Source organism: Nothobranchius furzeri, chromosome 3, assembly GCF_043380555.1.
Source record: "Nothobranchius furzeri strain GRZ-AD chromosome 3, NfurGRZ-RIMD1, whole genome shotgun sequence".
Taxonomy (NCBI): Eukaryota; Metazoa; Chordata; class Actinopteri; order Cyprinodontiformes; family Nothobranchiidae; genus Nothobranchius; species Nothobranchius furzeri.
In genome coordinates this window covers 78,512,952-78,616,047 of record NC_091743.1, presented here as the reverse complement: position 1 = coordinate 78,616,047, position 103,096 = coordinate 78,512,952, and the positions used below count along the sequence as shown (strand labels likewise).

Sequence of the window (103,096 nt, the reverse complement as noted above, 5' to 3'; positions counted from 1 at the left end):
AAAGGAGTCAACACTTGGAAAGTTTCCTTCCGTACTAAAACATGCAGAACACAGAACATTAAACAGATACTGAACCGTTTTTTAGTGTTTTTTGTTGTCTTTAAACTACACAGAACACAACAGAACCAATCGCACCAGGCTGCACATATTGCTTTAAACCACCATATTCTGTATATATGTCATGCATGCCACATAGATGATATCATGTTTTTACAAAAATACCACCAAGGGTTATTACTGCTAGAATTAATTACAGGAACAAAACCCTTTCAGTCTTTTTGCAATAAAGTAGTACTGAGAACCATCTTTAGTCTTTATCTTTATATCTGATACACGTACCAAACATAAGAGTTCCACCTGCTGTGATACTCCACTTAATTAGAACCGATGAGAAGGTTCTCCACAGAATTTTCAGTTTGCAAACAGGAAGTAGTGCTCTGTAGAGGAAGTGATGCAGTCTGGATGAGCTGTCCTGATGGAAACGGTGGGACCAAAAGGAAACCAGTCCAAACAACCCCAGAGTAGGGGGGTGGTCATGTGACAAAAACAAGGGACTTTGGCAGAACATTCTTAAAGCTACACTGGGTGATGATTGGCTGATTCCCCTTACATCGCTCACTTACAGGATGGGATTTACAGCGTCAGAGTGCAGGTGCACTACTGGGTCCCATGGCAGAAACAGGAAGTGATGTCCTGCAGCTGTGCTCTACTTTAGGCCCCACCCACCCCTACTGATGGGTGGGGCTTAAGCAGGACACAACTGTGGCCCATGGCAACTGTGACGGCTGCAGCTGGAAACCGAACACGCATCAATTCACTCATTCATGGATATGAAACAGTTGGGAAGGGTTTGAGCCACACACTAGGTTAAAGGACAACAGCTGACAGGAAGTAAACAAGTCACTGCAGGTTTCTGAGCCCTAACATCAGGTGACAACATGGAGCTGTAAAAAGTCCACAGTAGGTTCCTCTCAAGCACTTCAGCCCATACATTTACTCACATCTCCAAAATATTAAAAAGTACTTAATATAAAAATACAGAAGTCGTAAAAAATGAGCAAAACATTGAATTTTATATGAAAACCATGCAAGTAAGATTCCCCATGGCGTTTTAATAGTTAGTGTAAAAATGGAATGAGACAGGAAGTGGCTGGATGAAGGCGAACCACCAACGACTCGCGCTTCATGTAAACATGGCAGAGGTTCGGCAGTGACCACCGGAGCTTCTTCTGGCTTTTGGTCATGTTTGGAGTAAAGGGCTGGGGGGTGGGCCCACTAACAATGGCAGAAAACAACATCCTATAAAATATGGCTCTGAACAGGTATGGCAGTAGCAGCACATCACCTCAGCGAGGGTTAGGGTTACACTGAACGGCTGGTGGCTGTTGTCGTAAGAGGCTAAACGCCGCCGCCTCCAGATGCTGAGTGATTCCTTCTTTCATCTACAGACAGGGCAGAGAAGGAAGGGGCGGGGCCAGAAGCGGCGGCAGGACACAGTGGAATTAACTCTACAGGCTGACTGGTGACATCATCAGTCTCCCATAAACCTCAGTGTGGCTTCAACACCAACGCATGTCAAACACAGCCGAATGGACAGGCGTCATCACCATGACAACCCCCCTGCTCACTGCCGCTGCGTGATGTCACTGACAGCTGATCCTGGATCTGATAGACAGAACAAAGACTAGTCCAGGTTCTGTTCCCAGCTCCAACACTACTTCCTACACAGAGAACCAATAGGACCACATTGATGCTCTTTTGAGGTCCAACTTCCTCGTTCAGGGTTTTCCATCTCATCTAGAAAACAGGAAGTTGTGTCATGGTTACACAAGCTAGGACACCTGCAGGTGGGACAGGGGGCGACATGGACAGCTGTATTAGTGTCCAGGTGGACCGTCCATGGGGCTGTGGACAGACTTGGCGGTGAAGAAAAAGGAACCAGAACCCTGACGAGATGAAATGAAATGCCGCTGTATTTGGTTATCTGGGAAGTAAACATTCTGTGTTCCACGTCTGTCGTGGAGACGAAACAAAAACCAAACAGGAAGAACTTTCTGTGAACTTTGACCCAATGGAACATTCATATGGTACATGAGAGCTGCTTCTGTCCTAGTCCACCTGGAGGAGACACACCCTTCTCTCTCTCTCTCTGGATGTTTGACTGACCGCCGTGATCTTCAGCTGCATCAGACCGAGAACAGGAGGACCCCGACACAGAGCAGAGGACGCACCTCCTCAGGTCTGGAGATGTTGGAACATAAAGCTTTTAATAGCTTCTCACAAGGATCATCAACAAAGTAAAGATGGTCAGGAAAACACTTCTGACTCCACCCTGGAACTGATTGGATGTGATGCTGATGGGACAAAAACACAAGCAGAAGACTAAACTCGGCATGAAAAGACAACATGGAGGCGAAGGATTCCCTCCTCACACACAGTTCAGATGGTTGATTTGCTGCTGTCGGAGGAGGTGGTGTGAGGTTGTCCTCCTGCAGGCCCAGATGAGGATTCAGGGAGGGGGTCGAGCTCCTCGGTGGCGTAAGAGTGAGCCTCCTCCTCTGACTGTGGCAGGAACTCAGGATGGGCCATGAAGGAATGGATGGACTGTGGGCTCTCCAGCTCAAACAGGGGACTACGGAACGCGTTCACCACCTTAATCTGGAACAGACATGGGAGAGGTCAGCAGGTCCACCACACACGCCTTAGTGATGTCACCCAGGCAGCTGATGCACCACACACACACACAACACGAGAGACTTGTGGAGCACAACTCAGCATAAAGTGATGGATGATGCAGGTAAAGGGGGCGGAGCCTCCCAGGAACCACTCAGAACCAGAGACAGATTTATAGATTTGTCCTCAATGTCACATAAGAGTAAATCTGCTTGGTTTCAGGGACGGACGGGGGACTAGTTGGGGTCTTGTGAGCAGCAAGTCTCACCAGGGTCGATATAGGAGTAACAACACTCAGAACATGCAGGAGAAGCAGCAGAGATGAAGATGGATGAGAAGCTCTAGGAGGTTCAGGATGTCTGCATGTCATCTTCAAACTAGTTCCAGGACTAAAAATAAACAGCAAGTTTCACTGACATGAAGATTTGGTACTACCGTATTTTCCGGACTATAAATTGCACTTTTTTTCATAGTCTGGCCGGTCCTGCGACTTTTACTCTGGAGAGACTTATATACCAAATTATGTAGGCTATACCGCGCTGCTGCGGGCCGGCTCCGACCCAGGAATGAGCTCCCCTGTCCTGCTGGGAGGGTTTCAAACACCACCATCCTCTGCTGGAGACTGTGATGTGCTGCTGCGCCTGCGTTGTTTATTCTGTTATTGTTACCGGTACTTGTCTTGCAATGTGAAATGCTTGGTCTCAGATTTTGTAAGAAAAATAAAATTTTCCCCCAAAATGCGACTTATATATGTTTTTTCTTCTTCATTATACATTTTATGGCTGGTGCCACTTATACTCCGGAGCGACTTATACTCTGGAAAATACGGTAGTTCTTCTGGGGCTCGGTTTCACACTTACACCTTTCAATCACCTTAAGACACTAGAGTCTAACTGAAGTATTTGGATCTGAGCACGGGTTACGGGTCAGAACATGCAGACATCTGAGCTTTGCTAGGTTTCATGCAGTCCAAACAACAGAACCCAACACAGCCTGGTGAAGCTCTTCGTTAGCAAGCCTCCAGGCACAAACTCACTGCCTGCAGTAGAGGAAGAAGCAGCAGCAGTGGGTGGAGCCCCAGCTGAGTTGGTGACAGAGGAGGAGGAGCTAAGCCCTACGTGGGTGGGGCTAGAAAGAGTTTTGACAGCAGTGGCGTCATTGTGTTGGCTGACGACGGACGGCTGGCGGCGCAGGGCACCAGGCACTGCTGCCTGGCCCGTCTGGAAGGTATAGACCACATCCATCTGAAGGAAGGACAGTCATAATGTACTGTTAGACAGAAGAGACAGGGACAGGGACACCAGGAGGACAACGCTTCCAGAGAGGTTATAAAGGCTGTAGGATAATTACCAAGTTAAAGACATGCAGAGGTGTTAAAAGTCCAGGGGCCTCATTTATAAAACGTTGTAGAATGCGTACTAAAACACCATTGAAGGTACTGGCCAGAGGTGCTTTCCTCTGAATGACAAGTGTTAAAAGTATTACAACCTCAACTGAAAACATAAAGATGCTAATGTTGCCACCTTAGTTAGAAATGAATGTAAGGCTGGAATACTTGGCTCAGACTTTTGCTGCAGCTCTAAATACAGATTCAGGTAAAACATCTGTCCTGATGATGCTCCATCTCACTGCAGCCGTTGATAATGAGGACCACAACGTCCTGCTTGATAGGCTCATAACCTGGGTGGGACTTTCAGGCACAGTTGGTTCTGATCTTATCTTTAAGACACGTTGTTTCTATTGGTGATCACAAATCAAAGCCTATCACCATAACATGTGGGGGTCCCCCAAGGCTCAATTCTTGGATCACTGCTTTTCAACCTCTACATGCTCCCCCTGGGCCAAGTCATACACAATAACCACATTACACACAATGATGATAACTGTGTGATATCTTAAACACAAGATATTTCTACTCTTGAGTTCAGAGACGGAGGTGCAGTTGGTGTGTGTTCCTTCATTAATCAAAGCTTGTGTAGAAAATGACAACCAGTTTTCAGAGCCCGCTTTGTGTGTAAGCAGCTTTATAAATGAGCCTCTGAGCTATTAGCAAAAATTAAAACACACACACGCACACACACACACACAAAACCACAAGGAGACAAACAGAGGACGAGCTGGAGAACAGAGAAGAAGAGACATGTTAGATACAACAAGACGACAGACAGAATTTATAAGAATGTTGGCTAGAATGAAGGGATGAAAACAAAGAGTGGAATCCCGATTACAGAATCGGAATGACATCCCAGCGACAGGCGCAGGACGTTGAGGAAGACTGAAAGTTCGAGCATCTCGGTTGGAGCTTGTACCAATTATTCTCCTCTGTGTGCGACTGACAAGGCGTTAGGCAGCGCTACGCCCCATTACACTGACAGAGGACAAGAATAGGAGCACGAAGAGATAATCCTAATTAATTTGCAGCTTTTATTGCCTCCCGCTCCCCGCCCTCCATCCCAGGAGGCCGACAGGGACAGATATTACTGGAATACAATCAAAAGGCTGAAGGACTTCCTCAATCGCCTCTGATGTGTGACGAAGAAGAAGAACTCATTTCTGGATGCTTCATCAGGACACGTTCAATGTTAAGACACCACAGAGTCCAGAGTCCTGTCCTGGAGACACTTCTTCACCTGTGTAGGTCATGTCTTTAAACCAATCAGTGGTTGTCATCCTCATGTCAGTCAGGGCACCAGCTTCAGTCAACCTGTGTGTGTGTGTGTGTGTGTGTGTGTGTGTGTGTGTGACAGAGAGAGAGAGTGTGTGTGTGTGTGAGTGAGAGACAGAGAGAGAGAGAGTGTGTGTGTGTGTGTGTGCGTGACAGAGAGAGTGTGTGTGTGTGTGTGTGTGTGTGCGTGACAGAGAGAGAGAGTGTGTGTGTGTGAGTGTGTGACAGAGACGAGAGAGTGAGTGAGTGAGTGAGTGTGTGAGTGAGAGACGAGTGAGTGAGTGAGTGTGTGAGTGAGTGAGAGACGAGTGAGTGAGTGTGTGAGTGAGTGAGTGAGTGAGTGAGTGAGTGAGTGAGTGTGAGTGAGTGAGTGTGTGAGTGAGAGACGAGTGAGTGAGTGAGTGTGTGAGTGAGTGAGTGTGTGAGTGAGAGACGAGTGAGTGAGTGAGTGAGTGTGTGAGTGAGTGAGTGAGTGAGTGTGTGAGTGAGAGTGTGTGTGTGTGTGTGAGTGAGTGAGTGAGTGAGTGAGTGAGTGAGTGAGTGTGTGAGTGAGTGAGAGTGAGTGAGTGAGTGAGTGAGTGAGTGAGTGAGTGAGTGAGAGTGTGTGTGTGTGTGTGTGTGTGTGTGTGTGTGTGTGTGTGTGTGTGTGTGTGTGTGTGTGTGTGTGTGTGTGTGTGTGTGTGTTTGGGTTCCTCTGGGGAACAGGGTGTGCTGCAGACAAGACAAGGCTCCAGGACTGAAGGACCTTCCTGCTCACCCGACCAGGTTTAGTTTGGGTGTTTTTGTTGATCTGACCTGTGGACCTAAGTTCAGGTAGATGAACCACCGGTTCTGCTGGTGGGTGTTTTTGTCTCTAATCTGTCAGCAGAGCCGGTAACAGCTGATCTAACCTGGAATCAGGCTCATGGAAGTTCAAACAATAATTAACCAACAAGGAAAATTTAAACATACAGAAACTTCATCAGCAAATCACGTTTCTTCCCTGTGAAGCAGTTACCATAGCAACTGTTTTCTCCATATTTCAGAGCAAGCGGAGTCATTAGGAGCTGTGTTGGGTTGGGACGTACCTGAGTTTGGATGCGGTTTAGACCTCTGAACCAGAGGATCTGGCCTCTTCGCAGCTCCATCTCAGCGTGGTCGATCTCATCCGTGCCTTCCGTCAGATCCTCCTCGTGAATCTCCTCACTGGTGATCCCGTGTCCAGCCTCCTTCAAGAATTTTAGGTGGCGAGTTGGGATACTAGTGACCAGCTGAAGTTCGGAGAAAACACCAAAGGGTTCATCAGTTTCCTGTTTGGGTTTTAAAGCTGCTATAATTATCCTGACACCAGACTAGAACCGTCAGAAGACATCTGGCTTTCAGTGTGTCCCAGTGTGACATCCCACCTGAGTGGATAGGTGACACTGGTTTGTTTGAGCTGACCGAACCTTTTGTTTCATTGAACTATCGGTCAGGATCCAGAACATCAGGATGGGTTTGGTCGGTTTCTCAAGTTTTACACTGATTGTTTCATTGAGGTGGTGAAATATAGGTGTAATTAAATTATGAATAATTAGACTTAATTGATGGGTAGCATGAATGTCAGAGCTAACGTTACCAGCTATCTCTGGGGATGGGCTCAGCCTCAGGTTAGTAAATGCTCATTTCGTCTCTGGCCGTTTCTCAATATGCATACTTGTCCAAACTCACGTCCTTGTGAAACGTCCTCATTGACGGCCCAAGTACTGTTCCAATCCTAAGTATGCATCACAGCAAGTTCGCTCAACGTTCCCGGATGTGTTCTTGCTCTGTCCATTGTATCGAGGATGCATCAATGCATTAAACTCCGAATGTCAGAGGAGAAAGCTAATAACTGCAATGTTTTATATTAGAAATGTAAATATAACAATATAAAGTTGTCTGTTGTAAATAATCATGTGTAAACTGTACATTTTGCTGTGTGCGTTTGGGTTTTACTCTTCACGATCCTTCAAAATGCTAATTAGCTAACCCACTATCAAAATAAACGCACCGTAGCTCTGTTCTGATGAAAAATAAACGTATTTTGTTCATTAAAGAGTGGGAAATGCTAGTATTTTAATAGTTTTGATCAAAAGTGGACCAAATATGATATAAAGCAAAGCAATTGCCCGGCAGGACAACAGAGGGCGTAGTGCTGTTCTGTGGTATCCTGTCATGTTGGTAAGATAGTGTGTTTATATTGTGTTTTTTGTGTATATAAGATACTTTTTAACACGGACATATTTGTCTCTCATTCCCTTCCACCTCTTCATGTGCTCCCCACCTCTAAACCCACGTTTCCTGTCATTTCCGTCCACAAATAAAACGCTTGCTGCACATCTTTTCACTTCTCCAGTCAAGGGGGAATTAAACGTTCATATTTGTAGAGTTTTTTCGCGAGGTATTCTTCAAGCTTCTCTGTGTCTGCTGCTTGTTATCCTCGGCTCTCTTTATGTTTTTGAGGGCGCAATGGCGGCGCTGTAAACAACAGCGGCGTCCTGACCAATCACAAGCTTGCGTTATCCGTCTCGACTGACGGATGTTTAGAAAAGAGAGCTCGACTCCGTCCGTCCTTGCGGAGCTCTCCGGCAGGCAAGCAAGGACGTTGCGTGTCTCTGCACTGACGCAGACGGAGAAGCATACAATCTGAAACCACGTTCTTTATCTGCTGATATACCGTCCTCTGGATGTACTAATCTTTTTCTGACTGTAATGTATGGTTTTGTTGGTGTGTTGCCATCATGTTTTTCATTGTTATTTTTTCTGTTTTGCCTTTGATATATGGCAGGGTTATTACTGGTTTTTGTTCTGGTCTTTCTGCTTTTCTTGTTGGTTCTTTTTCTTTTCTACTGTGGTTTGTAGTTTTCCTTTTCTTACTGCCCATGTTGGGTATCCGCAGGTTTTTAATGTGCTTTGTATGTCTCTGTCTTCCAGTTTGTTATCTTGTTCTTCTGTTATTATTTGCTCTGTGGTATAATATTCGGATAACTGACATTTTATGTATGGTGGGATGTTCTGATGTCCATAAAACACATTGGTCCGTGTGTTGGTTTCCTGCATGTGTTTACTTTTAGGGTTCTGTCTGTCTGCCTGGTTATTTTCATGTCCATGAACGTTATGCTGTTATCTTTTTCTTCATATGTAAACTTTATGTTGTTGGTGACGTTGATGCTGTTCAGGTGTTTTGTGAGTGTCTCGGTTTGTCCTTTGGGAATGATTTCTAATATGTCATCCACGTAGCGATTTCATTGTTTTATTTTGCAGTCTGGGAAGGTAATGGCCATGTTTCTGTTCCAGATCTTCCATGAAGAACTCCCAAAGGGTAGCTGATGGTGGGTTTCCCATGGCGAAGCATTCTAGTTGTTTGTATATTGTTCTGTTGTAAGTGAAGAGGAGTTAGCCATCAGTTGTATCAATCGTGCTATGTGGTCTGCTGTGAGGTTTGTCCTTTTATGTTGTGTCTTGTCTGATCTTGTCTGGGTTGGTGTTTTTGGGATCAGGGATGTAACATGTGAGATGAATGTGCCGTTGTCTTCTATTGTCACCTTTTTCAGTTCTTGTGCTAGTTCTGTGTTTTTACAGTGTTGATCTGTGTTGCCTAATAATGGGCTGATGATTCTGCTTATCTAAAAGTATTTATATATAAAAGATGGATAAAAGAAGCAAGAGATAAGGAAGCGTGCGCACAGGACTATGAAATGAGATGATGGAACATACACATTGGATGATGCATGGGACTGTGTTATCAGCAAGGAAGTGACGCTGTCTATACCAGATCTGCTCGGGGTCCTGCACCTGCTGATGACGTCACATTACGGCAAATCCACTCGGCTTTCACACACAAGTTTTGGAAAGACATCAGCAGTTTTGTTAATAAATCCTTGTTTGTTACCATCTTAATGTTTTCTTTATAATTGTAATTGGGGTCCCCCAAGATTAAATTTTTTGACCACTGCTCTTCATTCTCTACATGCTCCCCCTGGGTCAGGTCATAAACAATAACAATATTGCCTATCATAGTTATGCAGATGACACTCATATCTACCTAGCTCTATCACCCAGTGACTGTGGTCCTCTAGACTCACTCTGTCAGTTTTTGGAGCAAGTCAATGACTGGATGCAGTCAAACGTACACAGATGGAACCAGCTTCCTCATGACCTCAGATGTGACCCGACTATAGTAACTTTTAAATAAGAATTGAAAACCTTCATGTTTTCATCAGCCTTTGAAAGAATGTTTTTATGCTACACCTTCTGTACTGTATTTGCTCACCCTTTAACTTTATTTCATTTTAATTTTTAAATACAAATTTCTGTCATGTTGATTTTAATATTCTTACTCATGGAAAGCACACTGAATTGCCTCTGCGTATGAAATGTGCTGTATGAATAAACCTGCCTTACTTGATTTAGCTAGTTGAATGGGGAAAAATGTTGTGGGTTTAACATAACACTGCTTGGTCAAACTGGGTTTAAATATGTCATGTTGGTAGGGCTTTGTACCAAGACTCGTATCGTCTCTGCAGCGGTGACTCCGATCGCTGCAGTCTGAGGCTGTGCTTTCCGCCTGTGGAGCTCTCTGAGGGAGACCACAGAAACAATGCAGCCTGGTGGGTTGATGTGTGCTTCGCAGTAGTCGCTCAACCATGTTTTTTTGTTTGTTTGTTTGTTTTTTTGCTAAAAGCACCCGCAAACCTTAATTAGCTTTGGCTAGCTCAGTTAGCTTGTAGCAGAATGGCAGACTCAGATCCTCAAACATCCGTGCTTAGCTCCTCCCCTTCTCCCATTTTTGTATTTTCCGCGAGTGTTGAGACGTGCGACACGGACAAGATGGCGGTGATTGGAACCGCCCACTAGGCTGCAAGTTGAACAGTCAGAACCGTATAGGTGGCATCAAGGAGGGTTTGTCCATTTTTATTTTACAGTCATTGAACTGAACCCACCGGGAATTTCTGAGTAGGGGTGTGTGTGTGTGTGCCCACGGTGGAACTGAAACAGGAGCTGCCTGCCTCTGCCCGAGTGCTAAGCTTGTTACCACACCAGTGGTCATGATGACAACCCTGTAGGTGCTGCAGTGAGTTTGTTTCAGACCAAACCTCAAATCTCCGCCCCTTTCTCCTCTCCACATGTGGTTTTGGTCTCACCTGTCCCCACAGAAGCTCCCCCACTCCGATGAACACACACCACAGCCACTGGTCCAGGGTCAGAGGGTGGCAGGAGAATGGCTTCCCTCCGAACTGAACGATGATGATCTGTGAAAACAGCCAAGGTTTACTTTTTACACTCACACATGCTGATGCTCCCTGACCCTAGCTGACCCCTAACAGGCCCTTGGTGATCGCAAACTTTGGTCTGATTTCTAGAAACGTTAGTGACAAGCAGATGTTGCCTGCTAGCTAGATGATGAGCTTACCTGCAGCACAAAGGTCCCAAGTACAACACTGCAGAAAATAGGGTTCTTGTAAATGCCCTCAAACACATTTCTTTCTCCGTGAATCTTCCTGGCGTTGATCTCATTGAACAGTTGCATCATAACAAAAACGTTGAAAACGATGGTGTAGTGCTCGGATGGAGGTGAGTGCAGAGGGGCGTTACGGCCGCTGTCGATGTCAAAAATCTTCTCACCTGAGGAACAAAGATGGAGAGAATCCTCAAACAGAAAATGTTGGACCTCTTTTAAACGAGACAACAGACAGTTGTTGTACTCACCCGCAAAGAGGAGCGTGAAGATAATGACAAGCTGGAACACAGCATGGCCCAAGATGTTTTTCATCATCGTCCTGGAGATGAGAGGCTTATTGCGTCCGTATGGTTTCCGTAGCAACAGAGACTCTGTGGGCGGCTCAGTGGCCAGAGCAAGAGACGCCAGTGTGTCCATGATGAGGTTGACCCACAGCATCTGGACGGCCTTCAGAGGAGAATCCTGAAGGAGGAGAACCTCAGTTAAACTTAATTTAGACTTTAAACCACCTAAAAGACACAGGGCTGGAACAAGGTGAGGCAGCTTTGAAAGACCTTTGTTTCAGTAAAACAAAGATGCGTTCAGTTTTAATATACTGAGCATCACCATAAAGAAATATCACATCCATAATCTGCCACTGGCAACACTGGCAAGTCATCTAAAAGAGTTCCCAGGTCTGTGTATGAGCTGTGCATGTGTTTCAGTGTGCCTGGAGCGGTATGGTGTACCTGGGTGATGCAGGCGCCAGTGAACGCCACAATCACAGCCACCACGTTGACAGTCAACTGGAACTGCAAGAACTTGGAGATGCTGTCGTAGACGTTTCTTCCCCACATGACAGCCTTCACGATGCTGGTGAAGTTGTCATCGGTTAGGATGATGTCAGATGCTTCTTTAGCCACATCCGTGCCGGCGATTCCCTGAAACACGATAGAAACGATTCTCAACAGCTGAAGAATAAAAGCCCTTCCACCTTCACGCATTACCATGGAGATGTAATCAGGTTAAAAAGCACCTTTGCATTAACGAGATCCTGCTAAACATCTCTCACCCCGAGTGTGACGTTTTACTAGGGATGTCCCGATACAACTTTTCTCCTTCCGATATGATACCGATGCTTCAGCCTTCAGTATCGACCCATACCGATATCAGCCCAAATCATACATACTTTACCTATTTCACACTGTGGAACGTATGAAAGACCCGAACAAGTGATATTACTCAGAGAACAAGAGCCAGCAAGAACAAGCATGAAAAAATAAATAAATTAATAAAAGACCAATTTTATTAAGCATTGGTTGCATAAACGTAAACCTTAAACATTATATATAACAAATTAATAAAATAATACATAATAGGACTTCTTTGGTACATTCTGTTTGGTTTCTAATCCCATTTTTGGTTCTTTTTTGCAGACGCAAACAAAACTGTCAGCAAGGTAAAGAGAAACCTTTCCTGTGAATTAAAAAAGAACCAAAAATGGAAACATAATAGGACTTTCGGATGACGGCGAAGTAGAGTGGACGTGTGGCTTGGAAGCTCGCTGAAAAACACGCAAATAACTCCGCTTTAAAAATGTTTAAAGAAGAGCTTGCAACTGATATAAGAAATGAACTGATGGAGGAAGATATGGATCGCACCCTCGATAAGATACCAGAGGAAATTAACTCATTCACTGCCAATGACGACTAAAGTAGTCATTTGCATTTTTTTACTGTTTGAGCATCAGAACGAGGCCCCGCGCTGAGAGAACAAACATCTCAGCCCTGAAGCCGATCTTCATCAGCATACGTCACACGTCACATGATCAGGAAGCAGACCATCCATGTATTAGGAGATCGTTTTGGGCCGTTCCTGTAAAAAAAAGTGAGGCGCGAACCGGAAAAGTGTCTGCCGATCACAATTCAACAACGAATTATGAAAGAACGGATAACGCTCGAAACACACGGATTCTTCCTGATGTAAGAGGTGAGTCTCTGCTTTGTTTTGGTTGTTTTGGCATCGACATAATCCTAGCGCGCAACGTTCTGTGACTCTTAAAAAAAACAGTAAAAACGATGAAACGCTGGCAGCGAAGGCCGTTAGCAATCAGGAAACGGCTGGCAGTGAATGAGTTAAAGAGCAAAATGAGAAAATACAGGCTTTGACAGAAAGAACAGAGGAGCTGGAGCTACGGAGTCACGAAGCTAACAAGGCCATTCAAGAGCTACAGGAAGAACGGAGGATTATGTGGGACAAACTGGATGAAATGGAAGCGAGAGCGGGGAGGAATAATCTAAGGCTGTACGTAACAAAGCAAATCACGATCTCAGAAATGGACAAAGGTGTTGGACAACCGGCGACAAAAAGAATTTGAAATAGATGAAGATCTCGAAATACAGAGAGCACACGGAGCTCTGGCACCGAATCTGAACGAAGGTCAGACACCCAGATCAATCATCATAAACAATACAAGACAAAAGAAATGATACTGAAGAAGGAAAAGGTGAAGCTCAGTGAAGACGAAATATATTTCTACCATGACTAAACAGCAAAAACACTACAACAAAGGAAAGTCTACATGTTAATAAAGAAGAAGCTCAAATGAATGAAAATCCAATCCCAGACACCTCTCGATACACGCACTGGGAAAGTGGAACGAAAACCTACAGCAGTGCACGGGAAGCAGTGATGGACATGACGAAGCGCAGTGAGGTGGACGGCTTCCTGTCGGAGGAGACAGAACCCCGGCCAACAGAAGGATTGAGACCTGTCAGACCAGCGGAGTCGGGTGACAGACCGCGGGACATGGGAAGACGAGTCAGGAATATCGGCTTATAGGAACCCAGGGGTGAAAAGGAGGTCTGACCTCATGTGCCTCTCTGCCTGTGAGTAACCAGACTAGTTCTCCGTGTAGACAGGACGAGTCTGGCAGGCCCAGCTATGAGAGGACAGCCAGATTGATTGAAGTGAATCCCTGGTGTCTAATTCAATATTAGAAGTGGACAACGCTTCATATCTGCTTCTACTGAAACAGATGTGTGAAGCACCAGAGAACTGAGGAACAAAGAAACAGATAAGGAGCAGTTACCATGGCAAAGCCAACATCAGCTTTCTTGAGGGCGGGGCCATCGTTAGTACCATCTCCCGTCACTGCCACCACCTGTCGGGTTTCTCCCACCGTGCTGTCGATGATGCCTGGATCACAGAGACAAACACAGGCTCAATGAGTTTCAGTTAGGAGTCGATTGTCTTCGTGCTGGTCATGATTACACATAACTCAGAAGGAGGGGGAAGAGGAGGAGCTGAACACACTGAACAACAGGAAACATCCTCAGAATGCGCTCACCTTTAACCAGTGTGTGCTTGTCTGTCGGTGATGAGCGGGCCAGAACACGCAGATTGGGCCAAACCTTGTCCAGACGTTCTTGTTCCACCTAAACATCAGAGGAAATCTGAAACTGACTCATCTCTGTGTGGAAAAGTTTCAGAAACATTCCAAACTACAAGCTCAGAAGCCCAGGAACTGATAATCTGCTCCTGGCCAACAGCTTAAGGTTGGTTTATGCTTGACGCATTCACTTTCCGCGCGGTGATGCGGCTCACGGATGGAACGCGCTTCACAACTCGCAGTGTTTATGGTTCATGCGGCTTGTCTCTGTGGTGAGCCAATATTCTCCCAAACTGTAGGGGGCAGCATGGAGCTCTACAGCATGCATCCAACACTACACCATAGTAGAAGTAAAAATTACTGTTGTTTACAACATGGCATTCCAGCATTTTTAACAGCGTCCTCGTCTTTTCCGACAGTGCGAGCTATTTCCCTCCAAGAATTATTAACAACATGTTGATCACGGTGATCTCTGAGAGCTGAATCATACAAATGTCTGTATTTACGAACCTCTGCCATACTAGTTCTTGCCGGTCCGCCATGTTTTTCCACGTCCGACCGTCCGCGTGGTTAGAAAATTTCCTAGGTGCGCGGTGCAGAAAGTTTGGGCCGTGCGGAGGCGCGTGGTTGTTACATAAATGTGTGAGGGAAAGGGGTTGGGGGGATGAAAGAAGAAGAAGAAGAAAAAAAGGAAACAAGTCTATGTATTCATTCGTGTATATATGTATGAATAGAGGTCTATAACTTTATGCTTCTCTCTGTGTAACTCGTTTTCTCTTTCTTTTTAATTCATGGGTTGAGATTGTGTGGGCCAACCAGTCCAGGAACTATATTGTTCCAATTTTCTTCTAAGAATCATGATTGTTTCATTTGTATTAATGTTATTTTAGTTAAAAGGGGCAGATAACATAAGTTTTTCTTCTTTCTGTCCCCTTTTTCATTTTGGCTTGTAGCAATTTTTTTCTGTATTTTTATTTTAATGTCAATAAATGAAAAATTAAATATCGAAAAATTGATGCAATTTTGCCGCGCGGAGCCGTGCGAACCTCGCGGACGCATCAAGCATAAACCAACGAGCCACCAGGAAGGTCTCACCTGTCCCGGACCCAACAATAGACAATGGTTACCTACCCCCCACTCCAGAGCTATCACCATCACTGTGGAATTTACCTTCAGTACCCTCCTCCTCATACCCCACCCACCCAGGAGGTCTTCATCATATCACATCTCCACCACAACAAGCAGGAAGGACACCAGACTCTAAATGCACGAAAAGCCCCGGACCTTGATGGCGTGTCTCCTGCCACTCTAACACACCATGCTGAAGAGCTGGCCCCAGTGTTTATGGGCATTTTCAACTCCTCACCCGCCTGCTTCAGGACCTCCACCATAGTCCCTGTCCCCAAGAAGCCAAGGATCAGTGGACTCGATTACTTCAGACCTGTGTCTCTGACATCTGTGGTCATGAAGTCACCTGGTTCTCCCCCACCTGTAGACCCTCACAGCCCCCCTCCCGGACCCCCTACTGTTTGCCTACAGAGCCAACAGGTCTGTAGATGATGCCATCAACATGGCTCTACACTTCATCCTGCAGCATCTGGACTCCCTGGGTACCAAGACCAGGATCCTGTTGGTGGACTCCAGCTCTACCTTCAACACAAACTGTCCCAGATGAACACGCCTGACCCATCTGCAGGTGGATTGCTGACTTCCTGACAGATAGGAAGCAGCAGGTCAGGGCTGGGGAAGAATGTCTCGGACCTGCAGGCCATCAGCACCAGTTCTCCTCAGGGCTGTGTCCTCTCCCCTCTGATCTTCTCCCTGTACACCAACAGCTGCACCTCCAACCACAAGTCTGTGTATGTGAATCTGTGTGGGAGGGGTGGGAAACCGACTGCTGTCTGGTTGTTTTTAATTTTGTGAAGCGCTTTGAGCTGCATTTGCATGAAAAGCGCTTCATAAATAAATTTTGATTGATTTTGAAGTCTGTCAAGCTTATGAAGTTTGCAGACGACACCACTGTCATCAGACTCATCTCTGACGGGGATGAGTCTGCTTACAGAAGGAGGTGGAACGTCTGGTGTCCTGATGCAGCCACAACAACCTGGTGCTAAACACCCAGAAGACAGCGGAGGTTGTTGTGGGCTTTAGGAAGCACACAGCCCCCCCCCCATAACCCTGTCTGACACCCCCATCACGACAGTGGACTCGTGTTACTTCCTGGGTACCACCATAACCCAGGACCGCCAGTGGGAGCCCACCATCACCTCCATCATAAAAAGGCCCAGCAGAGGATGAACTTCCTGATGCAGCTGAAGAAATTCAACCTATCAGCACAGTCGATGAGGCAGTTCTACGCTGCAGTCATCGAGTCATCCTCACCTCTTTCATCACCGTGTGGTATGCTGGAGCTGCCATCAGGGACAAGAGGCTGCAGCGTGTTGTACGCTCTGCTGAGAAGGTCACTGGCTGCAGACTCCCCTCCACACAGGATCTGTACACCTCCAGCACACTGAGGCATGCAGTCAGGATCACAGCTGACCCGTCTCTTTTTGACTCGCTGGAGGCTCAGATCCATTCGGATCAGAACCGCTCACCACAAGAACAGTTTCTTTCCCTTTGCAGTCGGACTCATGAACGACTCCAGTCGCCTGGTCGCAGTCACATGACCCTGTGTTGTATTTGTACCTGAACTAATCCACTCTGACCAGAACCTAAAGAAGATGTTTCTCTAAGTTTCGACACTTTATATTGTTATTTTATCCTGATTATATTCTTACTTCCTGTATTTGCTTATCTCTTACTTTTACCTTCCTTTCTTGCACCAAGTACCGCAACAATTTCCTAATGTGATTCTCACTCAGCTCAGTGGCCTAGTGGTAGAGTGTCTGCCCTGAGACTGGGAGATCAGGGTTCAATTCCTGGTCGGGTCATACCAAACACTTTAAAAACAATGCCTGCTTGACACTCAGCATTAAGGGGTTGGATTGGGGGGTTAAACCACCAAATGGTTCCCGAGCGTGGCCACTCCCCCAGGGGATGGGTCAAATAAGGAGAACAACACACACATCAGTGTGTGTGACAACTGATGGGACTTTTAACTTTGATATAGCAATAAAACCTTCTGATTCTGGAGCACAGTGTCAAACACACACATCTCATGGGTTGTCCTTCCACTTCATTAAACACCACATGGCGATAAGCAGCAAGCCCAGATAAGATTACTGCATTGATGGGGACCATAAATGATGACTAAACATCAGATCAGGCTCGTCTCACCTCTCCCTTTTCATTTCTGATTAGACGGTTGAACTCTTTGCCCTCCAGACACAGGCTTTCCTTCCCCGGCTGCAATATGCCACACTTGGCAGCGATGGCGCGGGCCGTGTTGATGTTATCTCCAGTAACCATCCGGACAGTGATTCCTGCACACTGACATTTAGTGATAGCCTCGGGTACCTGAGAGGTGGGAGAACAGAGTTGTTGTACAGGTTTAGCTTAAGGCTGGGACTATACACCATGACATACTGTGCTTACAAGAAACATTTTTGCCAAGCAGAACTTAAGACTGTCTAAACTCCATCAACGACAATTTTCTTGGGGCTGGAGAGTCAACTACTGACTTCAGTTTGGGAATTAAAAGAGGAAGGATACCAGGAGGCGTGGCTACACTGTGGAAAAAGAGTCTGGACTCATTGATAAATGTTGTTACTCGGTGTGGACTGGTGTATTGCAGTTAAAATGAAACAGAATGGCAAAGATTTTATCATTTTAAATGTGAATGCTCCATATGAATGCATACAGAATATTTAAATAAGCTTTCATTAGTTCCTTTTTACAAAATGAAACATCTGTCTATGTAATTGGTGATTTGAATGCAGATATCTCTGATAAGAACTCTGCTTTTGCCAAGCATCTGATCCATTTTTGTACTGATTTTCATTAAAAAACTATCCAGTAGAGAGCTCCTGCCGGCAGAGAGCTACACATATACAAGTGAAGCCTGGCATACCCCTTCCTGGTTGGACCATTGTATCACTACTGCAGATGCTCATGCTGCTCTGACACACATGAATATCTTATACAATATGTCCAGTATGGATCATATCCCTGTTGAAATCCTCATTAGATTTGATTATATAACTCAATGGTTCCCAACCTTTTTCCCAAGGGACCCCATTTTTTACCAGTAAAATTTTTGATGACCCCCTCCCATTCTCTCTTCCAGTACAAACAGTATTAAGAAATGATAAAATTGTTCAAGCACATTTTAATATGCTTTGATTTAATAGATAACAGTAATAGTAGGCTCCAGTACAGAACAAAGTCATTAACAAAACCAAACAGAGCATAATGTGCTTGACAGTTTGTATTACTTTTCTGAACACATTGTTTCTTGTAAACACTGATAAATCAATCATTCCTTTCAATAAACGTTTGACACATAAAAAATACACCGAGCAAAATGTACTTAAATGTGTATATTACTGTTTATACTAGATTATTTACTGTAAAGGCTGAGATTAATCGACCAGTCCTATCTTTAATGAACTTTTGACACTTGAAAATAAAACAGTGAGCTGAGCAAAATGTTCTTAAGTGTTACTTTTTCTCTACTAATTATTTCCTGTCTTAATATCAGTAAACTTTTCACTCATGAAAAAAATATGAGCAAAATGTAGGCTATAAACAAGTAATAAATGAAGTTTTAACCCCTTAAAGTGGAGAGGTCAAGCTGTTTTAAGAAATTTTATGTATAAATTTATATGCCGTCTTAATGTGTCCAAGAACAGTGTCATCCTAACTCTGAATAATACCAGATATAGTGCTGTACGCTACACCTCTAAACTGTGGAAGCACTGGTATGATTGTCTCTTGTAGGATACCGTTCTTTTAACGAGTTTGTTGATTTCTTTTTGATGTCACCTTTGTATATTTTTCCTGTGTATTCTTTGGACTGTGAGTCTGCAATAAAGGCTACTTACTTATACCTGCTTTTTAACCTTGCTTTGACACAGGCAGGCACGTTGTGTTCACATACTTCTGTAATACTTCACTTCTGTCAGCGTGCCCTAGCTGTAGCTACATTGTAGCTCATCACCTCCAAGGTATGACTGTGTGTGTGTGTGTGCGAGTGTGGATGACCGATGGTGTTGTGGAGCACCTGCTATATCAAATACAGGCCATTAACCTACTGCTGCACTGCACGTAGTACTGGAGGACTCTGCTAGGGGGCACATTACAGAACTCAGACCGGATCTGTAGGGAACAAACATGCCATCAATAGAAGAGATTAGCAGCTGGTTCCTTTTGAGATCCCAACAGAATAAATGACAGCAGCGGTATCGCAGATGGTAGGCAAGACCTCTAAAGCAGAGATGGGGTGACAATGGCATTTTGTCAACTCTGCCTACTGGTTACTCATAATTAGAGATTCAGAACGCATTGCGTTATTTTTTTTTCATAATTAAAGTTTTTATTATTTTCAGAACTTTTATAACGTACAACATACAAAAACAAAAGAAAACACACAGGCTTGTGCACCCCCCACCCCCTTTTCCTTTCCAGGGTAGGTACCAAGGTATCTTTATACAATATTTTAACCCAATTTATAAATTGTGACCCAAATCCAAAATTTGATAAAGCAGAAAAAAGAAAACCCCATTCAACTTTATCAAACGCCTTCTCTGCATCTAAGGAGAAGGCAGCTACAGGTTCATCTTTGGACTGATTCAACCACATTAAATGCAGCAGCTTCCCGACATCATCCACTGAAGAACGGTTTCTCATAAATCTCGTCTGGTTCAGGTGTATGATATTAGGAAGGACTTGTTGTAAGCACAAGGCTAACACCTTAGTAAGTATCTAACAATCTGAGTTCAACAAACTAATTGGCCTGTAATTTGATGGATCTGTACTATCCCTGTCTTTTTTTGGAATCAAAGAAATCAGTCTTCGTTAAATGTAGGACGGAGTTGGCCTCTTTCTAAAGATTCTTGGAACACTTTTTGCAAAACCGGGGAAAGAATGTCTATATACTCTTTGTAATACTCAGCGGGAATGCCATCATAGCCTGAGGATTTCCCCCTTTTCATTAATGAAATCGCTTTTCTAATTTCTCCTTCTGTTATTGGACCCTCTAACAACTCTGCCTGTTCCTGAAGCAATCTAGGTAGACGGAGTTTAGAGAAAAAAATAATCACACCCTTCCTGGCTCTCAGCATCAGTGACCATGGATGCATTTGATGTTTCAAAATATCGCTTAAATACATTATTTATATCTTTTTCTGAGGTTACCAAAGAATTACCTTGTTAAATAGCAGGAATACTGTTTGAGTAATCCTCCTTTTTAACTTGTCTTGCTAGTACCTTCCCCATTTTTTCACCTCCCTCATAAAATGTAGTTTTTAATCTGAACAAGGAGTATTCTATTTTCTTATTATATATTTCATTTAACTGAATCTTAAGCTCACAGCTATACTAAATAGACAGAATATTTTCTCTCAATTTAATTTCCTTCTCCAATTGTTGAATCTTAAGACCACTATCTTTTTTTTAAGCATATGCTATCAATTTGCCCCGTGCATAAGCCTTAGAGGCTTCCCAAACACTTTGAATATATTCCGTACTACCAATATTTATAAGATCTTCACCCAAACACTCCTTGTACTGACATTAAATAGGATCGTAATTTACGCCTTTTGGTTGGATTTCTACACCCATTAATATTCCAAGATATACATTTTACATATTTTCCTGTCATTTCCAATTGTAAGTCCCAATATGATTTAAACCTGCAACCATGCTAGACAAAATTAACCTTTCCTCCCCTGAAGAAAAGACCCACTGTATGGGTGCACACAGCCAAAAACATAATAAAAAAACATTCCCATGAACAGGGCCTTAACAAAAACCTTATCGGGTCCGTAGGATGCTGCTCTGCTTCTCCCTCCCTAAGATGACAGATGATGAGATCTGCACCCTCCGACAGTCAGACACCAGATGTCTCAGGCTCCTCGAGATTATGTCAGTCGAATTTGGGGTCTCCCCTCCCTGCGCCCTCTTCTCCTGCTCATCCTCGTGGCTGAAAAACTTTTCCGCCGCTTTTGCCAAGCTGAAGCTTACATTTCCCCCCTTCCACTTTACACGTAGTGTTGCCAGGAACACCAGGGTGTATTTGATGTTGCGCTCCTGAAGCCTTCGTTTCACAGCTGTAAAAGCCTTCCTTTTTTCCGGCAGCTCCTTGGTCAAATCGGGAAACACAGACAGCCGACATCCTTCCTAATCAAACCCGCAGTTCGTTTTGACTGTCGTAATTACGTCATCCCTCGCTGACTGCCTCAGGAAGCGTATAAGCACTGGTCTTGGAGCTCGGTTTGGGTCTGGAAGCGGAGCAAAGGCGCAGTGAGCACGCTCAACCTCAACATCATCACGCACCCCCAGGCCCTCAACAAGCATCCTCCGAACACAGTTCAGCAGTGTCCCACCAATACCAACGGTTTCTTTCAGTCCAATAACTCTCACGTTGTTCCCTTACTGTAGTTTGAGGGCCTGGATGCGCTCCCGCATAGCGTCCACCTGTTTGCTTCTCTCCCGGTCATCAGTATGTAGCCGCTCCCAGGTGTCCTCCAAGCAGGAAATGTGGGTCTCGGCCTCCGTGATCTTCTCTTGCATAGCCACCACCTTTGCATTCAGCTCGGTTGTCGTCAGCTTTATTGTAGAAACATCGCTCGCAACACTTTGGAGTGTGCCACTCATCTTGAAAACTTCACTGAATAGCTTCGCCAAGTCGGGCGGGGCAGCTGCCTCGCCCCCTTCCTCCTCATGTTCAGGGCTGCTGCGAGTAGCCACTCGGCTCGAACTTTTAGTCTGCTTCGGTGAAGCCATTACTGGATTATATTCCTTATTTTGCTTCAAATAGGTGACAGCGGGCGGCTCTTACTCAACACGCGAAGGAGAGTGGCAATGAATTGAGGCCTGGACTGTAGAAATAACAATCTAATCAAAAGTCGAAGGGCGGAGGTACTCTAACCAGCTGCCATCTTGTTTGGCGTGCCCACGTGACTCCAAAAAACAATGTGTTGATTTCAGAGGACGCACACAAACCACACTTCACGCAAATGCAGGTTTGGTGAGGCAGCCATGATGAACACATATGCATCATTACAAGCCCTAAGAAACCATAAAAACAGCTACTTTAGGATCAGGTCCTACTGAACTACCCTGGTGAGACTGGACGGCTTTAGTCATCACAAATAGCGTACCTCGGGTCTGACGGGATCCTCAATGCCCACCACAGCAATGCAGGTCAGACCACTCAGGATTTCATTCTCATTGTCCCAGTCTGGCTCTCCAGCTTCAGCGGGAAAGTCCCTGTACGCCACACAGATGGTCCTCAGCCCTTCACACGCCATTGGCTCGATTACCTTACACACCATCTCCTCGCGGTCTTTCGGTTTGAAGATGCGGGGCTGACCATGGGCATCTAAGATATGGGAACATCTAGCAGAGAAATAAGGCACACAAAATTTAAAAGGCATTACGCAACAAGCAGCAGGTCCATCGGACACATGGATAAGGATTTTCTTACTTCCTCAAGATGATCTCTGATGCTCCTTTGCTGTACATCCTAAAGCCTACATCAGGGATCTTTAGCACGGTGCTCATTGACTTGCGAGAGGAGTTAAACGTGTACACCTTGAAGTGTTGTTCCTCAGGGATCTCGTTTCTGATTGAATCATACTCCCTCTTTAGTTCCAGAACAAGACCCAGCAGAGCACACTCTGTCTTGTTACCCACATGACGGGGGAGGCCACCTTCTCTCTCCGGAGCCTGTGGAGACATCAGGATTAATGACCAAGCAGCTCCCTGGCCCATTATTTTACTTTACAACAAAGGTATTTAGTACATATTAGTTCTTTCTTCCAACAATCAATTAACCCTCTCACTGTCCTAATGGGTGTGACCCCGTGAGGAAAGTAAACCACTGAGCAGGGTTGATGGTTTATCCCTTGGGTCCATGTGGCAGGGGTGAGGAGTGAGCACCACCTCACCCCTGCCACATGGACCTCAAGGGATAAACCATCAATCCTGCTCAATGGTCAACTTTCCTTGCGGGGTCACACCCATTAGGACAGTGGGAGGGTTAAAGGGTGGGCCCAAACTTCCAGCCAAAGGCAGTACCTGGATATCAGAGGTGTACGCTGAGTTAATTGAGATGCTGTTAACCAACATGTCCAGAACTCTTGGCTCAATGGCATCCGGCTCAGGGACTTTCTTGAAGTGTGAATCACCAATGAACGCCTGCACCACCGTCATGCGGTTCATGGTGAGTGTACCCGTTTTGTCTGAACAGATGGCTGTGGCGTTGCCCATAGTCTCACACGCATCCAAGTGTCGCACCAAGTTATTGTCCTTCATCATTTTCTAGAACACAAAACAATAATTTGCTTACTGACGCTTAACGGGGACAATAAGACAGCAGTTTTGATTGTCCCATCCTGCATACTTTAACTGAGTAAGCCAGAGAGATGGTAACAGCCAGCGGCAGACCCTCAGGAACTGCTACCACCAGAACCGTCACACCGATGATGAAGAACTTTACTAAATACTGGATGTATATTGGTAAGCACTCAACCAACCAGGGCCGACCCTGGATCCCAAAGGTGTCAATCGCAAAGTAGACGATGAGGATGATGACGGTGAGGGTCGACATGAACAGACCTGGTGGAAACAAAACCACACCCCGCTTAGAACTACAACAGCACAAACCTGACAACATAAAATTGTGATTTTACTGGTTTCATCACTAGAGTCTGACTTAGACATGCAAAAGGAAAGAGGTGTAACGGAACGCTAAAATTGTATTCAGTTCGGTTCATTGTTTTGAAGAGCTCGGGTAGATTAATTTTTGGTAAATTATTATATTTATTTATTAAATATCTGAACCAGGTGTCATCACAGGCTGCTGATCTAGCATGATGTTTAATTATTTCACAGGTTATTTGTGCAGCTATGAGTGTCACGCTCATACGGACAAGTATTGTGTTTGACTGTTGATGCTTCGTGTTTTTATTTCCGCAGTGAGCCTTAAAAACTCACTCACACCGCCCAGAGTTTCTTCTGTAAAACTCGTACCGAACCAAAATGGTTCAACATTCCCCGTGAACCGTTAACCCCTACTAGGTCTCTAGTAGAAATGAAGGTCTTGCAAGCCGTACTCGGGGGTGGGGGGGTGGGGGGGGCAGAATTGCTTGAATCAGCATGGACAAGTCTACTGTCAAAGAGGGTGGCAGCAAAAGGGGGAATTTGGAGTTTTACTTCCTGATATGAGGATATCTCTCCTCTGATTGGCTAAAGGCAACACGACTGACAGTTTCTCTGCAACGTTGATGCTTTACCTCCACAAATAACACAAGCCTAGAGAAGTTCTGCTGTGTGGTGGAGTTGCTAATGCTAACAGTTTGCTTCTTCTAGCTGAGACGTTCTTTGCCGTTTTCTGGATGCCAAACCAAAAACAGCCTTCCCCGTCGTGAGTCAAGATGGAAGAGTCCATGAATAAGTGACAGTGTGACGTAGATCTGTCAGGCTTAACTAATCCTAGAGTTTCACTTTCTATTTTCTATCAGAAGCTAATGCAGGAGATAGGTGTAGGAGAATATTTTCATGTTCAGTCTACATGAAAAACTCAAGAGTGACCCGTTAGAATAAGAAATAATCATTAAAACAGGGGTTTTCAGTGTTCCACACCTTTAGCTTGGGGCAACGGTGGCACAGGAGTTAAGTACTTTACAAAAATAAGCGTTGACAAGCTAGAACTGCATATTTTTCATCGCTATTTGAGGAGAATGAGAATAATCCTACTTTTTTTTTTTCAGTACAGTCGCCAAGTTTACACAGAATCATAGCTCTGAACCATCTATTCCCTTACCCCTCAGCAGCAACGAGTTCATGGGATTTTTCACGAGTAAAATTAATTCTATTAGAAACAAAATCATTAGCGTCCTCCCTAATACGATTTCGTCATCCTCGGTAAGTGAGGCAGCATCAGAGGTAACTGTAGAACCTCATCTGTGTTTGAACCGTTTTGATCCAGTTGAGCTTTCAGAGTTATCAAAAATATTAGCTTGATCCAAACCTTCAACTTACATTTTTGATCCAATCCCAACCAAATTATTTAAAGATGCATTTCCTTTGGTTACTGCCCCCATTCTAGATACAATCAATCTATCCTTAGTAAATGGATATGTACCACAGGATTTTAAGGTTGCTGTAATCAAACCTTTACTTAAGAAGCCTTCTCTGGATCCAGATGACCCAATGAATTATAGACCAATATCTAAGCTTTCAGTTTTATTAAAAGTCCTTGAGAAAATAGTGGCCATCCAACTATGTGCGCATTTAAACACCAATGATCAGTTTGAGGAATTTCAGTCTGGTTTTACAATCACAGCACTGAAACTGCATTAGTGAAAGTTACAAATGATATTCTCATGGCCTCAAATAAGAATCTTGTGTCTGTTCTAGTCTTGTTAGATCTCAGTGCTGCCTTTGACACAGTTGATCACAACGTTCTTTTAGAAAGGCTTGAACATGTTGTAGGGATCAAAGGAACAGTGTCAGGCTGGTTTAAATCCTACCTGTCTGATAGATTTCATTTAGTAAATGTACATGAACAAATCGTCTTCATACTCCAGGGTTACTTGTGGAATACCACAGGGTTCAGTGCTTGGACCAATTTATTTTTCTATATATATGCTCCCAATTAGAGCCCTGCACGGGCCTAAAATCTGAGCCCGTGACCGGCCCGGCCCGAGGGGGTGGAGCCCCAGCCCGACCCGGCCCAAAAAGGTTTTCAGGATTCTCTGGTCCAACCCGAGCCCGACTTTTTTTTAACCAACTAAATGAAAACAAAGTGCGTCAATCCTGACCAATGTGTTAAAAGACGTGCAGGATCCGATCAATTTGTTTTTCCCTCATTTACCATCACGGAGATAACGGCGCAGGCTCTGGTGGTAATCAAGTAAAATTTGATCTCTTTCCAACAATTTTCACAAGAAAACAAAACAGTCAAAAGCAGGGCTGTTCCCGTATTTGACCGTTTATTTTGACGGAGAAAGAATAGAAAGAATTACCCCGACGCACGCAGACGAACAGACATTTTATTCGTTATGCACATTGCAGATGTAGCTAAAAGATTCCCATCTGAACATCTGAGCTGGACACTGCTCAGCGCAGCTCGCTGTCAGCGCATATGTGCACAGCAAGCTGAAGTTGTGGAGACTGGCTTGGAGCGCGTTGCAGAACCAGAGCGCATGCGGGAAGGTTCCTCCCACTGAAGCGAGTGTTTTCCAAACCCTGTCTCTTAGAGAGACTTGTCACTTAGAAAATGTTCCCTGATTATGAAACTTTGGCTGAATAGTGCTTGTTCCTGTCTCCAATGTGGCGACACATCCAGGAGCCGTCTGAGGAGAAGCCCAGAATCTCAGACAGCGCACATGATTACGCACAAGCGTGACCCGTCAACCCGGTCTCACAGTAAGACCGGGTTGGGCCTGTTCAGGTTTACGCAGATAATCTTTACATAGAATTGACTTACAGATATAAAATTAATTCAGTAAAAATAAAGCATTTTATTTAAATATCCATTCATTATTTTACAAGCACAGAGAGCCGCATCAGATGGATGGAAGAGCCGCAGGTTGCCGACCCCGGTATAGCCTATAAAATTACATGTTGAGGATGCTAGGGATGGGTACAGAATTCGGTACATTTTAAGGTACCGACCGAATTCCACAATACCAACCGAGCACAGATTCACTTCATTTGAAACGGTGCCTCGTTTCGGTACCTGTCCTTCATAACGAGAACTTGCCTAGACAGCTGCGCATGCGCAAGAGCGTTATGTCATCGGTCGCTACGAGCGAGTTGTAAACAGAGCAGCATGGGTAGAAATAACGAAAGCTAAAGCTTGGATCCACTTCACTAAATGTGATGGATAACTGCGTGATGATGAAACCAGCGACAACGATCTAAGTGAGACATCCTCATCTTAATCAGCTCCGGTAGGTAAATAAAAAGTTTAAGATAACGTTAGCTTGATTTGTTAGCTTCCGTTTCACTAATGGTGCGTTCGCTTTCTCCTCGGAACTCCGAAATTCCGACTAGAAGAATATGAACGCGCTCTAAAGTTTGGCTTCACTTTACTAAATGCGACGGGTGATTGGGTGAAGATGAAACCAGTGAAAACGATTTAAGTGTGAGGCATCACCGTTTAAATCTGCTCCAGCAGTTAAATAAACTGTTTAAGATAACGTTAGCTTGATATGTTAGCTTCCTATGCCACCATTGTTACCATCTAATGGTGCGTTCGCTTTCTCCTCAGAAATTCTAACTTCCCAGTAGGAAAAATCTATTGAAAAAGGACGGCAAAAGGAATGAAGATACAGTGGGGCAAAAAAGTATTTAGTCAGCCACCGATTGTGCAAGTTCTCCCACTTAAAATGATGACAGAGGTCAGTAATTTTCATCATAGGTACACTTCAACTGTGAGAGACAGAATGTGAAAAAAAATCCATGAATTCACATGGCAGGATTTTTTAAAGAATTTATTTGTAAATCAGGGTGGAAAATAAGTATTTGGTCACTTCAAACAAGGAAAATCTCTGACTCTCACAGACCTGTAACGTCTTCTTTAAGAAGCGTTTCTGTCCTCCACTCGTTACCTGTATTAATGGCACCTGTTTGAACTCATTATCTGTATAAAAGACACCTGTCCACAGCCTCAAACAGTCAGACTCCAAACTCCACTATGGCCAAGACCAAAGAGCTTTCGAAGGACACCAGGAAAAGAATTGTAGACCTGCACCAGACTGGGAAGAGTGAATCTACAATAGGCAAGCAGCTTGGTGTGAAAAAATCAACTGTGGGAGCAATTATCAGAAAATGGAAGACATACAAGACCACTGATGATCTCCCTCGATCTGGGGCTCCACGCAAGATCTCATCCCGTGTGGTCAAAATGATCATGAGAACGGTGAGCTAGAATCCCAGAACCACACGGGGGGACCTGGTGAATGACCTGTAGAGAGCTGGGACCACAGTAACAAAGGTCACCATCAGTAACACACTACAACGGCAGGGAATCAAATCCTGCAGTGCCAGGCGTGTTCCGCTGCTGAAGCCAGTGCATGTCCAGGCCCGTCTGAAGTTTGCCAGAGAGCACATGGATGATACTGCAGAGGATGGGGAGAATGTCATGTGGTCAGATGAAACCAAAGTAGAACTTTTTGGTATAAACTCAACTCGTCGTGTTTGGAGGAAGAAGGATACTGAGTTGCATCCCAAGAACACCATACCTACTGTGAAGCATGGGTGTGGGAACATCATGCTTTGGGGCTGTTTTTCTGCTAAGGGGACAGGACGACTGATCCGTGTTAAGGACAGAATGAATGGGGCCATGTATCGTGAGATTCTGAGCTAAAACCTCCTTCCATCAGTGAGAGCTTTGAAGATGAAATGTGGCTGGGTCTTCCAACACGACAATGATCCCAAACACACTGCCCGGGCAACAAAGGAGTGACTCCGTAAGAAGCATTAGAAAGTCCTGGAGTGGCCTAGCCAGTCTCTAGACCTCAACCCCATAGAAAATCTGTGGAGGGAGTTGAAAGTCCGTGTTGCTCGGCGACAGCCCCAAAACATCACTGCTCTCGAGAAGATCTGCATGGAGGAATGGGCCAAAATACCAGCTACTGTGTGTGCAAACCTGGTAAAGACCTATAGTAATCGTTTGACCTCTGTTATTGCCAACAAAGGTTATGTTACAAAGTATTGAGTTGAATTTTTGTTATTGACCAAATACTTATTTTCCACCCTGATTTACAAATTCTTTAAAAATCCTGCCATGTGAATTCATGGATTTTTTTCACATTCTGTCTCTCACAGGTGAAGTGTACATATGATGAAAATTACTGACCTCTGTCATTATTTTAAGTAGGAGAACTTGCACAATCGGTGGCTGACTAAATACTTTTTTGCCCCACTGTACACAGTAAATTTAGTTCACAGTAAAGATGTTTACTTCAGTTTAATTATCAACTTATAAAACTACAAGGACGATGTTAAAATACAAACAGTTGTATGTTATTTATCGTGATATTTATCAAATATTGTTATATGTTGAGAAAAATATATATTTAATTATAAAAGAGAATTAAAAATATTAAACACTCAAAAGTATCGAAAATTGGTGCCGTTAAGTACCGGTATCGATTCGTAGGTACCGGGAATTAGTACCGGATCGATTCAAATGTCAAAGGTACCCATCCCTAGAGGACGCAAACTCAAAACATCTCTTTTATTGTGAGTTAATAATTTCTCTGCCTTTCTGAGCCTCAAAGCTTTAAGGTTGTTTATTGCCTCGCTGTAGCTAAGTAGCTAAAATGCTACTGTATGTTAGCTTTGTCCAAACTTTAAGATCATCCTCACACCCTTCTGGAGCAGTCGGCAGAAGGAGTGTAACATGTCCCGTTTGAGCTGTGACAGCTGGTGTTCACATGTTTTCAGTCTCTAAAAGCCCATAACCAGAGTATTAGCGCAAACGCGGACCAGAAGTCGGCCATCAGGGATAGGAATCAGGTGGGTAATATAGTGTTTTGTTAAATTAATAAAAAAAAAAAAAAGCCATTTTGACCAACTTGTTTATAGTGACTGATATTCTGAAAAGCTATAATATATTAAAAGGGCGAGAAAATTATTAGCCAGCAAACTTATTTACTACATTTTGCTACTGCGTGGAAACCCCTTTTATCCTAAAACAGGGTGGACAGACGGGCCATCAGTGTTCATGTGTGTGTGTGTGTGTGTGTGTGTGTGTGTGTGTGTGTGCGTGTGTGTGTGTGTGTGTGTGTGAGTTCCTCACCAGCTTTTCCAATCTGTACAGCGAGTCTCGTCAGCTTTCCCTGCAGCACAGACTTTTCCTTCTTCGTCACATTGACCTTCTTCACCTGTTTAACCTCAGCTTTCTCCTCCAACTCGGCAGCCTCCTCACACTTCAGTGGCTGGATCTCCAGAGCGACTCCATCCTGAGTCTTGGCTGGTGAGGTGGAGGTGAGGGTGCAGGGTTATTAAGGGACAACAGAAAAGGTGGACACGAGGTTGAGTCAGGACATGTTGGTGCGGGGGAGGTCAGGGGGAGTTGGAGGGTGGGGGTAAGGATAAGGAGAAAACGAAAGTTTTATGTTTCCGAACAGGGAGACAAGATGAAAGAAAACAATGTTCATCAGTAAATAAAAAGCAAAAGATGGCGGGTGATGGTGGAAGAGACAGAAAGATCCACATTCAGTTACAATGCTCAGGTTACATCAATACACCGTTACCAGAACCAGGTCCATGTGGTCTGGGCCTTGTTTTCATCAGAATTCTGAGCGGGTCCGCTTTGATTTACATAAGCAAATGTTCTATTTGCATTTACTTCATCAGCTGTAATCTGGTTTGAACCGGACCCTGCAAGTGGAGCTGCTGGATGATTGAGAGCTGAGCTATTGTCACACTGACAATACAAAAGTTCCATTCTGACACACACACACACACACACACACACACACACACACACACACACACACACACACACACACACACACACACACACACACACACACACACACACACACACACACACACACACACACACACACACACACACACACACACACACACACACACACACACACACACACACACACACACAGCTGACTGTGTGCAGTTCTGCTCAACTAGGCTGGAGTGATGGAAACAGTCTGGTGGATGAAGTTGCACTTGAACTAGACATCACTCTCACAGAGCACTGCAGGATGAAACTCATTCATAAACATGCTTAAATCAGTCTGTGAACCAAACATCATGATCTTTCTAATGGATTAATTACATTCTACTAAATCATCTCCTCCTTTTCTCTGTTGTGATGTCTTCTGTAGGGGAGCCTATGCCAGGGCATCCATCACAGGTCCTCCTGGGGGTCTCCCTGCTCCAATACAACTGCATCACCTGGTAAATCTATTCAAACCAGCTGTGCTGGAGCAAAGGAACCTCTAGAACACACTGGACACCGTGGAGGCCCTGTTGGACCTACATTGTATTTCAGCCCCTGGCTCTGAGTTTCAGCAGATCATTCCTCACACACAATATAAAAGTCATTTCACAGCAACAAGACCTCTACAGGACACAGAACATTCTGGATGCTGGAATGAGCCATGTGTAGAACCAGGAAGCACATGGTCCCACAAGCCACAACACGAAACTAACTGACACAAACAGGACTGAGACCCACTGAACCACAACAGACCATGAGAGAACGCATGGCGGGCAAAAGGAGAGGGAGTGTCTGACAACTGAAACAAAGAAAACCCAAGGAAAAGATGAACTCAAAGGATCACCCCAAACAGAAATGGAGCAAAAACAACAATGCAGAACCACAACAGAGAGACAGGAGGAGCTGCAGGAGGCTTCAGCAAGACAGGAAGGGATAGAGAAGACGAAGAGTGTCAAACGGTGATTACAAGACAACACCAAGTCCAGAGCAACACCCTGCAAGAAGGCAACAGTGAAAGCAAGAAAACCAAAAACCACACAGACAAAACATGAGCTATAGGAGCTGCAGGGGCTACAGGAGCTGGAGAAGCTACCGGAGCTGCAGGAGCTACATTAGCTATATGAGCTGCAGGAGCTACATTGGCTACAGGAGTTGCAGGAGCCACAAACTGCAAGAGCTACACGAGCTACAAGAGCTACAGGAGCTACATTAGCTGCAGGAGCTACACGAGCTGCAGGGGCTACACGAGCTGCAGGAGCTACAAGAGCTGCAGGGGCTACACGAGCTGCAGGAGCTGCAAGAGCTACAGGAGCTGCAAGAGCTACAGGAGCTACATTAGCTACACGAGCTACAAGAGCTACATTAGCTGCAGGAGCTACACGAGCTGCAGGGGCTACACGAGCTGCAAGGGCTACACGAGCTGCAGGAGCTACACGAGCTGCAGGAGCTACACGAGCTGCAGGAGCTACACGAGCTGCAGGAGCTACACGAGCTGCAGGGGCTACACGAGCTGCAGGAGCTACACGAGCTGCAGGAGCTACACGAGCTGCAGGAGCTACACGAGCTGCAGGAGCTACACGAGCTGCAGGAGCTACACGAGCTGCAGGAGCTACACAGGCTGGAGGAGCTGCATGAGTTACATGAGATGCAGGATCTACATGAGCTGGAGGAGCTACAACAGCTGCAGGGGTTACAAGAGCTACAGGAGCTGCAGGTGCTACACGAGCTGGAGGAGCTACAAGAGCTACAGAAGCTGCAGGAGCTACACGAGCTGCAGGAGCCCAGCAATAATGCAAAGGGTGCAACTCCCACAGAGGACGAGTCTGGCAGGCCAGGCTATCCACCACCTGGTAGGACGTTTGGGCTTCTCGGTTCAGCTTAACTGGATCAAAGCATCATCATCATCCTCACCAGCTGGTGGTCTTTTAGTAGCGTTTCTGATGGTTTCTGTTTGACATGTCTGAAATCAAACACGTGACAGACGTGAGCACAGCTGATAACAGAAACCTCAGTAATGATGAGGAAACTGGTGCAGGGCTTCCCCCAGCGATTTATAAGCCTGGCGAGTTGCCCCCCCCCCCCCCCGCAGTCACGGACGACGCACAGTAGCAGAGCACTTGAACACGAGTTTAAAATCAAATCTAACTTTGATTTTTTCTTGCCAAATACATTTGCATAGAGGTTTGCCTACTACCTACAGAGTAAGTTACTATGGCAACCGTGGAGCCAGATTGGTTTTCAAAGAGCTGAGAGTTGCACCCTTGGACAGGTAAAGCAAGGCGAAAGGCTGTCCCCCACTGTTCAGTAGTGATAGAGACAAACTGGGAACTCCCCCCCTGCTGCTGGCTGGGGGTGGAGAGGGGGAGAAACGGGAAGGATGACGGGACGGAGGGACAGATGGATGAATGAAGGGGTTACCTTTGTTGCGATTTTCAGGGGGTCCTTGTTTTTTACCTGTTCGGACAGAGAGAGAGGGCGGAATGCTGATAAGATGGTTCAAAGAAAAAGATCAAATCAAACTAAGGGTGAAAATAAAACTCAAACAGATTTGAGGCCAGATGTGCCCTGAGTGTCCCTCTCTGCTGAGCTGGTACATTCAGCTGGGTCACAATGACAAACTCAACTTTAGCCAATAAAACAAATGGTTAGACAAAAACAAGCTGAAGGAAAAGACATGAGTAAAAGGGTGACCACAAGCCAGTCTAAAGCCATAGAGACAGAGTGCAGGAGCCTGTTGGTTTGTATGGATCTGCTCTCAGATCAGTTTGGTGCCAATTGAAGGGTTTCTTTTGAAACTGTGACAGAAAACAAAGAAATGATGCTCAGTGTTTTAAAATCAGATCTTCAGTCAGCTACCAGAGATAAATGACACCAAGTTGGAGAAACGAGTGGATAAAAGCCAAATGGAAGCCATCGTTGGTCTCATTTACTCAGCTGTGGGATTATTGCTAGGGCTGGGTACCTGTAGGTTTATTTTAATATCAGTACTTTACCTAGACCTGGCTTTTGGTAGCGGTACTTGAATGATACTTTGGTCAGTACCTGTATCTTTAAGTCAGATTTTTAAGAGTGAGTAAAAAGTACGTAAATGTTGTGTTTATTAAGCTAAGCAGAAACATCAAACTTTCAGTGGAAACAGTTAACTATGACTGAACACTTTTCTTTTTAGAGCAATTTAGGCCGTAAATATAAATATCTGTATAAAAATAAATAGCTGTCTTTTGCATTGTTAGCAAAGCAACATTCAAACTCAAAAATCCTTTAATAATCCCAGAAGGAACTTAAATGTAATAATTCATATTCTTCCAACTATAACAACAGTAAAATACTAGCTTCAACAAAAAGCTCATGCTAGTTAACTAAATGCAGCCAAACCTTTTACTAATCTGCCAACTCAGAAGCGTTGTTGTAAATGAGAGGCGGAGCCGTGTGACTGCGACACCAGTCATGTGACGTGCAGCATCGGGACGAACTGACCTGTGTGGCTCATTCACAGGAATGTTTACGTGGAAATTACTGACATTTAGCACCAATATACACGGGGTACAGAGAGTACTCAAACCCCTCAATCTTCCACTCTGTTTTATTGCAGCCATTTGCTATAAGCAACTGACTTAGGTCACTGTACATTTTCTTTAGTAGTAAAGGGTTAGGGTTAGCCAATAATTTCAATTCAAGTTTATTTATTAAGTGCCAAATCAGGACCAAAGTCATCTCAAGGACCTTCACACAGTAAACATTCCAATCCAGGTCAGGTAATTAAGCCAATCAGTAACAAGTTTTCCATATAAGGAACCCAGCAGGTTGCATCGAGTCACTGACTAGTGTCAGAGTCTTTACAGCAAAGTACTGGAGAGCTATCAAGTTTCGGTACCCAGCCCTAGTTAATAGGGACATAGTTTTGGACCCTTCAAGTAACTTGAAGCTATTCAAGCTCCAAACTAGAGGAGTTCTTAAAGTATCGGCTGGTACATCAGCTGATGCAAACTCAACACATTTTCAGTCTAAACCCTTTGCACGGTAGCAGCAAATCTTAAATCAACAGACTGATGTTCTAGTTGTTCTTTTCTTCTCAAAAGAGTTGTTGTGTGTCCTTGAAGTGACCTTCAGCGTGAGTTGTGTTTGTGTGCCACAAACAGCTCTTTGTTCACTTCTTACTTTTCTTGGCCTTCTTCTCTTCATTGTGTTCACTGGTGCTCAGCAGGGTTAAGATGATGCCTGTCTGGGAGTTGAGGCCTACAGCTGACACCACCATCTTGCCGCATCCTTCCATCACTTTTGTCCCTAAGAAGACATCACAAACACCATCACCACCTCATATAAAACAAACCAGCTCTGACTTTGTTTACTTGAGACTTTCTGTGAATCGCTGATGTAAAACACAAACCTGAGATGTGTTACATCATGGTTCAGCTGTCAGCTGAAGGCGAGCACTCACCAGAAAGCAACATAGGGTCCTTCTCCAGAGACTTCCGGACCTGATCAGACTCTCCAGTCAGAGAGCTCTCATCCAGCTTCAGGTCACTTCCCTGAATCAGAATCCCATCAGCAGGCAACACGTCTCCTGCAGGTAGGGGTCAAAGGTCAGAAAGACCCAGACTAAACGTGTGCTTCAACAGACCATGACTCAGTGGAGACCTCTGGAACCTTTCCAACAGAGGTTTCATGTGTCTGTATAAATCAAATAGTGTCAGATTCTGTCATCTGCTCTGTGTGGTACATTTGCATGAATACACATACATACATATATAAAGATTTATTTATAAAGCACTATTTGAAAATAGCATGGCAGCTAACCAAAATGCTGTACAAAAAAAGAGCCAAATTCTCAAATTTATCAGCAAAACTAAGTAGAACCACAAAAATTAGGTAAAATACAAAAAGACATAGCATAAATAATCAAGGACAAAATTCCTAATAAAAACCAACAGAATAGGAGAACAGGTCAAAGGCAACAGCACTAGCCAACGTAAATAATTATGCAGCAAGTGACAAAAATTATTTGAAAGGGCACAAATTAGGGCCTAAAATCAATAGCATGATACAATGAGGATTTGACCTCATAACAATAAATGAATAAAACCTACAGGTGTGGACAGAATCAAAAGTTGTCCACTATATGGGCTGTCACATGTTTTATGTCGAGTCACATTTTTACGTGGCTCAAAGTGCTGCAGCTTCTTGAAGGGTCATCAACGTTGCCAACCTACACACATTCTTTCATTTTTTTATTATTAAATTTATTGACATGGAAAAATTATCTCGATAAGAGTCAGAAATTTCGATAACGATACAGTTTTGATTTATTGCCCAGCCCTAGCACAAATAAAAAAAAAAAGCTACAAGATAGTGCAAAGCGTTAAAAAGTGAGCTACAGAAAACTAAATTAAGAAAAGTAAAACCAGTGCTGGAGTTTTGTATAAAGTGTCACAGACGGATGGCAATGCTGAAGAAGTGTACCCTAGTGAACTAGACCAAAATCATGCTCCGCAAAAGTCGGTCTAGGAACGCTCCATTGGAACATCCGCAGCCCCTAGCAGCATTTTGGCTGGCCAATCACAGCTCTCTAGAGGGGTTTCAATTAGGGGTCGACCAATTTATCGGTTGGCTGACTAATCTGGCCGACATTTAACAGTTATTCATCATCAGCTGATAAGCCTCTTTAGGAGAGCTGATTTAAGGTCAGGCACCTCTGCGAGCAGCCCGCTGCTGCTGGAAGCCGGTGACGGACCCCGATCCTCCTAATGAGTAAAAGGTAAGACTTCTCTTTGGTGTTTCTAACCCTACAGCTGTGTATTTAGTGTGAATTAAAAGTAAAATATGAAATAAAACTTAGCCGAGTGAAAGAAAAAACGAGCCATAAGAACCGCCGCTAACCGGCAGCATGCTGCTAATGTTAGGCTAGCTTGTTGTCAGCTTTAGAGACCGTCTTAAACTCTCAGCTGCTTTTAGCTTAACATGTTAGCTTCAGTTTAATAGATGACATTTTCCTGTGTGGGAGTCGGAGAATTTCACTCTGCGTGTTAGAGAGGGGAGTCCTGCAGCGTCTGCACCTCCTCCTGGTGGGAGGAATCTGAGCTGAAGAACGTCACACGCTTCTCCAGTTCTTACGTGGATGACATGGTGAACAGAAACACAGACAAAGATCTGCATATAAACGCAGCTCTTGTTTTACCGTTTAGCGTGTAATCTGATCAGAAACAGCAGAGACGTGTTCTGACTGAAAACTAGTTTTAATTTGTACATAAAATCTAACATCAGCAGCAATCACGAAGATTGGCCGCGGATTCCTCTTCCGGTCGGCATTCTAGGAATCGAAATTAAAAACTTTGAACGATTCCTGGAAAAACTAACAGTTGGTCCCGGTTCCAATCGATGCTCGATGCTTCAACCATAATGACTTTTGAACAAAGTAAGATTATTCTTATTAGCGATGAAAAATAAGCAGTTCTAGCTTGTCGAAGCTTATTTTTATGAAGCACAAGACTATTTTTTCAGGATAAGTAGGACTCCTTCTGGTGTGTATGGCGCCATGTTCTCTCCAATTTTCTAGAGTTTTGTTTTAAAGTTGTAGATCAGTAGTACCTCAAAGATGTTGCACCAGTGCTACGTTTAAAAGCACATGTGGGGTGGGGGGTTCAGTTTAGCCATAGCCCCCAAAATGCCTTTAAACGGCCCTGGGTGTGAGTTTTGAAGGTGATCTGAATTGTATCAGATGTATAAATATTACATGGGTTTCCCCCAGTGCTTTATAAGCCTGGCGGCCCACCAGGCTTTGCTTGCCGACCCGCCAGGCTAAGCGTCATGCCCCACCCCCCTCCCCGACCCTAACGTGTCCGCTGACACGAACGGCGCAGCGAAACTAGAGCCCTCCATCAGCTTATACTGCATTGACTATGGCGGACTCGCATATTTTTGACTGCGGTGGACGAGTGAAGTCAGATTTCCTCAGTCAGCTTACTTAGTTACGATTTCGTTACCAAGCAGGCCGGAGGTGCCTTCACGTTGGAGTCGTTCTACCGCGTTTTTCTTGCTAAAAAACCCCAAAAAACTGTTAGCTTTGGGTTAGCATGTAGCTAATGTCCCGCTGATCTCCGACCATTCAGGATCTGAAAGGCCAGGGCTCCCAGTTGCAGCGATCTGGCTCTGCTTGTAATTTAACAGTCCCAGTCCATATTAGGTCTCCACAGGTGACCAGCATGACCACAGTCTCGCATGGAAGCCAGTTGGCTGTGCGGGCGGGCTACCCCGCAGTCCCAGGTGCTCTTTATAGCTACATGGGTTAGCTAAGTTAGCTAGATTAGTTACATTTGCTCCAACCCTGTTCCAAACGTAACAGCCCCACCCTCAGCTCCACCTCTTTTCCCATTTTTGGATTGTCTGGGCATGACTGTCAAAAAAAAAATCTGTGGTGGGAACCTTCCATTTTTGACTTCAACTTTTACCCTGAAGGAGCAATTTTGGCTATGTCCATGTTTTTACATGTTGATGACTGCAGGTGATGGTAAGCTACTCACAAACATCATATACTAAATCCCTGGCACATATCAAACAAGATAAGAAATAACTTCTCTGCTCATAAACCCTCAATCTTGTTTGTTTGGAAGTAGAGGACCCATGGTCCAAAATGGGAGTGACTTAAGACTATAAATAAACTGAATTAAACTGCACCTAAGCCCATCAAACACTCAGCTGTCTGACTGATGCAGGTCAGATCCAATTTGACGTACCGTACATAATCTGAGCGATGTCTCCGACTACGATCTCCGCTACCGGGATCTGGATCACTTGACCTTGACGACAGACGGTTAACTTCTGCTCCTCTTCAATACGACTCTGCAGTCCACGGAACTGCTTTTCCTTGGACCAATCATTGAAGGCGGTCACCAGGACAACAATGATGACAGAGAACAAGATGGCGGCACCTTCGATCCAGCCAGCCTGAGATTCACCTTCGTCCTCGACGCCGCCAGCAGCTTGGCCGCAGGCTGGTGAACCAATCAGAGACACATAAACTCCACACCAATTACACAGCTATAAAAGACAACACTATGTTGTGTGTGTGTGTGTGCATGCATATGTGTGTGTATAAGTGTGTGCGCGTGTGTGTATTTATGTGTGTGTGTGCGCGCACATGTGTGTATATGTGTGTGTGTGCGTATGTATATACATGTGTGTGCGTATGTATATACATGTGTGCTTGCGTGTGTGCGTGTGCGTATAAGTGTGTATAAGTGTGTGTGCGTGTGTATGTGTGCAGGGTTTTTCCTGGGTTAAAAGTGAGGCAGAGGTGGTACCATCCTGACCATGCGCCAGCACATGCATACTCTGTGCATCCAACTGTGTCACTTTTTTAAAGGCAAAAGATCATAAAAGGCTCATTAATATTTATTAGATTGGTGTTAAGTTCTGTTTTTCCCATCTGAAATTTATAGTTAAAATATTTTTAAATTTTTGACCTACATTTCAGTAACATTTTAGGTTTGTATTAAAAACACTCATCTTAGTCAAAATATCACATACATATATACAATAAAATATAATGCATTTCATTAAAATGCATTTGTATTGAAAATGGTAACATTTAATTTCTGCTGCTAACAATGTAATGGTGGCATGTCTATTATGCACGGGTTAGCAATAATCCAGTTTAAATTATGTTCAAAGATGGCAGCGCTTGTGAATTATATACTACAACGGCTTGCTGTACTTCATGCTCCTGTGTATGGAGCAGACTTGTAGCAGTAATGTGACTCGTATCTGCAGTGGTTCTGATCCGTAGCGCTGCAGGGTGCAGAAAAAAACAGGATGGTGGGGACTTTTCATCCGCTTGTAGAGTTTATTCTTTCGTAAGTTTTACGATCATCATATATTTTTCTGTGCGCCACTTGATCGTGAGACCGCTACCCGGTAGATTTAGCATTAGCCAATCTGCGTGTAGCTGCACTTTTGATCCCAAACTTTGGACCGGTTCAGCCCCTGTGCCTTTATTTTCCTCCACTGCATCCAGATTACCACACTGTACGCCAACAAAAAGCATTTTTCTTACATGCAACTTATTTTTGTTAAATAAAGTTCTGGGGAAATAGTACCTCAAAGATGTCGCACCAGTGCTACGTTTAAAAGCACATGTGGGGTGGGAGGTTCTGTTTAGCCATAGCCCGCAAAATACCTTTAAACGGCCCTGGGTGTGAGTTTTGAAGGTGATCTGAATTGTATCAGATGTATAAATATTACATGGGTTTCCCCCAACGCTTTATAAGCCTGGCGGCCCACCAGGCTTTGCTTGCCCACCCACCAGGCTAAGCGTCATGCCCCGCCCCCTCCCCGACTCTACCATGTCCGCTGACACGAACGGCGCAGCAAAACTAGAGCCCTCCATCAGCTTATACTGGTGAGAAACAGCAGCGGAACGTGTGCAACCACCCCACCCCAGCTCTCACAGAGGGGCGCTGCAGGATGGAGCGCGCGACACCCCGCCCCGCTTTCACGGAGGAGCGTTGTGGGACGGGTTAAAATAACATCCATATAGCTGGGGGCAGAGTGAAATCAGGCTGGGGCGGCACAAAATTAGCTGGCGGCGGCCTCCACGCAAATTTGAAGGCAGGCAAAACCCTGTGTGTGCACATGTGTATACCTGTGTGCTTGCATGTGTGTATATGTGTGTGCGCTTGCGCGTGTGTGTGTGTCTAAAGCTTAGTTTATACGTCTCCATGAGCACGTTTACACTCACGCTCACACGTGCTCACGGAGACGTTTTCCTTTTATACTTCTCTGTCAGGGTTGTGCAGCAATTCTTTGCCAGGACAGCAGAGGGCCTAGTGGTTTTTCTGGCTCAACCTGCTACTGAAGTCATGTCTCTAGTGTGTTTACATTTACATTTCTCCTCCATCTCTTCATGTAGTTACCACCTCTAAACGCATGTTTCCTGTACTTTACTGATGCAAATAAAAAGTTTGCTGCTTATCTTTGTACTCCTTCAGTCACAGGTGTATAAACGTTTATATCGCGAGAAGTTCTTCAATCTGCTCCGTGTCTTGTTATGTTTATTTCGAGGGGGAATGTGGGTGCTGTTGACGTGGTTGAAGAAAGCTGTGTCCTGACCAATCACAGGCTTCAGATCTCTATTTCCTTGGACAGATATTTAGAAAATTGGGCTCTACTCTCTGTCCTTACGAACCTGTTGCAGAGTCCTTGTGACGACGGATAATGACATTGCATGTCTCTGTACTGACGCAGACAGAGAAGTATAAACTAGCCTTGCATTAACAAGGACGTTTTCTTATGAACCAGGAAGGTACCAACCTTCAGCATTGCCCCCTGGTGGATGGTAGAAGGACAGGCATAGAGAAATAATTGCAGCAATTTCCAGGATAATAAGTGTAACATCCTGCAGAGCCTCCCACACCAGCTGCAGGAAGGTTTTGGACTTCTTTGGGGGAATGAAGTTCTTTCCAAAGGCTGAGTGACGTTTTTCTAAATCCACCGGGTTTCCAGAAAGACCTGTAGACACAAAAGTACAAACATCACTATTAGTCATTAATACACTTAAACCATGTGGTCGGATCTCAATTAAACAGCTTTGGTCATCAACGGCAGCTGGGGGTGGTGGGGTGATTCCATCTCTCTGCTTATTGTGGATGAACTAAGCTCCATCAGACTGACCTTCACCTCCTGCGCGGGAGGTTCAGAGCCAATTCTGAAGTAGCTGGGATGAGAGGATCAGCTCCTCCAACTTCGTGGCAATGGTGTGTATGTCTAAGTGTGATGACCTCTACCAGAAAATCATCATCAACATCCACTTTATTTACGAGGTAATTTCCATCAGCCAGGAAGCAAACAAAAGTGCTGTACACGCATTACAGAATTGAAAACATCACTGACCCATGCAAGGGCCAACTAAATATACATTAAGACACATAAAAGCAGGAGATAAAACCAAGAGAACAAAAATAAAACTGGATGAAAAAAACTGCTAAAATATTTAAAAATACGGTCGACTCATGTACTGTATAAAAGTGAGTCTTCATCAGACTCTTAAAAGCCGGTAGTGAGCATGCTTGTCTGACCACCAGTGGAAGGTCATTCCACAGCTTAGGCTGCCCTGTTTGAGGCATAACTACTTGGATTAAAAACGATGACCTCTGTTTTGCTCTCATTGAAACTTAAGAAGCTTGAAGACATCCATGCTCTAACCTCCTTGATTGGGCCTGCAGAACACTGTATCAAGTGAAAATAAATTTGGCAATCGTGAGCATACAGATGGAAATTGACCTTGTGCTTCTAAAGAATTGAACCAAAGGGCAGCAGATAAAGGGCAATCTCCATGACGGTCAAATGAGGACTTGTGACCCACTAACAAAGACGGTTCGTGGACAAGATGATCACTCCATTTTCTGAAATTGATTCTTATAAACAGTGAGTTAAACTGGACTGCAGACTCACATCGATTCATGTGAACATCTTATTTGGCTTCATAAACGGCAAATTTTGAGGAAAAGCAACAAGTATGGGATGAATGTATTTGAAATTCCTTTCAACACTAACCAAATTTAACACTTTACAAAATTGATTTAGGACTTTTTAAGGGTCTTAGAATAGAACAGACTTTATTGAGTGCGTTTACATGCAGCCAGTAACCCTTTTAAAACCCGAATATTCACAATAACCCGGTTCCGCAGGTCCATGTAAACACCGTCAAAAACCTGGATATGCTCATAACCGGGTTTTTAAAAACCCGGTTACTACACCTGGGGTAACTCTTTTCTAACCCGAATGTTTGGTCGTGTAAATCGGGATATCCCCATCAAAGCGTGTGTTCTGCGCATGCTCCGTTCGCAAGGAATCTTGGTCTTTTGAGTAGCGAGATGTCTTGTATGCGCCAGAACACCGGAAGTAAATAACAAGTTGGGAGCAAAATGGCGAGTCGCGGCACAGCACCACACTTTTGGAGTGACGAGGAAACTAAAGCGCAAACAAACGCGGTCACTATCTCTTCCGAACTGGGAAACATGTTGTTTTCACGGATACGGGAACAAGAAGAACCGGAAATGACGCATATTGCGTCTGGACGTAGTCGATACGTCCTGGCGCTACCCCAACGTCCGCATTTAAATCGGGTTATGCAAGTTAGGGGTAACGCTTTCTATTTATGCTTGTAAACGGGTTATTCTGATCAACTCAGAAACCCGAATACCGACCTTAACCCGATCATAACCCAGATATTGGCTGCATGTAAACATGGTCAGTGATTCCACAGTGGGGAAACTCACTTGTTACAGCAGCACAAACACTTGAGAATAATTGGGTTAACCTGATTTTCCTTAAATAAGTTTTAGGACTTTAAGACCCCATTGATACCCTGTTCACACAAAAGCTTCTTCCTGAGAGGTAGGACCTAACCCAAACCAGGGCAGGTCCAGTGATCCCCACCTACTGTTCAGGCCAAGATTACAGAATACTGTGGTTCACAGTGATGAAAGCTGTGGAGAGATCTAAGAATTAGGGATGCACAGACAATTCGGCCACCAAAAATCTTTGGCCAAACATGACTCAAAAGTTCTTTTTCATGTTTTGGCCAAAACACCTAAATCACCCAAAAACTACAGCCGAGACAGGCCGTCAGGTGAACCCTGTTCTTGTTTCTTCTTGCTCTGCCCTCAAGTGCCAACATGTAGCGCTTTGCTACATAAAATCGTACATTCATACTTTGTCCCCTTTTAGTAATGCTGTTTTATTACGATCGCTGGAATATTCATATCAATTATGTGATGCACTTTACTTTTGGTTTCACATCTAACGCATCTGCTCTGCATTGTTTTCTTCTTTTATATTCTCTCTATGTCTGTCACTATTAACAGTGTTTTTACCATCCTTATGCTAAGGTTCTGTCCAGCACAACAAAACAGCTCTATAATAAATTACAGAGTGATAAAAACATTTAAAAACAAAAAAGAGCTGAAAACAATGTAGGAATATTGATAATAAAACATTGAAATGTGAATAGAAACAACTAACAGATCTAAAATACAGCTTAAGCCTTGCTTTAACTCATTCACTGCCAGCCGTTTCCTGATCAGTAAAGCCCTTTGCTGCCAGCATTTTTATCACCCTTTGACTTACGCTTTGGTGCCTATCTCCAGCGGTCAACGGGCAATCAGGTGGGATACACCCTGGACAGAGTGCCAGTCCATCACAGGTTAACACAGAGATATAGGACAAACCATCATGCAAACATACACACACTCACACCTAAGGACAATTTAGACAGACCAATAAACCGAACAGTCATGTTTTTGGACTGTGGGAGGAAGCCAAAGTACCTGGAAATAACTCACGCAAGGACAGGGAGAACATGCAAACTCCATGCAGAAAGACCTCAGGCAGGGAAGAGAACCCAGGACCTGCTTGCTGCAAGGCAACAGCTCTAACCACTGTTCCACTGTGCAGCCAGGTTGGTGGTCATTTGGTGTATAAACTATTATTTCAGTTTTTCCCTCATTTAAATAAATGAAGATGGACTCCATCCATTGGGTAACATCATGCAGGCAATTCACCAGCTGCTGTATGCTACCTGTGGCCCCCTGTTTAACAGGCACATACAGTTGACAATTATCAGCATAGAGATGGAAATTAATGTTATGTTTTCTAAACAGTCCCAGTGACTGCAGATGGAGGGAGAACAGCAGGGGGCCCAAAACAGAGCCCTGAGGAACCCCCCACCTAAGCTCAGCATCTCCTGAAGAATGCGAGTTAAGAGAAACAGAGACAGTCCTATCCATGAGGTAGGACCTCATCCACTCTAACGCAGAACCAGAGAGCCCCGCCCAGTGTTCTAGTTGATTAAACAGAATCTGATGGTCGACTCAACAGTATCGAATACTGCTGTTACGACCAGTAGCAGGAGAACCACAGCCTCACCCGCATCAGTTGCTAAAAACATATCATTTAAAATTTTAAGAGGGCAGTTTCAGTGCTGTGTCCAGCCCGAAAACCAGACTGAACTGGTTCCAGGACGTCATTTTTGGGCAAGAAAAGACTGAAGCTGCAGATACACAACACGTTCCAGCATTTTAGCAGAAAAAGGCAAATTTGAGATTGGCCTATAGTTGGAAATGATTTCTGGATCAGACCCTGGTTTCTTTAATAATGGCCGCACAACAGCGTGTATAAGCTCCCCTGTAACTGTGCTGGAGGCTAAACTGCTGTTAATTATAGTTAAAACAGGGGGGCAAGGGCAGAAAAAGCAAACTTCAAAAACCAGGCTGGCATACCATCACGTGGAGAGCCAGCAGGTTTTAACCTTGAGATATCCTCTCAAGCTCGAGCAAGGTTACCTGTATAAAAGAACTTAAAAACACAGATGGGTGAGATGGAGAAGACAGGTTATCAGCTGAGTTCTGAGAGGAAGCTGACCTCGCCGCTTCAGCTTTTTCCAGAAAGTAAGACAAAAACTCCTCACAGGTTCCTACTGATGGCTCCATGCCATTGGTTCCAGTGGGAAGATCAAGGACAGAGTTTAAAGTCCTACAGACCGTACACTGATTACCTGCTGCTGAAGAAATAATATTTGAAAAAATCATTTTTTGTTTTTTTGACCGTCTCATTATGCCATCTCAGCTTCTCTCTGAACCATTCCAGGGAGACTTGGGAGTCTATCTTTCTTCCATGTCCTTTCTGCTCTTCTACATTTGCGTCTGCTTTAACAGCGTCAGTGTTCCACCGTGCTGAATTGGGCCTGGATCGCCTGGTGGAAAGTGGAGTCAAGTCATCTAAAATCAATGTACATAATTTGTTAAACTGGACAATGAAGCACTCTAAATCAAACTATTTCAGTTCATTTAAAAATCGTGACATTCTGATGGGTGGACTGGAAAATCACATTCACACAGAAGAGCACAATGATCAGAAAAAGCTGCTTCAGTGACATTAACTTCTAAAAAAATGTACTCCAAATGAAAGGACCAAGTCCAGATTGTGACCCTGTTCATGGGTTGGACCAGAGCTCCACATCATGTTAAAAACCTCTAAAATATTAAGAAACTTCCCCACCATTGATTTTTCTGCACAGCACACATGTATATTACAGGAGGCGGTTTGTTTATTTATTTGTTTGCCCATGAGTTAGTTTGTTATTGACAAATATTTAAACATTACACACAGAGAACATCACAGAGGTAACAATGAAGAAAAGATCTCCATCCAGGGTATCTGCAGATTTAAGGGAGCCAAATTTAAGACTTTTTAAGACCTTTTTTAAGGCCACTTTGACCAAATTTAAGCTATTTTAAAAATTAAATTTAAGCGATAATTTCCAACTATTGCCTGGAACCGGTGCTAACCACGTCACGAACGTGGGATTAACCATCCGTTACCATTAAACTTGCCCTTCCCCATGGCGCAAGCTCCCACTAGCTTAACCAGCTAATGTGCTCATCTAAAAATAGTCCCCTTTCACAACCAACTGACTGCGTACGGTTCCGCTTACGTCAACATCATACACAAAAAATGCTGAACACTAACTAGAAATTCACGAAATTTTTATAGAAATAAAAGAATCTTGTTTATTGGGTCTTTGGTCATTTAAGACCTTTGGAAACTGGATTTAAGGATTATTTGTCATTTTTAAGGACTTTTAAGGCCTTAAATTAGGAAAAGCTAATTTAAGACTTTTTAAGGACCCGCGGATACCCTGTCCATCAGTGCATCTTCTCACCTCCTCCACCTCTCGCTGTTGACAGTAAGCGCAATGAGGAGGAGCTGGGGGAGCGTCTGTGACTCACTTGACGTTGTGCACAGCACAGCTGTGTTGAGTGGCGGGTGGAAACCTTTCCGTCTTTCAGAGCCTTGAAGACTTCTGGTTCTTTCATGTGGAGAAATGTTTCCTGATTTTATAACTTTAGCTGAAGTAGCGCTCATCATTATTCAGCACCTACTTCGAGTGTGTCAGCGGAGCGTGGATCCATCCAGAACGACGTGTGAACAGCCACAAGTCTATCTGAGGCAAAGGTCCAGAACTTCGTAACCTCTTCAGCAAGCTCCCTAGCGACATCTGATTAAGCACAAGCTGCAGGTGATCAGTTCAGGTTCACGCGGAGCTGAAGGAATGTGCGTTTGGTCCGCAGCAGGTGAAACGTTCCTAGTTTAAGTGAAATCGTTAATTGCATTGTTTGTTACTGGGGCACTGATGAGCTTGTTTGAATAAATGGAAATGTAACAAATGATTTTTCATTAATTTAAAAATGAAAGTGACAAGGATAAATGGATCAGGCGGCCTCTGGGAGCGAACAAACGCAGCAGCGATTCATTCCATTTCCTACTCATAAAAGGAAGAAACCCAGTAGCCCGTGTTAAGAAAAAACATTTGCAGCGATACATAAGAAAAATGGCTTTAAAACAAAAATAGCCTAATTATGCTGTATTGGTGCTGAAACATGAGATCACAAACACAGATTATAAAAATACTCCAGCAGTAGGGTCCTTGAGGTTTATTTCAGTCTAGTTGGATCATTTCTATCCCAAAGACTCACTCTGAAAGCTGCTGTCAAAATCAAATAAAGCAAGAACATCACACTCTTTCTGCTTTTATGTCCTGGTGAATGTCTCACAGGAAATGTAGATTAGAGCTCTAACATAATCCAACATCTGAGAAGCAGCCACACACACACACACGTTGGGCGATATATACAAAAATTTCAAGCAATATTTATCAGTCCGAATAAATGACGACGGGTGACCGTGGCAACCCTTCACCTGAATCCCAACACTTCACCTATTGATTCAGGATGCTGTCATTCTGATGCAAACGGGGAATTTGAGAGATTCATCTGAGGGAAATTTTAACAGTTTTCCAAGGTCTATTATGCTGGATTGTGAGCTTTGGACTTGTTGTGAACCAACAATTTTATTGGACTTCTAGATGTAAAAAGATTGTTCCTATTGGAGATGGCTGTACTCTGTTGACGGCATCAAATAGCAGCCTCGCCTCTGTCAGACCGCCCCAAGATGGCTGTGGCTACGTAGTAGATTACCATCACCGGCGGTGTGTGAACGTGAGTGCATGAAAGCATCTGAGTGTCCTAAAAAGCGCTATATAAGTTTGATGTATTATTATTCTAATGATAGGAGGCATCAAATGGTGAGTTGGACATTATTTATGTAGCCAAGTGGTTACTTTTAATACATGATATAATAAAATATTAAGGTATTCAATAAAATGCAATAGTCCATAAAATATGGATTGTCAATATGATTGAACATTTAACTCATTCACTGCCATTGACGACTTAAGTCGTCATTTGCATTTTTTTTTACTGTGTGGGCATCGGAACGAGCCCCCGCACCGTGAGAACAAAAATCTCAGCTCTAAAGCCAATCTTCATCCGCGTACGTCACGTGATCAGGAAGCAGACAATCCATGTTAGGAAATCGTTTTGGGCCGTTGCTAAAAAAAAAAGTGAGGCGCAAACCGGAAAAGCTTCTGCTGATCACAATTCAACAATGGATTATGAAAGAAAGGATAAAGCTCGAAGTGTGCGGATTCTTCCTGATGTAAGAGGTGAGTCTCCGCTTTGCTTTGGTAGTTTTAGTGTTGACATCATCCTAGCACGCAACGTTATGTGACTGTTAAAAAAACAGTAAAAACTGAGAAACGCTGGCAGTGAAGGGCTTTACAAATCAGGAAACGGCTGGAAATGAATGAGTTAATATTCTATTGATGATGAAACTAGGTACTTTGGGTATGCAAGGGAAACGACACTTTATACTATTTGACACAGAGACAAAAATATATTTTACACAAATCAATGTATTAATATATTTCTACTACTAATGATGATACAGAACAAATGATCATAAGTGGTGATTCAAAGTGATAGCAACTGAGACCATGAATAAACTCTGATGAAACATGACCTTAGATGTCATTAAGAGCCTAATTAAGTGACTTAGAAAATATTTGATGTCTGGGTTAATAAAATAAATCTGGCAGAATTTAATATAGTATATCAAATTAATAACAACCAGCTCCAGTACAGAGTTATGGTACCCGTGTATGGAGGCTTCTTGGCGATCCGGCTGGCACAAAGTCTTCTAGGCAAGCGAGTTACTTCTGATTGTCACTGGCCGTATTCCTCTGAATCTGTATCAGCTGGTCTAAGATGGCCTCCTGGGTTTGCATGTGGACCATTTCCCATCTGTTGAGTTTTTTTTTAAACAAATAATTATTGGTTGATTCAGAAAAAAGATGGTTCCGCAAAAATTATTCCACTGAAAAATCTGGATTGATTTCCCAGAGACTGGCAATTTAGCATGAGCTGGAAGCTTTTGAGGGATTTTCATCCTCTCATGTTCTCTCTCTCTGTTATCGCCCACCTAAGTACAACTTGAAATTTTGTGAATTACTTTTTTGGCAGACTGTATTCCGAAATTTGACCAGAGAAGTATTGTTGGGGATTTTAACATACATATCTGCTGCCGTGGCTTTTTTGACGTTTTAGACTCTTTGGTCTCCAGCAACAATTCAGGCTCACATATTTTGGACTTCGTTCTGTCATTTGGCATTTGTATCTCTGATTTGATTGTTGACCCTGCATCTCCAATCATTCTCCTTTCATTTTCAATATTTGTGACCTTGTGTCTCCTTCCATCAGACATCAACACTTTACCAGAGTAATTTTCACATCTCCCACCACTGTCACTACTAGCCTAGCTGCCACTTTTCTCACGTCTCAATCAGTTGCCACCTGTGCAGGAGTTGATGAGCTGCTGACCTCTCTAACAGAATGAAATGACTGTTTTCCTCCTAAAAGTCATTTCCCCCTTCTCCTCAACAAGAATTAATCTGCATGAGATATTGCTCAAGGTCTCATGTTCTGCTTCTAAACTGTTTCTTATTTTACAGCTCGAGAAGAAGAAGACAAACACTTTCTTTTTAATAACAGAAGAACTCTATTTTTAATAAGCTAATCAAACAAAGTGTTAGTCCAATAATAAAATGTGAACCAATCTGTGAAATGACAATGTTATGATTAGTAGTTTTAATAAGTAATATAACTAGCTGCACTAGACATTCTCATCCACATAATGCTTAAAATCTCGTGTAATACCAATGCCCTATACACTGGCACTACTGTTTACTGAGGCGGTTGGTAGTTGGTAGTTTAAAAGAATTGCAGCTTGTGTTTATTTCTGATGATGTTTATTAATTGATCCATTCACTGCAGTTAGTGGTTTTCAATGAATACGTTACTTGCCCCATGACAGTCCGCAGAGTCCGTTACACACAGCCACAGTCCTCGCCACACAGTAAAAGACTGCTTGTCCCGTCACAGCCACACCTTGAGTCTAATCTGCGTTGGCTTAAGTAGGCTGGTGCTTCCACAATTAATTTACCAGTCAAATGATGCCAAGCCTCCTCTAAGCTATGCAGAAAGAAAATGAAAACAACACATATGGCTCCTACATCTCGTGACACATTTCCTTTTTCTGATCCAATCAGAACCTTCCAGATCTTTTGTTTGTGCTTGGTAAATCCCCTCTTGTTGTCCTTTTGTGATTCAGCCGTAAATCAAAACATCCAAATTATAAAACTATGCCCACGTCATATTAACTTCAGTTCAAAGTGTTCTAGAAGTTGTCGGAGTGGCCAATCCATAACTTTCCTCTTAAAGCCGAAAGAACCTAACGACAAGCTGGATTAAATCTGTTGCATGTTCCACCTGCTGCAATGGTTCCTTCAGAATAAAAGCTGAACCATCACAACCTTTCAGGGTCTCGCAGATGCCAATAAAACTGTCGTGACCTGGGAGTATCTCAAGACAAGGGCTGGTCGGCAGCCGCGGCTGTGCTACAGGCTTTGGCTTCAGAAAGGTCCAAGCTGGACCTCTACACCTCCTGATCTAGACGGGGACTTCCACTGGGTACGTACACTGACAGAATTGCGTCTCAATGTGTATTATAATCTCCAAACCAAAGCTTAGAGCGAAACATCACACTCCCATCAGAACTATTTGTTTCTCCGGATTTGCTGGTTCTCAACATATTTCACACATACACCATCCTCAGTCTTACTTCACCTAGTTGCACCATACAACTAGTGTTTAAAGTTAGTCTTGTTTAATTTGTTTAGTAATAAATCTTTTAACTTTTTAAACCTGACACTCTCTCTTGGAGTTGATACGAAGCGTTGCTCAATCCTTGCAATAAAAAGATCCGATCTTCTGGTTAAAATTTACTCAATGATTCATTAAGGTAATATCTCATAATTCCTGATATTTCACATTCTATGGTTTTTAAATAAATGTAAGAACATTGTCTCTACACCTCCTTTAACACTACCTGCACTACTATTTTAAACTTAATTGCTCCACCTAAAGCCAGGCGCAAAAGAACTGTGGCAGACCCTTGGCTCAGTGATGACACTTGTGCACTGAGGTGACAGTGTAGGTCATGTGAACGCCGGTGGCGAATGGATAAACTGCAGATCTCTTACCAACTCTTGAAAGACTCCCTGCCCTGCTATCAAAAAGCTGTACGTTCAACTAGGAATACATATTATGCAGATATACTCTGTAGGCATAACAATCGAAGGAAACCTTAGTGTTCTCAACTCAGTACTCTCCCTCAAAGATGATCCTACCCTCCCTCCTACAGAGGATTTATGCACCGAGTCAAATTTATTTTCTTGCATAAAATCTAGGGCATCAGATCCAGCTTCATCCACTCAGGCCCTGTTGACTATGAGGAGCCCGTTTGTCCTCCTCCGTTTCTTTGTTTTACTCACATGTCACTCTCTGCTCTGGTTGACATAATCATGTCTATGAAGCGCTCAGGCTCTCCAGAGGACTGCCTTCCACCCAAAATACTGTGTGAGATTTTTTCCAGTGGTGGCCCCTGCCATTCTGGACATTGTAAATTCCAGCTTCTCCTCTGATGTTTCCAGTAGCATTTAAATATGGTCGGTCAGCCGCTGTTAAAGAAATCTGGCCTAGACCAATCGACCTGCGCCAATTACCGCTTGATTTTCAGACTCCCATTCATCTCTAAAGCCATTAAGAAACTGGTTCTTGCCCAGCTTACTTCTTGTCTTGATAATGTAGTGTCCAGAAATAGTCAGTTTTTCATCTACAATTTGACCTCTTCAGGGTGTTTGGGCAAAAATCAAAAAGACATCCAGAGAAAGCAGTCAGACAACGTCTCCCAGTAAGCTCAACTCAAATCAGTCTAAATGTGTGATAGTGAGCACCTGTGCTTTGCTGAGATAATCCATCCCACCTCACAGGTGTGCCACATCAAGATGCTGATCTGACCATTCTGATCCACCTGATCTTCATTCAGGTGTAAAAAGTTCCCAGAGGTTTTAATGGAGTCTAAGCAGGTGTGGAACAGCTGCAGCTTAGACATTGATGAGGCTTAAAGGAGATGTACAGTTGGATGTCATCTGCATAAAGATAGGAGACTCCTTTAAAGGAGCTCAGGATGTGCTGAAGAGGAAGCAGATCGAGGAGGAAGAGCAGATCCCCAGCACAGAACCTTGTGGGACACCATGGGTAAGGGAGGTGGTGGAGGACCTAAACTTGGAGACGGCCACAGAAAAGGAGCGCTCAGAAAGATAAGAGGAGAAACTCTCCAGAGCAGATCCTGATAGGCCTACCCAGTCTCTCAGCCTCTCCAGTAGCAGGTGATGGTCAACAGTGTCAAAGGCTGCAGTCAGGTCCAGCAGGACCAGAACTAGGGCTGGGGTAAACGATTATTTTTAAAACGATTATTCTGACGATTATTTTATCGAATAGTCGACTATTCTACTGACTGTTTAGAAAATTAATCTAATGATTATTTTTCTATTGCACAATTAACAAAAACCAGAAAATCTCAAATAAATTCCTCAAAAAAATTGATAAATTCTTACTGTAAGAGAATAAACACCACAGGCCTTCCATTTTGTATAACACTGCTTTTATTGTGTTGCGGTTGGTTATGTTCTGGTGACGTGTAGATCTTGGGAGTGCAGGCTGCTGCCTGAGAGGTGGTAGAAGTCGGAGTGTCTCCATGCTGCTTTGTTTTGGTCACTTATGTGCGTGAGGCGAGTGGTGTTACGGGTTAAACCAAACTCAAGGTGATATTATACACTAAACCGAAAACCCACAACACTCTAAATGTAATAAAAGGGAGATCTACACCACAAAAAAGATGAACTCTAAACCAAAACGTAACAGCTTATCCCAGCGCAAGAAGCTGTTAGCGAAGATGCTAACAGTAGCTTTACCAACGTTAAGTTCAAGTTACCAAGTTTAAATAAACCAAAAACACCCAGCAGCAAACAGACCAGCACGGAGGAGAGACTGCTACCACTAAATCAGCTCTCCTAATGTCTGAAAGAAGCTCCTTTATGAAGGGAGAAATGCTCCCGGTGATGTTCTACATCTGCGGTAGAGACGAAGCAGCACATCTGACCCCGGAAGTTGTTGTCCGTTGCCGGGAGACGAAGGGGCAAAACAGGAAAATAATCTAGTAGTGGACGGACGTTGTTCCGGGTCTTCGGTATTTGGCGGAGATGTTAGTGAAGGCGGAGAAGAGGGCGAACTAGAGGAAAAACATGCAGATTCCTTTTCTATTTACAAACTCCTGGGGATGCAACAAGTGGGCGCGGTGCGTCGACTTCCGGATCTGACGTCGACAAATTTTTAGAATCGAGCCGTCGACGTTGTCGAGGCTTCGCTACAGCCCTAACCAGAACAGAAGTCCCCTGCATCACTGTGAGTCAGAAGGTCATTAGAGACCCTAAGAAGAGCTGTTGTAGATTTAGCTCTACAAAAACCTGACTGGAAGCTATCATAGATGTTATGTTCATCAAGAGCAGCTGTGAGCTGTTTAGCTACAACCTTTTCCAAGTTTAGAGAAGTTTAGAGATGGGTCTGAAGCTGCTATGGAGAGAGGGGTCAAGACTTGGTTTTTAAGAAGCAGGTGAATTACAGCGTTCTTAAAGTAAGCAGGGGTCTGACCAGAAACCAGAGAAGCATTAATTATAGAGAGCATGCTGGGACCGATGGACTGAAAAGCACTTTTAAACAAAGATGAGGGTAAGATGTCGAGGGGGCATGCAGAGGTTTTCATAGAGTTAAATAGTTTGGTTAACTCAGGCAAAGAAACAGGAGTAAAGCTATCTAGGATGACGGGTCGGGTTGAAGTCGGGAGAGGCAGAAATAAAGCTGAGGGAGAGATGCTAGATCTAACCTTATTGACTTTGTCCACAAAGAAAGACAAAGTTTTCACAGTCTGTAACAGAGTGGATGGAGGCTGTAGGAGAGGCAGGAGAGACGATAATGCTGATGGTGGTAAACAGCACCTTGGGGGTCCCTTTGCTCTGGGACACCAGGTTGGAGAAATAGGAAACCCTAACGTCTCTGACAGCAGAGTTAAAGGATGTCAGAAGATCCTTTAGATGCAGCAGATGGACGTGGGGACGGGTTTTCTTCCACAAGCGCTCCACTCTTCTGCATTGGTGCTTCAGGCTGCAAATGCTGTTGTTAAATCCAGGGAGTAAGATTCACTGCAGGAACTGATCTGGTTCTGACAGGACAGATATTGTCCAGAATGGAGAGGCAGTGCTCGATAAACTGAGAAGGAATTTGAGTCATCATCAGAAGAACAAGCTGGATCATCACGACCAGAACCTCGGGGCTGGCTAAAGAATGAATAACCACTCAGGCAGAATTCAATCAGACCAGAAAAATCAGATGTTTGCTGCCAAACTTCAGTCAGAAACAGAAAGTCCAGGTTTTTAGAGAGAATTAGATCATTAAGCAGGAATGACTTATTTTTAACAGAGCAGAAATTTAATATAGCTACGCTGAGTGAGGTGGAGGAATCAGAAACTACAGAAACAACTGGAGTTAGTGGACATGGATTAGCAGGATTAGTTACACAGTGTTTATAAAAACCACTCATGGAGGGAACATGAGGAGAAACAACTCAAGAATGAGGATAAACAGGCCTTAGAAAACTTGGTGGGAGAAACGGCAACGCATCGTGACCTGGCGGGAATGCGGAAGAGGCACTCTGGTCGCCAAACAAAGGACAAGAAGCTAAAAGATCACACTAGGGTCGGGCGATATGTATAATTTTTCCCACCGCCAATCGTCAGTCCAAAAAAAGACGATGGACGATTTATTTGTGCATGTGTCATCATGACGCACGGACCGATTTGCAAACACAGAAGCCCAAAACATAGATTTTTTTTATACAAACACAGCACATACGTTTGCTGGAAGAGAATTTTATATTTTTCTTTTTGTTTATTTTGTATTTGTAGTTTGGTAGAGTGGCGCACAAACGGCCCGTATTAAACACGGTTAAAATGTTAAGCCTCATTTCCCTGTGGTGCCCACTGTTGTGGTACTTTATTTAAGCAAAATGTTTCTTTCTGAACAAAAACTTCTGGGGTTGTTTATTTTATAAGTAGGGGATGGAATGAATCGCTGCTGCGTTTGGATGCACTCTGAGGAGGCAGCTCGCAGCTAGAGGTCACATGATCCATTTATCCCCGTCACTTTCATTTTTTTAATTATGAATAATCATTCATTACATTTCCATTCATTTTAATTATTATTTAGTCCAACCAAGCTGATCAGAATGCCCCAGTAACATGAACAATGCAATTAAACAATTTCGCTTACATTAGGAACATTTCACCTGCTGCGGCTCGAACGCACATTCCACCTGTGCCGTGTAAACCCGAACTGGCCACCTGCAGCTTGTGTGTAATCAGATGTCTCTAGGGAGCTTGCTGAAGAGGTGAGCTTCTAGACTTTTGCCTCAGACAGACTCATGGCTGTTTAAAGAATGTTCTGGATGGATCCGTGCTCTGCTGACACACTCGAAGCAGGTGCTGAATAACGACGAGCGCTACTTCAGCCAAAGTTTTAAATTAGGAAACATTTCTCCAAATGAAATAACCAGAAGTCTTCCAGACTCTGAAAGATAAAAGGGTTTCCACTTTCCACTCAACGCCGTGCTGTAGCGCACGATGTTGAGTGCGTCACAGACGCTCTCGCGGAGGTGAATATAGGCTTAGAAGCGCTGATGGAGATCTTCCCTTGATTGTTACCTCCGCAAAGTTCTCTGTGGGTATTGTGTAAAATATTCATCAATAACAAATGAATGAACAAACAAATCGCCTCCTGTAAAAAACAACCGTAACGGCTCAGCCCATCGCTGATGGTCGATTCATTCGTCCCATCGCCCAATCTTAGATCACAACAATGTTTACTAGATAAACCACGCTTTAAGAGAAGTCTTATTCTCACCTTGAGTCCTGCTCATTTACCCCCCTTTCCTCCGACGTTTTCCCAGGATCGGATAAACATCACTGGAGGCATTTGGGTAGGAATCAGCGTTTGGCTCCAGGCCAGCGCACTGCTCATGTTAACAGATAGGAAGGTAAATCCTCGTAACCTCGTTGCATCTTGGGCAATCGTGGATCAACGGTAGAACAACTGAGTCTGGCGATTATAGGTGATTGTAGCTGGGACACTACCGAAGAGGATCACTGATTGAAGCAAGGTGGAAAGGAGGAGGTTTGTACAGAAAAGTTTGAAAAAGTGGCCGGTGACAGCGGCTAAACCAAGCACAGGCACCATCTTGTTACCCTTGTGCATAAATAAAACTACACCTAAACAAAGAAACAATAAATACATGATTGGCTCCTACACTGAGAGAACGATGACATTGTCAGAGGTCCAAATACAGGTGGACTAAAATCATCGTGACTCAAAATCAGCTTATAGCATCATTTTGTGTGGGTCTGTCCTTGATCTCAGATCCCCACCCATTTTTCTGCTTCTACCTCCATCTGCAGTGAAAATATAATTATACGTCTTTCATTAAAGTGAGTAATTTCTTACGTAGAGGACACAACTACAAATGTACTTTGATTACAAAATAGAACACAGCAATGATCTATGAAGCCATTAGGGAAACGGGCTGGAACTAATTTCAATCCTGGGATGGACTGTTGGCAACACACACACACACACACAGTTGATCTGTGTGCACTGATAAGTAATTACTGAAAGTTTCCACCAACCTATAGGAGACATGTTTTTTAGTTACTTTTGGTTAGGCATAATAGTGGCGCCTGAAATGTTTCTGGATCATTATTCGCCACATTGTCTGGGATGCTTCTCACATACAGATAGTAATCAATGAATTTAATGCGTTGTCAAAACAACTAATACTTTTAATCATCTCTGAAATGTACAATCCTGGATAAACCTCATCCAATCAGTATGACCATCACATCTAAATGATTAGATCCTGATCCAACAAACTGCCCCTTGACTGTATCTCAGTGTTTCCCTTACATGGGCGTAGCCGTGGCGGCCCGCCAGTTGAAATCCCAGCCTACAAGATCCCAAGTTTTATTGATTTTTTTTTTCTTTGAGCTGTTTCCTGAAGAAGCAGCAGGAACTACTCTGTTGTTGCTTGTGATCACAGCCGGCAGGCAGCAAGGAGGAGGAGGCAGGGCAGGGTGAAAACAGATAGGGATGAGCCGTACGGATAAAGCGTTTTTGACCAATATGAGCATGAAACGAGTAAAACTCAAACATCTGTAATCGTGCTGAAGGAAAATCCTCATTGGGTAACTGACTGTCTTCACGCTCTGTGATTGGCCAGTCACATAGAGTGCCCGCCCCTCCCTATACACAAAACTCTGCAGCCAGGAGCTCAGTCTGGCCCATGCATCCACGCACACACACACACAGACAGTAACAGATCTCTCTGTGCTTGCTTCACTGTTGTTCAGGTTTCTTCAGTGCTCCCTTCCATGCCTGCAATCTTTGCTTCTGTCAATGAAACCATCTGGTTCCCAAGACAACATCCTTCCTCCGTGCCTCCTGAAAGAGGTGTTCCCAGCTATAGGTCATTATATCCTACACTTTATCAATACCAGTCTTATCTCCAGTGTTGTACCCCCCAGTCTTCAAACATGCTGTGGATCAGCTGCTTCTAAAAAAACCAGGCCTTGACACCTTGGTTCTTTCTAATTATCGCCCTATTTCCAAGCTTCCATTTCTGGAAAAAATTCTGGAGAAGGTGGTCTATGACCAGCCATCAACTCATCTAGCCGATCATAACATAATGGATGTCTTTCAGTCAGGTTTTCGACCCCTGCACAGCACCGAGTCCTCTCTCCTCCGTGTCTTCAACGACATTTTTATGGCTACTGATTCTGGCTTCTATGCTGTGTTATTACTTCTCGATCTGTCTGCCGCCTATGACACAGTCGACCACGACATCCTTTTGCTATGCTTAGAGGAGGTTGCTGCAATACGTGGTCCAGCCCTAACTTGGTTTAGGTCTCATTTGTCTAACAGGTCCCAACGGGTGGTGTTGAACAACATCTCATCTCGCTCTGCTTCTCTCTCGTGTGGGGTCCCGCAGGGATCTATTCTGGGGCCTTTGTTGTTTTGTCTTTACCTCCTTCCCCTCAGCTTAATCCTAAAAAAAACACTGTTCAATATCACTTATATGCTGACGACTGTCAGATTTACATGTCGGTGAAACCGCAGCAATCCATTCAGCCTCTTCTAGACTGCCTACGCGATGTGAAATGTTGGCTGGCCACAAATTTTCTGCATCTCAATGATTCCAAGACTGAACTGATCCTGTTTAATCCGGTCAGATCTAGCTCATTCCAAACCCCAGATCTTTCATCTATTTCTCAAAATCTAAAAACAGTTGTGACAAACCTGGGTGTGAAGACAGATTCATCTCTAAGGATGGACGCCCAGGTCAATGCCACTGTAAAATCTTGTTTTTTCCAACTCCGCCATCTGTCCAAATAAAGAGCTGTTTTATCTAGAAACAATTTGGAATAGGGCTGCACGATATTAGGAAAACCTGCGATATTCGATAACAGTGCTTAATATTGCGATATTGATATTACTCACGATAAATGAACAAATACTAAAGTATGCAGTGTTGATGTCGTCTGGCATGTGATGGCTGCTCTGGATCCAAGCAAACAAAACCTAATGCATGAATTCCATTACAGCATAACATTTTTATTGCAAAAATATGCAGCTGCACCTGCTACTGTATTAGCAGCAAAACAAACTGCATGCATGCAGTTTCTCAGTGACTTTAAAACATCACCTCCACTAGGGTTGTCACGGTAACCGGTATAGCGGTAAACCCCGGTAAAAAAGTTGACAATAAAAATAACCGTCCAGTTTTTAAAAAACTATATTATCTCGGTGGGTTTACCGTGGCCGCGGTTTCGGCGCGGTGACCCTTACCAGCCACCGTCGCTTCAGCTGAAGTTCCCGCGGCGCGCGCGCACGCACTTTTTAGTTTGCAACGGCACCAAAACTTTGAAGCTGAAATAATGGCCGAAGGAGGCGACGACAGCGCCCAGGACATCCATCAGCCCTCAAAGAAGACTAAATCGGAAGTATGGGCATATTTTGGATTTCTGAAAAACGCTGAGGGACAGTTAATAGAAGACGGCTATCCCGTTTGCAGAACGTGCAGGAAACAAGTGTCTGCAAAAGGCAGCAACACTTCGAATCTAATGGCACATCTGCGTGACCATCACCCACGTCTCTACAGCCAGTGCAAGGTAAGTTAGCATTAGCATTTTAGCTGAAATGCATGACGTGAGGACTTTTGGTTGAGGGAGAATGCAACGAGTCACTATAGACTGCAGCCGCAGCGTCCTCTGCCAGCATTTAAACCGTGTCACGGACACCCTGTTGCTGGATGAAGCATCTTATTTGTTTATGATGAAGAGAAATATACAATTAGTTCCTTGTCATTGATTTGTTTACTTATTCAATGCCATTTATACTTGAACATTTGGATTTGATTACACAGTGTAGTAGTTATTTTAGTAATTTGTTTAAAGTGGCTATTTATTTTAAATACATATTTTTTAAGGTTGACTTGTACAGTGCTCAAGTCAAGTGTGGACTGGAGTTTTAGATTTTCATTTTGATAATGAAGAAAACAAGTGGTGTTTCTTTGATTTGTTTACATATTGTTTATGTTTTGAATGTTTGGATTTGTATAATTTAAACCTGCACTGACTACTGTAACATGTTCCAGAAAAATAAGCTATTTGTTCCTTTACTTGTGAAAAGTTGCACTTTTGCTAAGGCTTTGTGTTATTTTAGGTTTAATAAACACTGTTAAACCTTTTCAGAACTATTTCAGTTTGTGTAGAACAGGACTATCAATGCTTTCTGAACATATGCAACACCGTTTAAAAAATACCGCGATAATACCGAAAACCGTGATAATTTTGGTCACAATAACCGTGAGGTTAAATTTTCATACCGTGACAACCCTAACCTCCACCATAAAACTTTTTCTGATGCTCCAAATACAGAAAAACATCCCTTACCAGGGTTTTTGAATAAATAAAAAATTCAGAAAATTACTTTGAATGTTAAATAATAGTTAACATCACTTAAATGCAACAGCAAATTCTTTCATTGCTACTGAACATTTTCTCCACTTATGTAGTTATGATATAAGGCTGTTGCTGCAATTGGGAAGTGAACTGTGCTGGGCCAAACTAGGAGAAAATTAAGATTTTCTGAGGGAAAGAGAAAAACAATTGTCTACCTTTCAGAAAAGGAACTGGCAAAAAAAAAACTACATGGAAAATATGTGAAAACGTTTGTTTTTAACCCCAAATTTAACAAGTTTACCTGGATCTTAAAAAGCAGCTCAGATGATGAAACTGCAACTATGATTCTGATAACAAGCTAACAAATTGAACTAAGATAACCGGCTAGCAGAGCTTCTGACTGACCGTTTATGTGCAGCAGCAAATCAACTATCCTGATTAACAAGGTTATAAAAGCTCATAAAGGAAAAATCACTTTGATGTGTGGGGGAACTTTTCCAGGCCCTCTTTAGCAGGGTGGGACTGGGAGGAGAGAGCTGTAGCCTTTTAGCTGGAAGCTAACCGGAGCCTGGGGCTAACACTAGCGACATGAAGGTGGGTTGGTTCACCGGCACATGTCGGAGTCAGCCCGGTAAAAATGATTAACGACACCGAGCGGACTCACGTTCACGTTTGAAAGCAGCGCTGAATCCAGAAACATCAGCACAAAATGCGTTCGTTGCTCTGAGCCAGCATGACGAACAAGGGAACTGCGCCGCTAACTCAGTTCGGGTGCTGCTTTCCAAAAGGGTCTATGTAGGGGGCGGGAGTATTACGTGAATGGAACCATCTGATTGGCCGCATATCAGAAGGACTACATTTGATTGGTCAAATAATACTTCCGCGTAAAAAACAGAGCTGGTTTACAAAAAGCTGATGTATGACACGGATGGAAATGTTTGAACCAAACATTTATCGCTGTTTTTGCCGTGTTTTGCGATTGGCCTATCGCACGTCCTGTTATCGCGATGACGATAATTTTTCAATATATTGTGCAGCCCTAATTTGGAATCAGTTGTTCATGCCTTCATCACATCTAGGCTCAACTACTCAAATGCAGTTTTGCTGGGTGTCAATAAGTCAACCCTTGCCCAACTTCAACTCGTTCAAAACGCAGCTGCGAGATTCCTAACACGTACTGACAGGTGCCAGCATATAACACCAGTTCTCACATCCCTTCATTGGTTGCCCATCACTTTCAGGGTCCAACATAAAATGCTACTTTTTGTTTTCAAATCCCTCCATGGTCTTGCCCCCATGTACTTATCTGACCTTCTTTCAATTTATACTCCCGGTCGCACACTTGGGTCCTCCAGCCTGTTGCTCCTCGAGGCCCCGAAAGTGTATTACAAATCATGTGGACAAAGAGCTTTCTCTGTTGCCGGGCCTAAACTGTGGAACGAACTTCCAGTCACAGTTCGACCGGCATCCACCCTGGCAGATTTTAAGTCTAGACTAAACACACACTATTTTACCCTTGCTTTTAACAGTTAGCTGTTAGTTTGGCTTTTACTACTCTTATTTCATCATCCATTGTAAGGTTTTATTGGTACTTTTTTTATCGGCTTGTCTTTTTTTATTGTTGGCTGTATTTTATAGTACTGTTTTATGTTTTTTATCTATTATTTTGCGACTGTTCAGCACTTTGGTCAGCCGTATGGCTGTGTTTTAAAGTGCTATATAAATAAAGGTGGTATATGGTATGGTAACTAATTCTATTAACTTTAATACTTTTAAACGAATAAAAAGTAAATGTGTATGCTCTCTACAAGCTGCTTTATTTACGAGTCGAATTGGTTTCTTTTGAATTATAAACAAAGGCTTTAAGAGGGTTTCATAGGTGTTTCCTCACACTTTAACACAGTACATGAAATAAGGCAGAATAATACAAAAGATATAAAGCTTTTTCATTTAAAAATTCTTTAACTTTATAGAGAACTGCTAATGATTTATATAACTTTGCTTTGAGTCAATATGTGGTTTCCAACTTAACTTTTCTATGGTTATGCCAAGAAATTTTATTTCACTCACTCTTTATATTTCCGTGTTATTTATTTTAAGATGTGTATCCACTGTAATTGGTCTATTAGTAAATATGATAAATTTAGTTTTATTTAAATTTAAAGTTAATTTATTTAAATCAAACAAACACTTTAATGCATTTAATTCTTTCTCATCCTCATCCATTAATGTTTTTAAATCTTTTCGAAAACTTAGAACATTCATATCATCTGCAAATAATATGAAATGTATTGTTTTTGAAACTAAACATATGTCATTAATATAAAGAATAAATAACAAAGGACCCAACACTGACCCCTGTGGGATACCGGTGGTCACAGTCATTAGCTGTGAATCAGTGTTGTTAATGTGGACGTATTGGAGTCTGTTCTCTAAATAATTCTTAATCCAGTAAAAGGCCACACCCCTGATGCCATAACTACACAATTTTTTGAGTAATAAGTCATGATTGACAGTATAAAAGGCTTTGGTCAGGTCTAAGAACACCCCTACGGCATATTGTTTTTTGTCAATTGCATCAGATATTTTCTCCACTAGATGAACAACTGCCAGAGAAGTTGTCCGATCACATCAAAAAACCATATTGCTGTTCATATAGAATATCATGATGCACAGTAAAGTCATACAATCTTTTATGAAATATTGTTTCTAGTATTTTGGAGAATTCAGATAAAATAAAAATCTGTCTGTAATTAGAACATTCATGTTTGTCTCCAGCCTTATAGACAGGAATGACCTTTGAAACCTTCATCCTTTCAGGACATCTTCCTGATTGAAACCTTCATCCTTTCAGGACATCTTCCTGATTGGAGACTGATTACAAATATGTGCAAGTGATTTGGCTATAGTCTCAGTGATTTTTACAACAGACATATCAAATCCATGCAAATCTGCTGACTTTTTATTTTTAATTTCTAACAAATGTTATAACTTCATTTTCATTTGTGCCTTGAAAAAAAATGGTTTTATCTACATTTGTTATTTTACTTAAAGCATCAGCATCTAAATTAGTATTTGCTATATCCTTTGCCAAATTTGGCCCAATTTCAGTAAAATACTTATTGAATTCATTTGCCTCTGGGGTGACTGATACATTTTTTGATTATCTTTTGTTAGAAAAATATTTGGAAAGTTATTAGTGCCACTACCCTTTTTTTATTATATCATTCAATGACACCACGTGTTTTTAATATTAGATTTATTTCCTTCCAATAATTTACTATAATTTCTTTTACTAGATCTCATAATACGTATTAATTTATTCTTATATATCTTATATTTCTGTTCTTCTTCCTCCGTTATTTTCTTTAAATAGTCTTTTTAAAGCTATTTTTTCCTGCAAGCCTTCTGAATCCCCTTAGTTATCCACAGCTTTTCAGCATTTTTTTTTCATTAGTAGTAGTAACAATATTTAGAAAATTTCCATAAGCCATATTTACATCTTCCACATAAACCTCATCCCAAGTTTGTTCCATTAAGCCAGTTTTAAATGAATTTACTGCCTCTTGACTTTTTAGCCTTGTAACAACAGATTGACTTTTAGTGGTTACAGTTGTCCTTTGCACGACTAAAAAAAAAAAGGTAAATTATCTGATATATCAGCATTATAAGACCACTTATCACACCATTTTCAAGAATATTTGTAAAAATATTGTCCATCAGTGTCACACTATTTCTTATAATTCCAGTTGGCCGAGTTATTAGTGGATACAGTCCCAGGCTAAACATAGAATTAATAAACTCTGTATTTGCATTTTGCATTTGAGGATTCAACAAGTCAATGTTAAAATCCCCACAGACAAAACACTTTTTTGTTGATTATATCATCATACATATCAACCATGTTTTCTATAAAAATTTCAATACAAGAACCTGGTTTCCTATACATGCAACTGACTAACACATTCTTAGACTTTTCCATTTGTATTTCCACAGATACACTCTCCATAATGTTATCCATAACTAATGTCATATCTCCCACCAATCTACATTTTAAAGTTTTTATCAATATGCAAAGCCACACCCCCAACTTTTTGGCAATCTCTACTTGTGGTAGGGCTGTCGCGGTTGAGGAATTCCCCCTGCGGTGATTCAGGGTGGCTTAATATTGCGGTGTGCGATATTATTGCAGCCCTTTTTTTATTGCAGTACTATCTAAACATAATGCTTACACATTTAAAAAAGGTTAAAAATTACCGTGCCTTCTTTTATAACACTTTACTGAATGCAGATCAAAGGGCAGTAACAACACAGATCGCAGTAACGTTTGTTTCTCCGACAGTCGGAATCCGACTGAACTTAAAAACAACAAAATTCAGGAGAAGGTTAAACTTATAAATGCAAATTTGGCTGCAGCATCTAACAAATAAGAAACAAGTCCCCATTTTGTTTAGTTGTTTAAAATCAAGCATAAAAAATTACATGTACCGGGCGCGCGCGCGCCGGGGGGGGGGGGGGGGGGGCACTATCATTTCACTTTCACACACACGAATGACGGTGATTTATAGCTCGGTCACGTCCTTGTTACCTACAAGGAAAACCAGCATGTTAACCATATACGGTTTGAGAGAGGATCTGAGAGGGGTGGCAACATTTCCAGCAACACTGAAAACCCTCTCGGATGGTGCGCTCGTTGCACTAACGCACACATACTTGCGTGCGACTCTGGCAAGCAAAGGGAATCTCTCCCGGTTGTTGCTCCACCATGTCAGGGGGGTTTCTTTAGGGTGGATGCATTCCTCCTGCAGGTAGCGAGTGAGCTCCAGCTCGGCTCAAACTCTCTTCGGGACGGTTGCAGAAGCAGTGCTTGTCCGGGACTTCAGCAGGTCTCCGAGCGTTTTTTTTTTTTTTCTTTTTGCCGCTGGTGGCAGCTCTGTCTCGGCCAAGGACTCTGGCTGCGCAGCAGCTGACGTACTGAAAACCAAAGTGCTCCCAAAGGAGCGAAGTAACGTTTCGTTTTGATACCAGTGCAGCCATCCTTCTCAACATGCATCATTGAGTTGAACCAAGTTCAGTAATCGCGGTGGCCCATGATGCAGCGCGGTGGGCTTCTTCATATTGCGATATTTCATTTTTGCGGTTACCGCGACAGCCCTAACTTGTGGAAAACATTATATCCTTCAATTTGAAACAGATATCATCCCTTCCTGGAGCCATGTCTCAGAGATTGCTATTACAGTAAATTGATGTTTTGATTGCTTCAAACATTGCACAATCTTCACAAAATTTGAATTTAGACTTCTACAATTGAAATGTATAACAGTTTACCTTTTATAGTTACATTATGTTTAAACTGGTCTTCAGTATAGTAGGGCTGCAGTGAAGCCTCGATGACGTCGACGGCTCGATTCTAAAAATTCGTCGACGATTCTTCGCCATTATGCGTCAGCCCTTGCGCTGACGCATAATGGCGCTGCACGTCTCTACACCGATGCTGACAGAGAAGTATAAATCAGGTTTTAGAAAAAAGTTGAGGTGACATACCTGGCGCTGCAGTCTGCTTCCTGCATGTTTAAGATCATGAACACAGCTGATTTGAGTAATTTAGTGATGAATCACCCCTGTAGACACTTAGGACGGCTGGGGAGGTATTTCAGCTTTTAGATTAAGGTGTTAAAATGGCAAACGCACATCGAGAAGATAGGTTTTGCTTTTGATTCTACAAATGGACACTAGGGGCTGCTAAAAGCAAGCCAAACCTGCCTAGTTCCCCTTTAATCGCCAAGACGAGACATGGTTCTTTTGTGTCCACTTGTGTCATCGCTTTAACTGTTAAAATATGATGACTAATGTGTGTTTGTTTATTAGCCAGTGTGAGTACATGTGAGGTCAGCAGAATACCATATTTTCCACACCATAAGGCGCTATTAAAAACCTTTGATCTTCCCCTGAACCGGCAGTGCGCCTTTTAATACGGATGCACCTTTTATACATGTATTAAGGTACCGGTAACTCTGGCCCAGCACGGTTCCCCCTATTGTGAAAGAGAGGAATAAAGTTTGATTTTGATCCAACTCCTTCGTTTGGCTTATTGTACCAATTACGCACTACTAGCTGGAGTAAGACTTCTGTGCTCAGCTCCCAGGTCATTACAGCCACACAGTGGCCGCACATAATGCTTCATCTCCGGCCGACTTGGCTCCTCTGTTCTGCAGCGGTAAGAGGGGCTTAGCGCTGCATTCAGTGAGCCATGCCGTTACCAGAATTTAAATCTTCATTCTTGCTGCTAAAAGTACCTGTGCATTAAATTGGGACTAAATGTTACTTTAATAATGAGAAATTTATTTTTTAGTATAGATAATGAGTGGAGTAACGTTTGACTTTGATCTAATTGCCCAATTTGCCTTAATTGTGCCGACCGGGATGCTCGTTTGCTTTGCTGGGTGCGTGTTTTGATCCAGTGTGCCTCATGTGCGGACCAAACCTTTTACTAGGATGCTGATTGGCTGTGTGGTGTATAATCAAGTGAGCCTTATGGTGCAGAAAATACGGTACATCAACTAAAATGCTGCGAAGAAACGACCACATTCGAAGATCTTTTGACACACCAAATATTTTGCTGAATATAATCAATAAAACTAAAATATAAATAAATGAAATCTGCTTCCGCTGGCTACATAAATTACTGCAGACACTACTGGGAGTAGAACCGGTGTCAGCTAACCGCAGGACTACTACACCCAATACAACAGCAGCCTTGCCTTTGACGCTGTTGTAGGTGTGTTTTGTCAGAGCGGTTGTGGGTGGAGCTTCACTGAAACCGTTTCATTTCTGGCTATGAAATCAGGCTGATGAATACAACTCATATTTAAGAAATGACATGTCAATAGTGCCAAATATAATATTTTGTCATATACTGTGCCTACATTAGCTCTCAAAATGTTTAAAATAACATATAACAGTTTGTTACCTCCCTGGCTGTCCAGGGGGCCTGGAGGAAACAAATGTATTTGCACAAAGGGAAATTCATAAACCGAGACTAAATAACACAAGTGGACTAATCGGCATCAACAAAAATGATAAAACAAAAGTCCATTTGTTTTACCCCTGGATCCAAATGTTCGAATCATAACAATGATTTGGAACCTTCAAACTAAAAATTTGTTTTTGCTCCAAAAAGAAAAATGTTTGTCCGGTCATAGTTTAGTTTGCACTAAAAGTTTGGCGTTTCTGCTTAGCTTAAGAAACACAAAAATAAACAAGAATAGGAAAAATAAAAGATGCTGTCATGAACATGCTCAGTGCAACAAGACACAACACAATGCTTAACTACTTTTTACTTCCTCTTAAAATTAGACTTAGAGATATAGGTACTGAACAAAGTTATCAGTTACTGGTGCCAAAAACCGGGTCCAGTTAAAGTGCTGATATTAAAATAAATCTAAAAGGTACCCAGCCCTAGCTGTAAATCCACTTTATAACGATCAGTAATTGAGTGACCAGCAAGCAAACAGACTTCATGAACTAACACAGTAATGTTATTGTTCAAATGAGGTGTTGTTGCTGTGTGTGACACACGAGTGCAGCTCACATGATGAACAATGACAGTGGGCATGAGAAAAACAGCAGCTGGAGACACAAGCGTCTGCTAAATACATAAACAAAGTTTCAGGAGCCAACTTCGTCACCAACAAACCCAGACGCAGTACAACAAACGGAGAGACGACCTAGAATTCAGACCCAAACCTCGTGTTTTCTGTCTGAGCTGCCATGACTGAGGTCATACCGCGGGACATGGTGGAGTCAGTCTTTGTTTTGATGACTCTACACCAGGATTCTGATCCTTAACCCAGTAGACGGGGCAGCAGTTGTTCAGGAGAGCGGGTTGTCCAGTAATCTGAGGGTTACAGGATCAATCCCAGTTCCTTTCTGTTGTTGGGCAAGACGTTTCACCCTCCCTGCATGCTGATGGTGGTCAGAGGGACCAGTGTACCCCAGGGCATCACCACCAGTGTGTGAATGGATGAATGATTGCTTGTAAAGAGCTTTGGAGTCGTCGGACTCAGACAGGCATTTTACAAGAGGATGTCATTTATCATTTAGCAGCAGTGCAGTGAGAATGTGTGTCTGATTGAACCTTACCCTCTATAACTGATGTCTTCAGGAGGCGACATATCCCCTGCACATCTCCAAATTTTTCTTGGATCTTACTGACAGCCTCAGCACTCCGAAGCTCCATAAGGGACTTCAGTTCCTCCATCGTCACCCCAAAGTCCCCGTCATGGTTACCTTCAGCAACAGAGTTTCCTGGAGGATGGTCGGCCGTGTTGTTGGCCATGCTGATTGTTTTTACAGCAGAGTTGTTCCTCCTAATGTCTGCTGAATCTCGACTGTGTCACTTCACAGGAATGGTGGCTAGTGTTGCTTGGTAGTGTTGAAGGAGACGAACACTGGTTCAGCTCCCGGGCTGGACTTGCATGCTCCTTTTTACCATGGAAACAGGGAAGTAAACATGTTCCTTTGGCTTCACACTGCAAAGGAAACAGGAACAGGAAGAGTTTCAGGCAGCAGATAGATCACACAAACCAAACATCACCACCAGCAGACGTTTCAGAAATGGTTCATGGAGACTAATTAGGCGGTTAGAGGAGAGTTTCTCCGTTTCCATGAACCAGAACGGATCACGTTGCTCATCTCAGAGTACAGGCTGTTTATAGATCTCAGCTTGGGTTTACCTTTTGTTTTGGAATTTTGTTTATTTTTCATCTTCTTTTATTTATCAGTACCGTATTTTCCAGACTACAAGTCGCACTTTTTTTCATAGTCTGGCTGGTCCTGCGACTTATATACCAAAGTGACTTATATACACACAAAATGATGTATACCGCGCTGCTGCGGACCGGCTCCGGTCCAGGTTTCAGCTCCTCTGTCCCGCTGGGAGGGTTTCAAACACCGCCATCACCTGCTGCAGCCTGTGGCGGGGTGCTGCGGGTGCTCTTCCCGTCCGCTGGGAGGGTTTGAAACACCGCCATCCTCTGCTAGAGACCATGGTGCGCTGCTGCACCCTGATTGTTTATTCTGTTATTGTTACCGGTACTTCTCTTGCAATGTGAAATGCTTGGTCTCAGATTTTGTAAGAAAAATAATAAAATTTCACCCCAAAAGACGACTTATAGTCCAGTGCGACTTATATACCGTATTGTCCGGGCTATAAGCCGCTACTTTTTCCCCACGCTTTGAACCATGCGGCTTATAATGAGGTGCGGCTTTACTGAAGATCTTCCTTTACCTGCCAGGGGGCGCTTTGGCAGAAAGTGAAACAGGTGGAAGTCAAAAGTGGAAATCAAAGAAAGTGCTCATTTTAATTTAGCACATGCAAGCAGCCGGCATGACGAAGAATTTGTTTCAAATCCATACCAACTCATCATGGTAACTACACGTATGAGTTCATATGTTGCCGCATTTAAATTGAAGGCCATCGATCTGGCAGTAAAGGAGGGAAACAGTGCTGCCGCACGTAAGCTTGGTATGAATGAATCCATGGTTCGGCGCTGGAGACGGCAGCGGGAAGAACTCATTCAAGCCAGCTTCACCCGGGGATGATGGCAGCAACACGGACAGCGACACTGACATCACCACAGAAAAGGTATGTGACGAAGCTCTTATGAGGCTGTTCAACTCCGACACTGAAGATGACTTCGGTGGTTTCAGTGCGCAAGAGGAGGATGAATAAACTAATCAATAACTTTTCTGTTTTGTTTGATACTGATCAGTTCAGTTACGTTCAGTTAAACTACGTTTTCAATTCAGTAGATATCCAGTAGATATCTGCAGCTTTTAGCCCGGTGTGGCTTACATAAATACAGTTCCATGTTTTTTTAAAAACTTAGTAGGTGCGGCTTACATTGAGGTGCGCTCTATAGTCCGGAAATTACGGTATGTTTTTTCTTCTTCATTATACATTTCATGGCTGGTGCGACTTAAGTCTGAGTCATGCTTCTCCGTCTGAGTCAGTGGGGAGACACGTAACGCCATTATCCATCTTTGCATAGGGCCCGGCAGGCACGCAAGTGCGTACGGAGTGGAGCCTACTTTTTTAAACATCCGTCCGTCGAGATGGAGAACGCAAGCTTGTGATTGGTCAGGATGTCGCTGTTGTCTACACTGCTGCCATTGCGCCCTCAAAAACATAAAGAGAGCCGAGGATAACTAGCGGCAGACACGGAGGAGCTTGAAGAAAACCTCGCAAAAAAAAAAGTCTAAAATATGAACGTTTAATTCCCCCGTGACTGGAGGAGTGAAAAGATGCACAGCAAGCGTTTTATTTGTGGACAGAAATGACAGGAAACATGGGTTTAGAGGTGGCGAGCGCATGAAGAGGTGGAGGAGGATGAGAGACAAATTTGTCTGTGTTAAAAAGTCTTATATACAAAAAACACAATATAAACACACTAACTTGGACCGGATACATTACAGGATACCACAGAACAGCGCTACACCCTCTGTTGTCCTGCCAGGGAATTGCTTTGCAACACTCCCCAGGAGACAGAGAAGTATGAGAGCAAAACGCTTCAGTCAATCCATGTGTGTCTGTCCCTTGCAGAGCTGATGGAGAAGCATGAATCAGGCTTTATACTCCGGAGAGACTTATACTCTGGAAAATACGGTAAATCTACCCTCATTTCACAGCCTCCTCCTCCTTTGCTCTCTGCAGAAACACCTGCTCTGCATACTAAAGAAGCAAGTTGCACCACCTTCCTCTGCCCACACACACATGAAAGCACACACCAGTAATACCCTCCACAGGAAGAGGAAATATTTCCCTCTGCTGCACTCTGATTCATGTCACTGTGATTTCACACACAGAGGGGTGGGTGGGTGTGTGTGTGTGTGCGTGTGTGTGTGTGTGAGAATGAGGCATCATGCCACAATGAAGAAACAAACACAGAAGCTAGGAATGTTAAAGACCACACCCATATTTGCAGTCATGTGACCAGAAAGGAAAAAAGGAAATCCCCATGATTCAGAGTATATGGCCACTCTCTCTCTACATTGCTCACACACGGAGGCGCTACAGTCTTGTGGACTAAACGCTACCAGTGGATCTGAGTACTGTCTCATCAGACTACAGAGTTGACAGATCAGTGGAGGGCCCCGAAGTGCGAGGATTAAAACACACCTAGAACAACAACAGAGACCACGACCCATTCACAATAATAGGAGAAGGTTTTTCATTCTAGGACTTGTGCCTATAAAGCGCTGTATAAATAAAGATTGAGTTGACGATGCAACATGTTTGGTCGTGTTGGATACAGCCTAGCTGCTGTAACACACACACACACACACACACACACACACACACACACACACACACACACACACACACACACACACACACACACACACACACACACACACACACAGGCTGCTGAATCAGCAGGAGAGCACCAGCTCACAGTTGGCCTCCATTGCCAGTTACAGATCTAATTACATCTTCTATCCTGTGTGCACAGTGGCTTTAGAAAAGAGCCACACCCTCTGAAGACTCATTTTGTTGAATGAAACAAAGAAAATAGCTTTCACCAGCAATTCTTATCTAATGCAACAACCATAACATTAAACTAAATTGCATCAAAATTAGAGTTCAGAACATGTAACAAAATAAAACTACTGAAGTTAATAAAGGATTACCCCCATATCAATATTTGTCTGAACCACCTTTAGCTTTAAATGATAAAGGACCTGCACTTTGGAGTCAGAGCACTTCAGAGGGCTTTACAGTTCAGTGCATCCATTCACACACATTCACCAAATGACAGCCTTGAGTCTGTTGGGAAACTTCTCTATTAGGAATGTAAGAAAATATGGATATGGCAATAAATCCTGACTTGTTTTTCCCAGCTATATTACATAGATATTCAAAAGCTGTGCATCTAATTTTTAAGAATTTACCGTAAATGTTATGAATATGCAAACATTTGTGTATTTTTTTCTTTGGTGCAATTCAAACGCTGACAGCTAGTTGGCAGTAGAGTGTAATGAGTTTTATTCCCACCATTGAAATGTAAATAGAACTATTATGGTTCAGATACCTCATGTTAAACATGTTACGTATCAGTTTGGACTCCCAAAATTAAATTCTGTCTAAAAAAAATAACTAATAACGTCTGAATTAATGTATTGCGATATATCTCATCGTCTACCCGGTATCGTGACATGTATCCTATCACCGGAATTTCACCAATACAAACCCATATTCTCTATTATGTTGCACATCTAGATGGAGCAAAACCTTCCCACACCTCAGTACAAAACACTGGATGGTAAGACTTGGTGTCACATTAAAAATCTCTCCACTATCCGTGTGTACCGACAATTGACATTGTTGCTTGCCGAGGCTATCACGACCAACAGCGGAACAAATCAGAGCCGAGCCATGGGGGTGGAGAAAATGACCGGGCCCGTTAAACCCAAATAATACGGGTCATGATTAACATGATTTTAGCTGTGGCGTGTATTTGGTAGCTGGGCCTTCAGTGCCAGTTTACTGACCTAATATAATGTTACGGCGATTTAGGACTGGTCAGCTGTGAATTCTGTAAAAGAACAGCCAGTGTTCAAATCAAATCAACTTTATTTATATAGCACTTTTCATACAAAAAAAAAGCAACTCAAAGTGCTTCACAGATTAAAATGGCCCCATTGATCCCATATTCCCATACCAGCCCCCCTCCCCAAGTATAACACAATTGACAATTACACTTCCCCTCCCGCAACCAATTTCCAAAGTGAACGTACACTCACTCACGCATGCCCACACACACACACACACACACACACATGCACACACGCACACGTGAACAACAGAGTTAAACAATAGGCTGAGTTTAGATGGGTCAGGTAATGGACAACATCATCAGCGGAGCCATCTGCCTCGACATCAACAGATCCACGGCAGCAGCCAAGACACCAGCCCAAGACACCCAGGGAGGGAGGGCGAAGACCCCCACCACTGCCCGGGCACTATCCGAGGAGCGCCCCGGCCGCCGCCGCCGACCACCGGCCCCAAGGCAGAGGGCTCCGCAGAGGAAAAACTGGAGGATTAAAATATATAACTGTAAAATAACAAAAGCCAATATGGATAGAAAGTAAATGATAAAAAGTGATTATAAAGATAGTAAAATAAAACAATCATACAAAAACACTAAGATGTAAATAAAATAATAAAATTAAGTTAGAGATAAATAGGTATATATATAAACAAATACGACAAGCGAAAGTTAAACAAACTAGATAAATAGTAATCAGTTAAAAGCTAAGCTAAAAAGGTGGGTCTTGAGCCTATTCTTAAAAGCCTGGATGTTCCCTTCGGCCCCGAGGTCCTCCGGCAGCCCGTTCCAAAGGCGAGGGCCGTAATACTTGGACGCCTCACCGTGGGTGTGTGTCTTAACTCTAGGGATAACTAGGAGACGGCTGCCAGAGGAGCGCAGAGACCACGAGGGTTTATGTAGTAAAAGCAGTTCTGAAAGATAAGAAGGCCTGAGATCATTAAGACACTTAAGAACCATTAAAAGAACCTTAAAATCGATCTTGAAACATACGGGGAGCCAGTGCAGTGATTCTAAAACCGGAGTGATGTGCTTCCGCTTCCTGGTCTTCATCAGGACACGTGCTGCTGAGTTCTGTAAAAGTTGTAAACTTGAGATGCTCTTTTTGGGAAGACCAGAAAGCAGGGCATTGCAGTAATCAATTCTATTGATTATAAAAGCATGAAACAACGTCTCCGTATTGGCCCGAGAGAGAATGGGGCAGACTCTGGCGATATTCTTAAGATGGTAAAAACCTATTTTTGTGATGGTTTTAATGTGGGGGATAAAAGTCAGCTAGTCGAAAATGACACCCAGGTCCTTCACTTGTAGTGATAGATAAAAATACATTGATTGTAGTTTAGGTAAAAGTTTCTCTCTCTGGGTCTCAGGACCGATGACTAAAACTTCAGTTTTGCCTTGGTTGAGCTGGAGAAAGTTTTCAGTCATCCATGATTTAATATAAAAAATGCAGTTAAAATGTGTATCGACTGGCTGTGCGTCACCAGGAGACACGGAGATGTACAACTGTGTATCGTCAGCGTAACTGTGGAAATTCACCCCGTGTCTCCTTGGTGACGCTAGCCAGAGGGAGCATATAGAAGTTAAAAAGCACTGGGCCTAGAATTGAACCCTGAGGCACACCGCATGTGATGCTGTGGACCCCAGAGGAACAGGTATCCAAACTCACCATAAAAGTCCTGCCTGTGAGGTAGGAAGTGAACCAGCTCGGATAGTGTGGTCTACTGTATCAAAGGCAGCGCTTAGATCCAGCAGAACCAACACTGTTGCCCTCCGGGCATCATAATTTGTTCTAAAATCACTTAAAATCTTCAGAAGGGCCGTCTCAGTGCTGTGGTTCACCCTAAAACTAGACTGAAATTTCTCTAGGACATGTTGGCGTTTGATAAAATCATTAAGTTGTATTAAAACAAGCTTCTCTAAAATTTTGCTTAAAAATGGTAAGTTGGATACCGGTCGAAAATTGTTGGTCATTAAAATCTAAATTGCTCTTCTTCAACAGGGGTCTGACCACCGCCTGTTCAAAAGCAACAGGAAAGACCCCTGTCTGAAGGGAACAGTTCATCAAAGTCAAAATCTCATCTCTAAATGAGTCATAAAATTGTTTAAAACACTAAAAGGTTGTGGCTAAACAACTCACAGCTGCTCTTGATGAACATAACATCTATGATAGTTTCCAGTCAGGTTTTCGTAGAGCTCATTCCACTGAAACAGCTCTTCTTAGGGTCTCTAATGACCTTCTGACACAGTGATGCAGGAGACTGTTCTGTTCTGGTCCTGCTGGACCTGACTGCAGCCTTTGACACTGTTGACCATCACCTGCTACTGGAGAGGCTGAGAGACTGCCTATCAGGATCTGCTCTGGAGAGTTTCTCCTCTTATCTTTCTGAGCGCTCCTTTTCTGTGGCCATCTCCAAGTTTAGGTCCTCCACCACCTCCCTTACCCATGGTGTCCCACAAGGCTCTGTGCTGGGGATCTGCTCTTCCTCCTCTATCTGCTCCCTCTTCAGCACATCCTGAGCTCCTTCAAAGAAATCTACCATCTTTATGCAGATGACATCCAACTGTACATCTCCTTTAAGCCACATGGGATGTCTAAGCTGCAGCTGTTAAACACCTGCTTAGACTCTATCAAAGCCTGGATGGCTGGGAGCTTTCTACAGCTGAATGAAGATAAGACTGACCCCTTCTTTCCACCGGAGCCATCAGCAGCACGCTACTGCAGCAGCACGTCTTGCTCGCGTAAGCTGCTGCTTGGCCCTTCCCACGAGACGCGAAGCAGCAGGGGAGCAGCTGTCACTGACAGAGGACAAAGTCACACGAGTGACGTCGTCAGTAAACACAACAAGCAGGAGAAAATTACAACATGGCTCCAAAAGGTTTGTGTTTTATGTTCTGTCCGTTTTATAATCGCCAATACGGACGTGAAAAACAAAGGAGACCGCTAGCTAGGTGATAACTTCTCACGGGGCCGCACAGTTAGTAACTTTTTTTAAAGTAAAGCAACCGGAAGGCAGTACGTTTCTTTATTCTGAAAATCTCGGGAGCTTCGCTCCGTTTCCACGTCCGATTTCCTGTCTTTCCTTCTCCAAAAATGCCGAACTCGACCCGTTTCAGAGGCGTCACGCGTAGAAAATAGAACCGATGCGTAAGGGCCGTGACATGCTGCTCCTGAGACGTGGCCGACTCGCGCTGCTGACGGCTCCGGTGGAAAAGTTTCTGTTGACCACAGCGGTTCTTATCAGCAGCTATGACGTGCTGCTGCAGTAACTTGCTGCTGACGGCTCCAGTGGAAAGAAGGGGTGAGATCCTCATCTGTGCCCCAGACAAACTGGTTCCCAAAGTCAGAGGCTCTCTTGGTCAGCTTGCTTCTCACACCAAACCTTCTGTCAGGAATCTTGGCGTGACCTTTGACCCAGCTCTCACCTTGGGTTCTCATGTCAGTTCTCTTGTTTGCTCTTCCTTCTTCCATCTCAGGAACATTGCTGAGTCCCATTCTGTCCCGCTCTGAACTAGAGACTGTTCTCCACACCTTCATCTCCTCACGCTTAGACTACTGTAACTCTTTTCACGTGTCTGAGCAGAACCTCTCTGAATCGTCTGCAGGTGGTTCAGAATGCCTGTGCTCGGCTTCTGACCAAGTCCTCCAAACACACCCACATCACCCCGCTTCTCCTCCAGCTTCACTGGCTGCCAGTCAACTTCAGGGTTCATTTCAAGATCCTGGTTCTGGTCTATAGGGCCTTACATGGACAAGCACCATCTTACATTGGTGATCTTCTTAGTCCCTATACCCCCAGCAGGTCCCTGAGGTCCAGTGATCAAAGCCTACTGGTTGTGCAACGCACCTGGCTAAAGACCAAAGGTGACAGATAATTTGCTGCTGTGGCCCCCAGACTCTGGAACCCTCTCCCCCTGAGCCTGAGATCAGTGGACTCAGTGGACTCCTTTAAAAAGCAGCTGAAGACTCACTTGTTCAAGCTGGCTTTTGTATGACCTTCATCACCCTCTCCTTGTTCTGCTCTCCCCACCTATTCCACCTTCCTCAGGATCCACTGACTTCCCTCTTTCCTGTTCACTTTCTCTCTTTCTTAACATTTTTTTTATCACAACTGCCTCTTTTTGCTCATTTTAAATATATTTTTAAATATTTTCTAAATGCTTTTTTATATTTTTTTTTACATTTTTTGTTTTTGTGAAGCGCCTCGTGATTTTTTTTTTGAGAGGCGCTATAGAAATATACTGTCTTCTTCATAGATCACAGCAACAGCAGTCCCCCAACAAATAAGGGGTCTGTGTTGGACACTTCATTGGGTACAGATTCTGAGGAGGAAGATTGTAATGGAAACATTGACTAGAATGGAGATGGAGGACATGAGAATGTGAGGAAAGAAGTACTGTTGTACTTTGGGGAAGCCCCCCCTTACATGGTGGAAGAATAATGCAACAAGACTGCCCACACTGGTTTTACTTTAGCCAAATCATACCTGGCTGTACCAGCCACATCAACATTGTCTGAAAGGCTTTTTTCAATTGCTGGAAACATCGTCACCAAAAAAGGGCAAGCCTGACAGCTGAGCATGTAGAAATGCAAACATTCCTCCACTCCAATGTATAACTGCTTCATGTGATGAATATGATTGAAAACAAATGCACACAGAAACGATAGAGAAGGCAGCAAAATGGATGTTATTTTTTTAAGAGAACTTTTTTTTGCAGAGAGCAAAGTGAATGTTATATTTAGTTTTGTCAAAGACACCATTGTTGCAGTTTATATATTTTTTTGTTATAACTTTTCCTTGATACAAATTTGTTTAGCACATTTAACTTCTTGTTAAATTCTACCTCTAACATAAGACTGTACTACTACTACTTAATTTAGGAATTTTTTTCTTAAAATTCATTAAATAACTACTTCATGTGATGAACAAAAGAAAAGGTAAAATGGGTGTAACTTTGTGAACGGAAAACACTTTTTGCAGAAGCCAAGTGAATGTTACATTTTTGTTTGTTCAAAGACGCCATTGCTGCCATTTATATTCTATTCATTTTTTGTTATAGATTTCCTTTGATTTATATAAAACATTTGCACAACATTTAATTTTTTGTTAAATGCTATCTCAAACATGAGACTTAACTACTATTACTACAACAACTATATATTTTTAATTTTTTTATTAAAAGGTGTTCAAATGAGGAAATGTGTTTATTTCATTGAGATACATAAATTAGTAAGTCAAATTGCTATACAAGTCAAATAATGAGGAAATAATAATCAAAATGATAATAAATATGATAATAAAAATCGTAAAATGGCCTGTATTTGTATACTGTCTTTTCAGGGTTCTACAAACCCTTCCAACAGCCTGGAAGGACTACTTCTTGAACCTCTTGGGCAGCAGTAGCTCAACAGGTTGAGCGGGTTGTCCAGTAATCGGAAGGTTGCAGGTTAGATCCCGGCTCCGGACAGAAAATTATGCTGTTGTGTCCTTGGGCAAGACACTTACACACACACACACACACACACACACACACACACACACACACACACACACACACACACACACACACACACACACACACACACACACACACACACACACACACACACACACACACACACACACACACACACACACACACACACACACACACACACACACACACACACCCGCCTGCTGGTGGTGGTCAGAGGGACCGGTGGCGCCTGTGCTCAGCAGCCTCATCTCTGTCAGTGTGCCCCAGGGCAGCTGTGGCTACATCGTAGCTCATCACCATCAGTGTGTGAATGTGTGTGAATGGATGAACGATACACTGTAGTGTGAAGCGCTTTGACGTCCTTACTCTGAGAGGCGCTATACAAGTGCGGGTCATTTATTATTTATAAGCTCATCAAGAGAATGCAAAGAGTGTGCAAAGCAGTAATCAGAGCAAAGGGTGGCTATGTTGAAGAAAATAGCACATAAAACATGTTTTAAGTTATTTCACCTTTTCTGGTCAAGTACATAACTCCTCATGTGTTCATTCATAGTCATGATGTCTTAAGTGAGAATCTCCCAATGTAAATGGTCACGAACATAAAGACAACACACTGAATGAGAAGGTGTGTCCACACTTTTGGCCTGTACTGTACAGCCATATAGACCCACCCATGTACACTGACTGGTTGATCACTTACGATCCTCAAAGAAAACTAAATGTGTAAAATGACAACTAGGACTGCATTTGATGTTTGTTGTGTATGTTTATTACATAGCGTTCAAAAGCTAAACCATGTGAATAAGAGTCTGACACACATTTAATCAACATCTCATGTACCTGCTGCTCATCTAATTTTCCCACAGAAGCTGATGCTTGTCAGTGTTTGTTTGGCCACAAACTAAAACTGTAACAAGATAACAAATGTGATTATTCAGCTGAATCAAATCTTTTACCAACTTATTTAGAACTCGAGTTAGTTGCAATAGATGGAACATGGAAGTTAAACCTAATTAGATAAGCAGTGTAATAAAAGGTGACTGAAAAGCAGCATTATCAGACTGTTAATGGATACGGTTGGTTACTGAAAATGTACACACACACACACACACACACCTCAGCTGCAACACCCTCTGAAAATTCAGCTTTACTGACACTAGGAAGACTGACTCTTACCAGCATGTTGCTTTATTCTTAGAAGCGTGGTTTGTGTGCGTGTGTGTGCGCGTGTGCGTGTGTGTGCGTGTGTGAGTGTGAGAGAGAGACCTGTTTGGTTTGTGTCTCAGCTTAATTACACTACAGTAGTGCGACAACATATTACTTATACATAGAATCTTAAAGAGCAAATTGCAGGCTACATTTTTTGTCTAATTCATATAAAATGCTGTCCAAAAAATCCTATTTGAAATGTTTGTCGTGGATTTTTTGTTTTAAAATATATAACAGCAGAGTTTTCGTTTCTAAATCTGACCCTCTGACGTAACCAAAGGGAGTTAGAAGCTAGGCTGCCTCAGCTCAGTGTGGAGAGTGGCTAGTTTTAGGGTAGAGAGGCCATGTTATCTAGTCAGTGTGTGTGTTTACTAGTGTTGGATTGTGTTCATGTTGATAAACTAGTGTGTGAAGGCTGTACCAACTCCAGCCTGTCTGGACATCGAGTCCAGGGGTTTCCAGATCAGAGAAACAACGCCTCTATCTCCGTACCGGAGGGCGTTTTGTGCAGCTGAAAAGACGGACTTCTGCAGTCCACATCAGTCTTTACCGGAACAGGAAGGTCTGCGCTGGGCTCCGAAGACCCATGGCGGGGTTTAAAAAATTAAATGCGGATTTCTGGAGCTCAGATCGCCGTCAGAACCAGGTCAGAACCGACCACCAGAAGAGGTGCGCGGCTCAGCGGGCCAGCTGATTTCCGGGTTGAAACTGGATCAGAACCGCCGTACCGGAAGAGGATGTGCAGCTTTTAAAAATCCCAGCTCGACTGTCTCGCTCGTGTTTGGGTCAAATCCAGCTCACAGAAGCCTGTATGAGCTCCAGAACCGGATCACAGGCGTCTCTCCCCCTCTCTAAGCACTAAACTACGTTAGGTGAACGGATATTAACGAGTATGAGACCGATGACAGACGCTCATTAGCATTAATATTATATTAACTGACCAATACTATTTTTATTGTCTGGTACACGGTAGTAATCTGTACAATATTGTGATGTTAGCACACGAGTTTATGATAACATGGTTAACTCACCAGACACCTGCTGCTTCTCCTCCTTAATCTCTCCGCTTTGGCCGACCGTGTCTCCCTCTGGTTCGTCTCTGCCCTCTGGGGCGAGCAGCAAACTCATAACTTTATGGTTTTGGTCCATCATGAGTATAATTGTAAACATTTAAAGTTTCCTCTGTGTCAGAGCCGGCATTAGATTCCATACTTCTCTCTGGATTAAACTAACAGGACTCCCTCAGCTGACGTCACTTGGTTTGGCAAAAAAAAAAAAAAAAAAAAAACTTTCTCACAAAAATGATTCGAAAATTCTAAATAATTTATGTATGTGTAAAAAAAAAGTTTAAAACGAGTTTCTATAATGTTTCTCTAAGCATTGGTTCATGGGAGTCTCTAACCTGCAATGTGCTCTTTAAGTGCTGCTCATCTATACCTTAACCCTCCCAAGGAGACATCATGAAAAATCTACCTTTTTATCCCTTAATACAGTGCGTTTCACATTTTAAGCGTTTAAGTGTGCAAAAAGCCTTATATTATTCACTAGAGGTGCTATTTTGATATTTAGTTATAAAGTTTTGGTCATATTTGTCAACCTATTAAGTTTTTTAAATTGTCCAAAACATCTTTTGACTATGTCGGCACGATAACTGCCCAAAATGGTCATGGACATCCAGCTAAACACAGAGCTAATCTGTCTTTTTTTTTTCTTTTCGCTAAGATTTTTGTAGTCCAATTGGAAGAATTGGAAGAATGCAGAGTGACTGGTTATTTGAGCCACACAGAGCTGTTCCTCACTTTAAGGAAGGGTGGTGTGGCAGTGTTTAACACCTTGAGGCTGCTGACTACTGCAAAAAATAAATAATTAAAACACAGAAGAAAGTGTGTGTGTGTGTGTGTGTGTGTGTGTGTGTGTGTGTGTGTGTGTGTGTGTGTGTGTGTGTGTGTGTGTGTGTGTGTGTGTGTGTGTGTGTGTGTGTGTGTGTGTGTGTGTGTCTCTCTCTCTCTTTCTCTCTCTGCCGGAGGATGAGTGTTGTGAAGGGGTTTTTCTTGTCAGACTGTTTTTAAAATTCTGGGGATGGGAGGGAATGTGGGTATGCGGGGCCTTTTTAATTTGTTAAGCACTCCGAATTGCATGCATTGTATGATTAAGTGCTATATAAATAAAGTTTGAGTTGAGCTTTTGAGTTGAGTCTGATGTTTAGGTAAGATTTGGTTCTCCAAGGCCTTGAGATGCTAGTAAAAAATAATTTAGCTAGCTTGCTAATGTTACTTTTCTTCTCCTCTAAGGAACACAGAACGCTCAGATGTCATTTTAGAATCCTGACTATACTTTCAGGGCTCTACATGGTCAAGCTCCTCCCTATATTTCTGAACTGTTAAAGCCTTATACGCAAACAAGCATTCCAGCTTCCTGTCGTGACCTGGAGATATATCAAGACTAGACATCTTGATACACCATGGGGCTGCATGGTGGCGCAGTGGTTAGCACTGTTGCCTCGCAGCACGAAGGTCGCAGGTTCAAAAAACTCGCCTTTCTGCGCGGAGTTGCGTGTTCTCCCCATGCATGTGTGGGTTTCCTCCAGGTACTCCGGTTTCCCCCACAGATCACAACATGCCCTATAGGTTATAAAAATTGTACGTCGCTTTGGATAAAAGCGTCTGCGAAATGAATAAACATAAACATAAACCTTTATGGGTCAGAAGACTCCAAAGCCCTTTATGTCAGTTGTTCACAAGCTGTAGCCACAGCTGCCTTGGCGGTCCCTCCAACCACCACCACCACCCTGGTGGTAACAGGGTGGTTCCTCAACTCAGGATCAAGACCAGTTCTCACTAACAAAGACTGAGTAAAGCTTGAGGTTGGAGGTTTGATTTTTTTTTCAGTTATGTTTGGATGTGGCAGTGGCTAATGGCTGCCCAGTCAGACCTAATATTACGGTGTGTTGTGTGACATGGGTTACAAAGTTAAACAGACAATTTAGTAAATGAAGTAATATTCAGTGGTGGGTCTCTGTTATAGAGCAGTGACCTCCTTTCTGCCAGCAGGGATCAAATGATGAAGGCCAAAAGCTCTATTGTATGCAGCAACACCGGGGTGCTGCACAGCGTCTGCAACTTAAATATAGGCCAGAGCCTCCAACAGCTGCACTGCATCCTTTAATAATTGATATAAACTTACATAAGAGACAAAGAGCCGGATCCAGGGATTCCATCTGAACAGGCGTTGCCACGTTTCCCTTCACTTCCTAAAGTGTTATGGATGATGGCAGTTGCTACATGTGTGCTTTATGTGTTCCTCTCATGGTTGGAACCGCACATAAAGCACCGGGAAACCACTTCAAACTTCACAGTATGTGCACGATGCATTTAAAGTATGACATGCTGCAGGGAAATACGGCAGAGCTAAATCTAATGATTGTGAATTTAATGTATGGGGAGGACATGGTTTGTGTGTGAAAGCAAGAATGGAAAGCAACATTAGTATATAGGCCAATTAACTGGACAAGACGATGTATTTACGTTACAGGTATTCTATTAGCATTAGGTGCACTGTCTCTCATTGTCATATGCCGAGTAGATCTCCAGCAGAACTCTTTATAAGTAATTAAAAGTTCAATGCATTTTGTTGGGCTATAATGGCTTTATAGGGATGGAGTACATGGCATTTTCTATGGGAAGTATCAGCAATATCTGAATACAAGCCAAGGCAGTGGGTTTTGTTTGTGCTGTGTGTCCCAGGGGTGGCACTGGTATTTGTAAACCTTAAAATCCTAATTATTAAAGTGTAGTTGGCATTCTTGTTACACACTGGCAAACCAAGGCTGTAACACATCTGTTTTTCTTGCTATTAGAATGAAGATTCACTATCAGGAGCATCTCTGCTTGAGGCAGATGTGGAAGAGACCTCATCTGGTCCATCAGAAGCTGGTCCCTCATCTTCATCCTCACATGACGACTCCCCGGAACGACGCGCCTCGACCCCAGCACCATCAACAAGTGCGGTGGTCAGTACTCCTTTGGCGGCCATCCCCTGCCAATGCTCCTCAACGCCAACTACACATCCAGCCCCACAGAAAAAAAGGTAACGCTAGCCAGACTGGTTTGCGCAATTTGGACTAACAGTTAGCGACTTGGTTCGAAGCGCGGCTGAACATTTGCAGATGGAGTTGCAGCGCAGCATAATGGCACATATCTTTGCCACCATTCAAGGTGATGGACAATGGCAGTAAAATTTGGCCCTTTTTTTGCAGTGTAGCAAAGTTTGCAATATTTTACATGTTTGCAGTGATTTGCATGTTTTGTTTAAATCTTTATTTTAAGTTTTCTTGATATTCAAGCACTGTGTGTTAATGAGCAACATAATAAAGACTGATGTTGCTTTAAATTGCCTGGCCTATATCTTTACTTTGCTAACTACCTGTTTAGTAATGTTTTTCCATAGCAGTACATGTGGTCCGCCCTTAAGCAGCTGCAGAAACTCCCTCTATTTTCACTTTGTAATTGCAACACTGTTGAAGCAATACGAGCTACACAAATGTCATCAATGTCCCTTATAGGGCGAACAAGAGCGGCATATTCGCCCATACTCGGGTCTTGCCATGTTCAACGGACGGACACTCCACCGACGCCTCTTCCTTCGCCGTTCCCGCTGTGCTCTAATAATAGTTGTTCTTCTAGCTCAAGCAGCTCCTGCTCAATAAGAATTTGCTTTGTGTCTGTATCGTCCATCTTTTCGCGTCGCAAATAGTAATTAGTAGTAGGGCAGACACGTCACTACAAGAGTATGCACACCTGCATAGGAGCGTGCCCTGTTTTGGCAGAGAAATTCTTCAAAACTCAGGCCAATAAGTTAGGAATGTGCCTCCTGCTGTCCTGGTGGAGAATTTCTTTGCAACAGGTTGGGCCAGTATGAATACAGAGACTCTTAGCTGCAGCAGCGGGGGGGGGGGGGGGGGGGGGGGCAAATGTGCATTTGCTTAAGCATGGATCAGGCTTTAGGGATGTACGTAGTTCAACGGTTAATTGCTGTTAATGTCGTAACTGGGTAAACTAGTTTTTCCTGGTTAACTGCTTCAAGTTTTTCTGCTGCACCAGATGAAATACATGATGTGCCACTAGAGGGCACAAGAGCACCACTGTAAAATATGTTTACTGGGAATCTGCAGAAGAAAAAATGAGTTTGTCACATGACCAAACAAATGTGCTCAAACATAAAGTGCACGGCACGTTCTCGAAATTGCGCAACCAAAAAAATATAATTAACCCACGACCGTTGATATCCGTTTATATCCTCTGGTATTTTGTCTTAATCGTGCCTAACGCACTCGTTCATCATGAACTGCGCTGATTTCACCTCACTGACGCAGCATCGAAATGTGCGCTCTGCTTTGCGGTCAGAAGATCCCTTTGATTTGCTCAAAAGTAACTGATGATGTAAAAAAGTAAGGATCCAAGCAGCAACTTTTCTAGAGATTTTAGAGGAGATGCAGGAAGATGAGAGACAGACAGGACAGGAAAATTGTTAAATAAAAACAAGAAAAACAAAGAAAAATGTTTGAAAAGTTAAATGTAGGTAGATTTATCTCCACTACACATTTTCACCTGTGTAAAACAATAAGGTAATATTTATACATCTGACACAATTCAGATCACCTTCAAAATGTCACACACCCAGGGCCGTTTCAAGGCATTTTGGGGGCCACGGCCAAACAGAACACCCCCCAGCCCTATAACTGGGTTCCCCCACAAGCCTCTGTAACTCATACCCTGTCCAGGAGTATGAAGTATACGTTGTTTGTAAAAACACCTCAGACATTACGGACATGTTCCAATATTGTCAGATGAAAAACAAAACTGTCAGACACGCCGTCTCATCAGCTTCTTTTCTAAACTCACAAAAATATGCCAGTCACAAAACCGATTGAAAGCCACTTTGTGAATTCTCTTAAAGTTTCCATGGAGTCCGTGACAAACGTTCTTTTTCACTGATCTCATCGACTAATCTCACAGCTGAAACAACGCATTCTTAATAATCTGAAGCTTTAACAACGCTGTATAACACAAGGTATAATCATTTCTTATTAATATTACGTTGTTGCAGCACTGAAGCTGCAGAAAAATTTGATTTTACAATAAATATGCAAAACATTTACATATGAATTGTTTGAGCCATTTTGTTGGCAGAATCTGATGTTAATGTTAGCTACAAGTTAGGTGTTCTGATAGAACACCGGGAAAAATGGGTCCCAATGTGGTTTGTGTAGCGTTGTCATGTAACGGTGACAAAGACAGGATAAAAATGTTCACCTTTTTCTGTACTTCATTTTGTTGCCCTGGAATTTCATGTGCCATATTTAGGAAGTTTGGGATATATATATATATATATATATATATATATATATATATATATATATATATATATATATATATATATATATATATATATATATATATATATACAGTCCCATAGCTACGCACTGGTGTGGGGGCGCATCGACATAATCGGGACATAGAAGGGGGTGCACGGCTAAATAAGGTTGGGAACCGCTGGCATTGAGGAAAACAAAAAAATGTACAACTGTTGTACAATTTAAAAAATTATATAGAAAACTTTTGGAAAATTATAAATTTGCTAATGAATTATGATTAAGGACTTGTTAAAGCAATTAAAGTCAATAAGATCTCATTTTGAGTTTGGATTTGATTTAAAATGTAAAAGTATAAGTGTTTATATGATTTCTTGCTAATGTGAAAATTAAAATTTTGCTTATTGGTTTTGTTTATGATGTATGTGTAGAGATGTTTATTTGGATTTTGGAAATGGAGAGATGTTGAGGGATAGGGCAATGAAAAGCCTTGAGTTTTTCTTCCTATTCCCCTTTAAGGACCAAAGAGGAATCTCTAAATAAGACATTATTTTGCATTTTATTTTAATTTGTTTGAATGGTCTGAAGTGAATAAATAAAAATATATCGTGTAGCATTAAGGATTGGTGCTACATTTGTAACAAATGATCAACAAGATGTGATGATTCTATATAAATATGAAATTACAACCTGATTGATTTTGAATGTTTAAACATAAGATTATGGTCCCTGAAAAGGTAAAAGAAACTATAAACACTTCACATTAATTCAGATATTTATAAATTAAACTAATGGATTTATTTCCATTTTCCTAAACTAATGTTTATACAAAACAAGTTATGAATGATGGAATGGAATGTATGTAGTGGATGGAATGGATATTAAGGAATTTAATGGGAGGTGTGAAATGATGGAATGGAAGCTAGATATTTTAGCAAAACCTTTTAAGTATCTGAGAGAGTTTGCGAAGACTGGGTTGTTAACTAGAGATTTGTTTTTTGAACCCATCCGACGCAATTTGTGTCGAGTCTACGCACTCTTGTTTGGAGATCCCCCTCAGATCCAGCAGGTCAGGAGGTCGAGATGGACAAACTGCCGATGGCATGGACCTCTGTTACCAGAACTCGTAGATTAGCTCTGATAAGAGTTGTTTAGTCTTGAGGTATCTCCAGGTGACGACAGGAAGCTGGAATGCTTGTTTGCGTCTAAGGCTGTTAGGTGGATCTTAGAAGAGCCGTTTTGTCTGTAATCACTTGCAGCATTGCAGAGCGGCTTTGAATTGATGTCAAAAAGAGAAGATGGCTTCATGGTTTCAAAAATGTTTTTTTCCACAGATTTGGCCAAATCAGGAGTCAGCTAGAAACTGAATTAATTCTGGAAACAATTCTGCTTTATCGCCTGCCTTATTTATAAATTTGGCAAATCAGAATTTGACATGTTTGAGGGCATTACCAAAATACCTCAGAAGTCGATGTTACCAAGATGGTTAACTCTGTGTAAATGAGAAAGTTTAAACACTTATGTTAAGTGGATGTTAAATAAACACTTATGTTAAGTGGATGTTAAACATTATTAATAATAATAATAATAATTGTATTGGAACCAATTTAGGTTCATTTTTCTTCTTGGCCAGTAGGGGGCGCAGGTTTGAACAGTTGCTATGTTGAGCCAGCATGTAAAAGAAGTGTGTCAGTAAGTTTCCCATATGCAAGCAAAACCATCTGTTCAGTAATCTGAAGCCATCCGCTCCATTTCATCCGTATGAGTGGAAATATGAGTTTTTCTCTGTATGTTAAATTTACACAGGATTTAAGATATTATTGGGAATGAGTTGGGTTACTTAGCATGTTTTATAGATTGAGGATCTGATAGGAAGCAATGTTAACATGCTGTTGAGATGAATCCTTTAGTGCACCTATGCTAAGGATGTTTGTTTAAATTGATCATCTGTGCTGTACACCAAGATTATTTGTTCTGTATTTTGTATCATTTCAGTTTCACATTTTGTTGCATTCAATTCCTTCCAAATACAACATGTGCCTGTCCATTGGAGGAGAGCGATGCAAGAAAAGAGTTTAGCTGGCTGTGAATCTCAATATAGGACACGGGGTCGCATTGGGTGCAACAGTACAATAATCTTATTATAATGTGTACGAGTTAGAGGTCAACCAATATTGGTTTTTCTATTGCTAATACCGATATGAGGCGGTCGTCGTCAGCCGATGGCCGATAAGTGCTGCTGATTTTTTTGGGTCGATTTTAGGGCCGATATCGCGATGTCTGGCACCTTATCAGATTGCTTCATTATCACTAATAACAGCTGTGGAAGCGCAAGTTTTCTGAACCTAATCTGTTTTTAAACACTAGATTTAACCAGTTTAATTTTGTGCACTGCTCAGTGGTAAAATCAAACATTATAACAAGATTAATAAAAAATACCAATAACTGACCAAATATTAAATACACAAAAACAGGCAAAAACAGAAATATCAGTTGATATTGTTTCAGAGCATTTATTAAGCAGATGATTAATAGGGATGTACACATTTACATGCAAGTATACAGTAAATAAATGCACCTTTAGAATAGAAAGACAGATCTTACAGTGATAATTTATAAAACTCAACAGCAACCTGCTAAAATACACCAGCAACATCAAAAGTTCATCCAGTCTTTTTAACTGACTATTTCATAACATCTTCATGTAAAACAGCTTCAGTATTAACTAACCATAGTGCTCATGACTCAGCAGCAGCTTCTGTGTTGACCTGGAGATGGGAATTTTCCTTCTTCAGCTCCCAGCTCACTAGCCTCCTGCTGATATCACACCTCCTTTCCTTGGTTTGGCTCCATGACTTGCTGCCATGCTGGAAGTGATTTAGTTGAGCCATCAGACAGAAACTAACCAAGAGAAACAGCTGTTAGCGTTTGTGTAGAGCATCCATCTTTAGTTGAGTCTGTAGCAGAAAGAGCAGAGGAGAACTCAGCACATTAGTCTATATGAGAAATATTAGAGCAACACCCATCTATTAATAACCCTAACTAGTCATTAGTGTTACGGACTGCTGATGTTAGATTTTACGTACTAATTAAAACGAGTCTTTAGTCAGAACACGTCTCTGCTGTTTCTGATCAGATTACACGCTAAACAGAAAAACAAGAGCTGCATTTATATACAGATCTTTTCCTGTGTTTCCGTTCATCGTGTCATCCACGTAAGAACTGGAGAAGCGTGACGTTCTTCAGCTCCTCCCACCAGGAGGGGGTTCAGATGCTGCAGGACTCTCCTCTCTAACACACCGAGTGAAACTCTCAGACTCCCACACAGGAAAATAATGTCATCTATAAAACTGGAGCTAACATGTTAAGCTAAAAGCAGCTGAGTTTAAGACGGTCTCTAAAACTGACAACAAGTTAGCCTAGCTTTAGCAGCATGCTGCCGCTGTCTGTTAAGGATCTGCTCGGGTGCAGGATCGGCTCGGGGTCCTTCCGACTGCCGATGACGTCAAAGTAGTTGATTGGCTGAACATGAAGCTTACGGAAGTTACGTTATCACATTATGATTTTGACGTTATCACATTATGATTTTGATTGGTCAGAACAAATTTGCGGTCGTAGTCTTAGCAGTTGTAGTCCTGTAGTCCAAAAATCGACACTTTTTGGAGAAAATGTTTGAATTTCTAAAGGAAATGTAACATATAAGTAAATGATAGACGGTGACCCTCAAAAGCACTTGATGTTGATGAAATGGGGCAAAACAAAACATAAGAACTTTATTGAAAGACACCAAGCAATATTTTGAGTAAAATAATGCATTTAGATAACAAGGAAATATACAGACGAACTCCACATTAATACAAACAGCTATGGCTTCACATATAGGAACTGTTCTATTTTTTGTCAGTCCGATGTTGGTTTTATGCAGTTTCACATTTTTTACAAAACAAAGATAATATGGTGTTTTATTAACAAATTACAATTATAAAGAAAACATTTAGGTGTTAACAAACAACAATTTAACAAAACTGCAGATGTCTTTCCAAAACGTGTGTGTGAAAGCCGAGTAGATTCGCAGTAATGTGACGTCATCGGCAGTCGAAGGACCCCTAGCCGATCCTGTATTCGAGCAGATCCTGTACCAACACCGGTTAGCGGTGGTTCTTACGGCTCGTTTTTTCTTTCACTCAGCTAAGTTTTATTTTATATTTTACTTTTAATTCACACTAAATACACAGCTGTAGGGTTTGAAACACCAAAGAGAAGTCTTACCTTTTACTCAAAGGTAAATACTCCCAGTGTTTTGGATCGGGGTCCTTCACCAGCTTCCAGCAGCAGCGGGCTGCACGCGAAGGTGCCCGACTTTAAATCGGCTCAACTAAAGAGGCTCATTGGCCAATGCGGATGATGAAAAAAATGCTAAATATCGGCCAAATTAATCGGTCGACCCCTAATGTGAATAGAGCTGTTCGTCAGGGCCGACTCCTGCTTCTAGCATGACCACAGTTCTCTGTTGTGCAGAACAGATTGGTCCAACTTTCCTTAAAACTTTTTCATGAGTGAAGGGTCCAGGGCTTTGTGTTTAACAGGAACAAATGTCTCTTCAGTGGAAGAAAAAAAATAATCACTGTTGAATAGGACCGACGTTTATCATCCCAGAACTCGGGCTTCTCTTTGAACACCCTTTTATCTTTAGACATTCATATATTGGGCATGTGCACAATGATGGAGATGTCAACAACCTGACATGTATGTACTTGGTCTTTATGAGAGAGCATGCCAACACCACTGAAAGACTGCAGCAGGGATTTAAACCAGCAATCTTCTTGCAGAAGTGCTACCAGATGCTCCACCATGCAGCCCTGTTTAAACCCAAGTACAAGAGCAGAGGCGTTCTGTCAATCATTAACTAGCCACCAGACCTGATGCATCTGAGCCACCTGAGGAGGAAAAGCCCAGCCAGTCCAGACAGTCTGTGCACCTGGTAGCATCTAATGGTTTATTAGAACACACACACACACACACACACACACACACACACACACACACACACACACACACACACACACACACACACACACACACACACACACACACACACACACACACACACACACACACACACACTCCTCCGTCAGCGGTGGAACACCGCAGAAGCAATGCCCTCCTTTGGAGGTCAAAAGCTGAGGAGGAGTCCGCCAGAGCAAAGATGCAGGATCCCCCTCCTTCCTACCAGGACACACCCTGCCGGAGAGGGGAGGAGGTGGATGAGGAGCAAGGAGCAGAACCAACGCTGTTGCTCATCCGAACAGATGACGTAAGCACGGTTCGCTATACTCTGGTTAACTCAGATCCAACCTAGTCGGTAACGATCTTTCCACCGTGACTGGGGAACCCGCGAGCCAAGCGGGAGAACAGAAATACACACGATCAATGCTGCAGCAGTTCCCGCTGATGGAAAATCCTTCCTTTAGTCACCGAGGGGGTTTTCCTGCAGACTCCTGGAAAATTGTTTCCAGACACTGGGAAAGCTGCGCAGCAGCCCGGGGAGAGCCGCGCCAGGGACCGCTCACGTTTCCGTTTAATCACGATCAACCACGGACTCCAGAGTCACACAAACAACTGCGCATTCAGCCTGCCATGGGTTTTCCCAATATGCCAACTTTACCAACTAGGAAGCACAGGCAGCTCTGCTCCCACATTCCACAAGTTTCCCCCAAATTAGGCCCGCTTTCCCGGGCTTAGGCGGTTCCGAGGCTCGTCAGGCTGGAGCCTAGCTAACAGCTGAACCGGAAATCGCCCCGGGCTTCTTGCAAACGTTTGCTGGGATGAATCCGTCCCTAAACCAGGTAAACAGAACCGCCACACCTGTGGATAATCCCACATCTGCTAATAAACCGGGTACGGACGATACCCGAAGGCTAAGGAGTGCAGGGCTGATCCAAACGGGTTTAAAAGCCGTTAGATTTCGTCTTTATCCCAACATTACAGCCACAAGTTCAGGCGGGAAAGTTTCACTTCAGGAAGCAACGTTACTCTACCTACGAATCAGCGTCCAAATCACGTCCCGAGCTGCTGGGTTGAGGGTTCGGGATGCGGCGGAACCTTCTCGGTTTCCCAACAGAGCAGCTTGACAACTGCGGGGAGGTGGAAACAGCCTTCCAGCGAGTGGGCGGAGGAGAATCACTCAACTGGTTTTCCTTCCAATGGTCACAGCCGTGTCAGTAATTAGCTAGGCTAGTTCTGGACCGGCACTAACCGGATCCACCAACACAGCCTTCTGGGAGCAAAATACGTACTCACCCTCTCTCTCCCCACCGGGGAATTCCAGTCTTCGGTCCCGTCGCCGGAATGGCGGTAAAATGACCCCTCCGGTTTCGCCTCGCGCCGTCAATGCCTCGCGCTCACAAGGGCGACAGAGGGAGGGGCCAGCCCTCTGCGTGTTTTAAGGTGGACCTGGGAGATAATGAGATGATGAGGTAGGAAGTGGACATCTGGCTCAGAGGTGAGGAGAGTTCTGAACAGCCTCAGGTTAGAAAAACAGAGATTCACTCACTTTAGTGGGACCCGTTCCAAACTGGGTTCAACTTTAAAACTCACCTAATCTCATCTGGAGGCTTTTCTATACCTTCACAATTATTCAGGCAGTCATGGCCAAAAGGACAAATAACTATAGAACTGTATGTCACAGACCTGCTATGGCACGTTATGAAATATTAGCATAAACTGCTGTCACGTTTTAAACTATTTTTAAAGCCTATCTCAGGAGGTGGAGTGGGTTGTCCAGTACTCGAAACACAGTTTGTCAGCAAAACAAAGTTGCTGACAAACTCCACACATGCATGAGGAAAGCAAGCCAGCTCCATGCATGCATGAGGAGAACACGCCAGCTCCACACATGCATGAGAACACTCCAACTCCACACATGAATGAGAACACGCCAGCTCCACACATGCATGAGAACACTCCAACTCCACACATGAATGAGAACACGCCAGCTCCACACACGCATGAGAACACGCCAGCTCCACACACACATGAAGAGAACACGCCAACTCCACACACATAGATGAGAACATGCCAGCTCCACACACATGCATGAGAACACGCCAGCTCCACACACACGCACAAAGAGAACACGCCAGCTCCACACACATGCATGAGAACATGCCAGCTCCACACACACGCATGAGGAGAACACGCCAACATGAGAACATGCCAGCTCCACACACACACGAGAACACGCCAGCTCCACACATGCATGAGAACATGCCAGCTCCACACACACATGAGAACACACCAACTCCACATGCACACGCATGAAGAGAACACACCAGCTCCACACACACATGCTTATGAGGAGAACACGCCAACTCCACACACACATGAGAACACACCAACTCCACATGCATACGCATGAAGAGAACACACCAGCTCCACACACACGCATGAGAACACGCCAGCTCCACACACACGCATGAGGAGAATACGCCAGCTCAACACGCACACGCATGAAGAGAACATGCCAGCTCCACATACACGCATGAGAACACGCCAGCTCCACACACACATGAGAACACGCCAGCTCCACACACACACATGAAGAGAACATGCCAACTCCACACACGCATGAGAACATGCCAACATCACACTCATGAGAACACTCCAACTCCACACACGCATGAGAACACGCCAACACCACACACACACATGAGGAGAACATGCCAACTCCACGCACGCATGAGAGCACGCCAGCTACACACATGCATGAGAAGAACACACCAACTCCACACAAGTGCACGAGGAGAACACACCAACTCCACACAGGCATGAGAACACGCCAACTCCACACACACATGAGGAGAACACGCCAACTCCACACACACGCATGAGAACACGTCAACTCCACACACGCATGAGGAGAACAAGCCAACTCCACACACGTGTGAGGAGAACACATCGACTCCACACGCGCATGAGAAGAACACATCAACTCCACACGCGCATGAGGAGAACACGCCAACTCCACACACGCATGAGAACACACCAACTCCACACACGCATGAGAACACGCCAACTCCACACACGCATGAGAACATGCCAACTCCACACAAGCATGAGAACATGTCAGCTCCACACACACACACACACATGAAGAGAACACGCCAACTCCACACACACGCATGAGGAGAGCACCCCAACTCCACACTTATGTATGAGGAGAACACGGCAACTCCACACACGTGTGAGGAGAACACATCGACTCCACACGCGCATGAGAAGAACACATCAACTCCACACGCGCATGAGGAGAACACGCCAACTCCACACACGCATGAGAACACACCAACTCCACACACGCATGAGAACACGCCAACTCCACACACGCATGAGAACATGCCAACTCCACACAAGCATGAGAACATGTCAGCTCCACACACACACACACACATGAAGAGAACACGCCAACTCCACACACACGCATGAGGAGAGCACCCCAACTCCACACTTATGTATGAGGAGAACACGGCAACTCCACACGCGCATGAGAACACGCCAACTTCACACACGCATGAGAACATGCCAACTCCACACACATGCATGAGAACACGCCAACTCCACACACACACGCATGAAGAGAACACGCCAACTCCACACACACATGAGAACACGCCAACTCCACACACGCATGAGGAGAACATGCCAACTCCACACACGCATGAGGGGAACATGCCAACTCCACACACGCATGAGGAGAACACGTCAACTCCACACAAGCATGAGAACATGCCAACTCCACACACGCATGAGAACATGCCAACTCCACACACACACATGAGGAGAACACGCCAACTCCACACACGCATGAGGAGAACACACTGTAGCGTCATGAATGGCCTCTAATTTGTGAGGAGCCGTGATGTCTGCTAAACAACATCTTTATCTGTTGCTGTTCTGACTCGACGGAAGATTTGACAATAATAATTTTTAAATAATAATTTAATAAACTCTTTGACTTAATTACTGTTTATTACAATCATCATAAATAATCATCTTGGTTCAGTATAAATGTCTTTTAATTACTGGATTGACTTATTATGCTTTGAATAATAATAATTATTATTATGCTAATCAGTAAAGTGTGTTCAGTAAACCAGAAGGTCACTTGCACATTATCCACCTCATGCAGAGGGTGAATCCAGGGTAAAGTTTAACCACCTCACATGTCTTTACTTCATGACAACAAGCTTTCTGACGCTGAGAGGGCGTGTTCTGAGGTTTTTTAAAACCAAATTTCTGCAGCTGTAAATTCAGTTCTTGAGCCATACCAGGAGACGAAGGATGGCCGCCCATGTCTTTACTAAGCATTCTGTCACGCCAATAGACTTGCTTCGAATAAACGCACCTGTAACCAGCTGATGCAAAAACTCCTTCAGAGTTAAGCCAGACGCAAGCTCAACACTGTGTACCCCTGCAACAACTCTGGACAAGAGAGTCGGTTCCACTCGGTTCTTCTCTACCGGACCGAGTACCCTGAGGATGACAACATCCTCCTTTGACCTCCGGATCCACACAGAGGGTCGTCTGATGGGTGAGGTAGCACACAGATGGTGTCCGATGCTGTTTTCTGTAAGAAACAACTGAGTTAGCTGCAAAACAACGTTTTCCATCCAGAACGCGCTTCTCTCTCTGAAAGAAACCTTCTGAGATTCATTCACGCATTTCAAACCTCGCATTCCACCTTGGTTTTCCATCCAGACACAGGTTTGTTTAATTACAAGTTTTAATATCAAGCTGTTTCAAATTGTCAGTTACAAATGGTCATTTTTACAAGTGTTAGTAATAAATTCTTAACTTTTAAAAAACCTGACTCTTCTTTGAAATGAAACACAGAATGGTCACCAATGGACACACCCAACATGTCTCCTTTTAGCGAGGGTCGCTCAGCCTTAGCCCAGGGCTTAAAAGGCTGAGGCAGCCAGAGAGAAGAGTTGGGCCCCCACTAAAAATATCATCCACAAGAGGATGAAATTCATTCAGGTAGGGATGATGTGGTGCCATAATGCTTTCACTCAGCCTGCTAAGGTCCAAGCACTGAACGAGTGATGGATCCTGAAGACACATCTCGTAAATAATAACGAGTAAAGGAACAGGGTGAAGCCCATGAAGCAGCCTGACAAATGTCTTCCATCGACATACCACTGTGGAGCGCCATAGAAGAGGAAATCCCTCTGGCTGAGTGAGCCCTGAGTGTCTCAGGAGGATCCCGCCCTGATGATGTGTAAGCGAGTGAAATGGCGTTACACAGCCAGTGTGAAAGACGCTGGGTCGACAGCGCTTGCCCAAGGGAAGAATCTCTGTAGTGCACAAACAGGCTTTGTGAGCAGCGAATCCCTGAAGTGCGTGACACACATCACGCGAGCGAGCGCACCGGGCAGAGAAGGTGGGAAGCCGCCTCCTCATCAGAATTATGGGGAGGAGGAAAAAGTCCAGCCAATGAAATTGACCTGGATTTGAAGGCAGTATTAATGTTTTTGGGCACAAAGGCTGGGTTGGGGCGTAAAATAGCAGACCCGCCATCTTCCCGGATCCTGAGGCATGCGGGAGCCACTGAGAGGGCGGTTAGGTCACTCACTCTCTTGACTGATGCCAACGCCAGCAGCAAGGCAGTTTTGAGTGACAGGAACTTGAGTGAGACCTGGTCCAAGGGTTCAAATGGGGCTTCAGATAAGCTGCCCATAACCACTGTTAGGTCCCACTGAGGAAATAGCGGGTGGGACACAGGTCTGTTCCTTCTGGCACATTTTAGAAAACGTTTTGTGATGGGATGATTGAAAACAGATCTATCTCCAAAACCCTGGTGACAGGATGAGATAGCTGCAGCATATGTTTTAATAGTGCTGAATGCGAGGCCCCAGTATCTGCAGAAACGATAGGACATCTGCCAGCTGGCAGGAGAGCGCTTGAACATTCCGCTCTGTGCACCATTTCTGGAAAGCTGCCCATTTAGGAGCATAAGATGTGACGATAGAAGGCGCCCGCGCACTCTGAATCGTGGCGACCACATCATGCGGCAGCCCAGAAGCCTCCAAGCGTGACCGCTCAGAGGCCAGACCCACAGCCGTTGGCCTATTTCCGGAGGATGTTTGATTATCCCATCAGCCTGGAGAAGGGCGTCCGCCCTCCACGGAAGCCTCCACGGGGAACCGGACACTAGCGCTTGCAGGTCTGGAAACCATGACGCGGACAAGCGTCTGGGAGCTACCAGAATTACCGAGAACTGTTCCAACCGAACTCGGTCCAGGAAATGGGGAATCAGTGGGACTGGCAGAAACGCATACAGGAGCGTCTGAGGCCAGGGCTGGTGTGAGAAGGCGTCCGCTCCGAGTGGGGGGTGGTCCCGGGGACTCAGGGAAAACCACAGGCGACACTGAGCGTTTTCGCGAGCCGCGAACAGATCCACAGAGGGTTCCCCGAACTTGATCCAGATCTGTGATATCAGTGCGGGATGCAGACGCCAGTCGGAGTCGCGGGGTCCCCCTCTCAACAGGATGTCTGCTGCCACGTTCAGGACCCCCGGAATGTAGGTGGCTTTGATGGACAGCAGGTGGACATGTGCCCAGCACAGTAAATCTGTGGCTACGCGCAATAGTGGGAGGGATCGAACTCCCCCTTGGCGATTTATGTAGGCTGCCGCCACCTGGTTGTCTGTGTGAACTTCAACATGACGGCCCTCGAGAAGGGCAGCGAAGTGTCTGACCACATTCCTCACTGTCATAAGCTCCAACACTTTTATGTGCTCGTGCGTGTGGGAGGGCCAGCGATCTGCCACCGTATGGGACAAGCACGTGCTCCCCCATCCCAACAGTGACGCGTCCGTAGACACAGATACGTGTGACGTAGGACGTCCGATGGGAACCCCGTGTGAGAGGATGCAGGGATTGCCCCAGTGAGCGAGATCCCCACCCACTGAAGGGGGAACCCTCAACATACGTCTCTTCTGATGTATCAGGTGTACCCGGAGGCAGATGAACCAACGCTGTAGGCGTCTCGTGTGCAGTAAACCTAACGGCACCACAGTTTGGGCTGCAGCCATCATGCCCAGAAGTTTCATGACTAACAGGGCTCTCACGATCTTGCGGGGTTGCACGCGGGAGATCACCGTGGTGAGATCTGCCGCTCTCGCCGGAGACAAACGTGCTCTCATTAGGGAGGCGTTCAGCTCCACCCTGAGAAACACAATTGACTGGGATGGAAGGATGGAGCTCTTTTCCCAGTTTATGGAAAACCCCAGGGTTGACAGATGCTCTATTAACTTCCTGGTTTGCTCTGATGCCTCGTCCTTGGACCGGGCGCATAGGAGCAGATCGTCCAGGTAAAATAAAACCCTCATTCCCGCCGTGTGCAATGGCTGCAGAGCGGTCTCCAGGCATTTGGAGAAGGTGCGCGGGGCAAGTGAGTAGCCGAAAGGGAGACGATTGAACTGGTATTGAACTCCCTTGAATGAAAAGTGCAGGAACTTCTGATGTTTGGGAATTACTGGGATGTGGAAGTATGCGTCTTTCAGGTCTGTTGACGTGAACCAGTCCCCGGAGCGCACGTATTCTAGGACTTGCCTCATTGTTAACATGCGGAAATGCATCACTGCTATGGAGCAGTTGAACAGGGAAAGGTTGAGAATTGGTCTCATTCCTCCCGACTTCTTCGGTACTATGAAGTAGCGGGAGTAGAAGCCTGAGAGCTCGAAATGGTGTACTTGGACAAAAGTTCCCGCAGCTCCAGCTCCAGGGCCTGAGATTGTTCCTGTGACGTGAATGTTGTCTCCATGATCCCGTTGAAGGGAGGAGGAGCGGACTGAAAATGGAGTGTGTGACCGCAATGAATGGTGTCCGATATCCATTTGCTCATTAGACAAAGGCGGTGCCATTCTTGCGCGCGTTCTGACAGCGGACGCGTGTTCGAGGTCACGTGAACGACGTCTGAGGACTGGGTTCGCGCCCTTACCGCCGTCGCTCGCACCAGAGAACTGGGAGTGACCCATGGAGGGCTGCGCTCGAAAGGGCGAGTGTGAAACAGCTGGAAAAGGCTGATCCGCTCCGCAGAGCGTGGAGTCCAAAGATAAAGGACGAGTGGGAGCCGGGCCCGTGCATGGGGATGACAAAGTGCCAGCGGATGGAGCCGCGCACTGTGTCGCCGCGCGTGGTCGCGACAGCGCCATGACATCCCGTCCCACCCTACGTTGTGGGGGGAGCGGGATGTGTTGGGCCTGGCTGGAAGCTAGGGCCGGTGCGCAAATGGAGCGCACCCGTACAGCTGGCCGTGTAATATGACTGACTGCGGGAACATGCAGATGTGTCGCAGTGCTTGGTGTGGGGAACATGTGTGAGGATTCGGCAGAGGATTCTGCAGAGGACTGTAGGATTGTGCTCTCTATGTGACATTTTTTGGGTTTTATTTCAAAACCAAAATCATTCACAGAGTTAACAATACAGTCAGAAGCACACACATTCCCCCCAACCATTCATTTTCGTAGTTGCTTTCTGCGATGTTCCTGCAACTGTGACTGCCAAGATAGTGTCTGCTGGCTCTTTCGAAACCGTCGGCCGCCAATTCTCTGGTCCAGCTGAGGAGGAGCTGAAGCGGGAGGCCGGCTCCATGGGGCAGGCGGTGCAGCTGGGCGCCTGAAGTTTCTGCGCCGTTCGTCCCATCCTCTGGAGGAACGGCCGGAGTGCGAGGCTGACCAAGGGTGGACCAGGTCTCACACCGTGGCTGACAGTTCAGCTGACTTCTGAGCCCTCTCGATGATGCTCCTAAGATGGAGACCAACAGAACGTCAGAGGTGATGGGGCCTTCCAGCATCTCTCTGTGCAGGTGTTCAGGAATGGAGGGCAGGGCCTTGAGCCACAAGGCCCGCTGGATAAGGGTCTGCCAGGCAGCAATGCGAGCATAACCGGTGAGTACAGCAGTGCACAGATTGAGAATAGCATCAGCAGTTTTAGTAATGATGGCTTTTGACTCGTCAGGAGCGTCAAGCTCTTCCACCATTTTGGAAACGCCAAAGGCAAGAAGGGCGATGTTATTTCCTGCAGCGCCGGTCTGGAAGGCGTACTGGTGTGCGCGATCGGTGAGCCGCGTCAGCAGTTGGTCATGCTTAGAAGCGGGAACTGCTCGCGGGCCAGCAAGGTGGTTCTTGGCGCCAAACAGTGAGGCCAAGTCCAGCTCCAGTGGAGGAATGGATGGCCAGCCTTGGTCGGAGAAGCCCTCGACCTTGGTAATGGGCGCATTTGTGGAAATTGGCGCCTTGAGCTTAGCAGGTTCGGAGAAGGCGGCGGACCAGCAGCTCATGGCAGCGGGGAAGCGCGGCCAGATGGGGTCTGGACAGCGCATCTGTGTTGCCCCGGAAATTCCCGCCAAATCATCTGCCTCAGGCGGAGCCGGCTCTGGCACGGCTAGCCCCTTGCGGACCACAGCCGCGGAGATGATGGCAGGCAGCTCCTGGAGCAGTGCTCTAACTGCTGGCAGGGAGGAGCGAGAAGTCACTGGAGCAGAAGGACCTGCTGAGTGAGGCTCTTTGACCTCCGTGTTGTCCAGGAGGGAAGAAGGGCTATGGCAGCCAGCCTCGTCGTACTCCACACTGTCGATGACATCGTCCAGTCGGTTGAAGCCAGCCGGCTCCTGGCTGACGTTGAAGAACTGTAAGGCCTTGTCCAGCGAGTACATGTCAGCCACCGGAAATTTCTCGTCGGCGGTGGGGGTGAAGTACTCGACCCAGCAAACCTTTTCAGTCACTGGCAGAGCGGCACAAAACAGGCACAAGGCCTGGGGGATCAAGGCCAGGCCAGCGTGATGAGCCCCGAGACAGACCTCACACTTGGCGTGCAGGTCGCCGCTGGAGATGGAACCCGTCTGGCAGGCCGGGCAGGTCCTGGCGTCGCTGGACATGGTAGGTGAGTAGAATGCTTCTTGGATAATTGCTCTTTAAAGGAAGCTCTTAAGCTTGGCTTGAAGAGATAACGGAGGCGAACAGTGGAGTCGCTCCACTTATATACCCACAGGGTGCCCACCATTTGTGGGCGTACATATAAGCTCTTCATGATTGGCTGATGCTGAGATCTTCCTTCCAATAGCAGCTAGCTTAAGGGCTAAGACTAGACGAAATAGAACCCTCTTTTCATTTGTTAAACATTAGGGGATCTGCACACGGGCGGCGACAAACGACCGCGATCAGTGAAATTTGTTTCTGTCGCTTTTATTACCCGACACACGGGAGGCGACCCGTGGCAGTGGCCAGCAGCAAAGCCGTATACTCGTTCTGTTCCATGGTGAAATCGAAATTTCCGTTGTTTTGATTGGCTGTGTCAGGTTGGAGGGAATTAAGGTTATTTAAGCGGTTCAGAGTTAATAAAGTGGTAGATATGATGTTTCACAAGGTGCTGTTAGAGTTATGTGAAATCTTACTTATGATTTTACTATAAAACATAATAATAATCAACTTCTCCTTCATGTTTGCTCGGAGATGTACGGAGCATCCTGTCCGCCCATTGGTCAGTGAATGAAAGCTCCGTTGATTGGTCCTCGTCCGAGCGACAGCGATGAAAAGTTGAAAATATTTCAACTTTCTGGGATCGCGTCGCTGGGTCGCCTGTGCACGACACGTGCACGAGTGCAAATTTTCACACGCACGTTTTTTGCGTTTCGCTTAGCAGGTGGGAGACCTGCGATTATCGCTTTGTTGCGCATGTCTCATTGAAAATGAATGGAGGAGAGGCGATGTCGCCTCCCGTGTGCAGAGCCCCTTATCCATTGTTTCTGGATCCATCAGATTCTGTGGTCTGATGCTTCTGTTTTTATCAATTTAATATGGAGGTGTTATAACCCAGGTGTCTAGGAGACCTGGGGTAACATGGAGGACACATGACACAGACAAAATTAGTATAAAAAAGGATTTCTTTTTAACAAAAATGCTCCTGACCTCAGGCTTTTAATTTCACTTAAACACAGACTAATACAAGGAGCTTAACTGGCTGAAAAAGGTCCACACAATGACAAACACACTCCACGTCTTGTTAGTGACACCACCGTGTCAAAACTTTACACACAGTCTAAGCAGGGACTCCCCTGCAAACACAAGATGTTTTGGACCTCAGCTGCATTTCTAATAGGGGACTCTGCCTCCAGACTAACATGAATAAAACACACCATTACTAGAAACACTAAACACATATCGGATACATGGATGTTAAAATACAAGCCAAGGAAACAACAGGTCAGAGATCAATTTCTCTAGTCTGCTGCTTGCTGAGGAAGAGTTCCAGGAGCCTAGTAAACTCCCTCAGCTGCTGATTGTGATGTCCTTCGGCTGGGTGCTTCAAGGCGGAGCCAGGAAGAGCAGGAGGAGACAGGTGCTGCAGAGTAGCTCCCCTCAGTAGATGAGGATAAAAACAGGTGGCACATAATGTGACAATGTGAGCGTCCTGTCACTATGACCCGATTGATTATGCGCACTGGCTACTTGGCTAAGGGAGATGTCCCTTTGGCTGACTGGTTAGGTGACCCTCACCTGGGAGTCTGGGGATTGAATCCCGCCCAGGCCCTCATTTCTCCATCTTGCCACATAACATACAAATAAAGTTAGAATCACAAACGGCTGTGGCCGTATCAGAGACATGGAGATTACATCATGGTACATGAAACTTGGAGGTGACTGCTGATGCTATGGATATTTTCATGTATTTATTTATTTAGTGGAAACAGACCAAGAAGAAAGAATCTGAAAAGAAATTTATTTTCAACTACCAACTGACCATTCAATCAGCTCAGCCTCCCACGCTATGCTAATGACAGAGAGGCAGAGAGGTGGTTAACGCTGCCATTTAACAGCACATTACACAGCTTCACTCTCAGTAATAACTGACTGCAGATGAAGGAGAGCTGCTGGATTCTGACTGAGTCCTCATCATTGGCAACAAAACATCAAAGTTTTCACAGTGAACTTCTAATGAACGTAATGAGGATTCTGCTGTTTGTGTGTCTGATGTATTCACATCCATCCATTTTCGGCCGCTTATCCAGAGTCGGGTCGTAAGGGCAGCAGCCTAAGCAAGGAGGCCCAGACTTCCCTCTCCCCTGCCACTTGGGCCAATTCCTCCAGGAAAATCCTAAAGCATTCCCTGGCTAGCTGGGAGACATAGTCCCTTCAGCGTGTCCTGGGTCTTCCTTTAGGTCTCCTTCCAGTTGGGCGTGCCCGGAAAACCTTACTAGGG

The 103,096-nt window shown here is 43.9% G+C and overlaps 1 protein-coding gene across 6 annotated transcripts; it reads right to left on the bottom strand.

Annotated features, from left to right (window-relative positions):
* Positions 1-2,148: 2,148 nt before the first annotated feature.
* LOC107384816 (plasma membrane calcium-transporting ATPase 1) lies at positions 2,149-92,272 on the bottom strand. 6 transcript variants are annotated; one of them, XM_015958277.3, is made up of 22 exons: positions 92,136-92,272; positions 68,313-68,701; positions 41,063-41,260; positions 38,488-38,745; positions 35,196-35,321; positions 34,916-35,041; positions 33,176-33,211; positions 30,089-30,262; positions 23,678-23,892; positions 23,353-23,595; positions 22,760-23,001; positions 22,434-22,671; positions 17,449-17,628; positions 14,128-14,215; positions 13,870-13,976; positions 11,528-11,719; positions 11,048-11,261; positions 10,752-10,963; positions 10,483-10,590; positions 6,406-6,588; positions 3,710-3,917; positions 2,368-2,658 (listed from the first exon to the last, which is right to left on the bottom strand). In XM_015958277.3, the coding sequence occupies exons 2-22, from the start codon at positions 68,506-68,508 to the stop codon at positions 2,654-2,656; spliced, it is 3,549 nt and encodes a 1,182-aa protein (XP_015813763.3). In that variant the 5' UTR covers positions 68,509-68,701; positions 92,136-92,272; the 3' UTR covers positions 2,368-2,653. The 6 variants fall into 6 exon arrangements, with proteins under 6 accessions (XP_015813761.3, XP_070405668.1, XP_015813765.3 ...); XM_070549568.1 differs by having other exon boundaries at positions 3,792-3,917; XM_015958275.3 differs by lacking the exon at positions 3,710-3,917 and having other exon boundaries at positions 2,149-2,658.
* Positions 92,273-103,096: the final 10,824 nt, after the last annotated feature.

Coding starts and splice junctions, on each gene's coding strand:
- LOC107384816 (XM_070549568.1), bottom strand. CDS start 68,508: ATGGCCAACAACACGGCCGACCATCCTCCAGGAAACTCTGTTGCTGAA. Junction 17,629..22,433: donor AGGATCCCGTCAGACCCGAG/GTACGCTATTTG, acceptor CCCACCTCTCAG/GTACCCGAGGCTATCACTAA. Junction 6,589..10,482: donor GGGAGCTTCTGTGGGGACAG/GTGAGACCAAAA, acceptor TCCGAACTTCAG/CTGGTCACTAGTATCCCAAC.